The sequence below is a fragment of the Pongo pygmaeus genome, chromosome 4, assembly GCF_028885625.2.
Source record: "Pongo pygmaeus isolate AG05252 chromosome 4, NHGRI_mPonPyg2-v2.0_pri, whole genome shotgun sequence".
NCBI classification, from domain to species: Eukaryota; Metazoa; Chordata; class Mammalia; order Primates; family Hominidae; genus Pongo; species Pongo pygmaeus.
Genome location: NC_072377.2, coordinates 84,052,667 through 84,174,562, shown reverse-complemented (window position 1 = coordinate 84,174,562; position 121,896 = coordinate 84,052,667). Strand labels below are relative to the sequence as shown.

Sequence of the window (121,896 nt, the reverse complement as noted above, 5' to 3'; positions counted from 1 at the left end):
TTATTGACAGATTTAAGGGTTCCTTTTCTTCAGTTCCCTCCTATTTGTGATCTTACCTATACTCTGGTTTCTAGAACCCCATTCTTGGTTTTTGGCTAGAAAGTCAGCGCTTTAGCCTCCCCATTGCCAGTGTTCTGCCCTGCAGTGTCTGCCACTAGTGCACCAGGGGGAAGAGAAGAGTGATGATACCTCTTTACTGCTGCGGGATTGATGTAGAGGAAGGAAGGTCCAGAAGGTTCCAAGTCATTACCCATGGTTCTACTGGTGGGGCGGTGGGTCTTACTGCATCTTTCCTGAGGCTCTCTTAGAATACTGCAATTAAATTAAAAAGGGTTTTGTCCCATATCCTCCAACCTCCTTTCTGGTCCTCTGACTAGAAAGAGCAAATTGTTCCTTGGACTCTTTTTCTCTCTGTCAGCTAGCATTTCCAGTTTTCCTGTTAAATGTCTTTTTTCTTTTTCCTTTTTTTTGAGACAAGGTTTTGCTCTGTTGCACGATCACAGCTCACTGGAGCCTCAACCTCCTGGGCTCAAGTGATCCTCCCACCTCAGCCCCCATGAAGCTGGGACCACAAGTATGAGCCACCACACCTGGCAAAATTTTTTTTTTTAAATTTTGTAGAGAGTGTCTCCCTGTGTTGCTCACTCTGGTCTCAACCTGAGCTCAAGTGATCCTCCTGCCTTGGCCTCCCAAAGTGCTGGATTACAGGTGTGAGCCACTGCACCTGGCCTTGTTATGTGTCTATGTGTGGATTTTCTAGTTTATTCTGTTTGGGATTTGCCTGGCTTCTAGAATGTGTGGGGTCATGTCTTTCATCAGTTTTTAAAATTCTGCATTCTATCTAAGTATTTGCTCTGTCCTATTCTTGCCTCTCTTCTCACAGCTAATGAAGCACTTAGAATTTTTCACTGTATTCTCTACAGGTCTTCTGTTTTTTTTCCAGCTGTTTCTCCCATGGTGCACTGTGAATAGTTTCTCCTGAGTTATATTCCAGTTTATAAACTACCCCTGATTGGCTGCATTCTATTACATCTATTTACTGAGTTTTAAAGTGCAGTTTTTACGTATATTCTTGCAATGTTTATATTCAGTTCTTTTCCAGATAAAAAGTCCATAACTTTTTATCGTATAGTTTCCCATTTCCTGCAAGTACATTCACACACCTTATTTCCTTAAAGAAAGAAAACAAATCTAATACCTGCATCTGTGAGTTTGTTTTCATTGCTTCAAGTAATTCTTGCCTCTGGAATCTAGTTTCCTTATATAACTACTTATTTTTTACTATGTGTTACTAGACATATTTGAAAAGTAATTTGAGGCCTACAATGAAATTACTTTTCCATGGAAAGTATTTACATTTTATTTTATCTGTCACCTGGAGGCATTACTAGTGTGGGAACACCTTAAGGGAAGTTCAATGCTTAAGATTCTTTAGATCACTGGGGCAATTCTAAACTTGCCTGTTCTTTTACATTGGTTCTTCCACCTCTGATTCATTATCATCCTAAAAGTGAAAGTATTTGGGAGTCTCAGCCTATTGTGTGGAGGGTCTCCTGTTAGGTTCATCACCTTATATGGGCCCTGAACTTTAATTTCTGTCCCCCTCACTCATAAGGTTGTCAGAGTAAGGGTCCATGCTTGCTTCTCTTATTCTCTTTACTTTTGGACTTGACATTCCTTATTGTCTGGAAAATCTCTTTGATGTTTTAAGATTATTCTTGTATTTTAATCAGGAATTGTTTTCAACAGGAACATGATGTAAATATCCTAGCATGCAATTTTCAGAAACAAGTAGTTTCCCACAATTGAATCTTTGTTCCTACAGGGCCAAATCCTACTCTTTCTCTTGGCATGCTCTGCACTTAAGCGCATACTACTTGTGGCATGGAATCCATAAATGTTGATAAAGAGCTATGCCTAATTCTATCAGAACAAGTAATCATTTTTAGAAATTTTTGCTTAGAAACCTGGTAAAGTGCTCTGCATGTAGCAAGTATACAAACAGAGTTTGTTGAATAGCTGCATAAAACAAATGGGCTAGATTTTACTTCATATTTCAAAATTCAGAGAAAGAGAGTAGTATTAAAAGACATAAGCCAAAAATAGATCATTGCAAACTGAGTACAAAGAACCATTCTATTTCTTCACTCTTAAAAAATTAAAATTTCAAATTAAGTACCAATGACCAAATAAGTAAAAAACACATTCAGAAACATACTATATATCTACAAAGAATACTTCAAAATGTGCCTCCAAACTTCAGGCACATAATTCCAATTTTTATTGAATGTAGAGATTTTATGAAAACAAATCCAAAGCAATCCCATCATGGAACAGCCCTCTACCATTTGGTTATTTTAAGACTGTGCAATTACTTACATGGCAGAATACACACACTATATTAAGAAAACATAAATTGGGTTTGATATGCAATTGTTTTCATCTTACACCATTTCCATAAATTTCACAAATTATAACAGGTTGCCATTTTACTGAATATCTGCAACACTTTACATTGTTCAGGAAGTAGCTACTTCCAGAAGGCTGATATTCTCCTCCGAGTTGTCTTTGGCTAAGTACTACAGATGTGATTCAGTCCAAACTATATGCCCAAACTGATTAAAATTCTCAGTCTCTCCTAGCTTGAGACCTTAGATCCTGAGTTATAACTTTGACTCGATCTTCAAGTTGAGATGCTTCATAAATATTTTTCTTAAAACAGGGCTATTTAACATAATTTCTTTTTCTTGAAATATGAGTGTTTTTGATACAAAAACATATATTACACATGAGAATGTTTAAAGCATCAAAATAATGATTAAATTTTTTACATAACTTAAATGACAGGACTACAATATGCCCCCCACTTTTTTGCTGTTTGAAGAGGAAAGCTCTGTAACAATTTCAAATACATAGGATTTAACTTATGTTAATATCCTGTTATAAAAAATAACTATCATATAAAGAATTTAAAATAGGCAAAAGTAATTAGTTCATTTAAATTTATACTTATACATTGGTGTCAATGAAAATATGCCAAGTTGCCAAGAAATTTCTAAGGATTAAAGTGGAAGTAAAAAAACCTGTTTCAGGCTTCATTTATTGCTACATAATGACTACTTCAAGGGTCATCTGGCCTGTCGTCAGTCACTCTTAGAAGTGGTAAATACAGTGGTATACTTTGGAAGGAAAGGAGGAAAAAAATAATGCATTGTGATACAAAAATATTACCTATATATAAATTATTAAAGATTTATAAAACACATTCAGAATATGTTCTTGCTATAAAAACAACATATTTAAATATAGAAGCAAAAAGTCCTGAAGCACCTGCAATTATTTTAATATCCATTTAATCAGGAAAAACTATATATATGGATATATAATACATATACATGTAATAATTTGAGAAGAAAAAAGGCAAAATTCTGATTATAATCCAAAAAGAGTTTATCTAATTATGGAGGTAGGTCTCCACTCCAATTATACAAATAAGTTATCAGTTTTATTCAAAGAATTATAAGTCTAAGACCTCGAAACTGGTTTTTGTGCCACTGAAATACAATTTGACAGACTTTAGAAACCAGTATTCTAACTGGCATATACACAAAGCAGATATTTCCTTCATAAGGTTACATCTGAAAAGAGCCTTCATTAAAATCATTATTGGCATAAAGAGGTATACCTAAGTGCAGATACTTTGGCTTAGCATTTAAATAACACAGTAAATGCTACAAATTTCTTAAAAGAAATCCTTGTCTTTTTAGTACTTAAATTAATTGTAAAGCTTCAGAAAGTATGGATCTCTTAAATTTTTAGATATTTAAATATTGTGCTAATGATTTGAAAAGATCATTCCTGCCTAAAGAGCAAAGCTTATGTGTTTCGAAAAATCAGACATATTTATACTTTTAGTGTTTGTGGCATTTCAGCTTTAGTGCTGGAGTTAGTTTTAACAAATTAGGTTGCAATATGTAATATGGCACATTCTTTCACTAAAAAAGATGTTCTATAATGAAAAACACTAATTCTATTTCTAATGGTAAACTAGAGTTGGAGGTCCCACCATGGATCACAGGTATCAAAGCACTATCAAGATCATTTAGATAATGCTGAGGCAGAAGTTGGCCTTCAGATCCTGCCTGAAATTCAACCTAGGAAAAAAAAAAAAATCTTGATAAGAAAATGAGCAATCTTGTTTAGCTCAGAATGTGAATATAAAATAAGTGAAATAATTTAAAATATCAGTTCAAGCATGTTAAATAAAATATTTGATATATTTATAAAAAAATTATACATTCTCCTGTATCTTTTATCTGTCTACTACATAAATTATAATTGTTCCTCCCCATATATCATAAAGATAAAATTGCCACTATGTCACACTTTACGTTTCCTCTAAATGAACACATAAACAAATTAGAGGGATGAGGCTTTGAATAACTGCCGACATTACTTAAATTAAAAACCCCATGGTATTAAAAAAATCTACTTAAAATATTTCAAATTTGTTATTGCAATAATATTTTAGACTCTAACGTTGGTGCAAATTACACTTTAATACATTTGGCTAAAAAAAAATTTACAGTGCTTACTCAAATAACAAATAGTGGGTGCTTCCTTGAAAAGAGGACTTTTAATAGTGAGATAAAAACAAAACCCCTTTTCCAGTAAGAACCATGAGTAAAATATATCCTGGCTGGAGAAAAGCAAACCTTCAGCCTATGAACTCACCCATGTTTAGCTTAACCATTCTAATGAATTCTCTGATTTGAAAATCTATATTGGATGTTGGAAAGAGTTACTTGGATGTCAGAAAGAGAACTTTCAGTTCAAAGAAAAACAAATTGTTTTTACATGCAAGATGATCATCACTCCTTGTTAAGAGAAATACAAATTAAAATAATACTGGGGCCAGGTGTGGTGGCTCATGCCTATAATCTCAACAGTTTGGGAGGCCAAGGCAGGAGAATTGCTTGAGCCCAGGAGTTCAAGACCAGCCTGGGAAACATAGTAAAACCCCATATATTTAAAAAGCAATAATAATATTAATAATAAGGTATTATTTTTCACCTATCAAATTGTCCAAGTTCAAAAGTTTGATTATATACTTCTTTGATAAGGATGTGGGGGAAGCCAGGTGCGGTGGCTCACACCTATAATCCCAGCACTTTGGGAGGCCACAGATCACGTGAGGTCAAGAGTTCAAGACTGGTCCAGCCAACATGGTGAAACCCTGTGTCTGCTAAAAATACAAATATTAGCAAGGTGTGGTGGCACATGCCTGTAGTCCCAGCTACTCGGGAGGCTGAGGAAGGAGAATTGCTTGAACCGAGGGGGCAGAGGCTGCAGTGAGCCAAAATTGTGCCACTGCACTCCAGCCTGGGTGGCAGAGTGAGACTGTCTCAAAAAAAGGATGTGAGGGAAAGAGCTCTCACAAATTGCTGGAAGAAATAAATATAAAATGACATAACCTCTATTTGGGATAATATGGTAATATCTATTGAGTATATACTCAGGCCTGGCAATTCTACTCAGAATTTTTCTTATAGATATACTTACGCTTATGTAAAAGCAAAATATTGTGGACAACCTGAATGTCTATCAACATATATCAAATATGCACGAATAACTAGTTAGATAAATTATGGTACATTTATATAATCAACTACTATGCCGCTGTTAGAATGTCTGCTAGTATTAATATCTTTAAGATATATTAAAGAAGCAAGGTAAAAAATGTGTAAAAGAGAGGAGATGAAAAAGGAGGACACACACTTATTTGCTTGTAGATGCATAAAATCACAAAGAATACATAAGAAATGAGTAACACTGATTGCTTGGCCAGAGAGGGAGGACAAAGAAAAGTATGGAGGTGAACTGATGGGTTGGATGTCAACAGTAGGAAAGATATTTCCAAGGCTGCTGCCTTATACAACTCTACTGGGAACCATTTACATTGTAGTCTGGAGTTATTATCTCCAGAGTCCACCAGTTACACAGAATACATTGTGAATGCTGCTCTCCGCAAATATTCAGTGAGGTGGTCCTGTTATATATATACTTTTAGACTTTTAAGATTTTAAATCATGTACGTATAGAATCTAGTCAGAATACGTAAATTTAAAAACCTACCTATAAGGCAGAGTAGTCATGGAGAAGGGTTCAGAAAGCTATGGCCTGCAGGCCAAACTTGGCCCCACTGGGTAAATAAAATTTCACGGGAACATAGCCACACTTAATTTGTTTACATATTGTGAACGGCTGCTTTCCCAATATAATGGTAGTGTTGAGTAGTTGTGAAAGAAACCATACTGCCTACAATGTCCAAAATAGTTACTGTCTGTCCTTTTACAAAAACAGTTTGCTGACCCCTGTTGTGGAGACTAATACAGATAATATATGTGAAGTGTGTAGCACACATTTGATGCTCAACAAATTTTCATTCCCTTTCATCCCAAAATAAAAGGTTGAAGAAAAACTTGATTATTTTAATATGCAATACATTCATTTCAAAAATACATCACAAAAACACGCCTCACCATATCAGTGTCAATGGAAACTCTGAGTCCAATTTTATTCATCCCATTACTCTTTAGAGTTTTCAGGTGAGGGCACAGCGCAGCACTACAAGCCATGGCTATTTCTTTTGCAAACTGATAACAAGTTGATAAAATAGATAAATCCTGGTCCTTTAGAAAGTAGAACACCTGAAATGTATTTAATTAGGAAACAAGTCATGATTAAAAGTAACTTTAAAATGCAACAATTGCTGCTTTCAAGTTTAATTAAATTCCAATGTAAAGCACCATGAAAAGCATTAGTTGTGAGAATTCTATATCGATAGCTTGATCTTTACTATAAGTAAAAACATAAAACCAAAAGTTATGGTAAATATGGAAATGTCTCAGCAATTTTTGCCTAAAGGCTTGTTAAATCAGTATGAGTCTACCCTGTAAAGAACATCTATATGAAGTTAAGATAAAACAAATGATGTTCCATTGTGTCTACATTCTCTGCAGGTTCTATTTTGCACATGTAATAAAATCACAAAGAATGCATAAGAAATAAATATGAGGGGGAATAAGGAGGTAGACTAAGGACTTGGGAGTCTGTAGTTTCATATCCTCTAATTTAAAAAAAACTAAAACATGAAAAAATAACTTTCATATGTGAATGCTGATTATAAATTAATGACAAAATATCTTATTTTTCATAAAATCTGAGGAAAATTAAAATGTGGTCAAGTAACATATTACAGGACAAAGATGGCAATGCTGCCAACACAGCTGGCAGGCAGTACCACCATTTGATAGCCTGAACTAACCCTATGGAAATCCAATTCTGGTGTATAAAATTCTGGGGTGGAAATGTGTATGTCTCAAAGTGTAGCATAAAAAGTATAATAAGCGATGCATAAATATTTAGAGGTTGAGTATGCACAATCTGTAAAGAACAAAAATCACATTGAAACACAGCACGTAAAGGGACCTTCTTTCTTAGTTACCTCGGTACACTTTACAATCTTCTCATCGGTTTCAAAATCTGCTTCCAGTTTTATTTTTTCACTTGGAAATCCTTGTAATGATATTCCATCCACTGAACTGATAACACTATGAAATAAAACATAATACAATAGAATTATTAGCACCAATGTGTTTTTTGAAATGAATTATTAGATTTGAACAAAGGGAATGAGGGAAAAAATATAAAAGAAGATATGTCAATTATATACAAAATAACTAAATCTGTAGTTCACATTCATTTACCAAGATTTCTTGATTGTGTAGTAATCTTTTTTGTTCATCAATAAATTGTATATCTCCTTTTTCATATGCCCAATTCAGACCTAAAGTTTAAAATACCTTAGATAGTCTAATAGAAAAGCTGCCTCATGAATTCAAAAACTTTATTTTGGAATCCTTCAGCCCTCTTTTTCCTTCTTTACTCCAGACCCCTTAGCCAATCTCAAAAAAAGAAAGAAAATGGGTAACTGAAGAGAGGAAGGAGTGGCAGTAATAATCTGTGAGGCCTCTAATGTAAAGATTATTAAATCCAGTTGTTTGTATTTATAGTCAATCAAAATAATACAGTATATATCATCCAAAGGGACTCTTTTACTTATGTGACAAAAATAGGTACCATCTGAAAGAAAAAGTGTCTTGCCTTTTCAGCCCTGGCATCAAGCCCACACTGCTACACAACAGATGTTTCATCATCAAGCCCCTCTCAAATGGACCATCCTGGCCCAAAAACCACACCACCACTTATGAGGCTAGTTAGGTACATGTTTGAAAAAGATTGCATTTATTAATTTGAGTAAAGGCATTTAAATTGATGGTATAAGTATATATTCATTCATAAAATATTTAATTTTATAAATAGGATATTTTAATCCTGCACTTTCCTTCAAATCAATTATATTTTAGAATAAAAAAATTCCTACCCTTTGTTTCCTTTTTCTTCAGCATCTACCCAGCAGATATCCACGTATTCTCTCAGGTCTACTGCATCAACTTTCCCACAGGTAATTTTAAAGTCTTTCTGTTCTCGTAAAGCTAGCCGCAAGCCATTCATGGTCTCTGGAGTTATTTGTACCATTAAGCCATCTAGAAATGAGACTAAGTTTCACATTTCTTTTGCCAAATACCAATGTGTATATCTAAGCCATAAAATTTGCTATCAAAATATGTTCTGTGTAAGATACAAGTTTTAAATCATTTGCTAATCATCTTAATGGTTGTTTTCCACTAGGAAATAAGACAAGTATTTTGCAAAGTTAAGAATTTTTTTTTTTTAAGGTTAAAACAAAGATGAGAATTTCTGCTTCTGGCTATGATGAAATAACTGGTACCAGATAGCCCTGTCATTACAACCAACACTAAGACTAGACAAAATATATGAGATAACTGTTTTTAGGTTCTGGACAATAGGCAGTGCAATACTGAGATCCCTAGAGGGAAACTGAAGAGGTTAAGCCCATGGTTATCTCCAGGCAGAGAACTCAGGTAGGCTTAGTGGGTCACCATGAGGAAATTATTCCCAGGCAGAGAGCCCTTACTCTCTGCCCTGAGCTCTCTGCCTGGGGATAATTTCTTCAAGGTGACCCACTAAGTCTGCAATGGCCCTATTGGCTGAGAACTCAGAGATAAAGAGTTTGGTGAAGCCTAGAATCTGCAGTCAGGACACTTAAGAGAGGGGCACTAGAAAACTGCGTGGAAGACTTTGAAGTCTTTGGACTAGAACTGGGGACACAATAACAGAGTGAGACTAGATGAGGCTTAAACATAGCATAGTGTTACAGCATGGGGAAGAGAACAGAGGTAACAGAAGTCAAATAATGTTGGGGAATTTGGTCATGTGGACCAACCAAAGTGGAGACTTTATTAACACCTCATTAACAGGCATTGTAGAAAAGCCAAAATGAAGCCCTTACAAAATCTGTAGGCAAAATAGATTTGAAGACTGAGTACTGTCAAATTAGTGTGGACCGGTAAACACCTTAGGATTTCTACAAATCCATCTTAAGAAAGTGAAAAATCAAGTCTATACAATGTCAAGGTGATCAACCATGAAACTGCCTACTAAAACATAAACAAACCTTCTTCAGCAAAATGTACTTAGAATCTAAAGTTTCTAAAGCATGTAATTATTGCAGGATCTGGCCAGCAGCCCACAAAGCAACGGGGCTCTCTCTTTATTCCCAGCCAGATCAGCAGGTTGAGAAATAATAGACACACAAAAGATAGTGAATGCTGGGTCCAGGGGGGTCACCGCCTTCTGGTCCCGTGGTGCCAACAATGCATTGGATATACCAGCATTTATTATTAAGTTTAGTGAGGGCAGGGGTAGCTTAGTGAGGGATTTAGGGTCATTTGATTATGAGGTTAGATGGTCACATGGGGATGAAGTAATTCTTTAACATAACATCTGTATGCAGAAGTACAGTATACAGAGATAAGAATTTACAATATAGTGTGTGCATCAGTAATTTCTAACAGAGCCTTAAAACAGAAACACAGTCTTTCCATAACCTATGATTAGCAAGATATTAATCAGCAGTAACAGTTGCAGCAAAAGCTGGTTACAAACAATCCATAGAAACAGGACATGAAGCTAGACAACCGGTTAGACCAGAAATTCTCAGAAAGGAGTACGCCTTAACCCTAAAGAGGCCTAGAAGAGCTGTGGCAAGATGAGGGCGTTTATAGCCCTAACTTATCCATATGGACAGGCACCCGCCCTCCATGCATCCGTTTATAGGCTCTCCACAAGGGTCGCATTCCATTCCCAGAGCTATGAACATCTGCTTTTCTGGGATAGGAATCTTGGTGATGTGAAACCTCCCTGACTGCACATCCATTCATAGGCTCTCTGCAGGGGGAAACACATCACGTGCTGTTGGCTCATTCTGGCAGTCCAACCTGGCATTGTCTTTACACAATCTTGCATGCAATTTTGTATTTACAATAATCAGGAGCATTTCATCTTTTATTCTGTAGCAATAGTTTCAGGGGGTCTCCCTACATATAACAATGACAAATACATAACCAAAAATTACTAGACAGGCCAGGTGCGGTGGCTCACAACTGTAATCCCAGTGCTTAGGGAGGACAAGGAGGGAGGATGTCTTAAGGCCAGGAGTTCAAGACCAGCCTGGACAACACAGTGAAACCTCATCTCTACAAAAAGTTTAAAAATTAGCCAGGTGTGGTGGTGTGTACCTGCAGTCCCACCTACTCAGGAGGCTGATGCAGGAGGATCACTTAGCCCAGGAGTTCAAGGCTGCAGTGAGCTATGACTGTACCACTGCACTCAAGCCTGGGCAACAGAGCAAGATCCTGTCTCAAAAAAAATAACAGAAATTACTAGACAGAAATGAGAAAATGTGACCCCTTCAGCAACTGAAGCCAACTTCAAGATGGCCAATTAAGCATATAAAAATTTTAAAACAGCTATAATAAATATATTCAAAGAGGCTGGGCGTGGTGGCTCACACCTGTAATCCCAGCACTTTGGGAGGCCGAGGCGGGAGGATAATAAGGTCAGGAGATCGAGACCATCCTGGCTAACATGGTGAAACCCTGTCTCTACTAAAAATACGAAAAATTAGCTGGGTGTGGTGGTAGGTGCCTGTAGTCCCAGCTACTTGGGAGGCTGAGGCAGGAGAATGGCGTGAACCCAGGAGGTGGAGCTTCCAGTGAGCTGAGATCACGCCACTGCACTCCAACCTGAGTGAAAGAGTGAGACTCTGTCTCAAAAAAAAAAATATATATATATACACACACACACACACACGTGTATATATACACATACACCTATATATATACACACATATATATGTATATATGTATGTATATTCAAAGACCTAAAGGAAACACATTCAAAGAATAAAAAGCAAATATGGGCTAAATAAACATATAATAAATCTTGAGAGAAATACAAACTGGAAAAAGAAACAAAAAGAAATTCTGGAACAGAAAAGTACAATCTAACTAAAACTGAAACCCCAAAGGAGAGACTTAATAGTAGAGTAAAGATGGCAAAAAAAATAATTGGAGAACATAAAGAAAAATCAGTGAAAAGTATCCAATCTGAAGAACACAAAGAAAAAACATTGAAGAAAAAATGAGCAGAGCATCAAGAATCTATGGGGTGACACAAAACAATCTAACACACACACGCACATATATTTGTGTACACACACACACTCACACACACACAGTGGCAGAGTCCTAGAAGAAGAGAGACTGGGATCTAGGCACACATAATTAAGCTGATAAAAACTGAAGATGAAGATGGTATCTCAAAAACAGACTGATGCCAGGAGCAGTGGCTCACACATGTAATCCCAGTACTTTGGGGAGGCTGAGGAGGGAGGATCACTTGAGTCCAGAAGATTGAGACCAGCCTGGGCAACATAGGAAGACGTCATCTTTACAAAATTTTTTTTTTTTTAATTAGCCAAGGTGGCATGTGCTTGTAGTCCCAACTACTCAGAGGCTGAGGAAGGAGGATCACTTGAGCCCAGAAGTTCAAGCCCCAGCCTGGGCAACATAGTGAGACCTTGTCTCTACAAAAAAACAACAACAAAAAAATAGCCAGGTGTGGTGGTGTGTGCCTGTAGTCCTAGCTACTCAGGAGGCTGAGATGGGAGGACTGCCTGAGCCTTGGAGGTTGAGGCTGCAGTGAGCTATGATCATGCCACTGCACTCCTGCCTGGGTGAGAATAAGACCCTGGGTGAGAATGAGTCTCAAAAAAAAAAAAGAGAAAAGAAATAAGAAGGAAAATATTTGGATATCTCAAATCCCATTATCAGAATGACAGATATGGCACATAAAAATAAATCATAAAAGTTCACTTCTTAAAAGGTATTAATTGATAAACATGGATCCAGATGGGTGTGCTTATGATTATTGCTTCTATTATATTAGAAGTCCCAACCAGTAACCAAAATAAATAAATAAAAAGCGTAAGAATTGCAAAGAAAAAAGCAAAATTACACTATTTCAGCTACATAGAAAATTCTAAAAGAATCGACAGATAAATTATTATAAGTAAGAGTATATAATGTAGCTGGATGTAAGTTTTAAAATGCAGAGATAAATGTATTTCTATATACCAGAAACAGATTACAATTTTAATTTAATAAGATACCATTTACATCGGCAATAAAATTGATAAGGTAAAGGAATAAATCAAGAAAATATATACAAGGCCTAAACCAAAAATCATTAAGTCATGTACCACAAAACAACATTTCAGTCAATGAGGGATCACATATACAACAGTAGTCCCATAAGATTATAGTACAGTATTTTTTACAGTGCCTTTTCTGTGTTTAGATATACTTAGATACACAAATGCCATCAAATTATAACTGTCTACCATATTCAGAACAGTAACATGCTATACAGGTTTACAGACTAGGAGCAATTGGCTATACCATATAGCCTAGGTATGCACTAGGCTATACTATTTAGGTTTGTGTAAGTGCACTCTATGAAGTTTGCACAATGACAAGATTGCCTAATGAAACATTTCTCAGAATGTATCCCCATCACTAAGCAACACATAACTGTAGATTTAAAATAAGTGAGGGTCTACTATATGAATAGGAACACTGAAAATGGAAAATGTGCCAATTTTCTCAAAATTAAGCTAATGATTTAATGCAACCCCAGATAAAAATTCCCATGGACCTTTTATAAACCTGACAAGTTGATCCTAAAACTAATATGAAAAAATCAAAGGACTGACACTGGCCACGGCACTACTGAAAAGAAGAATAAAGCATATGGGTGCCATCAACCTCCTGAGTAGCCTGGGGTACAGGTGCATGCCGCCATGAAGTTTTCATTTTAATTGTTGTAATTTTGAACTCCAGAATTTATATATTTTTTTCTTATAATTTTATCATTTCTGTTGCTTCACTGATATTCTGTTTGGTTAGACATCATTCTCATGCTTTCCTTTGGTTCTTTAGACATAGTTTCCTTTAGTTCTCTGAACATATTTTAAATAATTGATTTATACCTTTTGTCTTATAAGTGTAATGTCTTTGTTTCCTTAGGGACAGTTCCTGTTACTTGCTTTTCCCTTCACGTATAGACCATATTTTCCTGTTTCTTTGCATGTCTGGCAATTTTATGTTGAAAATGAGACATTTTAAATAATTAATGAGGCACCTCTGGAAATCAGATTTTGTCTTCTCCACAGAGTTTGTTTTTGTTGCTGTTTGTTGTTATGTGGCTTTTTTGAACTAATTCTGTAAAATCTGCATTCTTTGTCATACATATGTAGTCACTAAAGTCTCTGCTGAGTTAGCTTATTAGCTGTCTAATTATTGAACTGAGATATCCTTAAATGCCTGAAACTAATAACTATCCTAGTCTTTGCTGGAAGGTTTATGTGCTTGTTAGGGCATGCCTTCAACATTCAAGTCAGGCAGTGGACACCTCTGTCTTGGCTATCACTTCCTGCTTGTGCAGAGGCTCAAGGTCAATCTGAGGTGGACACATAGGACCTTCCCAGGTCTTTCCTGGGCATTTGTACATCCTTGTATTTGCAACTTGCATGTGACCCCTTACCGACAAAGCATTCCCCAGCTTTTCCTTTTAACCTTTAGATTTGCCTGTTGTTTGCCTCAATTGTATTCCATAGCTAGAGGCTGGTTAAATACTTGCTGTATGCATAATCATTCCATTTTGACAAACACTCCCTGAGAAAAGATTTTTCCCACTGGGTAAGCTTAGAGTCAGGAAAAGTAAAACAGCCTTGTAAGTAGGGTCTTCCAGGGAACCACCTGAGAAGTCAAATAATGACAATTGTCTGATAGTAAGTTTTTGAAGGAGCTCCAACCCCTTACTGCCCCCACCATTGGCTATAAGCCTGCTGGTTTTCAAGGCTTCTGCTGTGCTGGAGATGAGAGGATAGGTATAGGGCAAGTTAAAATAACAGAAAGCTTGCTATTCTTTTCAAGATTCAGTCATTTTTCTTTAATAAAACATCCCCAATTGCTATAAACTTTTGATTAATTTCCAGAGTTCTGAAAGAGTTGCTTCTGATTCTTTGCCAGTTTCCTCATTCCTTAGATGGGGCAGAGTATTTTTTGAGGTTTTCAGTGTCACAACTTTCACTAATGTCATCCTCCACAGTATCTCAGTTACATAGCTTTATAGGAAACCCTTTTATCCAAAGAAATAGGAAAATATGGCCTATATACGAAGGGAAAAGCAAGTAACAGGGACTGTCCCTAAGGAAACAAAGACATTACACTTACTAGACAAAGGGTATAAATCAATTATTTATATGTCACAGAACTAAAGGAAACTATGTCTAAAGAATCAAAGTATTAGAATGATGCCTAACCAAACAGAGAATATCAATGAAATGATAGAAATTACAAAATTGTAAGAAAAAAATACAAATTCTGGAGTTCAAAATTACAATTAAAATGAAAACTTCACTAGTGGAGCTCAACAACAGATTTGACTAGGCAGAAGAATTTGTGAATTTGAAAACAGACCAACTAAGACTACCCAATCTGATGAACAGAAAGAAAAAAGAAGAAAAACGAACAGACCCTCAGAGATGTGTGGGTATATCATCAAGAATACCAACATATGTGGCTGGGCAGAGTGGCTCATGCCTGTAACCCCAGCACTTTGGGAGGCTGAGGCAGGTGGATCCCATGAGTTCAGGAGTTCGAGACCAGCTTGGCCAACATGGTGAAACCCTGTCTCTACTAAAAGTACAAAAAATTAGCTGGGCGTGGTGGTGGGTGCCTGTAATTCCAGCTAACGGGAAGCTGAGGCAGGAGAATCGCTTGAACCTGGGAGGTGGAGGTTGCAGTAAGTCAGGATCACGCCATTGCACTCAAGCTTGGGCAATGACTGGGAAACTCCGTCTCAAAAAAAAAAAAAAATACCAAATATGCATAATGAAAAACACTAATCTGAACATCTAAGAATCACAGAGAATTCCAAGTATACTATAAACTCAAAGGGATCCACCCCTAAACACCTCATAGTCAAACTGTGAATGACAGAGTGTCATGAAAGCAGTAATAAAGCAAATCATCACATACAAAGGATTTCAAATAAAATTAACTGCTGACTTCTTAATCAGAAAGTATGTAGAGGCCAGGCACAGTGGCTCATGCCTAGAATTCCAATGCTTTGGGAGGGTGAGGCAGGAGGAATGCTTGAGCCCAGGAGTTTCAGACCAGCCTGGGCAACACAGTGAGACCCTGTCTCTACAAAAAATAGAAAAAAAATTAGCCAGACCTGGTGGTACATGTCTGTAGTTCCAGCTACTCAGAAGGCTGAGATGGGAGGGTCGTTTGAACCCAAGAGTCAAGGCTGTAGTGAGCTGTGATTATGCCACCGCACTCCAGCCAGGGTGACCAAGCTAAATCCTGTCTCAAAAAAAAAAAAAAAAAAGGGGAAAAAAAAAGAAACCATGGAGGCCAGAAGACAGTGGAATGACATATTCAAAATGCTAAATGAAAAATATTGTTAACCAGAAAGTCTATGTCCAGCAAAACTCTCCTTCAAAAATGAAGGAGAAATTAGCACATTCCCAGATAAACAAAAACAGAGAAAATGTGTTGCTGGCACACCTCAAGTACAAGAAATACTAAAGGGAGTCCCTCACACTTAAATAAAAGGATGCTAGACTGCAACTTGAATGCACATGAATAAGAGAATTGGTAAGGTAACTACATAGGTTAATATATAAGAACATAAATGTATTTTGGGTTGTAACTCTTTCCTCTTCTCATTTAAAAAACATCTGCATAAATCAATAATTATAAATCAGTGTTGATGGGCACATAATGTATAAACATGTAATTTGTATGCAATAATGACACAAAGGAGTAGAGAGGAAACGATAAACAGGAGTAAAGTTTTTATATACTATGGAAATTAGATTGGTATTTATCTGAATTATATTGTTAAACATTTTGGTATTAACTGTAATGTCTATGGCAACAACTAAGAAATTTAAAAAAATACACATTAAAAGAAGTGACAAGTGAATTAAAATGGTACACTAGAAAATATCTAACACAAAAAAACACTGTAGGGAAGGAACAGAGAAACAAAATATAATTGACAAACCTTTACTAGAATAACCAAGAAAAAAGAAGATTCAAATTACTAAAATCAGCAATTAATGAGGGGACATTACTACCAACCTCACAGAAATAAAGGATTATAAGGGAATACTATGAACAATGTTATGCCAACAAATTAGATAGCATAAATGAAATTGATAAATTCTTAGTGATATGGTTAGGCTTTGTGTCCCCACCCAAATCTCATCTTGACTTGTAATCCCCATAATCCCCATAATCCCCATAATCCCTGCATGTCAAGGGAGAGACCAGGTGGAGGTAAATGGATCATGGGGGCAGTTTCCCCCGTGCTGTTCTAATGATAGCAAGTGAGTTCTCACAAGATCTGATGGTTTTATAAGGGGCTCTTCCCCCTTAACTCAGCACTTCTCCTTCCTGCTGCCTTGTGAAGAAGGTACCTTGCTTCCCCTTCACCTTCCACCATGACTGTATAAGTTTCCTGAAGCCTCCCCAGCCACGCTGAACTGTGAGTCAATTAAACCTCTGTCCTTTATAAATTACCCAGTCTCAGGCAGTTCTTTATAGCAGTGTGAAAACAGACTCATACACTTAGAAAGCCACATATTATCATAATTGATTTAAAAATAATTAGAAAATCCAAATGTATGGACAGAATTGTGTTTCCCCAGAATTCGTATGTTGAAGCCCTAACCCCGAAATGTAACTGTATTTGGAGTTGGGCCTTTAAGGAGTTAATTAAAGCTAAATGAAGTCATAAAGGTGAGGCCTTAATCTGAAAGGACTGGTGTTATTTATTTATTTATTTTTTTGAGACAGTCTCTCTCACTCAGGCTGGAGTGCAATGGCACGATCTTGGCTCACTGCAACCTCCACCTCCTGGGTTCACACCATTCTCTTGACTCAGCCTCCCAAGTACCTGGGACTACAGGTGCCCGCCACTACGCCTGACTAACTTTTTGTATTTTTAGTAGAGATGAGGTTTCACCATGTTGGCCAGACTCAAACTCCTGACCTCAAATGATCCACCTGCCTCAGCCTCCCTAAGTGCTGGGATTACAGGTGTGACCCACCACACCCAGCCTAGGACTGGTGTTCTTAGAAGAAGAAGAAGAGATACTGGAGCTCTCTCTGAGAGTGCACACAGGGAAAAGGCCATGTAAGGGCACAGCCACGCACAAGCCAAGGAGACAAGCCTTACCAGAAACCAACCCTGTTGGCACCTTGATCTTGGATTTCTAGCCTCTAGAACTGTGGGAAAATAAATTTATGCTTTTTACGCTACTCAATCTGTTGTATTTTGTATGGCAGCCCAAACTGATTAAGATGAAGTAATCCCAAAAAGAACTGAAAATATTCATAATTAAAAGAGTAGACATAATTATTTGCAGTGACTGGATCTTATTTGGATACTGATTTAAACAAACATTTTAAGAAGTGAGAAAATGGGGGTAATGTGACTACTGATTGGATATACAGGAATTATTGATAAAATATTTATGTGTGATAATACAGGTGTCCCTTATCTGAAGCACATAGGGCCAGAAGTGTTTCAGATTTCAGATTTTTTTTGGATTTTGGAATATTTGCATTATATACTTAGCAGTTGAGCATCTAAAATTAAAAGGTGAAATCTGAAATGCTCTAATGAGCACTTCTATAGAGTGTCATGTCGGCGCTCAAACAGTTTAGGATTTTGAAGCATTTCAGATTTCAGATTTTTGGATTTGGAATGCCTAGTCTGTAGTTTTGTGGTTATGTTTCTAAAAAAATACTTTTTCTTTTAAAAATATAGTATTTGTGAATGAAATGATATAGTGAAAATAATACAATGAGAGGAGAGTAAAAGGAGTATGGATAAAGTAGGATTGGCTATAAATTGATAATTGTCAAAGGTGGGTGATGGTTCCATTAATGTTTATCATATTATCCTTTTTTGCTTTTATACAAGCTTGACTTTTTCACAGTAAAAGTGAAAATGTTTACAATAATAATAAAATAGTATGGAATCAGTACAGAGTTAAGCAAACTGACTAAAACAAAACAAAAGCTAAGAACATAGCCCAGAAATGGATTCTTGTGCAAATAAAACATGCTATGTGACAGAGATAGCATTAACAATTACCAGGGCAAAGGGAAAATTCAATATCTGATGCTGGATCACTCCTATTCAAATGACAAAAAAAGTCACTGGATTTCTCTACCTCACACAGCACATAAAATTAAATTCCAGATAAATTAGGGACTTAAGTGTGAAAGGCAAAAGTTTAAATCTCGAAGACAACATAGGAGAATATCTTTCAAAACCGTATGATAGATTTCTTAAATAAAAAACATTAGCCATAAGAGTCATAAATTATACTGTATTAATGAGAACTTCTATTTAAAAGACACTAAAAATGGGAGAGGAGGAATATAAAATACATAAAATTATGTAACTACAAGTCAGTCAGAAAAAGATGCACAATCCAATAGAAAAAAGGGCAAAAGATAAGAGCAGACATTTCACAGAAGAAGCAACATGCATGTCCAATAAATATGTAATAGGATGCTCTGCTTATTAATTAGGGATATACTAATTATGACTATATTCAGAGATATCTACAGGATTGACACAAATTAAGCAGTCTGATAATATCATGTTTGGAGAAAATGTAGACCAATCATAAATTTTATATATTCTGATGGTAATGTAAATCGGTACAACCAATTTGGAAAGCAACTTAGCAATACTTTGTAAAGTGAACATTTACTAATCTATTAGCCCATAAATTCCACTCTTGCATATATATTTTACAGAAACTCTAGAATATATTCTTAGAATAGACACAACCCAGAAGTTCATGATCAGGAGATGAATACATTGTCATACATTCACAAAATATTTAATAGCGTTTAAAATGAATAAGCTATAGTTGTAAGAAACAACATGCATAAATTTTAGAAACTCATGTTGTATGAAAATAGGGAGTTCCATATAACTATGTGAAGAATGATTTCACTTTTATTTATCTCCTAAATAAGCATAAACAATATGTCGTTTAGGCAGACTTATATACAAAGTAAAAAACAATTAAGCAAGAGAATGATAAACACCATATTCAGTCTAGTCACTAATTCCTGGGGAGAGGCAGAAGAGAGAGATAAGTCTTCTACTTCTTGTGCTGCTTGATGATTTGATGTAAGTTTGTGGTACTGTGCTTTATAACTTACATATGTTCTTGTGTAAATATCAAATATATTTTTAAAAGGTTAGGAAAAATAACTCTACATTAAAACACCATTAACAATGAAATTCATACCTTCAACTATGCTGGACTTAGCAAGAAATCCTGAAGATGTTTTTAGAGCTCCATTGAATACCACAAAACTTGCACCTGTCACTGATCAACAAATACAACAATTATTTGTTTTAAACTACTCATTTTTATGTTACACATTTGTTAAATGCAGAATGTGGATATGCATATAAGTACTCAATAAATGTTATACCCACACAACTTAAACTAGAAAACTAATTTAAAAAAACAAAAAAAAGAGAGAAAATATTACACTAAAATAATTTAATGCGGCTGGGCGCGGTGGCTCATGCCTGTAATCCCAGCACTTTGGGAGGCCGAAAAGGGCGGATCACCTGAGGTCAAGAGTTTGAGACTAGCCTGGCCAACATGGTGAAACCTCGTCTCTACTAAAAATACAAAAATTAGCCCGGTGTGGTGGCAGGCGTCTATAATCCTGGCCAGTCAGGAGGCTGAGGCAGAATTGCTAGAACTCAGGAGGTGGAGGTTCCAGTGAGCCAAGATCACGCCACTGCACTCCAGCCTAGGCGACAGAGCGAGACTGTCTCAAATAAATAAATAAATAATAAAATAATTTAATGTTTTTATTAATAATTGGAGTATTGTACTGTTTTAAATGTTTGTGCCTATATTAGTGAGGGTGTAGGAAATCAAACATTCACTACTGGTGACAGCACAAATCAGAACAGTCTTTATGGAGCCCTAACTTGGCATTTTTCTATTAAAATTACAAGTAGATGTATCCTTTGACACACCAATTCCACTTTTGGGAATTTATCTTACAGATAGGTTCAAATGTGTACAAAACGGCATGTATACGAAACTATTCACTGTAGCATTTTTATAAATAGCCCCTAAGGATTGGTAACAAATTATGCCCATCAATAAGGGACAGTTAAATGATGTACAATATATAAAATGTAAAGTTCTGTAGAATATAAAAGCTCTTTATATACAAACATAGAATAATCTCCAAAGTGTGTTAACAACAACCAAAAAAACAAGGTATAGAATGGAGCAAATATTATGACTTGTCTAAAAAAGTGGAAGAAAGAGGTAGATATGTGTGTGTGTTTCTTGAATATACATTAAAGCAAAAATGTCTCTGGAAGGATATATAAGAACTGATAACATTGGTTTGGTTGCCTGTAGGGAGAGTAAGAGGATGGCTGGGTGGTCAAGGGAGGAAAGGAGATTTTTCACTATAAATATTCATAAGTTTTTAATTTTACCACATAAAAATATACCTATTCAACAAATAAATATTAAAAAGTTGTTAAATTTTACTGGCAAAAATGCCAATATCATGTTAAGTGATAAAGTATAATATAAAAGTATAAATATCCAGTATAAAATCATCTATTTAACATATACGTTAATATAAGAAGGAAATACAGTAAAATGTCAATAGTGACCATATCTTGGCACTTTTCCCTTTTACCACTTTTTTTTTTTTTAGACGTAGTCTGGCTCTGTCGCTCTGTCGCCCAGGCGGGAGTGCAGTGGCACGATCTGGGCTCACTGCAAGCTCCGCCTCCCAGGTTCACGCCATTCTCCCACCTCAGCCTCCCGAGTAGCTGGGACTACAGGCGCCCGCCACCATGCCTGGCTAATTTTTTGTATTTTTAATAGAGACAGGGTTTCACCGTATTAGCCAGGATGGTCTCCATTCTTGACCTTGTGATCCGCCCGCCTCGGCCTCCCAAAGTTCTGGGATTACAGGCATAAGCCACCGCGCCCGGCCTCTTTTACTACTTTTCAAAATGTATTTTCCGAGCTTACTACAAATAAGTATATATTACTTTTATAAGCAGAGGAAAAAATTCTATTAGCAGCCAGAATGTCGGACTATTTTGAGTATGTTATCCTATAATAATGTATTAATTTTATGAAATGCTTCCATTTAACTTTCAATTTGTTAGGCCTTCTACTGCAAGGGTTTGGTAATCATAGCAATCACTGAAGCCATTCAGCCAGAGCTGACAGTAATGTCATTCATAGATGCTGCTTGTTATGTTTTATAAATCAATCTTATCCTTATCACCCTGTGCTCCCCCAACTAAGAGGAGTCGGAGCAGAGGGTGAACAAATGTGAAAAGAAATACCTTATTTCAGAAAGAAATTACTCAAATAAAGACTCTCACCCTATGGGATATACTAAACCTAAAGATGTCAAAAGGAAAACAGTCTTCCAAGTCTGTAAGCCTAAAGTAGCCCAAGAGAAAAACAAAAATTAGAAGCAATTTTAAAATCTGTTGTGTAGCTGAAATTTCAAAACATACTGTTTTATCACCAACAATTCAGCAAATAAGTAAATATACATATATTTCCCCTTTGAAAGGAATTCTATTAATTGAGGTGGTTTTGTAAATCAGCACTAGGAACCATGATGCTCACCTTTTCTAGGATGGCCAGTGGCACTGTTGGCCTGTGTTTGATAAATTCCATCATTCTGTATACAGACTAGATGAGAATCTGCTTCTGTACTGAAACTTGCTCCAATGCTAATGACATGCTCATTAGAAGAATTTAGTACTTTCATTACCTGGAAAAAAACAAAAACAACAACACTTATTTAGAAACACTTTTAAGATTATATGCCTATTCTAAGAGCCACATTTCTGGCCAGCTTCATAATTATCAAGCTTCGGTCTGGACAACTCCCTGGGAATGTGATGGAAACAAATGTTTTAAAATAAAAGCACTTCAGGTGAACAGTAATCACCTCAATAAAACAGTACGGAAAAAAAAGAAATATGATCAAACAGATTATTTACAGTAAACAAATTCTATCATTTCAAAAACAATGTTTGTTGCCATAATACATTAGGTAGTCTAATTCAAAACAAAAAATTTAATGTGACACAATTCTAAGGAACTCTAATGTTCAATAATTGTCATTTGAATAAAACAATTATACTTACATCGCTGTACTTTTTCCGTGGTATTTTTATGCAGCTTTTTCCCATTTCCATATGAATCAACAGTTGATCTATATTATGCAAGGTATACTGGTAATTTCGAAGGTCCTACATAGAATAATCACATTACCATAAACTACTAACCATGAGTATTTTTCCATCCATTAAATCTTTCTTTAAGAAATCCTTCTCCACAACAGTAATAAAGAATATCATTCTCAGGAAAAACTTTGTAGTATTTAGGGTATCTCCTCTTTCTAGTTACAAAACTTCCAAAATAGAAAAGGTCTTCAAACTAGGCATGGATAAATAAAAGTGAGTCCACTGAAACATTTTTCTATGGTAACAGGGAAACACAAAATTACAAAAAGTATAGGTGGAAGGGAACTTTAGATATCATCTAATCCAACACTTCCTATTATAAATGAGAAAACTAAGGCCATAATTTGCTCAAAATCACAAGACTGACTGACTTTACTAATACATTTACAAAAGTTTCAACAACTTTAAGAGGTCTGTATAGAGTTCTTACATTACCTACATATCCAAGAACTGCAGGAGAATGAATCAAAAGGCAATTAGAATCAGGTACACGTACATGAGGAGATAGTACGTTCTAAAAAGCAATTCATCAAAAACTGAGCACTAATGTTAAAATAATTAGGATTTATTGTAAATGAATGGTCATTATACCAAACATGGCAAATTAAAGTAGGAAAATATAAATGTATAAACTTTGCTAAATAAAGTTTTAAAGTAACAGTATAAAAACACCTAATAAAATAGTTCAATTACTCACAACAAGTAAGTTCATAATAGTGTGTCCTATTTCTCCAAAAAGAGGTTTTCGGCCTCTGATGCTTGTTAGAGGAGCAGGATATGCTATATATAAGAAAGGAAAACTGGTTACTATCAACAAAAAAAACCCCAAATTATTGAATTTATTACCTTCAACTCTCATTTTACAAACAAACATTATGTATAAATATCACTCAATCTGTTCTTAGGGGAAAGTGAGAGATAATTTTTTTTTTTTTTGAGACAAAGTCTCACTCTGTCGCCCAGGCTGGAGAGCAGCAGTGCAATCTCGACTCATTGCAACCTCCACTTGCTGGGTTCAAGTAATTCTCCTGCCTCAGCCTCCCAAGTAGCTGAGATTATAGGCATGTGCCACAATACCTGGCTAATTTTTGTATTTTTAGTAGAGACAGGGTTTCACCATGTTGACCAGGCTGATCTCAAACTTCTGACCTCAGGTGATCCACCCACCTCGGCCTCCCAAAGTGCTGGGATTACAGGCATGAGCCACCACACCCAGCCAAGAGACAATATTAACACTTACTGTGTATCTATGTATCTACTAGATGCTACATTGAACTGAGAACTATACATACATTATCTTATTTAAATTCAACAACCTAATGGAGTGTGTCTATACTATTTCATAAATGAGAAAGTTGAGACACAGAAATTAATCAACTTGCTCCTAGTGTCTAATAACTGGTGAAACAGATTTGAAACTAGGCTTGTCTGATTACAGAATATTTCATCTTTTCATTATACATCTTGTTTCCACAAAATTATAGGGGGTGGAAAATTATGATAATTGGTTAGAACTATATATGTTTCTGATCATTTAAAGAGAAATACAAAGAACTAAAGACCTTTAAGGCATTTATAGTTAATATTCAATTGTGCTAATTTATGAATGGTAGTAAATTTTTAAAGTTCTTGGTTCAGCATGGTAAAAGAAATATACTGGGGCCGGCCACGGTGGCTCACACCTGTCATCCCAGCGCTTTGGGAGGCCAAGGCGGGTGGATCACGAGGTCAGGAGATCGAGACCATCCTGGCTAACATGGTGAAACCCCATCTCTACTAAAAATACAAAAACAAAATTAGCCAGGCGTGGTGGCGGGCACCTGTAGTCCCACCTACTCGGGAGGCTGAGGCAGGAGAATGGAATGAACCTAGGAGGCGAAGCTTGCAGTGAGCCGAGATCACGCCACTGCACTCCAGCCTGGGCGACAGAGTGAGACTTCGTCTCAAAGAAAGAAAAAAAAAAAAAAGAAAGAAATATACAGACAGAGTCAGGGAAACCAATGCACAAAAAGGGAAGGGACATGAGGTCGGCCACCTAACTATGTTCTTTCTTTAGGGCACCATAAATTCTGGACACCAAAAAGGAAAAGAGACCTTACTGGTAACACAGCAGGCACTCTGAAGGAAAGGAAGGCAAGACTATTTCTATAGTGATAAGACACAGACACATTTGTAACCTTCAGTTCTCAAGTTAGGTCTTAAGCAAACTAATCTCTCTAATGCCTATTATACAAATAAACTTCCTTAAAATTCTAAAGAAACACCACATACCCAACATTAGCTGCTTTAAAGACTTGAGTCAAAGTAGTCATTTTCTTGCTAGTACAAACATATTTTGTAATTCTAAAAAAGGCAACTAAGTTATTTGAAAGACAGCGGGTCTAGATTTGAAAAAAATACAAGATATTAGTGTGAAAAGACATAAAAATTATAAAGGAAATGATTAACTGCTAACTTTTTGCCTTATATGAATGAGGGGGCAACCTTTGCAATATGAAGAGGTAGTTTTGTTTAAAACACTATTCTCAACAGGTTATGGCTTAGAATGACATACTATCTGAGTTACAAAGTGACCTCATAAATCATCTATTTGAACCTTTAATGGTATTCAAAACCAGTGATCTCAAGATAAAACCGCAGATATTTTCAAAAGCATTTAAAAATTACTAATTTGAGACAGTTACTTTCAGTCTTTATTCTTGGGACTTTAACTTTCACATTAGCTTTTTCAAATGTACATTACCTCTGTAACAAAATACACACACAGACACACACACAGTTCACATCTAAAAAGACATGGGCACCAACAATGTCAAAGTGCCAGTCTATGTAAAATCTAGCAGAACAGAAAGAATTCAGAAAACAGCTGAGGTGAATTAACTTCTATGTATAACTGACAATTTCCCCTCATTACCACTAAATAGCTTATCATAGCTTTGCAGTTCCAGTCCCTGTGATTTATGACAAGCCCTTCGTATTGCTCCATGATTCTCCAACCTTCAGTGTGAGAAAACTTACTATCTAGAAGTACTACTGGCCAAAATACTGGCCATACTTAGACATGTTCCATAATAATCTGATTAGCTAGTTTATTCCCCTAATCTTCTATTAAAAAAAGCATTCAAATATTAAATTAGAGGCAAAATACTGGGCTGCACTGATGAAACATTTGGCTTAAAGTGAAATTTCTTAAGCTTTTTGGTTCACACAGTACAAAACCTGAGATGCAATTAAATTTTGTTACTTTTCCCACAAGTTAATAGCATCACACATGTAAATCCTAAATGGTAAAGAACCCCCATCCCCAAAATCACAGTTTAATAAAATTTCCAAATAGATTATCTCTTTCTCTCAATTTGTGTATTCTGAAATAGTAATCACCATTTTTATAGCTTCTCAACATTTAATTTTCCTCCAAGAAAATCCCTACCAAATTATATTAGAATCAAATGTCTAAAAAGTTCATTAGACGTGATATACTTCAAATGCAATAAATATATTTCTTGAAAAAAATCAGATAAAAGATACAGTGGGAATTCAAAAAAGTTTAACACTAGAAATGACTCTAACTCAGAAATGAGCATATATATAAACATCACAGCAGCTTTAGAATCACCAGTTGTGTCAAGGGTAGATAAGTAAATACACACACATGCACATACACATGAATGATACAGGCTCTATCACCATTGAGAGATAAACATCAGAATATAAAAATAAGAATCATCAAGCTTAGAAAAATAACCACAATTTTTAAGTACTTCCTTCCCTAAAAATAGTTAGCTTTTAATTATAGTGAGTAACTGAAAACAATAGCACTGCTAACCCAAAAATCCTTTATGTCTGGCTTTATGATGTAGAAAAATTGAGACGCAACGATTTACCTTCTTAATATGCAGGCAACATAACAAACTCCCAATAGTAAATGCTTTTAAGAAAATTTTAGCAAAAGTAATTAACACATATTGAACATCCCAAATCTAAAAACCTAAAATCCAAAATGCTCTAAAATCGGTAATTTTTTTTTTTTTTTTTTTTGAGACATAGTCTTGCTCTGTCACCCTGGCTGGAATGCAGAGGCACGATCTTAGCTCACTGCAAATCTGCCTCCTGGGTTCAGGTGATTCTCCTGCCTCAGCCTCCTGAGTAGCTGGGATTACAAGCGCCTGCCACCTCACCCAGCTAATTTTTGTATTTTCAGTAGAGACAGGGTTTCACCATGTTGGCCAGGCTGGTCTCAAACTCCTGACCTCATGTGATCTGCCCGCCTTGGCCTTCCAAAGTATTGGGATTACAAGCGTGAGCCACCATGTCCGGTCTATACCTTTTTCAAATGCCAACGTGATGCTCAAAAGAAATGCTCACTGGAGCATTTCAGATTTTGAATTTGGGATGCTCAACTGGTATGTACTCTGTGAATATTCCAAAATCTGAAAAAGTCCAAAATCCAAAAAACTGATCCAATACATTTCAGATATGGCATACTCAACCTGCACTGTGAAAGTTTTCTGTTTTGTTCTGAAATTTAAGAAGAAAAGTTTTAGGTAATAAAAGAACTTATGAACATCTAGAAACTTGAAGACATACCACAGTTATCTAGACCAACCTGGTAGTAGAAGAGGGTTGTCTTAGAACTTTAAAAGCATAACAAAACAAAAGTAGTTCCATTAATCCATTAAAATTGATTTTAATGATTCCATGAAAGTCTTTACATTCAGTATATTTGAAAATATGCAAATTAACTTATTACTCTAAAACTTACCTTTATATTCTGCACCCAATCTCAACATTAAACGCATAGGAAAAACCTTTGCCCAGGGAATCTCAAGCTTCTGGATAAGAATTCCACAAAGAAAAGGATTACTTGGTAATGACAGATCATCAAGTTTCTGAAAAGTAGGTGTAATAAACAGGAATCCTCCGTGATCCTTGCTACTGAGAAAACTCTCAGTAAAGGTAATATTGTCCAAGTTTTCTATGTATTTTCCTGCAAATAAAATCATTAGTAAAAAGATTTTAAGTTGTTTTGTTATTGTTTTGAAGAAATGTTCTGAGTTTGTCCAAAATCCAAAAAACTGATTGAATACATATAGACTGTCCCAATATAAACTGTCTGAAGTTAAGACACTATAGATTTTTTTTCTTATTTCTGTTCTTGCAAAAGCATCTATTGAATACCTTCTGTACACAAAGCTCCCAGTTATTCCTAGATATTGGAGATTATGAACAAAAATTTGAAAATGTTTCCAACCTTCCAATTTTCCTCCTTATGGCATGGTCAAGTGAAAAATTATCAAATCTCCTAGTCTTGTACAGACAGTAAGGAAATTACATAGATACACTGAAAAATCAAGGAGGCAGGCCAGGCACAGTGGCTCACACCTGTAATCCCAGCTCTTTGGGAGACTGAGGCGGGCGGATCACTTGAGGTCAGAAGTTCTAGACCAGCCTGGCCAGCATGGTGAAACCCTGCCTCTACTAAAAATACAAAAATTAGCTGGGCATGATGGCATGTGCCTGTAATCCCAACTACCTGAGAGACAGAGGCAGAAGAATTGCTTGAACCCGGAAGCAGAGGTTGCAGTGAACCAAGATTGTGCCACTGCACTCCAGCCTGGTGGAGACACTGTCTCAAAAAAAAAAAAAAAAAGGATATATTTCCATTTTTAAAATACAAAAATCTGCATATAGACACTAATCACATAAAATGCTAGTTTTAAGGAGACAAAATAATTATTAAGCTATTTTCAGAAATCAGCAATCTCTTCACAGAAATAAATCTTTAGTATAGCTAGCATAGCCAAAACCATAAATGCCTTTAACTAATTTATCCATTCCCCAGTCTGAACAGTTCAAAATAAAATGCTATACCTTTTAGAGCATCCTTATATATGGTGATAAATAGTCTGAAGATGTCCTTAGGAATAGTATCTTCATTTGGCAAACGTAACAATAGAATAATAATTTCTGCCTGTCCCAAGCCATGCAATCCATTGGTTGAAAAGTACCAATATTTGTCCGAGGAATCTTAGATGATAAAAGAATATAACTATTAATGTCAACTTCTATTAATCAAAAAACTAAGAACAATTGTTTTTGCATTTAACATAACTTTTCAAATTCCTTGTGTTCCCAAAGTTCTCCTTATGAAAACCTTAAATTGAATTGTATAAGATTCATATAAAGTAAGAAAAAGGATTATCATAGGGAGCCAATTAATAAATAACACTAAAATAAAAGATGCACTAAATGCTGAAATGTAATGGATAAGAATTTAGTTTCAAACAGAATGAAAAGCTGACAGATAAATTATGGAGTAGTGAGGATTATTAATTATTAAGGATTACTTCCTTACTTTTTAATTAGGTCACATGTCACTTACTTTAAAACTGTCTTTATTGCTACTAAATCAGGGTTCCTGCTTATTTCAGTTACCAAATTTCAATTTATCTAAAAGCCACAAGAGATATAGTCAATTGTATCATGAGTATCAAAATATAGCTCAGCTATATAAGCCCATGACCTTAACCTAAGATTGACAGGGATGCTAATAAAAATCTGTAAGCTCATGTTTCAAGTCCTACTGAACATAAATTTGCAAAATTTATTTACAGTCATATCTGGCTGAAAAACCAATATCCAATCCTGCTTATTTTTCACCATGGCCAGTCAAAATCTAACCTGAAGATGTAATTAATTCAGAAATCCTGCTTACCAATTAAGCAAATAAGGATAAATTATTACTTACAAAATATGAATTTGACATTCACGAGTAGATTAGCATTTAGGACAAATGTAACAGGATGAAAGCCTTCATCTTCAAGAAGCAAAATGATCTGCTCATGAGATGGATGTTCTTCTACTACAGGCACTAAATGATGAAAGTAATATATTAATCAGGATAAATATCCTGTTAAATATGCTTACAAATGAAAAAAAACAAATGTATAAATCCACCAGTGGCCTGATCAAATTTAAAAACAGAAGCAAACATGTTTCATAAAATCAACACCCCAGACAACTGTTATATACTAATTTTTACCTCTTTCCATGTAAAGTTACTAATACTGTAATGCATATATTACATATAATATATTTATACTGTTGATTAAACAGCAAATGTATATAATTTTAGCACCTTCAAAGTTTGAAGACAAACGTTTTTATAAAGTAGATTCCAGTTTGGTAAGCACTCCATTTATAATTTTTGATATTTACAAGTCTGTGAAAGTAGTCTAGAGCCATGTTATATATGCTGCTTGTTACCACATGCCTATATCAGCTACTTGCTACCATATGCCTATATCAGTGACCAGGCAGCAAAAAAAAAAGATCTTGACAATCAATAGAAAGATACGCATGGCATACAAAGAACAGGGCTTACTATATTTTCGCCACTACAGCTAGGTTCATGTAATGGCTCCCACTGACAGAACAGAGATCCAAAGCTTCATTCCCCTACATTATCACACAGAGAACCGCCATTTCATATTGCAGAATGTGACATAATGCCTGGAGTGACAAGTGTCTATCTTAGAAACCACTCTGGGGTGGGGGTTAGCCATAGAATCTCCTGCTTGAAAAGGACCTTAGAAATCATCTAAGTTCTCTCTATTTACAAAGGAAACTGGGGCCCAAGGAGATTAAGTAACACACTACAAGTCATAGATGTAACAAGCAGCAGACAAGGAACTAAAATTCCTAGCTTTGCCATCCAATCTAATGCTCTTTTCTTTAGGTATCATGCTCCTAAAAAAAATAGTAATAATACAGTGTCAAAATTCTAATACAATGGAAACATTTCTTCGGGCTAAAAGTCTATGAGCTTCCCTCATAGACTTAATCATTCGAAATTAGTGGGCCAGATGTGATAAATGGATCATAAAAGTTCAAATATTTTTAGAATTTGTTTTTATATAATAAGACTTTCTGTAAACAAAAGTTACCAGCCTTAGTACATATTGCAACCAAACTAAGTTAAAATACATTTCATATGTCACAGATAAAATTCATCAGTATATTTTTTTAAATCTTTTTAAATTTAAATAACTGCTTCCCTACCTGATTCTTTTTCTCCAGATGCAACCAGAAGTGGGGGCAAACTGTCCTCATCATTGGGTAGAAGACTAATCTTATTGCAGACATACTTGTTAATATCACACAGTAACCTATAATCTGAAATACTAGCAATAGGTAAATTGCTGTTAACTAAGACACCAGTAGGACTAGATGGTTCTTCAATTTCTGCAAAAACATCATCATCTAGTGTAAATGAACCAGAAGTAGGTAACCCCTCATTTCCTGTGTTCATAGACAATTTTTCCACTGATGGAACCAGAGAAACAGGACTCTGAATTATCTCATTTCTTGTAATATCTCCTGTCTCATTGTTTGGCTTTTCCACTGTAGTAGAATGGGAATGATCCACTGTGTTTACTGTCTGTAAAACATGTAATAAAAAAATTAACAAATCAGTTCATATTCTCTGTTCAACTACGAAATGAGATCACTATAGCCAAACATATCTTTTTAATAAGAATAAATAAAAATCAAAATGGGTTCAGAAATTCTCTTAAAGTCAAATTTCCCAAGAAACAGTACCATTTTGATTCTTCAAATTCAGGAGCATAAGGAATTAAGAAGCATAAGGTTTTAGTTTTACTGCATGCTCAGGTAGGTATTAATGACTTAATATTAAGATTGGAAAAAATGAGGCAAGAAGAACTTCAAGATCCCATACCATATCACACAGTGAGCAAGCTTAGTTCAACCCAAGTCTCTCCCCTTCTTATGATATCCAAAAACCCTTGGGTGGGCAGAGAGGAGGGACAAGGCAGGAAGAAGGGGAAGGGGAGTGGTTAGGAAGCAGTGCGTTAGCTATATTCCACAAGAGTAACCACCTGGAAAAAACTACCCATAAAGACTATTTCAATAAAGCCTTTTTCTTTTTAGACTGTACAAAGTCAGTATTAAATAAGAACCATTTATGAACTCAATATTTATTTACTAGCCTGTTCAGAGTTTTATTAATATAGATTGACAGTGGGTGCTAGCTAGGAAACATACCCATGGTAATTACGGCTATTTGTAAAGTCTAGCTCATGAACTCTTGACAAACAGCATATGTTTCTACCAAATGTAAACTTCAACAGAGCTGATAAGTATCCATCTTTTCTCTTTTTTTTTTTTTTTTTTTTTTTTGAGATGGGGTCTCACCCTGTTGTCCAGGCTGCAGTATAGTGGCGCAATCTTGGCTCACTGCAACCTCTGCCTCCTGGGTTCAAGTGATTTTCTCCTGCCTCAGTCTCCCCTAGTGGCTGAGACTACAGGTGTGTGCCACAACAACTGGCTAATTTTTGTTTTTTTTTTTTAGTAGAGACGGGGTTTTGCCATGTTGGTCACGCGGTCTTGAACTCCTGACCTCAGATGATCCGCCCACCTCGGCCTCCCAAAGTGCTGGGATTACAGGCATGAGCCACCGCGCCAGGCCTAGTATCCATCTTTTCTAATATGTGTACCCAGAATCAACCAGGTGACTGGCACAGAGTGAGGCTCAATAAATCTATTTCATGCATAAAACATTACTAATTCATACATTAATAGTTGCTTCTATGAGTATGTGCCACTTTACAATGAGAATTCTTAGTGATCTGGATTCTATATTATATATCTTCTGTTTAACACCTAGCACATTTGTGTAAATGTAGGCATAAATATCACCATCACATACTTTCTTGAATGTTTGAAAATAACTAAATAGATATTAGTATAAATTAAATTACTATCCCTCTCCCTCTCCCTCTCCCCTTTCTTCGGTCTCCCTCTCCTTCTTTTTTCCTCTCCCCTTTCTTCGGTCTCCCTCTCCTTTTTTCGGTCTCCCTCTGTTGCTGAAGCTGGACTGTACTGTCATGATCTCGGCTCGCTGCAACCTCCCTGCCTCGGCCTGCCGAGTGCCTGGGATTGCAGGCGCACACCGCCACGCCTGACTGGTTTTTGTATTTTTGGTGGAGATGGGGTTTCGCCGTGTTGACCGGGCTGGTCTCCAGCTCCTGGCCTCGAGTGATCTGCCCACCTCGGCCTCCCGAGGTGCTGGGATTGCAGACGGAGTCTCGCTCACTCAATGCTCAATGTTGCTCAGGCTGGAGTGCAGTGGCGTGATCTCCCCTGGCTACAACCTCCACCTCCCAACCGCCTGCCTTGGCCTCCTAAAGTGCTAAGATTACAGCCTCTGCCCCGCCGCCACCCCGTCTAGGAAGTGAGGAGCGTCTCTGCCTGGCCGCCCATCATCTGGGATGTGAGGAGCTCCTCTGCCCGGCCGCCCCGTCTGGGAAGTGAGGAGCGCCTCTGCCCGGCCGCCACCCCGTCTGGGAGGAAGTGAGGAGCGCCTCTGCCCGGCCGCCCCGTCTGGGAAGTGAGGAGCGCCTCTGCCCGGCCGCCCCGTCTGGGGGGTAAGGAGCGCCTCTGCCCGGCCGCCCTGTCTGGGAAGTGAGGAGCGCCTCTGCCCGGCCGCCCCGTCTGGGAGGTGAGGAGCGCCTCTGCCCGGCCACCCCGTCTGGGAGGTGAGGAGCGCCTCTGCCCGGCTGCCCTGTCTGCGAAGTGAGGAGCGCCTCTGCCCGACCGCCACCCCGTCTGGGAGGAAGTGAGGAGCGCCTCTGCCCGGCTGCCCCGTCTGGGAAGTGAGGAGCGCCTCTACCTGGCCGCCCCGTCTGGAAAGTGAGGAGCGCCTCTGCCCGGCCACCCCGTCTGGGAGGTGAGGAGCGCCTCTGCCCGGCTGCCCTGTCTGTGAAGTGAGGAGCGCCTCTGCCCGACCGCCACCCCATCTGGGAGGAAGTGAGGAGCGCCTCTGCCCGGCTGCCCCGTCTGGGAAGTGAGGAGCGCCTCTACCTGGCCGCCCCGTCTGGAAAGTGAGGAGCGCCTCTGCCCGGCTGCCCCGTCTGGGAGATGAGGAGCGCCTCTGCCCGGCCGCCCAACGTCTGGGAAGTGAGGAGCGCCTCTGCCCGGCCGCCCCGTCTGGGAGGTGAGGAGTTCCTCTGCCCAGCCGCCCCCTCTGGGAAGTGAGCGCCTCTGCCCGGCCGTCCCGTCTGGGAAGTGAGGAGCACCTCTGCCCAGCCACCCCGTCTGGGAGATGAGGAGCACCTCTGCCCAGCCACCCCATCTGGGAAGTGAGGAGCGCCTCTGCCTGGTCGCCACCCCGTCTGGGAGGAAGTGAGGAGTGCCTCTGCCCAGCCTCCCCATCTGGGAAGTGAGGAGCACCTCTACCCGGCCGCCCCATCTGGGAAGTGAGGAGCGCCTCTGCCCGGCGGCCCCCTCTGGGAAGTGAGCGCCTCTGCCCGGCCGTCCCGTCTGGGAAGTGAGGAGCACCTCTACCCGGCCGCCCCATCTGGGAAGTGAGGAGCGCCTCTGCCCGGCCGCCCCCTCTGGGAAGTGAGCGCCTCTGCCCGGCCGTCCCGTCTGGGAAGTGAGGAGCGCCTCTGCCCGGCCGCCCCGTCTGGGAGGTAAGGAGCACCTCTGTCTGGCTGCCACCCCGTCTGGGAGGAAGTGAGGAGCGCCTCTGCCCGGCCGCCCCGTCTGGGAGGTGAGGAGTGCCTCTGCCCGGCCGCCCCGTCTGGGAGGTGAAGAGCGCTTCTGCCCGGCTGCCCCGCCTGGGAGGTGAGGAGCGCCTCTGACCGGCCGACCGGACTGGGAGGAGAAATTCTTCTGCCTTGGGATGCTGTTGATCTATGGCCTTTCCCCCAGCCCCCTGCTCTCTGAAACATGTGCTGTGTCAACTCAGGGTTAAACGGATTAAGGGCGGTGCAGGATGTGCTTTGTTAAACAGATGCTTGAAGGCAGCATGCTCTTTAAGAGTCATCACCACTCCCTAATCTCAAGTACCCAGGGACACAAACACTGCGGAAGGCCGAAGGGACCTCTGTCTAGGAAAACCAGAGACCTTTGTTCATGTGTTTATCTCCTGACCTTCTCTCCACTATTATCCTATGACCCTGCCATATCCCCCTCTCCGAGAAACACCCAAGAATGATCAATAAATACTTAATATAAATAAATAAATAAATAAATAAATAAATAAAAATAAATTACTAAATCTCAGTTACATTTCCCCATACCACTGGTTCTCGAAATGTGGTTCAGAGATCCCTGGGGTCCCCAAGACACTTTCAGGGAATTGGTGAGGTCCTAGAATTTTTTTCATATAATTTAACAAAAAAAATAACATATCAAAACACATAGAATGTAGAACCAGATGTGAGAATATGTTTGTCTTCTATTAAGCCAGACATTAAAGAAATTGGCAAAAATGTAAAATAATGCCATTATTCTCACTAAACTTTTGTTCTGAAAAAAATTTTTCATAAAATATTATTTCTGCTAATGTAATAGCCTTATTTTGTAATTAGTTAATAAATATTTTTTAAATTTCTGAATTTTAATTTTAATATAGTAATTATCAATAGGTATAACCCATCAAATCTATAGCACTTTAGGGTTCTCAATAAGAGTATAAAGGGGTCCTGAAGTTGAAAGTGTGAGAACCAGTCTCTTAAACTGACGTTTAAAAAAAGTAAAATCTGGGCCAGGCGCGGTGGCTCACTCCTGTAGTAACCAGCACTTTGGGAGGCCGAGATGGGCAGATAACTTGATTGAGGTCAGGAGTTTGAGACCAGCCTGGCCAACATGGTGAAACCTCATCTCTACTAAAAATACAAAAATTAGTCAGGTGTGGTGGTGGGTGCCTGTAATCCCAGCTACTCGGGAGGCTGAGGCAGGAGAATCGCTTGAATCCAGGAGGCAGAAGTTGCAGTGAGCTGAAATCGCGCCACTGCACTCCAGCCTGGGCAACAGAAACTCCATCTCAAAAAAAAAAAAAAGGTAAAATCTGCCAGGTGTGGTGATTTATACCAGTAATCTCAATATCTCAATGACTCAGGAGGATGAGATGGGAGGATTACTAAAGATCAGGAGTTTGAGACCAGCCTGGGCAAAATGGTGAGACCACATCTCTAAAAAAAAAAGTAATTAAAAAAACATTTTTTAAAACAGTAAAGTCTAAACCAGGCATGGTGGCTCACATCTGTAATCCCAGCTACTTGGGGGGCTGAGGTGGAAGCATCACTTGAGCCCAGGAGTTAGAGCCTGCAGTGAGTGGTAATTATGCCACTGCACTCCAGCGTGGACAACACAGCAAGACTGTCTCTCTTTTTTTTAAAGGGGATAAAATCTAAAATATATTCACTATATCAATACATCTCTTATTTTAGGAAGCTCAAAGTGTTAAAAAAAAAAAAAAAAAGTACTCTAATAATCACATCAGGAATTATCTATGAAAGAAAATTTTATTTAGTCAATTAAGTTATTCTTTGAATTCCTTACCATAGGCATATCAGGTGAGAGAGGACTAAAGTCTTCAGAACATCTTTTACTTCCAGATGATAATTTTGTTGTATCTGCAACTTCACCATTGGGCAATATACCATCTGCAAACCATACTCTCTTCTGTTCTTTGGAACATAGTCCTAGAATCAATTGAAAAAGTAAAACATTTTAATCTGGTAATATGGCAATGATTTAATGCCAAATAGATTGGGAAATGTTTTCAAAAGCTTTTTGCTATCCACTGGCAACCCCTGAATTCTCAGGGCTACAAAGATCTACAGAAATGGCCTTTTGTGATTCCTCTACCCTGAGTGGAGTCTGTTTCTATCTAATTCATACAAAGGGAGCAGGAGTGGCCCTGGCAATCATATACTATGAAAAGGAATGGACAGGAGATCTATCTAATTCATAGCATATTAGACCAGAGGTGGCTCTCGGAATCACTCTGAAGAGGAGTAGATACGAGAGATTACACCTTAAAGACAATAGGGAAGGACGATTTAAAGCCTGTATTATTGAGGCTAAGTTTGTGTGAGTATGGAGTAGAAACTGAATAAAATTTAGGGACTAAGGTACAGTGATGAAAAGTGCAGTAGACTGAAGCATGCATATATATATATATATATAGCTTATCTATATATTTTTCATATATATATATATAAAGAAAAAAAGAAATGTAAAAACCTAAAAAAAGGTAACAGGATCACTTGAAATGTCTTAATATCACAGGACATTTCTTACTACCACAGGACATTTCTTTCTTTTATTTAACAAGAGAAGCATAACATTTTTTGTTCTTATAATGTGGATACTGAATTTTATTCATACGTATTAATATTTCCTTTCAAATTTGAAGGAAATAACTAGATATCAGCATAAACATTTTTCTCTTTTCTTACAAAGCATCGATAGAGGAAGATTATGAAAATCTCTGCCAGATGATTTTAGAACAATATTTAAAAAAAAAAAAAGTTCAATGTCTACTTTCCAGAACACCATAAAGATAACTCTGAAAAAAACTGAATTATATATACAAATTTTTTGCAATGTAGGTAGACATATTAAATAAGGTATCTTTCTTGTATTTGCAACATTTTTATAATTTAATCATTTGGGTTATCAATAGAATATATACGTATTTTCAAACACAGATTATTCATCTTTAGAGCTATAATATACGACCATATAATGCTGAGTCTCCTTATTTCATTATAATAAATGGAAAATAGTTACTGAGTAATAAACTGAAGTCCACAAAAATAGAAGGATTCAAATTTGCCTTTAACTGATACTTATGATTCTTTTCTAGCATGTTACAGACTAATAATTCACATTTAAAGACCTACATGTGCCTTACCCAAGATGCCAATTGATGACAGTTTGTAAAAAAGAACAGACAACTCAAAGATTTAAAAATAGATTTAAAAAACATTATTACTGTGGTAAAATACACAATTAAAAATAGATTTTTAAGGAAAAGGAGATAGAACAATTATTTACCTATTGCCTCTCAAACCCAAGCTCACCCTCTACACTGGGCTCTTGGATGCCAGGTTGGAGGTCTGGAAAGTGCAATTCCCAGACTCTCTTGTTACTGGCTTTGGTCAGCTTTTTTCCAATAGCAGGCACTGGTGGGAGACCATAAGGTGGGAAGAAATAGGAAGGAATTCTTTGTTTCTGGTTCCTGCCAGGATCTTTGCAGCAGCACCACCAACAGATACAGCTGCTAGACTCATGATTTTCAGTACTCCTAACATCAAATATGGAGGTCTACTTTAGTCATCTGAGCACCAACTATATGAGGACTCTTCATGGTGCTGTGACCATGGCTTCTGACTCCCACATCTGAGATCCAAGCACTTCCTGGTGCTCCTGTACTGAGCTCTAGCCTCTCCCCTTTTGTAGCCCCAAACTCTAGTTGTGGTGGTTGCTTCCTGCAGTTACTAATTGCTGAGGCACTTGAGCACAGCCTTTTTGCTCTTCCAGTCTTCCAGCCTGCATGTGTAACCAATTCCCTGTATTAAATCTCTCTTGATATCTAGTCTGGTTTCTCTTTCCTGACTAGACTCTGGCTACATTAGAGAATTTCTATTTCAATAATTTATCTTTAGTCTAAGACACAGTTTTCTTCTATTACCTTCAACACCTGGTTGTTTAAGTGCTGAGATTGGCAAAGTTGTTGGTGAAGGTATACTGGACGTTTGGTTCTCCTGAGGAGGCTGGACAGTAGTACATTCATCAGAATGATTAGATTTAAGATTAGAACCAGTTGGACTCATCATCCTTTCAAATGCCTGAGCTATAAAGGGGAAAACAATAGTGTTAAAATCTCAGATGTTTTTGGAATTTACTTCAAAGTAAACTACAATAAATATTCTATTTTTCAAGTTGTAAGGAGAAAGAAAGAAAGAAATGGCTAATCAAGAAAAAGAAGTAGCACTTGGCAAACATACTGTCTGAGTAGCTAGCACAGGCTCTTTAGTTGGCAGCATGCCACTTTGATAAGCTACCAATAAGTTATTTCAATATTATATCTGGTGTATGTTTGATATCTACAGAGAATAACCCTTATTACATGACTGTCTCTGTTTTTGCCCTTGTACCCCTAGAGTCTATTTCCAACATAGTTTAGAGAGATTCTTTTAGGCATAAATCATATCTCATTATTCATCTGTTAAAATCCTTTAATGGCTACCTAAAGTGAAAATTTAAGTTGTTACAATGGCTCACAAGACCCAACATAATTCATCCCTACCTCCTCCACTTTCCCAGTTACCTGTTTGACCTCATCTCTCACTACAATCCCACTCATTCACTATGGTCCAGCTACCCAGACCTCCTTGTTCTTCAAGTAAGTACTCCTCCAGCTTAGAATCTTTGCTCCTATTATTCCCTTGGCCTAGAATGTTTTTCTTGTACTCACACAGCTTTATTATCTCACTTCCTTCAAGACTCTGCTTACATGTCATATTACCATAAAGCCTTACTCTGATCACATTATAAAAAATACCACCTAAGGCCAGGCACGGTGGCTCACGCTTGTAATCCCAACACTTTGGGAGGCCAAAGCGGGCAGATCGTTTAAGCTCAGGATTGCTTTGAGACCAGCCTGGGCAACATGGTGAAACTGCATCTCTACCATAAATACAAAAAATTAGCTGGGCGTGGTAGTGTGTGGCTGTGGTCCCAACTACTTGGGAGGACTGCTTGAGCCTGGGAGGTAGAGGTTGCAGTGAGCTGAGATCACACCACTACACTCCAACCTGAGTGACAGAGTGAGACTCCATCTCAAAAAGAAAAAATTTCCTTTTGCCACTAATCTGTTAACTATCTATCACTCTTATACTTTTTAAATTTTTTAATTTAGGGTATTATCACCATCTGATATCTTTTTGTTTACTATCCATCTCTACATACATTCATAAATTTCATGAGAATATAGCTTCTATTTTGCTCTCAGCTTGAACTGCAGAATGCAGAATAGTGCCTGAATACTGCTGAGTGATTCTTCATCCAAAAAATAAGGAACACTGATAGCTCTCCCTTCAGCATTTCTCCAAACTGATCTGCTATCAACGCTGCCACTGCTAAAATAATCTTCCTCAAGTGCCACTGAATGATGGCACTCATAAAATGGCTTCCATTAACCAAGTGAAATCCAAACACTTTACTCTGGATTTCAAAGTAATTTCTAACTTGCCTCAAATCTACTTATTGATATTCACATGTGTGCTTCCTTGAAACTCACATCATCTCAGGACAGCTTTCTCATTATCTACAATCTCTATTCAAATTATCTTTTTCTTCCAATCCTTCATGGAATATGTCTCACAACCCATGAACCATCTTTCTCTTCTTATTTGATACCATTATTTTAAATGATCACTTCTATTATTTTCAACCCTAAAGCTGGTATTAACTTTTATTTATGCTCTCCTGTGGCATATAAATTAATGATAAATAGCACCGTAAATGAAACTATATGCTATAAGACATCAAAACAGAATAAATTTAAACAGATAACTAAATAAGCTCATTCCACAGTATTTTCTTTGATAAACCAAAGCTTGATCTCAGTATTCTACTGAATTTCTTTAATGATCATATCTTCTCCCCTCCTGGACCCTTAGAGTCAAAATATGTCTGAGAATTCTACCACTGAACCACCCATGCACCGAATCAAAATATGTCTGAATGCTCACCCAAAAATCTGACCTGTCAACATAAATAACGTTTCAAATCTTCATGGATGTTTAATTTCTTTTTAAGTGGGGGTGATAATTATGTGGGAGCTTGCTCTAAAATTTCTGAATTCTAGCAGATTGCCTTGGCTAACAGCACCAGTAGTCATCTTCTAGGCTACTGAAACAGCATAAGAAAAAACAAAACAACTATAAGCACTTAAACTAACCTCTTCATAAACAATGGTGGTAACATGGAAACATAAAAAGATTTAGGCTTTGTTATCTTCCAGAGCAGAGGTCAACAGCAGGGAGAAAAGCAGCTTACCTCAGGCTAACAGACTCACATCAGAGCTTTTTGGAGAATTGCTGAAAAAAGTTATCTTCATTCAAAAGAGAAAAACAAATTATTATCAGGTATTCATTCCCCTGGCTAACAGGAAGCAGTGCCTGAGCTAGTGCACAGGTCTGGTCAAAAAAGGCCCAAGTAATATTTGCTGGGAATTAAACTGTCAACGAATCTTTGAAAATGCCAAGTGGTACTCAAAAGAATAAACATGGACTTGGGGAAAAAAACAACACACACACACACACACACACACACACACACACACACAAACACACACAAAACCTGTGACAACTCAAAGACCACCAAGACTATTGCTAATAATTGTAGCTAATTAGAGAGCCAAAGAAATAATGGGAAGTGTATATATGCAAAATTCTAAAGTTGAGAAACGAAAAGAACATGAGACAAAAATGTGCAAATAGTGTGGCAGTCCTATGAATTTATAAAATCATAAATATTACCACCTTATCTTGTACTCTCATTTTAGGTTGTTATTTTCTAAAGGGTGTGAACTATTATCTTGCCCTATGCTATTAATACACAATATTGAGTACTACTATTGGTAGGTATCTACAAGTGTTTATTTAGATTAAGATGATTAACATGACAATGATGATGACAAAAACAAATAGGCAGATGAAATGCAGCATTTAGGGACTTGGTACCTGTTAAAAGTTAATGAACTGCCACTCCAGAAACTGAATGCTTCCTTTCCAGATTGGTAGTATTAATTGTGAGAGTGGAACAAAAAGAAGAGAAACCAAGCCTTGGGATGTCCCACCTAAGCCAGATAATTCAACACTAGGTCCTTGCCTTAAGAAAATAAAGAAGTTTATCTTTGTCACAATCCAATTAATTTTAAGATATATTCAATTACTGGAAGAAAATATATCAAGTTAATACTCACCTTTACTAATAGTTTCATAGCAGACTACACATACTCTTGCTTCCTTTTCTAGATATTGCAGTTTACACTTCCTATTACAACAGACACCACAAAATACCTATAAAGAATAAAATATCAAATTTGTTTTTGTTTCAAGAATGCTTACACCTACTAGAGGCAGTGTGGGGAGGTCCTAAACCTAATTAACCAAAATTCTTTTTCCTTATTGTATAAATCATTTCCTAATCACCATAATCATAGGAATTCTTAAATGATTCTTTTTTTTTGTAACTTAAATGAGGTTTCTGCAATTTGATACCATATTTCTGATAAGGAGAATTCCTTTAAATCAATTCTGTTCATTGGAATGGGAACAAAAACTATCTTTAATGAATCATTTCATAATATTAAAAAGTTCTCTGTAGTTCTTCATTTAAAACTTTTTAAAGTAAAATGTTATTTTGTTAAAAAAAAATAGGACTGATCTGAAACCAACATATTATTGAAAAATCTGAATAAAAATGTAATAGGATTTCTATGGGCAACCCTTAGAATTTATAGACAATCTTTTTATCTTGACTGTTGTCAGTCAGAACTCAAGGTCAGCTTCAGTATCTGAACCCTGTGGAAGCCAATTTGCTCTGGAGTGTTTCCCTGGGCATTGATCACAACACTAGCTGTAGATTGGTCTTGAAATTAAATGTTTGAGGACAAAGGGAAATCTGACCAAATCTGGAATATTTAATGTGTCAGTATTAGAGAGATAAGAACAAATATTCTTAAATGTCACAAAAATTAGTAATTAAATAATTGTTTCTCATTTCCCAGCATGTAATTAATGCCCCTGACAATGTAACATTTATTCAACCATCAAGCAATCTGCAAAATGACACTGCTTTATATATTTCCCTGACTGGTAGATGAAAAACACTGATTTTAAACTAACTCAATCTTGTAATTATCTGTTAATCAGCCTTTTCTATTACATTGTATTTGTTTAAAATGTCTCAAAAGAACAAAAGACTTAAAGATTTTTATAACTTACTTTCCCACATGCTCGGCAATGGTGTCGCCGTTTTGTAAAAGTAAATTTGACTTGGCAGTTCATACAGTTTGGAGCTTCTGAATCAGGAACCCAAGTAGGCTGTTTCTGGCCCAAAACCAAGCCTTCTTTGCAAGTGTTTTCAGGTACAGAATCTTCAAATGCAGTTACAAAACTAGACCCACCTTCAGAATTACTTTCTATATCAATGTAATTAGAGTTGAAGTTAACCTGTGTATCAGCTGTAGAATCTATAGCACAAGTGATTGGAACAACAGTATCTGCTGTGCTGGGTTCACTTTCTATTGTATCTGGAACATCTGGCTTATTCAGGTCCTTTGAACTCCTTGTTCTTGATGGAAGGCTAAACAATTGCTTAGGTCTGGCCCCTCCAACAGATTGACTGTTAATATCAGAGACTGATAATTGATTTGTAATCTCAGACTTACTAGTAGGTAACCCTTGTTGAATTGGAATAGTGCTTTTTTCTCCTAAAGAAAGGCCATTTTCTATTGTATTTTGTTTATCAACTGTTTCACAAATTATATTAATACCATGACTTTCCGCAATAGCTCCCGCTTCTGCGTTGAAATATATATTATTGATGTTTCCATCATCTAAGCCTTTCATATCTATCTGATTCATTTGCGATTTAGAGTCATTTACATTTTCTTCAAAAGACTTTATGTTAGTGGTCTGAAGACACTGTTCTGTCAGAAAGGCATCAAGTTCAGCATCACTAATTAGTGGGCCACTTTTTGCACCTTCATCAATATTAAAGTAATCTAAGTCTTGCCCATCCATATCATTGCTTGAAAAAGTATTAATAAAACCTTCACAACAATCAGAAGACTCTGGGACATTAGTGCCAGAAAGCCCCTCTTGAGATTCTACAACTGTAGAAATGGTGTCACCACCATCCAAAGACTCAGCTCTGATTACTGTCTGGTCAGGATCTATCTTTCTGTCTTCCATCCCTTCAATTAATGACTGAAGGAGTATGCTTTTACATTTTTCCTGTTTCAAAAGATCATTCTCTTTGAATGGTTCCCCACCTAGAACAACACTGTTCTGTATTTCTTCATGTATAGTCACTGCATCTTGTATATTATCTTTATGTTCATGCTGAGGTAAAAAATCACCCCATGCTTTACTTTCAATTAATGATCCACACATAAACCCAGATGTGGGAAGACAGGACAATGAGGACGGTACATCTTCACTGGAAACATGTAAAGCTGAAGAGGAATCTTGGATTACATCATTATCCTTAAGGTCTAAATTTTTTGAGTCTTCTTGCGCAGATTGTTTTATAACAGTCTTATCTTCCTGAAAGGAAAAGTCAGGTAATTTGAAATTTTCATCTCTTGAATTTAAGTCATTTAAGCATAAATCTTCATTTTTCGGAAGGCTGCAGGTCAAAGCACTTGTCTTGCCCTCTTCTTTTAAACATTCTGCGGCAGTTACGACTGCCACATCTACTTCCTCTTTTACTAAGCCATCATCTTTTAGTAATTCACATGGCTGGCTCTTGTGTTGTAGCTTGTCTTTGGCATCAAACATTTTGGAACTTTGTTGAGTCAAAGCAGACGACATGTTAAAATCAACAATTGATTCTAACTGATTAAAGATCTTTTTATCTTTTAAATTTTCTGTTCTACTGTAATTATAGGAATCTGAAAGTGTTGTATCTACTTTTATACCCAATTCTTTGATTCCTCCGATTTCTCTATTTTGTAATTCAGAACTGATATCATTCTGTTGTTCTCTGACAGTATCACTATCATGGTCTGTTGAAGAAACACAGGGAGTATCTGACACTGAAGATAAATCCAATCCAATCAAGGAATCTGCATTAGACTTAAAATCATCTGGCAATAATTTTTTAATATCTTCTTCACTATTAGTTGCATGAACTAAGTTACCCATGTCACTTATCAGATCACAGATAGGTTTACTACATCGTCCCATATATAAAGGTTGGATTTCATCTGAAGTACCACCATCCACAGAAGAAAGAAGATCAAGTCCTGTTACATTTTTTTCATTTTGTACAGAAGTAAGTCCCTTGAGTGTTTTTTCATTCAGGGAACTCTCATTTGTTCCATAGCTTGTTTCTGATGAGGCACAACTATTAACGCATTCTTGGTCTTTGGGGAGCAATGAAGTTCGCTGTGAGGAAGCCAACTCTGAAGAAACTGAGCAGTGGTTAGAATCATATGCATTTTGTGCATCTTGGAGATAATCTTGTTCATCTGAAATAGAGAAACAGTGTTATTCGGGAGACTTAAATCAAATAAAAATTATTAAACATATTATGTTTCCCAAGACTTCTAAACTAAATACACTTTTTTAAAAGAACATAGATTATCCTTTTGCAAAACAGAAATCACCTCCAAAACTATTTTTTTATTTCCTTTAGAGCATTTATTTTTATCTGAAATTATCTCGTTTGTGATTATTGGCTGTTTCAATTAACTAGAAAGTAAGTGTCACAAGTGCAGGGACCTTGTCTCTTTTTTTTCTGACTTACACCTCCATTGCTTAAAATAATTCCTGAAACTGAAGTGTTCAAGAAATGACTAACTGACTGCATAAATGAATGCCCTTAGATCTTGATCTCATGCATAGTTGCTCTGATAATTTGATCTCCTTGATCTTTCCTTTGTTTGGGAGGACTCCTCAAGTTGGCTTTCTACTTGTTCATTTTTCTGGCACCTGGATCCTACCCTCACTCCCCTGTGGTGCTCTAATTGAGGTTGCCAAGTGCAGTAGCATCACACACTACGGCCATGGTGATGGGCATGTGATTGTTTCAAGATGGGCCACTGAGAGGCATTCTCCTGTTACTCCAAATTTGAAGAAAGGAAGGAGACTTCTCAGGTGGCAGTGTGAATCTGGAGCTGTTGGTGGCCACAGCCACATCCAGATAAAAGAAGCCAATAGTCTGCATGGCTAGGGAGGCCTCAGGAAACTTACAATCATGGCAGAAGGCAAAGGAGAAGCACCTTCTTCACAAGGCAGCAGGAGAGAGAACCCAAAGCTATTTTTATTTGACTTTAAATTACTTTCTGGATTTTACTTTCGAATGTAGATATCATAAAGTGATAAAAATTCCACTCAAAAAAATAACTTAGTTGTGGCCAGGTTACAACTGTAATCCCAGCACTTTGGGAAGCCATGGTCGGAGGATAACTTGAGATCAGGAGTTCAAGACCAGCCTGAGCAACACAGTGAGACCCCATCTGTAAAAAATATACACATTTTTAAATTAGTCGGGCATGGTGGCGCACACTTGTGGTCCCAGCTTCTCAGAAGGCTGAGGTGAGAGGATTGTCTGAGTGCAGGAATTCAAGGCTGCAGTGAGCTATGACTGCACCACTGCACTCCGGCTAGGGTGAAAGAGCAAGACCCTGTCTCTTAGAAAAAAAAAGAAACTTAGTTGCACTATAAAAACCAGACTAAGGAAGAGCTAAAAAATAATATAACATCTTTGTTCTGACTTCCAGTTTCCTAGTCTTCATTTTAAAGAAAATAACACCCAGACTTGGTGGCTCACGCCTATCATCCCAGCACTTTGGGAGGCTGAGGCAGGTGGATAACCTGAGGCCAGGAGTTTAAGACTAGCCTGGCCAACATGGTGAAACCCCATCTCTACCAAAAATACAAAAATTAGGCCAGGCCTGGTGGCTCACGCCTGTAATCCCAGCACTTTGGGAGGCTGAGGAGGGTGGATCACAAGGCCAGGAGTTCGAGACCAGCCTAGCCAATATGGTGAAACCCCGTTTCTACTAAAACTACAAAAATTAGCTGGGCATGGTGGTGGGCACCTGTAGTCCCAGCTACTCGGGAGGCCGAGGCAGGAGAATCGCTTGAACCTGGGAGGCAGAAGTTGCAGTGAGCCGAGATCGCGCCACTGCACTCCAGCCTGGACAAGAGAGTGAGACTCCGTCTCAGAAACAAACAAAAAATTAGCCAGGCATGGTGGCGGGCGCCTGTAATCCCAGCTCCTTGGGAGGCTGAGGCAGAAGAAGTGCTTGAACCCGGGAAGCGGAGGTTGCAGTGGGCTGACATGGCGCCACTGCACTCCAGCCTGGGCAACAACAGTGAAACTCCATCTCAAAAAAGAAATAATAATAAAATAAAATACCATCTCTTGTTGTAATGAAATATCAATTCATGCAGAATTCTCAAGTTGCTTTTAGCTTGCTCATATGTTGGTCTTTCTGGGGCCAAGTACATGACTCATGCCTATAATCCCAACATTTTGGTAGGCTGAGGCAGGAGCATCACCTGAACCCCGGAATTCGAGACCAGCCTGGGCAACATAGGAAGATCCTGTCTCTACAAATAACTGAAAATTAGCCAGCATGGTGGCATGCAACTATGGTCCCACTTGGAGGCTGAAGTGGGAGAAATGCTTGAGCCTGGGGGGTTGAGGCTGCAGTGAGCTCTGATTGTGCCACTGCACTTCAGCCTGGGAGACAGAATGAGACTTTGTCTCAAAAATAAAAAAAGAAAAGAAAAGAAAAGAAAAGAAATGTCTGTCTTATACCTCCTTTGTATCTAGAAAAAAACCTTCTAGGTTCCTTACTTCTGTTTCTGGCTATGGGTCCCATTCAGTCTAAGAATCAACTAACATCTTATTATGAAATAAATGAACTTTTTGCAGAAGATAACAATGTGACCAAAATTGAACGAAAATTTTGCTAATATTACTGTATACCTGAGATAACTCAATTACAGATATTTTTAAATCCCATTAGTGGCAAAAATGGAAAATCAACAAACCTGGGTTCTGTTCAAAATCATCAAGGAGTTTGTCCAAGTCACTGACAGCTGCTTTAAAATAACTGTCCATCCTACCTCCAGACTTATTCAGAATTTAATTCTTGTATGCCTAAAAAACAGAAAGTATAATAATATTTCATTTAATTATATAACATAAATTTTATGCCATGTATTCCATGCCAGGAAACACAATCAAGAAATTGACAAAGAAATAAAATTTAAGAGTGCTGCTTTAAGCAATATACAATTTAGTTGGGGAAACTGCCCCCGTATATGTAAAAATGACATGAAAACCAACTCTAACAACATAATATTTGCATATATAAACTATTGTAAATTTTTAAACACTTACCTAAATAACTCATGGGTCAAAGAAGAATTCATAATGGAAAGCTAAAACTACTTATAAATACAACATATCAAACTACAAACATAAAAATAATGCACATAAAAACTCTCAGATTCAGGAAAAGTGGTACTTCAAGAGATACTTTGAGCCTTAAATGCTTTTTTTTTTTTTTTTTTTTTTTTAGTGGAAGACAATTATATTCTAACAAATGAAACTTTTTCAGCAGGGTTTACATGTCATCTCTTTCTATAAACTTCTCTGGAATTTTTTAATATACTTTTTATATTATACCTTAAGTTCTAGGGTACATGTGCACAACGTGCAGGTTTATTACATATGTATACATGTCCCATGTTGGTGTGCTGCACCCATTAACTCATCATTTACATTAGGTATATCTCCTAATGCTATCCCTCCCACATCTCCCCACCCCACGACAGGCCCTGGTGTGTGATGTTCCCCTTTCTGTGTCCAGGTGTTCTCATTGTTCAATTCCCACCTATGAGTGAGAACATGCGGTGTTTGGTTTTTTGTCCTTGAGATAGTTTGCTCAGAATGATGGTTTCCAGCTTCATCCATGTCCCTACAAAAGACATGAACTCATCCTCTTTTATGGCTGCATAGTATTCCATGGTGTATATGTGCCACATTTTCATAATCCAGTCTATCACTGATGGACATTTGGGTTGGTTCCAAGTCTTTGCTATTGTGAGTAGTGCCGCAATAAACATACGAGTGCATGTGTCTTTATAGCAGCATGATCTATATTCCTTTGGGTATATACCCAGTAATGGGATGGCTGGGTCAAGTGGAATTTCTAGTTCTAGATCCCTGAGGAATCGCCACACTGACTTCCACAATGGTTGAACTAGTTTACAGTCCCACCAACAGTGTAAAAGCGTTCCCGTTTCTCCACATCCTCTCCAGCACCTGTTGTTTCCTGACTTGTTAATGATCGCCATTTTAACTGGTGTGAGATGGTATCTCATTGTGGTTTTGATTTGCATTTCTCTGCCGGCCAGTGACGATGAGCATTTTTTCACGTGTTTTTTGGCTGCATAAATGTCTTCTTTTGAGAAGTGTCTGTTCATATCCTTCACCCACTTTTTGATGGGGTTGTTGGTTTGTTTTTTTCTTGTAAATTTGTTTGAGTTTTTTTGTAGATTCTGAGTATCAGCCCTTTGTCAGACGAGTAGATTGCAAAAATTTTCTCCCATTCTGTAGGTTGCCTGTTCACTCTGATGGTAGTTTTTTTTGCTGCGCAGATGCTCTTTAGTTTAATTAGATCCCATTTGTCAATTTTGGATTTTGTTGCCATTGCTTTTGGTGCTTCAGACATGAAGTCCTTGCCCATGCCTATGTCGTGAATGGTATTGCCTAGGTTTTCCAGTTTCAGCTTTCTACATATGGCTAGCCAGTTTTCCCAGCACCATTTGTTAAAAAGGGAATCCTTTCCCCATTTCTTGTTTTTATCAGGTTTGTCAAAGATCAGATGGTTGTAGATGTGTGGCATTATTTCTGAGGGCTCTGTTCTGTTCCATTGGTCTATATCTCCGTTTTGGTACCAGTACCATGCTGTTTTGGTTACTGTAGCCTTGTAGTATAGTTTGAAGTCAGGTAGCGTGATACCTCCAGCTTTGTTCTTTTGGCTTAGGACTGTCTTGGCAACGCGGGCCCTTTTTTGGTTCCATATGAACTTTAAAGTAGTTTTTGCCAATTCTATGAAGAAAGTCATTGGTAGCTCGATGGGGATGGCATTGAATCTATAAATTACCTTGGGCAGTATGGCCATTTTCATGATATTGATTCTCCCTATCCATGAGCATGGAATGTTCTTGCATTTGTTTGTATCCTCTTTTATTTCATTGAGCAGTGGTTTGTAGTTCTCCTTGAAGAGGTCCTTCACATCCCTTGTAAGTTGAATTCCTAGGTATTTTATTCTCTTTGAAGTAATTGTGAATGGGAGTTCACTCATGATTTGGCTCTCTGTTTGTCTGTTATTGGTGTATAAGAATGCTTGTGATTTTTGCACATTGATTTTGTATCCTGAGACTTTGCTGAAGTTGCTTATCAGCTTAAGGAGATTTTGGGCTGAGACGATGGGGTTTTCTAAATATACAATCATGTCATCTGCAAACAGGGACAATTTGACTTCCTCTTTTCCTAATTGAATACCCTTTATTTCTTTCTCTTGCCTGATTGCCCTGGCCAGAACTTCCAACACTATGTTGAATAGGAGTGGTGACAGAGGGCATCCCTGTCCTGTGCCAGTATTCAAAGGGAATTCTTCCAGTTTTTGCCCATTCAGTATGATATTGGCTGTGGGTTTGTCATAAATATCTCTTATTATTTTGAGATATGTCTCATCAATACCTAATTTATTGAGAGGTTTTGGCATGAAGGGCTGTTGAATTTTGTCAAAGGCCTTTTCTGCATCTATTGAGATAATCATGTGGTTTTTGTCTTTGGTTCTATTTATATGCTGGATTACGTTTATTGATTTGTGTATGTTGAACCAGCCTTGCATCCCAGGGATGAAGCCCACTTGATCATAGTGGATAAGCTTTTTGATGTGCTGCTGGATTCGGTTTGCCAGTATTTTACTGAGGATTTTTGCAGTGATGTTCATCAGGGATATTGGTCTAAAATTCTCTTTTTTGGTTGTGCCTCTGCCAGGCTTTGGTATCAAGATGATGCTGGCCTCATAAAATGAGTTAGGGAGGATTCCCTCTTTTTCTATTGATTGGAATAGTTTCAGAAGGAATGGTACCAGCTCCTCCTTGTACCTCTGGTAGAATTCGGCTGTGAATCCGTCTGGTCCTGGACTTTTTTGGTTGGCAAGCTATTAATTATTGCCTCAATTTCAGAACCTGTCATTGGTCTATTCAGAGATTCAACTTCTTCCTGGTTTAGTCTTGGGAGGGTGTATGTGTCCAGGAATTTATCCATTTCTTCTAGATTTTCTAGTTTATTTGTGTAGAGGTGTTTATAGTATTCTCTGATGGTAGTTTGTATTTCTGTGGGATCGGTGGTGATATCCCCTTTATCATTTTTTATTGCATCTATTTGATTCTTCTCTCTTTTGTTCTTTATTAGTCTTGCTACCAGTCTATCAATTTTGTTGATCTTTTTAAAAAACCAGCTCCTGGATTCATTGATTTTTTGAAGGGTTTTTTTGTGTCTCTTCAGTTCTGCTCTGATCTTAGTTATTTCTTGCCTTCTGCTAGCTTTTGAATGTGTTTGCTCTTGCTTCTCTAGTTCTTTTAATTGTGATGTTAGGGTGTCAATTGTAGATCTTTCCTGCTTTCTCTTGTGGGCATTTAGTGCTATAAATTTCCCTCCACACATGCTTTGAATGTGTCCCAGAGATTCTGGTATGTTGTGTCTTTGTTCTCGTTGGTTTCAAAGAACATCTTTATTTCTGCCTTCATTTCGTTATGTACCCAGTAGTCACTCAGGAGCAGGTTGTTCTGTTTCCATGTAGTTGAGCAGCTTTGAGTGAGTTTCTTAATCCTGAGTTGTAGTTTGATTGCACTGTGGTCTGAGGGACAGTTTGTTATAATTTCTGTTCTTTTACATTTGCTGAGGAGTACTTTACTTCCAACTATGTGGTCAATTTTGGAATAAGTGCAATGTGGTGCTGAGAAGAATATATATTCTGTTGATTTGGGGTGGAGAGTTCTGTAGATGTCTATTAGGTCCAATTGGTGCAGAGCTGAGTTCAATTCCTGGATATCCTTGTTAACTTTCTGTCTCGTGGATCTGTCTAATGTTGACAGTGTGGTGTTAAAGTCTCCCATTATTATTGTGTGGGAGTCTAAGTCTCTTTGTAGGTCTCTAAGGACTTGCTTTATGAACCTGGGTGCTCCTGTATTGGGTGCATATATATTTGGGATAGTTAGCTCTTCTTGTTGAATTGATCCCTTTACCAGTATGTAATGGCTTTGTCTCTTTTGATCTTTGTTGGTTTAAAGTCTGTTTTATCAGAGACTAGGATTGCAACCCCTGCCTTTTTTATTTGCTTGGTATATCTTCTTCCATCCCTTTATTTTGAGCCTATGTGTGCCTCTGCACGTGAGATGGGTTTCCTGAATATAGCACACTGATGGGTCTTGAGTCTTTATCCAATTTGCCAGTCTGTGTCTTTTAATTGGAGCATTTAGCCCATTTACATTTAAGGTTAATATTGTTATGTGTGAATTTGATCCTGTCATTATGATGTTAGCTGGTTATTTTGCTCGTTAGTTGAGGCAGTTTCTTCCTAGCATCGATAGTCTTTACAATTTGGCATGTTTTTTGCAGTGGCTGGTACCGGTTGTTCCTTTCCATGTTTAGTGATCCCTTCAGGAGGTCTTGTAGGGCAGGCCTGGTGGTGACAAAATCTCTCAGCATTTGCTTGTCTGTAAAGGATTTTATTTCTCCTTCACTTATGAAGCTTAGTTTGGCTGGATATAAAATTCTGAGGTGAAAATTCTTTTCTTTAAGAATGTTGAGTATTGGCCCCCACTCCTGGCTTGTAGAGTTTCTGCCGAGAGATCAGCTGTTAGTCTGATGGGCTTCCCTCTGTGGGTAACCTGACCTTTCTCTCTGGCTGCCCTTAACATTTTTTGCTTCATTTCAACTTTGGTGAATCTGACAATTATGTGTCTTGGAGTTGCTCTTCTCGAGGAGTATCTTTGTGGCATTCTCTGTATTTCCTGAATTTGAATGTTGGCATGCCTTGCTAGGTTGGGGAAGTTCTCCTGGATAATAACCTGAAGAGTGTTTTCCAGCTTGGTTCCATTCTGCCAGTCACTTTCAGGTACACCAATTAGATGTAGATTTGGTCTTTTCACATAGTCCCATGTTTCTTGGAGGCTTTGTTCATTTCTTTTTATTCTTTTTTCTCTAAACTTCTCTTCTTGCTTCATTTCATTCATTTGATCTTCAATCACTGATACCCTTTCTTCCAGTTGATCGAATCAGCTACTGAAGCTTGTGCATTCGTCACGTAGTTCTCGTGCTATGGTTCTCAGCTCCATCAGGTCATTTAAGGACTTCTCTACATTGGTTATTCTAGTTAGCCATTCGTCTAATCTTTCTTCAAGTTTTTAGCTTCTTTGCGGTGGGTTCGAACTTCCTGCTTTAGCTCGGAGAAGTTTGGTCATCTGAAGCCTTCTTCTCTCAACTCATCAAAGTCATTCTCCATCCAGCTTTGTTCCGTTGCTGGTGAGGAGCTGTGTTCCTTTGAAGGAGGAGAAGCACTCTGATTTTTAGAATTTTCAGCTTTTCTGCTCTGTTTTTTCCCCATCTTTGTGGTTTTATCTACCTTTGGTCTTTGATGATGGTGACGTACAGATGGGGTTTTGGTGTGGATGTCCTTTCTGTTTGTTAGTTTTCCTTCTAACTGTCAGGACCCTCAGCTGCAGGTCTGTTGGAGTTTGCTGGAGGTCTACTCCAGACCCTGTTTGCCTGGGTATCAGCAGCTGAGGCTGCAGAACAGTGAATGTTGCTGAACAGCAAATGTTGCTGCCTGATCATTCCTCTGAAAGTTTTGTCTCAGAGGGGTACCTGGCCATGTGAGTTGTCAGTCTGCCCCTACTGGGGGGTGCCTCCCAGTTAGGCTACTTGGGGGTCAGGGACCCACTTGAGGAGACAGTCTGTCCGTTCTCACATCTCAAACTCCGTGCTGGGAGAACCACTGCTCTCTTCAAAGCTCAGTTGGAAACGCAGAAATCACCTGTCTTCTGTGTCGCTCATGCTGGGAGCTATAGACTGGAACTGTTCCTATTCGGCCACCTTGGAACTGCCTCTTTTTTTTTTTTGAGATGGAGTCTCGCTCTGTCACGCAGGCTGGAGTGCAGTGATGCTATCTTGGCTCACTGCAACCTCCATCTCCCAGGTTCAAGCAATTCTCCTGCCTCAGCCTCTTAAGTAGCTGGGACTACAGGCGTGTGCCACCAGGCTCAGTTAACTTTTGAACCTTTTTTAGAAGAGTGGGGGTTTCACCATTTTGGCCAGACTGTCTCGATGACCTCAAGTCTTCTGCCCGTCTCAGCCTCCCAAAGTGCTGGGATTACAGGCATGAGACACTGCACCTGGCCACCTTAGACACTTATACTACAAAAGAAGAAAGACTGAAAACTAATAAACTAAGAGCAAAAATTAAAAAAAAAAAAGCATACGAGAGAGGCACAAGAAAACTAAAAGTTTTATGAAAAGATGAAAAAAGTAGACGAACTTCTGGTCTGGAACAGAAACTCTACCAAATAAGCCCGAGAAACCTCACAGGAATCTGTCAATAAGTAATGGGATAATATCAAAAGGACAAAAGCCAAGTTGAAGGCCACTGGCTTAAATGGGACAAGTGAGCATCAAATGAATGAAGACTGTGAAGGACTAAACACAAATCAAATAGATTTTTTTTAAAAAAACAAAAGATCAAATCATACTAAAGACAAAAACAAAACATACCACTCATTGGAGGGTTAGCAGGGCACTAACCAATTACTCTGAGAATTGATCAATTAAAGGAAAAAAATCAAGAATTTATCCTACCCAAGGACATGACAGGCACTTTTCAATAGAAGACATTTATGTGTGGCCGGGTGCGGTGGCTCACACCTGTAATCCCAGCTCTCAGGGAGGCAAGAGGAGGGAGGATAGCTTGAGCCCAGGAGTTTGAGACCTGCCTGGGCAATATAGCGAGACCCCGTTCTCCAGAGAAAGGAAAAAAAAAAGACATTTATGTGGCCAACGAACATAAAAGGGCTCCACATCACTGATCATTAGACAAATGCAAATTAAAACCACAATGAGATACCATCTCAGGCCAGTCAGAATGGCAATCATTAAAAAGTCAAGAAACAACAGATGCTGGTGAGGCTGTGGAGAAATAGGAACACTTCTATGGAAAGACAGTGTAGCGATTCCTCAAAAACCTAGAATCAGATATACCATTTGTCACAGCAAAATCCAATTACTGGTATATACCCAAAGGAACATAAATCATTCTATTATAAAGATACATGCATATGTATGTTCACAATAGCAAAGACATGGAATCAACCCAAATGCCCATCAATGATAGACTGGATAAAGAAAATGTGGTACATATAACACCATAGAATACTATGTGGTCATAAAAAGGAACAATATCATGTCCTTTGCAGGTACATGGATGAGGCTAAAAGCCATTATTCTCAGCAAACTAATGCAAGAACAGAAAACCAAACACCTCATGTTCTCACTTAAAATAAGTGGGAGCTGAACAATGAGAACACGTGGACACAGGGAGGGGAACCAGACACACTGGGGCCTGCTGGGGTGTGGGGGTGGTGGTGAAGGGAGAGCATCAGGATAAATAATGCATGTGGGGCTTAATATCTAGATGATGGGTTGATAGGTGCAGCAAACCACCGTGGCACACGTTTACCTATGTAACAAACCTGCACATCCTGCACATGTATCCCGGAACTTTAAATTTAATTTTATATATCTCAATCTGGAGAACACTGTCCTTAATAATATTGAAATTTCCAATTCATGAGCATGGTATATGATGTGATTAAGCCTCTGTTATATTTCAATAAAGCTTCGTCATTAAAAAAGAAAAATTTATCCTGCCCTTTATTTACAAAATATACTTTGTAACAAAATAATTACTGATGAAAAGTTCTTTAGATAAGAATTCCAGTTAATAAGTACAGAAGGATATTAAAAATTTTTAATTAATCTCTTAATAATCCTGAATGCAATAAACAGACTAGGCAATGGCTATAAATGGATGCTTAAAAGGCTAGAGAAAAAGGTTTATGGGGAGCTTTATACTGGTGGGATCAAGTCAACACATCCAAACCCAACAATCAATTTCACCATCAATAAATGTGGAAGAACAGTATCACCTAAAAAATATTACTGCCTAAAAAAACTGAATCTGAATCTAATCAAACTAACTGCATGTTTACAGGAAAGTCAAGCATAAGGGACAAGTTAAATGACACAAAAAGAAAGCAATCAACTAAGCTAATCCTGGAAGGTGAAACACTGTACAGCAACATTCCTCAAACTGCCTATGGTAAATATTTTTCTTACACCTCCAATCCATTGCAAACTGTTACTTTTTAAAAATACAATGAAACTATACAAATTTGTAATAATAAATACAAACAAAAGAATATACATTACTAAACACATCTGTTTGGCTACCTAGCGTGGGGACTAGGAAGGGGAAATGGGAGTAAAAGACAATAAACAAATGAGAGTGTTTTACAAGAACTAATTATGATTGTGTGCCATCAACTAAGGACATCTGAGGTCCAGACAAATAAATAAATAAGAGATACTTTAAAAATGGGCTTGAAAATTAGGCAGAGCTTAAGAGAGAACTGAATGACATTGAAGACCTATCTGAAGAAATTACCTAAAGTAATGCCCAGAGGGACGAGGAAGAGAAAAATACAAAAACTAGGTTAAAAGGTATTGAAGACAAAATGAGAATGGAGTACTCTAAGGAGAAAAGACAGCATGGAACAACTGTATTTGAAAAGATAATGCTGGGAGTTTTTCCAGAATTGATGAAAAAGCCCACTCAACAGATACAGGTAACATATTATACCAGACGATACAAAGAGAAATCCACATTTAGACACACGATTGTAAAACTACTAAACCCCAAAGATAGAACAGCCAGAGAGAAAAGGTCACTTTCAAATGAACAATAATTATGCTGGCAACAAACTTAAAACTAACAGGTACACTTCAGAAGAATTTTCAATAACATTGGTATGGTATCTTAATTCAATAAAGCATGTTACCTTTTTTTGTTTCAATTTTTAAATGGTGGTTATACCACACACATAGAAGAGTGCACAAAATAAACAGATACCAAACAAACAAAAGGAATTCAGAGGCCAAGCGTGGTGGCTCACACCTGTAATCCCAACACTTTGGGAGGCCAAGGCAGGTGAACTGCTTGAGGTCAGGAGTTCGAGATCAGCCTGGCCAACATGGTGAAACCCCGTCTCTACTAAAAGTACAAAAATTAGCTGGGCATAGTGGTGCATGCCTGTAATCCCAATTACTTAGGTAACTCAGGCAGGAGAATCACTTGAACCCAGGAGGCAAAGGTTGCAGTGAACCAAGATTGCACCACTGCACTCCAGCCTGGGCAACAGAGCAAGATCCTATCTCAAAAAAAAAAAAGGAATTTGGAGGAAGACACAATGCAGGAGGCAGAATAAAACTTCAAAGAAGCTAATTAATATTCTCAGAGACAAAAAAGCAATGCAACCATGAAACAGGAACAGGAAGCCATAAATAAGAACTATATAGAGAACAAAAAAAGGTCATGGAACCTGATCGCAGAAATCTTAAAATTCAAGCAAGGCTTGTGAGCTGCAGTGAAAGCACTGTTTAAGGGACAGTGACAGCATTAAAAATGCATATATTGAAAAAGAATTTGGGAGGCCAAGGTGGGTGGATCACCTGAGGTCAGGAGTTTGAGACTAGGCTGGCTAACATGGTGAAACCCCGTCTCTACTAAAAAATACAAAAATTAGCTGGGCATGGTGGCAGGCACCTGTAATCTCAGCTACTCGGGAAGCTGAGGCAGGAGAATCACTTGAACCTGGGAGGTGGAGGCTGCAGTGAGCCAAGATCCAGCCATTGCACTCCAGCCTGGGCAACAAGAGTGCAACTTCATTTCAAAAAAAAAAGAAAAAGTAAAAGAAAAAAAAATCTAAAATCAATAAGCATCCACCTTGGGAAACTAGAAAAACAAAAATAATTTTGGTCTAAAACAAGTAGGAAAATAAAAATTAAAGCAGAAATCGGCTGGGCGCAGTGGCTCACGCCTGTAATCCCAGCACTTTGGGAGGACGAGGCGGGCGGATCACAAGGTCAGGAGATCGAGACCATTCTGGTTAACACGGTGAAACCCCGTCTCTACTAAAAAATACAAAAAAAATTAGCCAGGCATGGTGGCGGGTGCCTGTAGTCCCAGCTACTCGGGAGGCTGAGGCAGGCGAACAGCGTGAACCTGGGAGGTGGAGCTTACAGTGAGCTGAGATCTTGCCACTGCACTCCAGCCTGGGCAACAGAGCAAGACTCCACCTCAAAACATAAATAAAAAATAAAAATAAAATTAGAGCAGAAATCAATGAAATTTAAAACAGGAAAACAATAGAGAAATAGAGGAAACCAATAAAACAAAAAACTCATTCCTTTAAAAGACCAATAAAATTGATAAACCAGGCTAATTAACAGAGACATAAATGATCAATTTCAGAAATAAAAGAGGAGTCATCACTACTGATGCCATGGATACAAAAAAGATAATAAAGGAATATTATTAACAACTCTGCCCACAAATTTGGTAATTTAGATGAAATGAACCAATTCCTCAAATGATATAAATGGCCAAAAGTCATAGAAGGAGAAATAGATAACCCAAAATCCCTATATCTATTTTAAAAATTAAATAAATAATTAATAATTTTCCATAAAAATAAATCACCAGATCCAGATGGATCCACTGCTGAATTTTGCCAAACATCTAAAGAAAAAATAATACCAATTCTCTGTAATCTCTTCCAGAAAAAAGCAGCAGAGGGAACACTTCTAACTTATACTATAAGACCAACATTATCCTAATATCAAAACCAGATAAAGACACTGCAAGAAAGGAAAACTACAGACCAATATTGCCCATGAACATAGGTATAAAAATGCTCAAGAAAATGGTGCCAAATCGAATCCAAAAATGTATTAAAAAAATTATACATCATGACCAATATGATTTATCCAGGTATGCGAGGCTGGTTCAACATTTCAAAATTAATCAATATAATCTACCATATTAACAAACTAAGGAAGACATATATAATCACATAAATTGATGCTAATTAAAACAATATCCAGGCTGGACGTGGTGGCTCACGCCTGTAATCCCAGCATTTTGCGAGGCTGAGACGGGCAGATCACAAGGTCAGGAGTTTGAGACCAGCCTGGCCAACATGGTGAAACCCCATCTCTACTAAAAATACAAAAATTAGCCTGGCATGGTGGCGGGCGCCTGTAATCCCAGCTACTCAGAAGGCTGAGGCAGGAGAATCGCTTGAATCCAGGAGGCGGAGGTTGCAGTGACCCGAGATCACGCCACTGAACTCCAGCCTGGGCAACAGGGCGAGACTCCGTCTCAAAAACAAAACAAAACAAAAACAATATCCATTCATGAGAAAAACTCTTAGCAAACTATGAGTAGAGGGAAATTTCTTCAATTTGATAAAGAATAAGTATAAAATATCTACAATTAACAGTATACTTAATAAGAAACCGCCTTCCCTCAAATATTGGGATCAAGGAAAGGATATCTTCTCTCATGACTCCTATTCAACATAATACGGAAAGCCTTGGCTAGTGCAATAAGACATGAAAAGGAAAACCCCATATAGAAAACCCCAACGTCTCAGCCCAAAATCTCCTTAAGCTGATAAGCAACTTCAGCAAAGTCTTAGGATACAAAATCAATGTGCAAAAATCACAAGCATTCTTATACACCTATAACAGACAAACAGAGAGCCAAATCATGAGTGAACTCCCATTCACAATTGCTTCAAAGAGAATAAAATACCTAGGAATTCAACTTACAAGGGATGTGAAGGACCTCTTCAAGGAGAACTACAAACCACTGCTCAACGAAATTAGAGGACACAAACAATTGGAAGAATATTCCATGCTCATGGATAGGAAGAATCAATATCATGAAAATGGCCATACTGCCCAAGGTAATTTATAGATTCAATGCCATCCCCATCAAGCTACCAATGACTTTCTTCACAGAACTAGAAAAAAACTACTTTAAAGTTCATATGGAACCAAAAAAGGGCCCGCATTGCCAAGACAGTCCTAAGCCAAAAGAACAAAGCTGGAGGTATCATGCTACCTGACTTCAAACTATACTACAAGGCTACAGTAACCAAAACAGCATGGTACTGGTACCAAAATGGAGATATAGACCAATGGAACAGAACAGAGCCCTCAGAATTAATACCTCACATCTACAACCATCTGATCTTTGACAAACCTGATAAAAACAAGAAATGGGGAAAGGATTTCCTATTTAATAAATGGTGCTGGGAAAACTGGCTAGCCATATGTAGAAAGCTGAAACTGGATCCCTTCATTACACCTTATACAAAAATTAATTCAAGATAGACTAAAGACTTAAATGTTAGACCTAAAACCATAAAAACCCTAGAAGAAAACCTAGGCAATACCATTCACGACATAGGCATGGGCAAGGACTTCATGTCTAAAACACCAAAGCAATGGCAACAAAAGCCACAATTGACAAATGGGATCTAATTAAACTAAAGAGCTTCTGCACAGCAAAAGAAACTACCATCAGAGTGAACAGGCAACCTACAGAATGGGAGAAAATTCTTGCAATCTACTCATCTGACAAAGGGCTAATACCCAGAATCTACAAAGAACTCAAACAAATTTACAAGAAAAAAACAACCCCATCAAAAAGTGGGTGAAGGATATGAACAGACACTTCTCAAAAGAAGACATTTATGCAGCCAAAAAACACATGAAAAAATGATCATCACAGGCCATCAAAGAAATGCATATCAAAACCACAATGAGATACCATCTCACACCAGTTAGAATGGCGATCATTAACAAGTCAGGAAACAACAGGTGCTGGAGAGGATGTGGAGAAATAGGAACACTTTTACACTGTTGGTGGGACTGTAAACTAGTTCAACCATTGTGGAAGACAGCGTGGCGATTCCTCAGGGATCTAGAACCAGAAATACCATTTGACCCAGCCATCCCATTACTGGGTATATACCCAAAGGATTATAAATCATGCTGCTATAAAGACACATGCACACATATGTTTATTGCGGCACTATTCACAATAGCAAAGACTTGGAACCAACCCAAATGTCCATCAATGACAGACTGGATTAATAAAATGTGGCATATATATACCATGGAATACTATGCAGCCATAAAAAAGGATGAGTTCATGTCCTTTGTAGGGACATGGATGAAGCTGGAAACCATCATTCTCAGCAAACTATCGCAAGGACAAAAAACTAAACACCGCATGTTCTCACTCATAGGTGGGAATTGAACAATGAGAACACTTGGACACAGGAAGGGGAACATCACACACTGGGGCCTGTCGTGGGGTGGGGAGATGTGGGAAGGATAGCATTAGGAGATATACCTAATGTAAATGATGAGTTAATGGGTGCAGCACATCAACATGGGACATGCATACATATGTTAACAAACCTGCACGTTGTGCACATGTACCCTAGAACTTAAAGTATAATAAAAAAAAATAAAAATAATAACAAAAATAAAAATTAGCTGGGCGTGGTGGTGCACGCCTATAATCCCAGTTACTCAGGAGACTGAGGCAAAAGAATCCCTTGAACCTGGCAGGCGGAAATTGCAGTGAACTGAGATTGTGCCACTGCACTCCAGCCTGGGTGACAGAGCTAAACTCTGTCTCAAAAGAAAAAAAAAAGCCAGGCGCGGTGGCTCACGCCTGTAATCCCAGCACTTTGGGGGGCCAAGGTGGGCAGATCACGAGGTCAGGAGTTCAAGACCAGCTTGACCAACATGGTGAAACCCCATCTCTACTAAAAATACAAAAATTAGCCAGGCGTGGTGGAGAGTGCCTGTAATCCCAGCTACTCAGGAGGCTGAGGCAGGAGAATCGCTTGAACCCGGGAGGCGGAGGTTGCAGTAAGCCGAGATCGCACCACTGCACTCCAGCCTGGGTGACAGAGTGAGACTCTGTCTCAAAAAAATAAAACAAACAAAAAAACAAACCAAAGATATGAATTCTTCCCAACCTGATCTCTAGATTCTTGTGCAATCCCAACTAAAATCCTAGCAAGCCATTCTGTAGGCCTCAGGAAACTAATCCTGAAGCTTATATGAAAAGACAAAGAATCAGCCGGGTGCAGTGGCTCATGCCAGTAATCCCAGCACTCTGGGAGGCCGAGGTAGGCGGATCATGAGGTCAAGAGTTCGAGACCAGCCTGGCCAACATGGTGAAACCCTGTCTCTACTAAAAATAAAAATAAGAAAAGACAAAGAATCTAGAATAGCTAAAGTGATACTGAAGAACAAAGTTGGAGGACTCACACTACCTAATTTAAAGATGTACAAGAAGGTTCTAGTAATAAGGGCAATTTGGTATTGGCAAAAGAACAGACACATAGATCAATAAAACAGAATAGACCCCAGAAATGGCCAGGCATGGTGGCTCACGCCTATAATCCCAGCACTTGGGAGGCAGAGGCAGGCAGATTGCTGGAGCCCAGGAGTTCATGACCGGCCAGGGCAACATGGAGAAACTCTGTCTCCACAAAACATAAAAAATAAGCTGGACATGGTGCCATGTGCCTGTAGTCCCAGCTACTTGGGAGGCTGAGTTGGGAGAATCAGCTGAAACCAGGGAGGCTGAGGCTGCAGTGAGCCATGAGTACACCACTGCACTGTAGCCTGGGCAACAGAGTGAGACCCTGCATGAAAAAAAAAAAGACCCCCCCCCCGCCAAAAAAAACCCACACAAATATAGTGAACTGATCTTTGACAAAGGAGCAAAGGCAATTCAATGGAGAATGGACAGTCTTTTCAATAACAGGTGCTGAAAACACTGGACATCTCTATGAAAAATATGAACCTAGACACAGACATTACACCTTATATAAAAACATATTCAAAGTGGGTAACCTAAACTTAACATTCAAAATTGTAAAATTTCTTCAGGAAAACACAGGAGAAAATCTACATAACCTTGGGTTTGGTGAGGAGTTTTTAAATACAATACCAGTACCATGATCCATGAAAGAAAAAAAATGGTAAATTGGATCTTATTAAAATGTAAAACTTCCACTCTGCAAAAGATACTGTTAAAAGAATAAGAAGACAAGCCATAGACTGGAATATTTGCAAAACACATATCTGATTAAGGACTTGTATCTAAAACTCTATAAAGAACTCCTAAAATTTGACAAGAAGATAATCCAAGGCCAGGCACAGTGGCTCACACCTGTAATCCCAGCACTTTAAGAAGCTGAGGCTAGAAGTTCACTTGAGGCCAGGAGTTCAAGACCAGCCTGGGCAACATAGAGAAACCTCATCTCTAAGAAAAAAATTAAAAATTAGTTAGGTGTGGGGGTGCATACCTATAGTTCTAGCTACTTGAGAGGCTCAGATGGGAGGATAGCTTGAGCCCAGGAGTTGAAGGTTACAGTGAGGTATGATTGTGCTACTGCACTCCAGCCTGGGCAACAGAGTCAGACCCTGTCGAAAAGAAAGGAGGGGGAGGGGAGGGGAGGGCCGGGGAGGGGAGGGGAAGGGAGGGGAGGGGAAGGGAAGGGAAAAGCAAGGGCAAAGAGGAGGGGAAAGGAAAGAGGAGAGGAGAGGAGAAAGAGGAGAGAAGAAAAAGAGAGGAGAGGAGAAAGAGGAGAGAAGAGGAGAAAGGAAAGGAAAGGAAAGGAGAGAAAAGGCAAAAAGTGAAAGAAAAGGAAAAGAAGAAAGAAAAAAATCCAATTTTAAAATTGGCAAAAGTTCTGAATGGTCATCTTACCAAAGAAGATATAAGGATGGAAAATAAGAATACGAAAAATGCTGAACATCATTTGTCTTTAGGGAACTGCAGATTAGAACAATGAGATATCCACTTCACATCTACTAGAATGTCACTGTGACAATGCCAAACAAGAGAAAATCTTATTATTGCCAGTGAGAATGCAAAATGATATAGCTGCTTTGGAAGACTATTTGGTGGTCTCTCACAAAACTTAATACTACCATATAATCCAGCAATCATGCTACTAGGTATTTACCCATCTGATTTGAAAATTTACATTCACACAAAAACTTGGATGTGAATACATATAAACAGGTTTATTCATAACTGCCAAAAACTGGAAGCAATCAAGATGTCCTTCATTAGGTATTTGGATAAACAAACCATCACACATCTATCCAATGGAATATTATTCAGTGACATAAAGAAATAAGCTATCAAGCCACAAAAACACGAGTGAATCTTAATGTATACTGCCAAGTGAAAGAATTTACATACTATATGATTCTAATTATGTAACATTCTAGAAAAGGTAAAACTACAGTAAAACACCAATGATTGCCAGTGGTTTAAAGTGGGGGAGAGTTGGATATGTGAAGCACAGACTTTTTAGGGTTGTAATGGTGAATATAAGACAATCACATGTTAATACCCATATAACTTCAAAGCATAAAGAATAAACCTCAATATGCAAATTTTCAAAAAATTATTTAGGAGAATGGGGGATCCTAGATTGGCATGCAGACTGCGACAAAAAGTCTAACTATATTCCAAATGTATGAAACAACCTCATCACAGGGGACGTAGGAATAAGGTGCTGACCTTTGGAAATGAGTGGAATATGTAAGACTAAAGAAAGAAAAGACAGGCACTCTACCCTAGTTGATAAAGTTGTTTTCCATGGTGGTACAGGTTAACAATTCTGAAATCACTATACCTGTATACTGAAATTGAACAAGTAAGTAAATGGACGACTGATCGTGGAAGCCAAGTTTCTCCCTGTTGAAGGAGGAGGTTATGGCAGGGGAGGAAGATAAAATAATCTATATGGTAATGGATTTGAACTGAAGATATCAATATAAATTCATGTTTAGCTTAATACGGATACCAATGGTCACACATAGAAATATTTACAGATATGTGTAATACAGGTTAGTATAAACACATATACTAACATATCTCTTTGTGTTTGACAGCTTAGAGGGCCTAGAAGCAATAACATCCCAGGGGCAACGAACATACTTAGCACCCAGATCTTGATTTCTAATAAAATTCTCCAACAAAAGGAACCAAGTCTCCTTGGAAAAATGGCTGCTTCTAAAACTAGGGCAGGAAATAAACAAAATGAGCACAGAGCATCTTGTAATGCCAGAAAGTAAAAGTTGATGTACACACATACAACAATGGGAATATGTCAAAGAGATACAAGACCCAAGTGAAAGAGCTCCCAAAGGCCAAAGCTGGGACAAAATAAAAGAGCAGTACTGAAGTATAACCCAACACATTAAAAAAAAAAAAAAAAAAAAATCGGCTGGTCGCAGTGTCTCTCGCCTGTAATCCCAGCACTTTGGGAGGCCGAGGCAGGCGATCACCCGAGGTCAAGAGATCGAGACCATCCTGGCCAACATGGTGAAACCCCGTCTCTACTAAAAACACAAAAATTAGCTGGGCATGGTGGTGTGTGCCTATAATCCCTGCTACTTGTGAGGCTGAGGCAGGAGAATCGCTTGAACCCAGGAGGCGGAGGTTGCAGTGAGCCGAGATCACGCCACTGCACTCCAGCCTGGGCAACACAGCGAGACTTCGTCTCAAAAAAAAAAAAAAAAAAAAACTGTGTGTTCATACTGACGTAAGCAAATGATTGAATAAATAATTGGGGAAAAGACAAATCTCCCATGCAAAAAAAAAAAAAAAAATTCCAAATAATTTATTTAGATTCTTTGCTCTCAAGGAAGTAGAACTCCCCATTCCTTAAGTGTGCAGCGCACAGTGACTTTCTACTAAAGAATACAGAAAGGGAGAAAAAAAGAAAATACGAACTTCAAAGTGAAGAAACCTAACAAACACTACCTCAAGTCAAGTGATCAAGGTTAACATTAAAAGCGGCAAGTTGGCCAGGCGTGGTGGCTCTCGCCTGTAATCCCAGCACTTTGGGAGGCCGAGGCGGGCGGATCACAAGGTCAAGAGTTGGAGACCAGCCTAACCAACATGGCGAAACCCCGTCTCTACTAAAAATACAAAAATTAGCCAGGTGTGGTGGCACATGTTTGTAATCCCAGCTACTCAAGAGGCTGAGGCAGGAGAATCGCTTGAACCCGGTAGGCAGAGGTTGCAGTGAGCTGAGATCGCACCACTGCACTCCAGCCTGGGCGATAGAGGGAGACTCCATCTCAAAAAAAAAAAGAAAAGTGGCAAGTCACACTGGCAGTATGTATTGATGAAAATTGTACTTTATCTCTGTTGTCTTTCTCTCCAAAACACATTACCCCAATATAATAATGAGAAAAACATGAGACAAATCCCAAATGACATTCTACAAAACATCTGAGCAGTAATCCTTAAAACTTTCAAGAGCATCAAAAACAAGGAATGTCTGAGAACTATCACAATCAAGAGGTGCCTAAGGAGACAGGACTACTCAATGTAATGTGGTATCTTGGATGGGATCCTGGAACAGAAAAAGCATATTAGAGGAAAAATGAGGAAATGTGAATAAAGTATAGCCTTTAGTTAATAATGTATCAATACTAGTTCACTAATTATAACAAATGTACCATATTAATCTAAGATGTTAATAATAAACTGGGTGTGGAGTATATAGGAACTCTATACTGTCTGCAATAATTCTGTAAATCTAAAACTGTTCCAAAATAAAATGTTTATTTTTAAAAATGCAATCAAGGTGTTAGAAAATAAAGTTGAGAAAATATCCTAGAAAACAGAACAGAAAGAAAGGGATGGAAAACAGGTGAGAAAATATTAGAAATCAGAGAATCAATCTAATGAGGTTTAATATTCTAATAAAAAAAAGTCCAGAAAGAAGGAAGGGAGGGAAAGAAGAAATTGTCAAATAAACCATGGATAACGTCTCCAAATGGAAAGGGCCCATTTGGGGCACAACACATGAATGAAAAACTCTTACCAACCAACATCATTGTGAAATTTCAGAATACCTGAATGGTTGAAGGGAAGATCACCCCATTTAATAATACAGTCTGCATCCCCTACCTCTCCTTTCCCCAACATTCCTGAACTTCCCACCCCAGCCTGCTCTTTTTTCTCTTTTCTAAAGCAGTTATTTACTTTACAAACTCCCAATGTTTTGTATAATTTATTTATTATATTTGCTGTTGAACAACTCCTCCCTCCCTGAATTTAAGCTCTATAAGGACATGAATCTTGTATTTTTGTTCACCTATATATTCAAAATGTCTTGACCAGTGCCCGGCACATAAAATGTGCTCAATACATACTTGTTAAATAAATATAAATGCTTCCAAAGAGATATAACAGGTTACAATCAAAGGACTGGTTATCATAAATGTGAGGGTTAAATAAAAAAATGGTTGACTATGCAAGAACCCAAAATATGTGCATCCCATTCAGTCTCTCTCAGGAAGCTACTCAAAGACATACTCTGCCAATATAAGGGAGTCACCAAGAAAAAGGAAGACCTGAAATCCAGTAAAAAGAGGCTACCCACACAGAAGAGACAAATGCAATTCACAGATGACTGTAAAAGGGCAGTCCAGGAAGAGAGTTGTGCAACCGGCCTAGAGAGCAACCCATCAAGATGGAGGCAGGAAAGATGTTGCAAAACAGATTATCAGATGTGTTTGAATCTACTAAGAGGAGACTGATGTATCTGGTTTAAGAGATTAATAAATCAAATAAAGAATACAAAAGACACATTAAAAAGATATAAAACATATATTTATAAAGAAATATAAAAGGTACATGTACAAAAGAATTTAGATAATTATTAACTAGGAAAAAACAAAAATTATACAAGAAAGGAAATAACCTCACACTTACCTCATTCAGCTACATACAATATTTACATAGTTAAAATGAGGTAAACACCAAATAACTAAAAGTTAACATATGACTAATTTGGGAATATGGAGGGGAGAGGGGAAGTGAAATGCAGTGTTTAAAGGTAGGAGTTGGTGCAAAAAACCTAAACTCCCATTTTCTGTAATAGGAAATGAGTAAACTGTACCTCAAATTACATTAGGATGGGAATGGGGAGGGGATATCGCCATATATCTAAATATGTCATTTTAAAAAACTGGAAGTGATAAGGAATTGAAGTCACTGACTCTGGAGCAGCCTTTCTCAATTAAGGTTCGGCGAGAGAATTAATCTTTAATGCCCTAAGGCTTCCATTTTATGTAATAAACTAACTTCTCTCCTATGCATCCATCATATTATTAGCTACCTACCCTCCTTGGGAGAATTAAGAAAACAGTTGCTCAAATCATTTTTCTTGTTCAGTGATTCAGACAGAAAGCACTGATTAAGAAAGACTGCTTCTGGAGAGTGGGATTCAGGGGTGAGAAGGACTGGGGCAGAAGATTGTTGTTTTTCTCTTTTTTTTTTTCTTTTTTTTTTGAGATGAAGTTTTGGTCTTGTTGCCCAGGCTGGAGTGCAATAGCGCGATCTCAGCTCACTGCAACCTCTGCCTCCCAGGTTCAAGAGATTCTCCTGCCTCAGCCTCCCAAGTAGCTGGGATTACAGGCATGCGCCACCATGCCCGGCTAATTTTGTATTTTTAGTAGAGATGGGGTTTCTCCATATTGGTCAGGCTGATCTCAAACTCTCGACCTCAGGTGATCCGCCTGCCTCAGCCTCCCAAAGTGCTGGGATTACAGGCATTAGCCACCGTGCCCAGCCCTCTTTTCTTGTTTGAGACAGGGTCTCACTCTGTTGCACAAGTTGGACTGCAGTGGCACGAGATTAGCTCACTATAGCCTCCATGTGCTGGGCTCAAGCAATCCTCCCACCTCAGCCTTCCAAGTAAATGGAACAACAGGTGCGTGCCCCACAACCCAGCTAATTTTGTTTATTTTTTGTGGAGACAAGGTCTCACTATGTTGCCCAGAATGGTCTCAAACTCCTGGGCTGATGTGATCCTCTTGCTTCAGCCTCCCAAAGTGCTGGGATTACAGGCGTGAGCCACCACACCCAGACAGTTTTTCATTATAATCCTTGAAGTATTATTTGACTGTTTATGTACAGGTATCCCTTCGATAAATATAAACATTAAATTTAAAATAAACATAATAGTAAAAAGTAGTAGTAACGGAACTCTGAATATAGGATGTATTTAACAAATTAAGCACAGAAACTGAAACGTCTAGAAATAGTTTCTTATTAGCAAAAGCCAGAGAATTTTTTAGAAATAAATTATGGAATTCATTAAATAATATATATTTACAAAACATTCCTATCTATATAGCAACGCTCTACTAAGCACTATGTTATTTCAGGTGCCAAGAAAGACATAAAAAAGATAATATAATTTGTAAAAGGTATGATATGACAATGCAAATACGGTATACTGAAATGTTTTAACATGAAATCTCATTAAGCTGTGTATATTTCCCATTTCAATCAATCAGTATGTACTTTTTGTGCCAATAATCTACCATATTCAGTAGAAGACATAAAAGAAATATAAGATATACTCCCTTTTAAAATAGGTTTATTTATGTATACATATAACTTATTCTAGGTAGTATTTTTACTCACTTGGCTATTTATGTATTTTTAAATTTAAGAAAAAATCTTCATAATATTTACAATAAAATGGTTTTTAAAAATCTCTTCATGATTACAAAAATTGGCAGTAACATGGAAGATTAACCAGAAAACCAACAAAACCAATAGTAAGGAGACACCTAAAATGGTTAAGGTAAGAGATGAAGGCCTGAGCTGAGATAATGCAGTGGAGAAAAAAAGGAAACAGATATAAAGGTGGCTAAAATGAGCCAGGCATGGTGATGCCCGCCTGTGGTCTCAGCTACTCCAGAGCCTGAGGTGGGAGGATTAGCTTGAGCCCAGGAATTTGTGACCAGCCTGGACAACAGAGTGAGATCCTGTCTCAAATAAAAATAATAAAATGAAATAAAAGAGGCAAAATAATGAGAAGTTGTGGAGACTGAAAACAAGGGAGAAAGCTGGATTAGTGCCAGGTTTCCACCATGAGTGGCTAGGGTAGATGGTGGTGCCACTGACCATGACAGGCAATACAAAGAGGAGCAGGATTAAGGGAAAACATGAGTTCACGTTTGGACTGTTTGAAGTACCTTGAGAACATCCTGGGAGAGATATCCAAAAGGCAGTTGAATATAAGAATCTGGAATGCAGGAGAGAAATCTGAGATAGATAAAGATTTGGGAATTGGCAACACACAGCTGTTAATGGATGAGATCACCTAGGAAGAGAATATATTTAGAAGAGCACAAGCGCCTGTTATCAGATAACTAAAGATCACAATTCATGTTCCTAAAACCATCCAGGATAAAACTTTGCCCAGTTATATGTACTTCAGTAGAAAAATATCCAACATAAAATGTTAAATGAAAGAAAATCAAATCGCAAAACTTTAGGCATAGTGCAAACCTATTTTTACAAATGTTGTAAAAAATTAACAAACGCATAGTAAAAAAAATATGAAGGAACAAACATTAATGATGTTAGTAATACTATAAATCTAGGAATGGGATTATGTAAGCCTTTCAGAGCTACATGATATGTCTTCATACTATTTTACTTTTTTTTTATAAGCATGTACTTGGCCAGCGTGGTGGCTCACGCCTGTAATTCCAGCACTTTGCGAGGCTGAGGCGGGCAGATCACAAGGTCAAGAGATCGAGATCATCCTGGCCAACACGGTGAAACCCCATCTCTACTAAAAATACAAAAAAAAAAAAAAATTAGCTGGGCGTGGTGGCACGGGCCTGTAGTCCCAGCTACTTGGAAGGCTAAAGCAGGAGAATCGCTTGAACCCCAGGAGGCGGAGGTTGCAGTGCGCCGAGATGGTGCCACTGCACTCCAGCCTGGCGACACAGCGAGACTCCATCTCAAAAAAATAAATAAATAAAAATAAAATAAATTAAAAAAAAAAAAGGCATGTGCTCTTGTAAACAGAGAAAACATAATTTTGTTGTTTCCCTTTAAAAAAAGTACAGCACATTTCCTAAGGTCGGGTGAGGTGGCTCGTACCTGCAATCCCAGCACTTTGGGAAGCCGAGGCAGGCAGATCACAAGGTCAGGAGATCAAGACTATCCTGGCCAACATGGTGAAACCCTGTCTCTACTAAAAATACAAAAATTAGCTGGGCATAGGGGTGTGTGCCTGTAGTCCCAGCTACTCAGGAGGCTAAGGCAGGAGAATTGCTTGAACCCGGGAGGCGGAGGTTGCACTGAGCCGAGATCACGCCGCTGCACGCCAGCCTGGCGAAAGAGCGAGACTCTGTCTCAAAAAACAAACAAACAAAGTACAGCACATTTCCTTACAATATATTTAAGAAGATAAAAATGTGTTAGAAAAACACTTGGACACTGGACTATAAACGGGCAAATAACATCAACAAACTAGTAAGATTATGAAAAAATATTCAGTGCACTATCAAAGTAATGAGAATTAGAACATATACCATTTATTGCCTGCTAAATTGAAACAATTTTTTAAAATAATAAAAGTACTCGATGTTGGTAACGGTGTGATTTTTTTTTTTAAAGCATGTCAGACACTGCTGACAGGAAATAAACTGGTACTATCTCCCATGAAAACAATGTGACAATATGTATCAATAGCCTGAAAAAGATTCCTAATATTTGATCTAACAATTATCTTTTTAGAAATTTTAGAAAAGAATCCATGTGTTAAAGCTCTCTTAGAATGTATCTGGCAGTTGTCTGGTTTTTACTGGACTCCCCCCAGCCACCTCAAAAAGAAAATAATTCAAAACAACTAAAAACATGCAAAGATATTTCACTAAATTATTAGTTGAAACAATCTAAACACCAACATTAGTGCACAAAAGAAAATTATACAGGCATCAAAAGTAATGTGTTTAACAAACTCAAAAAAAAAAGCAAAACTCTATGACCTAGCAATTCTACTTACAGAAAAACACTAGCACGCATACACCAGAAAACATCACAAAGAACTTTCACTGTTGTAAGGGTTGTAACAGTGTAAAATTTTAAACAACCTAACAGCCCACCAATCCAAAAATGGTAAAACCAGCTTTCTCAAACTGTGGTCTCAGGACCCCTGGATGTCCCCAGGAGCCTTTCAGCAGGCTTGTAAGATCCTCGCTTTTCCTGCTACATATCTGTTCAAGGCTGGTGTTTTCTTCATATGCTTCAACTTATACCAGATAGCACAACAGACTGAACAGAAGCAAATATGAAAATCCAGCTGTCTTCTATAATGCCAGACATTAAAGTGATTTGCAAAAATTTGAAACAACGCCACGCTCCTCCTCTAAGTTTTGTTTTAGAAAATAGTTACTTTTCACTAAAAAATTATTTAATACATGAGTCTGTGATTTTTAAATGAATAAAACATTTTCAATTTTCTGAGTTTTAATTTCCAAAATGGTAAATATACTGCAGCATTAGGAACCAAAAACTCTATTGGTCCTCAATAATTTTTAAGCGTAATTATCCCCAATCATAATGTTAAATGAACTGTAGCACTATTCTATCATGTAACATTATGATTGAGGATAATTAATGGGAATTTGGATTTATCTGTAATATAACTGTTTCAAAAGATACTTTTGCTTATGTATAATCAAGAAGTCATTTTTATGAAGCTTTTTAACAACATGGGGAAATGCTTACAACGTAATTTAAATCAAGGAAAGCAGACAATCCAATGATATAAAATCTCATCTCAAGAAAATGCACAGGGGAAAAAAAGACTCAAAGGAAAAAAGTCAAAACATTATAAGTAACTGATTACTATTACATGGTGGAATTATGATTGATCATTTTTCCTTATTCTTTATTCTATTTTTTCAATTTTTGCCACTAAGCATGCAGTTTAATAACCAGGAGAGGAAAAAAAGGAAGAAATTAGGCGAAAAATTATATATAGTTCTACTGGATTAAACCATTAAACTCCTGCCAACTCAAGAGACGACAAGCTCAAGTGAATAAACGGAGGAATCTGATTGAATCAACAAAGTGCCTATTTTTTGAATTGAAAAGATTAACTTAATATCAAATGTATGGACTGGTTTCCATACAAGTCAAACTAACAAGAAAGAACATCCTTAGTCTGGAACATAATATTTGCAATCACGGTAGTACAAATAAGAGTTAAAAATAAGGTCCTCCTTTGGAGTTCTCAAAAGTACCAAAGGAAAGGCAGCGGGAAAGACGGCCACTGCATCCTGCTGGTCTCTAACCAAGAGAAAATGCATGGGTGCGGGAATGGGCAGTGCGAGAGCACCGGCAGCGATGAGACTCCTCTGCGAGGACCGAGCCTCTGCCACTCCTGAAGAACCACAGTCCCCTCCGCAGTCGCAGCCCCTCCCCAGGCGGGACGGCGGCGCCGGGGCCCTTCTCCTTCCGTCCGCTGGGGTCTCTCCCCCAGGAGCGCCGGCCACTCCGGCGGCCCGGGAGGGTAGAACCGGGCAAACAGCCGCCGTGATTGCCCTCCCGGTCCAGTCCGGTCTGGCCCTTCAGGCTCCAGGAGGGGACATCAGATTGGAGGGCCAGGGTTCCCCGGCCAGCTCCGGGGGCTCGGAAAAGGAATCGGTCGGGGCCCAGGCTCTGTCCCCAGAGGAAGAGGGCCAGACCCAGCGCCCAGGTCGGCGGGTCCAGCGGTCACCCCGCCCCCTCTGTGGGAACAGCAGGGCTGAGGGGAGGCCGAGACGACCGGTCACGGGGGGCTCTTACCTCCTCACAGCCCCTGCGGAGCTTTTTGGGAACTCGACACGACGTCGCGCTGAGGAGTGAAGAGCGACCCCGGCCGGGAGTCCTGGGAGTGCCAGACCCCGGCTCAGGGTTTCTTTCCCCGCCCCGCCCCCGGGCAGCGCAGAGAGCGCAGGCGCAAAGGAGGCTTTCCTCTTCGGCTCACGCGCCCCCTCCCTGGGCATCCGCGGCCGTCTCCAGGCCCGGAGCGCTTGCGCACTACGACGCAGGTTCCGAGCCAGGGGCGCTAGACTTCTTACCGGAAGTGCCTGAGTGGGCTGTAGGGTGACGGGGACGCCTGATGATTCGGCCTTAGGTCGGGACTCGGTTTTGCACTCGACTGCGGAATCGGGAGGCCACTCGCGTCAGTGTCTGACTTCCTTTACCCTTCGCTAACCTAGAGGCAGCTTCCCCGGCCTCAGCCTTAGCCCTTTGCTGAGCTTGCGCGGCGTTCCGGTCTCTACTGGACAGACCCGCCTTTCCGGCAGCGGGCTAGGCCTGCTCTCCGCGCTGCTGGCCCCTCGGAAAACATAACTTTTTGTTTACTTCAAACTGATTTTACAACACGCTGCCCCCCCCGCCTCCCCCGCTTCCCCTTCCTCCTCCTGGCAGCAATAAAAATGCTCCCAGCCAACCCTGAGCTCCAAGCCCCTCCAGCTGACTGGACATTCCCAGCCACCCTTTCCTTCCCTTCGCTGCGTTAGTTCTGCATTTTTTTTTAAAGCGGCCAATAGAACAGCTGTCTCCCTGTCTAAAAGCAAAAGCTGACTTATCTGATGGAGAAATAAAATGTCACTCACTTGATGTATATTTGCTTGTTGAGTTTTGCTATTTTTACCACAAGTTTCCTATAAATTTAAATGAGAGACCCGGCGCGGTGGCTCACGCCTGTAATCCCAGCATTTTGGGAGGCCGAGGCGGGAGGATCGCTTGAAGTCAAGAGTTCCAGACGGTCCTGGGCAACATAGCAAGACCCTGTCTCTACTAAAAATGAAAATGAAAAAATCAGCCAGGCGTGTTGGCGCGTGCCTGTAGTCCCAGCTACTGGCTGGGAGTCTGAAGTGGGAGGATCACTTAAGCCCAGGAGGTCAAGGCTGCAGTGAGCTCTGATGGCAACACTGCATTCCAGCCTGAGCAACAGAACCAGACCGTGTCTCTAAAAAAATAAAAAATAAAAACAAGGGAAGAGACATACATGTGGGATCAGATACAGACAGATACAGGGAAAAAGCAGTGCCTCAAAGGTTAAACAGCTCACAGTTCATACTGATCTTTCAAAAATTGCAAGAATTGGCCGGGCACAGTGGCTCACACCTATAACCCCAGCACTTTGGGAGGCCGAGGCAGGCGGATCACCTGAGGTCAGGAGTTCGAGACCAATCTGGCCAACATGGTGAAACTCCGTCTCTACTAAAAATACAAAAATTAGCTGGGTGTGGTGGCGGACGCCTGTAATCCCAGCTACTTGGGAGGCTGAGGCAGGACAATCAGGACCATTGAATGAACACAGGAGGCAGAGGTCGCAGTGAGCCAAGATCGAGCCAGCACACTCCAGCCTGGGAGACAGAGCAAGACTCTGTCTCAAAAAAGAAAAAAAAAATTGCAAGAATTATAATTTTTCGAGTATTCCAGCCACATGTGATTTGTGATGAAAGATTTGAGAATCAGGGTTCGCAACTTAAATCTGCAGTTTACAACTATGGTTCCTGATCTTTGAAAGATACTTAATCTTTAACCTTGGTTTTCCTAAACAACGAAATGAAATAGCCAAACTTTTGATTGCCTAAAGTAATGTATGTATTGAGCATCTGCTTTGTGACAGTGTGTTAGATGCTTCGCTTACATTATCACATTTAATCCTAAGAATAATTCTACAAACTACAGTATGCCTTTTTCCTACTATGTGTTAGGCATTGTTCACAGATAAAATAAAATGGGGCCACTGTCCATGGGGAACCACAGTCTAGTAGCAGAGACTCACATATACAAATGCATACTGGGGACAGAAGTATTTATATACTAAAGTGTGAGGGTAAAAAGAATAGAAAAAAGACACAAACACCTTAAATAGATCAATGGGGAAAGTATATACAAAGGTCAGTTCACAAAATATGAAATTTAAATGCCTACTACACAATTTACCAATCAATATTCAAAGTCATTAATAATAAACAGAGACAAAAAAGAGGTTGTCAGGCATGTAATTACCCAATCTGTTTAAAATGTGAATAAACTCCATTGGTGACAGAAGAGTGAAGTGGACACTTACACCCTGGGAGGGATATAAATTGGGACAAAGATTTTGGAAAGTTATTTGTCAAATCATATCAAGAAACTTATGAGTGTTCACATGACCCAATTTGATCATTTCTCTTTTGGAAGTTATAAGGAGATAGTCCAGAAGACGAAGATCTCTGTGGAAAGATACTTAACCATAGTAAGTAAATTGATAAAAGTCGAAAATCCACCATTAAGAGAATGGTTAAAATAATTACTGCATATATGGGATTAAAACTATTAAAGTTATGTTTACAAAGAATTTTTAATGACCTGAGGAAATTACCTCATGAAAAAACATTTTAAATATTTAAAAATATTTAACATTGCCTATGTAGTATGAGGTCAGCTACAGTATACAATATATGTAGAAGAGTGAAGAAAGTATATCAAAATGTTGACAGTAGTCATGTCTATCTGATTAGAATATAGATGTTATTATCCTGGACAGTCTACATTTTCTACAACATCTATATATTACCTTTATATTCCGGGGAAAAAGAAAAAAACCTCTAATGTAACAGGTGTGATAAGTTGACCAGGAAACCTAAGAATCCATTTTCCCTGTCATTTCAAGTATGGGCTTTAGAGTCTGATTACCTGAATTTGAATTCTAATTCTATAACCTATTAGTTGTGTGGCCTAAATTTTCTAAGCTTAGATGCTCCTGTAGTCAAATGCTAATAGAACTAATACATTGATTGAGATAATCCACATAAAGTACTCAACTGAAGCACTGACTGTAAATGATGAATAATTGTTATTCTTTTTTTTTTTTTTTTTTTTGACAGGATCTTACTATATCACTCAGGCTGAAATGCAGTGGTTTGATCATGGCTCACTGCAGCCCCAGCTCCTGGGGCCCAAGTGATCCTCCTACCTCAGCCTCCGGAATAGCTGGGACCACAGGCGTGCATCACCATGCCCAGATAATTTTTATTTTTATTTTTTTAGAGCTGAGGTTTCACTATGTTGCCTATACTGGTCTCAAACTTCTGGGCCCAAGCAATCCTCCCAATTAGAATTCAAATTCAGGTAATCAGGTAGTCAGCCTCCCAAAGTGCTGGGATTACAGACATTAGCCACTGTGCCAGCCTAACAATTGTTATTCTTGATGGTTATATTTCTTTTTATAAATTGATCAGTTACATTCATGTTGTTATATCAGTATCCTATGAATTTGGCTAATGCATGTATAAGTTCCCTGGAGCACAATTACTTGCAAATACATTTTAAAACTGAATTTCTTAGTCTACTAAACTGAGAATAAGATACAGGGACTTGATGACCACTCCACATGTTTGTCACTATATGAAGACTCATTTGCTTTGTTTTTGTTTCTGTTTTTGTTTTTTAAGGAAAATAAGTTTGTTCATATAAAATTTATAGCCTTTGATTACCTTTTAATGCCAAATGTCTACTAAAAATTTAATCTGCTAACAAAGCAATTGCAATACTTTTAGTAGATGTTTAGAATTATAATAACCTTTCCTAATTATGCTTTGGAAGAGTATTTAATTTGGGTTCCACAAAACTTCTGATCTGTAAAGTAGTAAAAATAGATGAAATCAACCAACAAACCAAAGTTCAAATCAGTGACTACTACTTTAGCCCAATAGTTCTCTGTGGAGGTGAGGGGTGATTTTGCCTCCCGGAGGACGTTTGACAATGTCTGGAGGCATTTTTGGTTGTCACAACTGAAAGAATGCCACTGATATCTAACAGATATAGGCCAGGGATGCTGCTAAATGTCTTGCAATTCATAAGACAACCCCCAACAACAAAGAAGTTTTCAGCCTAAAATATCAACAGTGCCAAGGTTGAGAAACCCTGATTTAGCCAGTGAGTGGTTTAAAGCTAGTATATTTCTTCCAATTCCTGGTAAACAGTTCCTTTTTTTTTTTTTTCTGATGACCACAGCGGCACAAATGTGAGTTCAGAAATTCAGAACTGGGTTTTGAACTTCTACATAAGGCCCTATACCAGTGAAAATTAAACTTTGTACCAAGCAGTACCCAAAGTTAACTAGACTAGAGAGAAAAAATCTACCATGACCAGTTTTATGGAGCAGGCAGCTGGTCAGTTGTACTCTGGCACAGAAAAATGCTCCATTCCTATTGTTCACTTGCACCAGACACACGTATCATCACTTATTACTAAGAACCACTTTATAAATAGCTGTCATTTATTGATCACCTACTGTTCTCAGCCTTTATCTAATAAGTAAACCAGGTGTTCCCGCAGTATGAACATTGTTGCTCATCCATAAACAAAACCTGAAGTTCAGGAATTCTCCCTGCTGTTATAACTACTTTGTTAAGTACAGCAACACTTACTGGTCAAGGCCTTTATCAAAACAGCAAACTGAAGAACACACTATCAACAGCCCATTCTCCTTTTGTACAAAGTGCTATAATTTAGTATTGGTTCTTGTGAGAGATGCTTTTCAATTCTCTAAGGAAAGTTTTAGTTGTCGTGCTCAGACAATTGCTGTAGATCCTTGTATGTAATACAGCAACTGTATTTACTTAAAGTTATAAAGTCAAAAAGCTCAAATAACCAATATTTTTTCTGAGTTCTTTAGAAATATATGACAAACAATAAATTAATGACATAGCAATGATTTGTTGATAAACATAATAAATCTTATGAACTTTCTATATCAACAGTAAAAAAGAGGAATAACTGGTGTTTAATTCAACAAATACTTATTCATTTTTTGTTTTGTTGTTTTGTTTTGTTTTGTTTGGTACAGGGTTTCACTCCCATTGCCCAGACTGGAGTGTAATGGCTCGATCTCGGCTCACTTCCGCCTCAACCTCTGTGGCTCAAGTGTTTCTCCTGCCTTAGTCTCCCAAATACCTGGGACTATAGGCACATGCTACTGTACCTGGCTAACTTTCGTATTTTTTGTAGAGGCAGAGTTTCGCCATGTTGCGCATGGCTGGTCTGGAACTCCTGGGCTCAAGCCATCCACCAACCTTGGCCTCCTAAAGTGCTGGGATTAGAAGAGTGAGCCACTGAGCCCAGACAGTTTATTAAACATAATTGCATTGTTTTTCCTATTGATCATGCAGTCATTGCAAGATCTTGCAGTGCTTTTGAATTGACAAAGAAAATAGAGATAAAGTTACATGAATTTTTAGAATTAAATTGTGTTTTATTATATTAAGGTGATTTCCTTAACCATTATAATAAATGAAAGCTTATTCAATTACCCTGGTCGAACCCCTCTCTACACATATATTCAATAAGCAAAAAGAAATGGTCGGTATGGCATGAACCTTAAATTATTTTTTAAAACCAATTGTTATTTTATAATATATTGATTATATTATTTTGTTAACAGATTCAACAATTGTAGCTATGTTAGCTAGTGGCTTCATGTTATTTTGTAACATGTAGCTATGTTACTTTGTAGATTCACATTACTTTATCACACTAAATACAAGAAATGTGGCTTAGTTTTTGGCTTTGGAACTGAGTAATAAGGAAAATCAACAAGCTACTAAAAACTCAAATGCCTTTCACACACAAATGAAATTGCACTCTGTATTACCTTTATTTGTTTATGGGTGTTTCTTCTGCTGTGCAGTGCATTATGCTAGGAGTTGGAAGAAAGGTGAATAATTCATGTTTTTGCCATGAAGAAGTTCACAATCCACTGTATCATTCTTTTATTTACCAACAGATATTTGAGACACTGATGGCAGATGATAAAGTTACAAGATCTTTGTGTAGATTCTTGGTCAATTAAATTTTCCATGAATTCCTTTGTTGATTTAAATGAAAAAGAAATCTGCATATCAAATTCAGTGTCAAATCAAATATTAACGAAAAAGAATCCTTGGCAAAGTTTGGATCATAATTGCTAAAAAATTCCATGTATCAGCTTTGACCTCTAAAGAGCTCAGTTTATAACAGTGGTTTCTGCATTTGAGGAAATCATCCCAAATATAACATGTCTGGGCAATTTATTCCCTAGACCAACCAGCCATGATTGAATAATCTACAGTTATTATTATTATTATTATTAGACAAGCTCTCACTCTGTCACCCAGGCTGGAGTACAGTAGCCCAGTCATAGCTCACTGCAGCCTCAAACTCCTGGACTCAAGTGATCCTCCCACCTCTGCTCCACAAGTAGCTGGAACTACAGGTGCTTACCACCACATCCAGCTGATTTTAAAATGTTTTTCTAGAGACGGTGGGAGGGGGTGAGGGGTGGTGGGAATGTCTCATTGCGTTGCCAAGACTGGTCTCAAACTCCTGGTTTCAAGTGATCTTTCCACCGTTGCCTCCCAAAGTGCTGGGATTACAAGGCGTGAGCCACTGCGCCTGGCCAGTTTTTATTATTTTCAAGAGAAACAGGTATCCTGATGATTTTAAGAGGCTTAAATTCCACAATAATATGAACTCCCAAAACTATTTCCTTTTCATAAGTAACCTGGGTAAAGAAAATATCAAAAGAAAATTAAACTCAACTGCAGCATTGCAATTTTTCATTTCTTTCCTGTTTCTTGGCTGGTCTTATGCTAACAAGCAATTTTACAACTAGGGATTCTTTGCCCCAAAGCACAAAATGTGACCTGGAACTATTAGTTAACTGCTGGTATTTAAGTGCTATGTAACCATGTTAAAACACTCATATTTCAAGAAAAAGGAATTTTAAACTTTTTCAAAGAAGATAAGACCTTTGTTAAAATTATCTGCTGGTCCATGGCCATTAATAAGATCAGCTGTTTGGAGCAATGTCACTGCTATTGATTGACTATGTTCTCCAAAATTCATGTATTGGAATTTAATGGCCAATATGATAGTATTAAGATGTGGGGCCTTCAGGAAATAATTAAGTCATGATGAGGGCATAGCCTTCATGGACAGGATTAGGACCATTATAAAAGGGCTTGGAGCCTGGGTGACATAAGGAAACCCCATCTCTATAAAACATTTTTTTGTTAAATTAGCCAGGCATGGTGGCGTGTGCCTGTGGTCCCAGCTAGGGAGGCTAGGGCAGAAAGATTGCTTGAGCCTGGGAGGTCAAGACCTGCATGCAGTGAGCTGTGATCACACAACTGCACTGTAGTCTGGGTAACAGAGCAAGACCCTGTCTCAAAAAGAAAATTAAAAAATAAAAAATAAATAAAAGGGCTTGGTGATATGGTTTGGGTGTACTTGAATTGCATCTCCCAGAATTGCCACACATCGTGGGAGGGACTCAGGGGGAGGTAATTGAATCATGGGGCCAGTCTTTTCCATGCTATTCTCATGATAGTGAATAAGTCTCTTGAGGTGTGATATGGGTTTATCAGGGGTTTCTGCTTTTGCTTCTTCCTCATTTTCTCCTGTCACTGCCATGTAAGAAGTGCCTTTCACCTCCCACCATGATTCTGAAGCCTCCTCAGCCATGTGGAAGTATAAGTTCAATTAAACCTCTTTTTCTTCCCAGTCTTGGGTATGTCTTTATTAGCAGCATGAAAATGGACTATGAAATGCACTTGGGTTCACTCTCTTCCACTCTTCCATGTGAGGACACCAAAACAGCACTATATAGAAAGAACAAATCTTCCCAGACACCAAACCTCCTTACACCTTGATTTTGGACTTCCCAGCCTCCAGAACTGCAAGAAAATAAGTTTCTGTTTTTCGTAAATTGCCCAGTCTCAGGTATTTTGTTATAGCAGCACAATATGACAGTCACTAATGAAAAAAATGCTTACAGTTTTGATGATCATGAGAACTAATTTTTTTTAAATGCAAAGAAAAGTTTGGAAAGAAATCCACTAAAATATTAACTGTGATTATCTTTGGATGGTAAATCATGAGTGATTCCCCTCTTCTTTCTGAGAAAAAAAAGCAACTTGAATAATTGAACTCTTTCTTTTTAAAAGTATTGCTAAATTCATAATTAAGTCAACCTATTACCTCACATTTATGATGCAATCTCTGCATACAGTATATTGCATGACTGTGTATCACAAGCCACAAATAAACCAAAAGGATGAATGAGCACTTGTGTCTGGTTGCTGCCTTACAGGTGGCAACAAGAAACAGTCATTCCCAAGGCTCAAGTATGATACAGCTTCAACATCATGACACAGGGTCTCTCATCAAATTATTTGCCAAATATTTTCAGTTCTTCTTTCTTCTGGTCATATGATGGCAGTGTACTTCCTGGCCCCCTTGAGGTTAAATAGGGCCATGTGACTGATTCAGGCAAATAAATTGTGAGCAGAAATGACATGTCATTTCTGGACTGAATTCTTTACTCACCAATGTGAGATCCTCCTGAGCCTACTTTCCCTCTGGCATAACAATAGACAAGATTTGATACTGTGACTGCTCCATCAGCCTGAGTCTCTGTGGGATTTCAATGAACAGAACACATCTAGAGGAAGAAAAAAAAACCTTGTTGTTTTGTGCCCTGGGATTTTGAGAGTGCTTTAGTACCACAGCATAATTCAGTCTATCCTTGAAGATAAACTGGAACTTTGTGTTATGCCCCTGAGATTTGTGGCTGGCTATTCTGATTGATACACTGAGATAGTGCTTCAATGAGACTATCTGCAACAGCGTTGTTTCCTAGCATGTTTTTCCTTTGCAAGTGAATTACTCTATATTCATGGTCACAGATCTTATTTTTATCTATACACCCACCCATTTTATCCCCTCTCCCCCACAATTAGATTATCTTGAGGCAAAGCTCATTTATTATATATTTTATCTCTAAATTTTTCTACATGTATATTTAAAAGATAAGTAGAAAACCTACAAAGTAGAAATAATGCAATCAATCCCCTCGTAGCCAATCCCATAATCCAGCTTCAATATGGACAACCTAGTTTCATCTATTCCATTATACACCCATATGATTTGAAAGCAAATGCCATATGTTATATTATTTCATCCATAAATATTTCAATATATATTTGCAAAAGAAAATAACTCCGCCTGGGGGCAGTGGCTCATGCCTGTAATCCCAGCACTTTGGGAGGCCAAGGCAGGGAGATAACCTGAGGTCAGGAGTTCAAGATCAGCCTGGCCAATGTGGCAAAACCCCGCTCTACTAAAAATACAAAAAAAAAAAAAAAAAAAAAATAGCTGGGCGTGGTGGTGCGTGCCTGTAATCCCAGCTACTTGGGAGGCTGAGGCAGGAAAATTGCTTGAACCCAGGAGGCAGAGGTTGAAGTAAGTGAGATCCAGCCTGGGGAACAGAGCAACACTCTGTTTCAAAAAAAAAAAAAGAAAAAGAAAAAAAGAAAGAAAGAAAAGAAAAGAACTCTTCACAAAAATCTAATAATAATACCATAATCACTTCTGAAAAAATTTAATAATAATTCTTCAATATTATCAGATATTTAGGTACTGGTATTCATATTTCTAATTGTTTCATAAATGCCATAATTTTAACGGTTTAAATGAATCAAAATCCAAATAAGATCCACATACCGAGATTAGTTCATGTGTAATAATGTTTCCTGTTTCTTTTTTGTTCCTAGCAATTTATTTTTGAAAAAAGTTGTGTCTTTCGGCCTGTAAAATTGACAATATCTAGATTTTTCTTTTTTGCATACATCCTCCCCATTGTATCTTTTAACATGTTTCTCTGCCCACTATGTTTCCTGTAAACTTGTAGTTAGGTCTAGAGGCATGGTTTGATACAGGCTCAGTGTTTTGGTAAGGCTGCTTTATAAGTGGTGTTGTGCACTTCCATCAGGAAACACATGATATCTTGTTAGCTCTCATTCAGTGATGTTAACAAACATTGATAATTGCTGCTTGGATCCATTCTTTGATTTGGGGTTTGCAAATGATGACATTCTTTTTTTTTAGACGGAGTCTCGCTCTGTCACCAGGCTGGAGTGCAGTGGTGCGATCTCGACTCACTGCAACCTCTGCCTCCCAGATTCAAGCAATTCTCCTGCCTTAGCCTCCCAAGTAGCTGGGACTACAGGCGTCTACCACCACGCCTGGCTAATTTTTTGTATTTCTTAGTAGAGATGAGGTTTCATCATGTTGGCAGGCTGGTCTCAAACTCCTGACCTCAGGTGATCCGCCGGCCTCAGCCTCCCAAAGTGCTGGGATTACAGGCACAAGCCACCATGCCTGGACCAAATGATGACATTCTAATCTATCATTTCTTCTTGGAATTGACTACACCTTTTTTATGTAGTTTAAAATATAATTACATATATTTTTTTAAATTCCCTTAACAACTATTTAGTTCTCCTGAAATAAAGTTTATACAGGAGGCTGGGTGCAGTGGCTCACACCTGTAATCCCACATTTTGGGAGGCCGAGGCGGGCGGATCGTGAGGTCAAGAGATCAAGACCATCCTGGCCAACATGGTGAAACCCTGTCTCTACTAAAAATACAAAAATTAGCTGGGCATGGTGGTGCACGCCTGTAGTCCTAGCTACTCTGGAGGCTGAGGCAGGAGAATCGCTTGAACCGGGAGGCACAGGGTGCAGTGAGCTGAGATCGCACCACTGCACTTCAGCCTGGTGACACAGCGAGATTTTGTCTCAAAAAAAAAAAAAAAAAAAAGTTAGGGGTGGTTCCAAGATGGCCCAATAGGAACAGCACCAGTCTACAGCTCCCAGTGTGAGCGACGCAGAAGAAGGATGATTTCTGCATTTCCAACTGAGGTACCAGGTTCATCTCACTGGGGATTGTCAGACAGTGGGTGCAGGACAGTGGGTGCAGCCCACTGAGCATGAGCTGAAGCAGGATGAGGCATTGCCTCACCCGGGAAATGCAAGGGGTCAGGGAATTCCCTTTCATAGCCAAGGGAAGCTGTGACAGACGGCACCTGGAAAATCGGGTCACTCCCACCCTAATACTGTGCTTTTCCAATGGTCTTAGCAAATGGCACACCAGGATATTATATCCCACACCTGGCTTGGAGGGTCCCACACCCATGGAGCCTCGCTCATTGCTAGTACAGCAGTCTGAGATCGAACTGCAAGGCAGCATCGAGGCTGGGGTAGGGGCGCCTGCCATTGCTGAGGCTTGAGTAGGTAAACAAAGCGGCCAGGCAGCTCGAACTGGGTGGAGCCCACCACAACTCAAGGAGGCCAGCCTGCCTCAGTAGACCCCACCTCTGGGGGCAGGGCATAGCTGAACAAAAGGCAGCGGAAACTTCTGCAGTCTTAAATGTCCCCGTCTGACAACTTTGAAGAGTAGTGGTTCTCCCAACACAGAGTTTGTGATCTAAGCACGGTCAGACTGCCTCCTCAAGTGGGTCCCTGACCCCCGAGTAGCCTAATTGAGAGGCACCCCCAAGTAGGGGCAGACCGACACTTCACACAGCCAGGTACCTCTCTGAGATGAAGCTTCCAGAGGAACGATCAGGCAGCAACATTTACTGTTCAGCAATATTCACTGTTCTGCAGCCTCCACTGCTGATACCCAGGCAAACAGGGTCTGGAGTGGACCTCCAGCAAACTCCAACAGACCTGCAGTTGAGGGTCCTGACTGTTAGAAGGAAAACTAACAAACAGAAAGGACATCCACACCAAAACCCCATCTGTATGTCACCATCATCAAAGACCAAAGGTAGATAAAACCACAAAGATGGGGAAAAAACAGAGCAGAAAAGCTGAAAATTCTAAAAATCAGAGTGCCTCTCCTCCTCCAAAGGAACGCAGCTCCTCGCCAGCAATGTAACAAAGCTGGATGGAGAATGACTTTGACAAATTGAGAGAAGGCTTCAGATGATCAAACTTCTCTGAGCTAAAGGAGGAAGTTCAAACCCATCACAAAGAAGCTAAAAACCTTGAAAAAAGATTAGACGAATGGCTTACTGGAATAACCAGTGTAGAGAAGTCCTTAAATGACCTGATGGAGCTGAAAACCATGGCACAAGAACTACGTGATGAATGCGCAAGCTTCAGTAGCCGATTTGATCAATTGGAAGAAAGGGTATCAGTGATTGAAGATTAAATGAATGAAATGAAGCGAGAAGAGAAGTTTAGAGAAAATAGAGTAAAAAGAAACGAAGAAAACCTCCAAGAAATATGGGACTATGTGAAAAGACCAAATCTACATCTGATTGGTGTACCTGAAAGTGACAGGGAGAATGGAATCAAGTTGGAAAACACTCTGCAGGATATTATCCAGGAGAATATCCCCAACCTAGCAAGGCAAGCCAACATTCAAATTCAGGAAATACAGAGAACACCACAAAGATACTCCTCCAGAAGAGCAACTCCAAGACACATAATTGTCAGATTCACCGAAGTTGAAATGAAGGAAAAAATGTTAAGGGCAGCCAGAGAGAAAGGTCGGGTTACCCACAAAGGGAAGCCCATCAGACTAACAGCGGATCCCTCAGCAGAAACTCTACAAGCCAGAAGAGAGTGGGGGCCAATATTCAACATTCTTAAAGAAAAGAATTTTCAACCCAGAATTTCGTATCCAGCCAAACTAAGGTTCATAAGTGAAGGAGAAAAAAAGTCCTTTACAGACAAGCAAATCCTGAGAGATTTTGTCACCACCAGGCTTGCCCTACAAGAGCTCCTGAAGGAAGCAGTAAACATGGAAAGGAACAACCAGTACCAGCCACTGCAAAAAACATGCCAAATTGTAAAGACCATTGATGCTAAGAAGAAACTGCATCAACTAACGAGTAAAATAACCAGCTAACATCATAATGACAGGATCAAATTCACACATAACAATATTAACCTTAAATGTAAATGGGCTAAATGCGCCAATTAAAAGACACAGACTGGCAAATTGGATAAAGAGTCAAAACCCATCAGTGTGCTGTATTCAGGAGACCCATCTCACATGCACAGACACACATAGGCTCAAAATAAACAGATGGAGGAAGATCTACCAAGCAAATGGAAAACAAAAAAAGGCAGGGGTTACGATCCTAGTCTCTGATAAAACAGACTTTAAACCAACAAAGATTAAAAGAGACAAAGAAAGCCATTACATAATGGTAAAGGAATCAATTCAACAAGAAGAGCTAACTATCCTAAATATATATGCACCCAATACAGGAGCACCCAGGTTCATAAAGCAAGTCCTTAGAGACCTACAAAGAGACTTAGACTCCCACACAATAATAATGGGAGACTTTAACACCCCACTGTCAACATTAGACAGATCCATGAGACAGAAAGTTAACAAGGGTATACAGGAATTGAACTCAGCTCTGCACCAAGCGGACCTAATAGACATCTACAGAACTCTCCACCCCAAATCAACAGAATATACATTCTTCTCAGCACCACATTGCACTTATTCCAAAACTGACCACATAGTTGGAAGTAAAGCACTCCTCAGCAAAGGTAGAAGAACAGAAACTATAACAAACTGTCTCTCAGATCACAATGCAATCAAACTAGAATTCAGGATTAAGAAACTCACTCAAAACTGCTCAACTACATGGAAACTGAATAACCTGCTCCTGAATGACTACTGGGTACATAACGAAATGAAGGCAGAAATAAAGATGTTCTTTGAAACCAATGAGAACAAAGACACAACATACCAGAATCTCTGGGACACAATCAAAGCAGTGTGTAGAGGGAAATTTATAGCACTAAATGCCCACAAGAGAAAGCAGGAAAGATCTAAAATTGACACCCTAACATCACAATTAAAAGAACTAGAGAAGCAAGAGCAAACACATTCAAAAGCTAGCAGAAGGCAAGAAATAACTAAGATCAGAGCAGAACTGAAGGAGATAGAGACAAAAAAAACCCTTCAAAAAATCAATGAATCCAGGAGCTGGTTTTTTGAAAAGATCAACAAAGTTGATAGACTGCTAGCAAGACTAATAAAGAACAAAAGAGAGAAGAATCAAATAGACACAATAAAAAATGATAAAGGGGATATCACCACCGATCCCACGGAAATACAAACTGCCATCAGAGAATACTATAAATATCTCTACGCAAATAAACTAGAAAATCTAGAAGAAATGGATAAATTCCTGGACACATACACCCTCCCAAGACTAAACCAGGAAGAAGTTGAATCCCTGAATAGACCAATGACAGGCTCTGAAATTCAGGCAATAATTAATAGCCTACCAACAAAAAAAGTCCAGGACCAGACGGATTCACAGTCGAATTCTACCAGAAGTACAAGAAGGAGCTGGTACCATTCCTTCTAAACTATTCCAATCAATAGAAAAAGAGGGAATCCTCCCTAACCCTAACTCATTTTATGAGGCCAGCATCATCCTGATACCAAAGCCTGGCAGAGACACAACAAAAAAAGAGAATTTTATACCAATATCCCTGATGAACATCGATGCAAAAATCCTCAATAAAATACTGGCAAACTGAATCCAGCAGCACATCAAAAAGCTTATCCAGCACGATCAAGTGGGCTTCAACCCTGGGATGCAAGGCTGGTTCAACACACAAAAATCAATAAATGTAATCCAGCATATAAACAGAACCAAAGACAAAAACCACATGATTATCTCAATAGATGCAGAAAAGGCCTTTGACAATATTCATCAGCCCTTCATGCAAAAAACTCTCAATAAATTAGGTATTGATGAGACGTATCTCAAAATAATAAGAGCTATTTATGACAAACCCACAGCCAATATCATACTGGATGGGCAAAAACTAGAAGCATTCTCTTTGAAAACTGGCACAAGACAGGGATGCCCTCTCTCACCACTCCTACTCAAATAGTATTGGAAGTTCTGGCCAGGGCAATCAGGCAGGAGAAAGAAATAAAGGGTATTCAATTAGGAAAAGAGGAAGTCAAATTGTCCCTGTTTGCAGATGACATGATTGTATATTTAGAAAACCCCATTGTCTCAGCCCAAAATTTCCCTTAAGCTGATAAGCAACTTCAGCAAAGTCTCAGGATACAAAATCAAGGTGCAAAAATCACAAGCATTCTTATACACCAATAACAGACAAACAGAGAGCCAAATCATGAGTGAACTCCCATTCACAATTGCTTCAAAGAGAATAAAATACCTAGGAATCCAACTTACAAGGGATGTGAAGGGCCTCTTCAAGGAGAACTACAAACCACTGCTCAAGGAAATAAAAGAGGACACAAACAAATGGAAGAACGTTCCATGCTCATGGATAGGAAGAATCAATATCGTGAAAATGGCCATACTGCCCAAGGTAATTTATAGATTCAGTGCCATCCCCATCAAGCTACCAATAACTTTCTTCACAGAATTGGAAAAAACTACTTTAAAGTTCAGATGGAACCAAAAAAGAGCCCGCATTGCCAAGTCAATCCTAAGCCAAAAGAACAGAGCTGCAGGCATCATGGTACCTGACTTCAAACTATACTACAAGGTTACAGTAACTAAAAAGCATGGTACTTGTACCAAAACGGAGATATAGACCAATGGAACAGAACAGAGCCCTCAGAAATAAAACCACACATCTACAACCATCTGATCTTTGACAAACCTGACAAAAACAAGAGATGGGGAAAGGATTCCCTATTTAATAAATGGTGCTGGGAAAACTGGCTAGCCATATGTAGAAAGCTGAAACTGGATCCCTTCCTTACACCTTATACAAAAATTAATTCAAGATGGATTAAAGACTTAAATGTTAGACCTAAAACCATAAAAACCCTAGAAGAAAACCTAGGCAATACCATTCACGACATAGGCATGGGCAAGGACTTCACGTCTAAAACACCAAAAGCAATGGCAACAAAAGCCAAAATAGACAAATGCGATCTAATTAAACTAAAGAGCATCTGCACAGCAAAAGAAACTACCATCGGAGTGAACAGGCAACCTACAGAATGGGAGAAAATTCTTGCAATCTACTCATCTGACAAAGGGCTAATATCCAAAATCTACAAAGAACTCAAACAAATTTACAAGAAAAAAACAAACAACCCCATCAAAAAGTGGGTGAAAGATATGAACAGACACTTCTCAAAAGAAGACATTTATGCAGCCAACAGACACATGAAAAAAATGCTCATCATCACTGGCCATCAGAGAAATGCAAATCAAAACCACAATGAGATACCATCTCACACCAGTTAGAATGGCGATCATTAACAAGTCAGGAAACAACAGGTGCTGGAGAGGATGTGGAGAAATGGGAACACTTTTACACTGTTGGTGGGACTGTAAACTGGTTCAACCATTGTGGAAGACAGTGTGGCGATTCCTCAAGGATCTAGAACTAGAAATACCATTTGACCCAGCCATCCCATTACTGGGTATATACCCAAAGGATTTTAAATCATGCTGCTATAAAGACACATGCACATGTATGTTCATCGTGGCACTATTCACAATAGCAAAGACTTGGAACCAACCCAAATGTTCATCAATGATAGACTGCATTAAGAAAATGTGGCATATATACACCATGGAATACTATGCAGCCATAAAAAATAAAGAGTTCATGTCCTTTGTAGGGACATGGATAAAGCTGGAAACCATCATTCTGAGCAAACTATCTCAAGGACATAAAACCAAACACCACATGCTCTCACTCATAGGTGGGAATTGAACAACGAGAACACTTGGACACAGAAAGGGGAACATCACACACCAGGGCCTGTCGTGGGGTGGGGAGATGGGGGAGGGATAACATTAGGAGATATGCCTAATGTAAATGACGAGTTAATGGGTGCAGCACACCAACATGGGACATGTATACATATGTAACAAACCTGCACGTTGTGCACATGTACCCTAGAACTTAAAGTATATAAAAAAAGAAAAACTATTTTAGAAAAAAAAAATACTTAGACCACAGAGAGCTGGCATTCACTCAAATGCTAAACAGGACACGAGGGTCTGATTTGAAGCCCCTCGTGGAAGGGCGTTTTCTGTCCTGTGGTGTGCGTTCTCTACCAAATTGAGCATGAGATTTTTTGCATGACATGCAATTTGCATCCACCTTCCCTTCTGACTCACGTTGGCAGATAAACTGTCCCCAGACCCTTCCACACATGGAAGAGACAGCTCAGGCCAAATACAGGCATGATTTTTTTGCCAAGTTAATCCACTGATGACCCTGCAGTGAGTGGATGTGATTTTTGTTCTGTTTTGAGGTTTAGAAAGGAGACTCTACTTTGAAAATGGATCTTGTTTGATTCTATAGTTAAATTTCCACATTTGGAATGGGAAGGCATCTCCATGCCAGCAGGGTGTCTTTTATATGAGTTCTGAGAGTAGTTTGCATTGCAGAGTTCATGATTACAGTCTAGAGTTTCTTGAAATGGGAGATTATCAGTCTAGTGTTCATCTTGCCCCTGCTCCATGTCCTTGTGTGGCTGCTCCAGCGAGAGCTGCTAACTAGGTAGATTGCTGCTCTAATGGGAGAAGGGAGCTTTGCAAAGCCGAGGAATCAAGCCAGATGCGAGCATGGACTCAGAAAAGCTGAGTGTGGCTAGACCAGGGCTATGGAGATCAATTTTTCCAACAGGTCATTAGGATTTGGGAGGCTGTGTTTCTCCTTCACCCTCTTAATGGATGCTATGGCTTTGCTCACTCACTAGGCAGTTCCCACTTTCTTTAGCAAATGGAGGAAATTAAGCACCGATTTGGCACTTCCCACTGCCTGGAGAAAAATAAACCTCACAAGTTATTAAGGAGAAGGCATGCCACATTGGTAATTTGGAAGACACCAACACTTACCCAGAATCTGTTGCTATTTAAAAATCAGGGAGAGGAGGGCACATGTCCCCATTTGTTACATTAGAAACTTTGGAAGAGACTCACCTGAACTAACTTGGGGAAATAATTTCTAGGTTGAAGTTGGTAACACTCATTTCTGTTGAGTGCCATAAGTTTGTTTTCAGTTATTTTGTCTAACTTGATATTAATTTGCTTTCTTTTCTCAAAAATGTAAGTAGGCATGTTGCCATTGTTGTGGCTTGCTTTGATGTATGTTTGGAAAGATGTGTGATACTTAATTTTTATCCATTTTATGGAAATTAGCTTAGCAATTTTTTTTCTCTTTTAAGAATCAAAATACGGATTTGATACTAGGAACAGAATCTGCTCTTTATTTCATTCCTTTTTTGTCCTTTCTGCTTCCTCTGCCCCTCCCCCAGCCACCTGTCACGGGGTGCCAGTGTGCATGAGTGTGCTGGGTTAGTTTGTGCTGGGGGCCAAATGACAGAACCCTGGTTGAAAATCCACTTGTAAAAGCACAAGTGAGAGGGAGCATCAGGCCCCCCGGAGGGCTGTGCTCCTCGGACTCGGTTCTTTCCTATCCCCCGGACTTCCTGTCGTCCTTGTGTGCTGCAGCATCAACACGGCCCACTTCTCAATATCCACAAAGCTTCGCCTTTGCTTTTGCACTCTCTTTTACATTTTTTTTACTTCTTTCCTTTTTCTTAAGTTAGAATCCAAGTTTGTCTTATTATCCATCACCATGCTCCCTGAAAGCCTTTTTGGATTAAGAAATTTTCTTATCAGGAGGCAACTTTCCGTCTGTCCTAAAGGGAAGTGTCCTAAAGGGAACTTTCCATCTGTCCTGAAGGGAAGCTGGGTTTATTAGATGTTGGGTTCCTGGATTAAGATGACTTCCTTACGTAGCTTGGAGTCTGCAGTTTCTCAATTAGAAGTGTTCTGTGTTTCTTTTTGCTCCATTTTAGTGGGCTGTGCTTTGTGGAAGTGGTCTTTCTATGGGCAGTTTCACCTTCCATGAAGGCTTATAACTCAACCACTACTACCCATTCAGAAGAGGAGAAAGTATCTGCTTTCTCCACAGGTTACCTAAAGTATCTGCTGCGTCCATATGTTACCTAAAGTGTATTTTGCTGTCGTCTCAGCTGATAGATGTCAGTGAGTCTTTCTGACTAGGTTTATTGGTGTTGATAAGAAATTAAAAAAGGATTCATAACATGGTGATTGTGTCTATCATGTATATTTTAAAATTCTGAATATAGTTTCATTTGGCTGTTTTTCTTTGCTTTATAAAGATGTATAACAATCATGTATATGTATTATATTGAAGAATAAACATGGACCTTAAAAAAAAGTTTACGCAGGGAAAGGAAGTTAAATATTTATCCCATTATTGATAGCTTTCAGAAGAATGAGTCAGTTCCCATGTATTTTCTAAAGAAGACCAATGTTCGCGGTGGTGGGGTTAACATATGTAAATGTAAGTACACAAAAATATCTACATATGGTATTAAATCAGGTATCTAGATTTTTTAGTATTTTTGTAAACAAATTTAAGAATTTTAACCATTTTTCAACCAAATGTTAAATACTGTAATAAACATGTCATCTCCATTGCTATAGTCGTAATAGTACAAAATATTTAAATGGTCTAAGGAATCATAATTTGATTTGTTTAAGACAGGGTCTTGCTCTGTCACCCAGGCTGGAGTGTGGTGGCACAATCACAACTCACAGCATCCTCAACTACCAGGCTCAAGCAATCCTCCCACCTCAGCCTCTGTAACTAGGTTCATAGGTGCGTGCCACTACACTCAGCTAATTTTATTTTTTGTAGAGATGGGGTATCACTATGTTGCCCAGGTGGGTCTTGAACTCCTGGGCTCAAGTAATCCTCCCGCCTTGGCCTCACAAAGTGCTGAGATTAAAGGTGTGAGCCAGTGCATCCTATCCATACTTAAGTTTAAATCAGATTAGGATTTAGTTATAATTCTAATGTTAGATTTCTACTTTCTTACTTTCCCATCAAGTCACAAAACAGGTTCAATAAGAAAACTTTTCAAAACTATTAGTTACCTTTATATATATCTAAGGATAGTCACAACCGAATTCCTCTAAAAAACTTTAAAAATATAGACATACTGCTTTTGGAGGATGATAACTAGGTCTGTGGATGCTGCCCCAGGAGCGGGAGCTGTTGCATCCCCTGCTCTTTTCCACTTCCCACTGCAACTAATAAAGGCCATTTCTACCGTTAAATTTTCTAAAAAGATATAGGCATAAAAAGGAAATTCACAGGAGCTTAAGGATGTTAAGATGGAACTGACAATGTCAGGCAATCAGCTGAAACAAGAGCCAACAGTTGGCCATCTAATTCCACTGCTAGTTAGCATGTAAACTGGAGCCAGAAAGAGAACTGAAATTCAAGTGAGAGAAGTGAAATCATTCTACTTGTTAGTCACTTGAATCGTGATATTTTGTGAAAACAGCTGAAAACATGGTTGTTTCTGAGTTACATAAGTTTAACATTGTGCATAGCTAGGAGAAAAATATTAACTGGGGTTACCTTCTCCTTTCCATACTTATACTCAAGAAAAAACATCATGTTTCCAAACATTGGAAGAAAGACTTTTAGCTTTCTTCAGGTGAGAAGAAAAGGAACTCACCACAGAGTGGCAGAGACCAAGTCCTGGGGCATGCAGTGACTCTCTTGCTGACTTGGCTGTGGCTGTCACAGTCTGAATACAGTGAGAAGATCCCTGATAGGTATGTCTCTGAGACTGTCTGGAGCCTCAGTGCCCAAGAGGCAGGCTCCAGGCTCTATAACAGCATCCTGGAGTCAACAGAGCGATGACAGCAAACATGAAGAACAAAGGACCAGCTCAACCTCTTGATTTTGACATTACAGAAACCCAACATTGTTGTAGGACCCCAACAAGGGGGCAAAGGGAGTCCCAAAAATGATTGTTTGGATTTTCCCTTCAACTCAGAATGGATTGCATTTGATTTAGGAAATGCGGGAGTGTGATATTTCTTGTACCCTGGCATTTTAGAATAAAACTCATGCTCATTATATGTAGTTTTATAATAGTGATCTCTCAGCAAAAAGCATATATACTAAATAGAATTCTGTCCTCTATCATGAGAGCTCATAATAAGTCTCTCATCAGTTTTTTGGTCTCAGATTTTTATTATTAATTTATCTATTTGAGACAGGGTCTGCCTCTGTCGCCCAGACTGGAGTGCAGTTGTGTGATCTCCGCTCACTGCAACCTCTGCCTCCCAGGCTCAAGCCATCTTCCCACCTCCGCCTCCCAAGGAGCCGGGACTACATATGTGCGCCACCACACCTGGCTAATTTTTGTATTTTTGGTTGAGACAGGGTTTCACCATGTTGCCCAGGCTGGTCTGGAACTCCTGGGCTCAAGCAATCCTCCCACCTTGGCCTCCAAAGTGCTTGGATTATAGGCATGAGCCACTGCACCAGGCTTGTCTCTGATTTTTAAAGATTAGCTGACACTTCTTCCTTCTTGAAACCCTCTCTTCGATTGGATTCCATGACACCATATTTTTCGCGAAGCTCTTTGTAAATTTTCCGTGTGAGCTCTTCCTCCATCAGAACACAAAATGACAGATCTCCTCAGGGCTCAGTTCTAAGGCCTGCCCCTCTCCACCACCACACCTAGATGACTTAACCTACTGCAGGCTGCAGTTATCACCATGTGCTGAAGATTCCCCTGTCCCTTTTCTGAGCAACGGACCTTTATATTCAACTAATTGCTGACAATTTTTCTTACATTTCTCATGATAACGTATTATAATAGTTAGCACAGTGTCTGTTACATAATAGAATCTCAATAAGTATTAGCTAATTGACAAATACACTTACGCAGTCCCATTAAAAAGACAGACATATAGAATTCCCTTTCATTTTTGAACTTAGCATTTTTGTGTATGTTGTATAACCTAATAATGTTGTGTCCTGTGTGAGAAACAAAAGAACTAAAATTTCCCATATTACAATTTTAAATTATTATCTTTCTCACCCAACTAGTTTTTCTCCAGTGTTCACTGTATTTGTGAACTGTACTTATTTGCTCAAGACAGAAATTTGGGAGTCATCCACTTTGCCTCCTTTTCCCAAACCACTATCCACTCGCCACAGACACACACACACATACAGACACACACACAGACACACACACACTCTTATTCACATGCCTATGAAGTTTCTTCTAAACATGTCTCCAATCAATCCTCAAAGCATCAGCCCCCAACCCTCTTGATTTATTGGGGGCTATATGATCTGATTTCTTAGCCGTCATCCTCTCTCTGACCCCAACTTCTCACTATAGCCAGGGTGGCTTCCATGTTCTGCAAACAGGTCAGTCTCTTCATAGTCTCACAGTCTTTGCTCTTCCCTCGACTTGGAATGTTCTTCCCCCGACTTGGAATGTTCTTCCCCATCTTCCCCCACTTTCTCTAGGCTTTTAATCAAAAAGTCCTTTCTTAGTGAGACTTTCCTGATTATGTCATCTAAAAATTTAACACCTGGCACTTAACATCTCCCTTTCCAACTAATTTTTTGTTACCTTAGACCATCCCATATCTTTTACCTGCTTATCTTGTTTGATATCATCTTAATAGAAAATAAGCTCCATAAGAGCAGGATTTTTTAGAGTCAGGCTCTCACTCTGCTGCCCAGGTTGGGGTGCAGTGGAGCAATCATGGTTCACTGTAACCTCAAACTCCTGGGCTCAAGTGATCCTTCTGCCTCAGCCTCCTGAGTAGCTAGGACTACAGGTGTGTGCTACCATGCCCAGGTACAGCAGGAGATATATATATGTGGATACATATATATATATATGTATCCACATATATGTTTATATGTGTGTGTATATATACTTATTTTAATAAATAAATAATATACTTATTTATTTATTATAATATATATTTATTATTATATATAATATATAATATATTAAATATATTATATATTATATAATATATAGTATATTAAATATATTATATATTATATAATATATAGTATATTAAATATATTATATATTATATAATATATAGTATATTAAATATACAATATATATTATAATATACATATAAAATATATATTAAATAAATAAATATACCTATTTATTTATTTTGAGCTAGAGTCTCACTCTGTCTGTGGCCCAATCTTGGCTCGCTGCAAACTATGAACTACTTTCATAGTTGATAGATCAAGGAAAGCAGGTTTAGGTGTGTTTGAATTTGGCAGTGCCATTAATAGACGATTTGAGAACAAGTAACCATATTGTCAGGGCTAGGGGAAGGGGTAAAGGCAGAAGTTTGTGCTGGGGGTATGTAAGTAAGAAAAAGTCTTACCTAACGCATCATCAAGTTAAAAGACAAGTCTAAATTTGATGTATCAAGATATAATGTATAAGTGCATTATTTATAAATATGAAGGTTACTAACAAGAACTGACACTGCAAAAGAGTTGGGTGGAATAGCTTCCAGTTGGAAAAAATGGGGCAGAGGACTGTTCATTTCTATTATAAATGTTATTGTACTCCATTGCCTTATTTACAAAATGGATATAATAATAGTACTTACTTCATATGGTTGTGAGGATTAAATAAGATAATTTCCATGAAAGGCTAAAAACAATGCTTGGAACAAAGTAAAAACTCAATGGCTATTAACTATTATTACAAATACTTTTAAAATTACTTAACGTACACATACATTATTTTGGTTAAACTTTTTTTTAATTTTACAAAAGTGAGGAGTTGACATCACTGAGCAAAGATTACTGTTTACAGAATCTAGCTAGATTGGATTTTTTTAGGTTAGTTTCCTAAATTCAGTTAGTTTTAGTTTAGTTTAGTTAAGATTAGAAAAACAAGTTTATAATGTAAGGGGTTGATGGGTAAGATCTGGTGAAGTGCAAGAGGCTTAAGGTTTACAAACTAAAATATATAATTGATAAAATAAGATCATGCAGGAGGCAAAAGAAGTTGAATTTTAAAGTCGATGGAGTATTTTCGTTTCTTTTAAAAAAGTATCCCACTATACTGTGACATCTTTGAGATCAGTGTCTTACTAATCTTGTCAGTCACCTAGGATATATCCTAGTACCTAAGACAGAGTTGGCATACAATAAATATTTATGAATGAACAAGTGTGAAAAATAAGAATGAATCTAGATGTCCTCTTTTGTCTTGAGTGGAGTTAGCTGAATTGTGGTATTCATAATAAAAAATAATAGGAGTAATAGATTTGATTTGGGAAGAAGACGATGAGTCCATATTTGGAGATATTGAGTTTTGAGTTGCCTGTAGAGATATCCAACAGAGATTTAGAAGTTTGAGCAGAGGTCAGGAGATAGATTTGGGATCCATGAGCATATAGGTAGGAGTCAAAACTCAGGATTTAATTGTGTAGGATTCTTAGTTACAAACAACAGAAACCACACTGGATATTTTAAAAGGAGAAAAGAAATTTACCAAAAAGATATTGAATATCACAAATAATTTTCAAGAGGGCTGGAGAACTAGCATCAGGTCACAGATAGAAATAGGATCCAAAATCCTGCCATAGAACTGGTATGGTATTACTGTCACTAGATATTGGAGATTGATTGCAGCCCTGTTGCCAATGGTGTCCCAGGAATTTACCTTTCCACAACCTCTGTCTCTTGGGAACCCTTATGATTGCTATTCCACGTTGAGTGTATATGATTGGTAGTCTCGGTTATACACTTTTATGCTGTCCTAGCTATAAAGAAAACTGAGACAGATAATTCCTAGCTTATTTTTTTTCTTTGAGGGAGAAGTCAAACATTACCTTCTACCAAAGTTTATAAGATAGAGAAATTATCTGAACATGGGAAAAGGATCCAGATACTAGCCATGATAACAAAGGTTTACTATAGAGGATATAGAATGAAAGGAGAAGAGAGTCAAATATGAAACCCTAGGGGAAGACCAACATTTACGTGGTGGACAGAAAGAGAACCCAACAAAAATCACAGAAGGACAAAAGGACTAGGTTGAGAATTAGGAGAGCTAGTTATCATGAAAGTCAAGGAAGAAGAGATTTACAAAGGTCAACATTGTCAAAAGGAGCAAAGAGTCAAATAAGATAGAGCTGTTGGAAATTTTCTTAAGATCAGTTGCAGTGAATAGATTGGGTGTAAAGGAGGAAAATTCAAAGATTGAGGAGAGAATGGAGGTAAACAAGTAAAGTCGGATAGGAACCAGTCTTTAGAAACTTTGGTTATGCAGGAAGAGGAAAGCCAGGATCTAAAAGAAAATGAGTAAAATAATTAAGTTATGTGAAATAGGAAGGCCTTTTGGCAGTGAAGTCCAATTTAGTTAAACGTATTGAGTTTGAGATGTTGGCAAAGTTGTGGATAGGCAGACAAAAACTTGTTTGAAGCATAGGTAAGAGAAGTCAAAAAAGGATCTTTAGCTCAGAACTGAAGGTTATTTGCATGGTAGTCTTAATTGAAACTTAGACAGTGGAAGTGCTGAGAGAGCAGAAAAGGAAGAGGAAAGGCCTGAAACAGAAAAGTGCCTAGTTAGGATGTGGGTGCAGAATAAAGGAGTAGAGAGGAAAATAGTAGGTGAACTTGGCATCTGTAGTGCTATGGTTTGAATGTTTGTGTCCCTCCAAAATTCACATTGGAACCGAAGACCCAACACAATATACTAAGAGGTGAGGCCTTCAGGAGGTGATTAGGCCCTTATGAAAGCTTGAAGGAGTGAGTTTGTCCCTTTTTAGCCCTTCTGTCCCTTCTGCCATGTGAGAACACAGTTTTCATTCCCTCCAGGGGACACAGCGACAAGATGCCATCTTGGAAGCAGACAGCAAACCCTGGCGACACTGAACATGCTGGTACCTTGATCTCGGACTTTAGGACTGTGCAAAATAAATTTCTATTGTTTATAAATTGCCCAGTTTAAGATATTTTGTTATAGCAGGAGGAATGGACTAAGACACAGGGTGACTCTGAAAGGGTGGGCTGAAAGGGCTTTGGGAGAAAGGAGTGACCCTCTGGGACCAGGGAAAGTCTAAGAGATGTTCACATTTTGGCATATGCTTGTAGGAAATCTGTTTCAATCCATTGATTTACCAGTACCATGCTGCTGAAATTAATAAAGATTTATAGTAGATTTGTACATTTTTAATGTCTAGTTTGGCTTATTTTCCATAATTCAATGGATAATTTTTATACAGCAGATTTTATTTGTCAAGCATTCAGTTTATACAAGTGCCAATTACATATCTGTATGTTTAGCAAAACCACAAAATAAATGGTTTACATGAATTATTGTATTAATAATACCCAAATGCAATCTCATCTAAGTAACTTCTAGTATAATTGCTAACAATATATAATTAACATAATTATAATGCTATGTATATAGCAATATTCCCATAATGTATCAAAAGATTGCTAGCTTCTTTTCTGTAAATCTGGCACAGAATTAAAATTATGTAGCCTAATATTCAGCACCAATATCATGAAAATGACTAAGAAGTGCCTGACTGTACTTAGTATTCTGCATAAGTTCTAGGCTGTATAATATTAATGACTTTGACAAGAAAAAGAGCTGTAAAGTAATATATTTCTTGTATACTTCTGCCAAGATATAAACTTCTGGCAAAGTCCAACTATCATAGTTTTTTGGGTTGAAGTTAAAAAAAAAAACAACTATTATTCCTAAACTTTGCATAACAAATTAGAATATACACACAAAAGAAAGGAAATTAAAAGAAATACATCTCAAATGTCAATTGCTTCTGCTTAACAACTGGTTATTGTCATTTCTTAAAGGACCACACTTATAGATTCTGTTTTTCCTTAGTCAATCTGTTTCCTTTTTAAAATATTTAAATTGTTAAGTAGATTTTCAAGATTCTTTCTAAATCATGTAATGTCCAGAGTTTTAGAATGTTGGCCAGTAAACACTTCATATACTTTTTTTTTTTTTTTTGAGATAGGATCTCACTCTGTTGTCCAAACTGGAGGGCAGTGGCTCCATCTCAGCTCACTGCAACCTCTACTTCCCAGGTTCAAGTGATTCTCCTGCCTCGGTTACCTAAGTAGCTGGGACTACAGGCACACGCCACCACACCCGGCTAATATTTATTTGTTTGTTTTTTTGTTTGTTTATTGTATTTTTAGTAAAGACAGGGTTTCACCATGTTGGCCAGTCTGGTCTCAAACTCCTGACCTCAAGTGATCTGCCCAGCTCAGCCTCCCAAAGTGCTAGGATTACAGGTGTGAGCCACCACGCCCGGCCAACACGTCATACAACTTTTAAATACAATTTGCAAATGAAATATTTCTTTTTATTTATTTATTTATTGTTTTGGAAATGGAGTCTCACTGTTGCCCAGGCTGGAGTACAGTGGTATGACCTTGGCTCACTGCAGCCTCTGCCTCCTGGGTTCAAGTGATTCTCCTGCCTCAGTCACCTAAGCAGCTGGGACTACAGGGGTGTGCCACTACACCTAGATAATTTTTTGTATTTTTAGTAGAGACGGGGTTTCACCATGTTGGCCAGGCTGGTCTTGAACTCCTGACCTCAAACGATCCTCCTGCTTCAGCCTCCCAAAATGCTGGGATTACAGGCATGAGCCACCATGCCCGGCCTGCAAACAAAATATTTCTATACACAATACCAACATATCTTTTGTAGAGTGTTTTTCCATGAGGTTTGATTACATAAGCTAATCCTGAAAATTAGAAATACCCAGAAAACAGGCAACTTCCCAATTTATGTTGACATTCAGTCTTTCTTAAAGGACTTGATACAAACATCTTTAATTCTGATACGAATTGGATTTTTGTCTAAGTAGCCAACTCCTGATAACAAAAGATGGCATTTTAACAAGTATTTTTGTGCAGTTTGACATAAGGGATTTTGGATTAAACCAATGCAGCCCTTGGGAGTAAAAATTTGGGAATTTGAATAAACAAGATCATGTAAAACATAGCATTTTGAAGTTTTATGGCAGTGGTTTTTGAATGGAAAACTTTTCCTTGAACAGTTTCTTTATTCTGTGTTGCAGTAGCTTTTTTTTCCTTCTGTGCCTGAGCAAGTGATTAACTTGCCTTTGATTAGCTAAAGGCACTTCTTTTTATTCATCAAAATGCACAGAAATTTAAAAATGTGTGAACTTATCAGTAAACCATAAACCATACAACCATACTGAGAAAAAAGTTATTATAGCTATTATTATAGCCTATAACTGTAATTTTAATCTTTTGTCCCTTAAACTGTCAATCAATATAAATACTTAGGTGTCCACTGTTTCCCAGACATATTCTCTCATATCATTTAGGATTTATTTATTTATTTATTTAGAGAGGGACTCTGGCTCTGTTGACCAGGCTGGAGCGCAGTGGCACAATCTCAGCTCATTTTAACTTCCGCCTCCCAGGTTCAAGCGATTCTCCTGCCTCAGCCTCCTGAGTAGCTGGGATTACAGGTGTGCACCACCACACCCAGCTAATTTCATTGAGAATTTAGAAAACAAACTAATGGTACTATTTCTTAGTGTTTTAAATTAGAACATACCTTGCCTCATGAAGCTTTAAATTATTATTTTCAGTTTCTCCCCATGAAGCACTCTCATCTGACATTTATTTGGGATCGTACCACTGCCAGTCTGCACCAGATGTACCGTCCTTTCCAATATGATTTTCTGTTGTACCTTGTAGTGGATTCTGCAAATCATCTTCCCCACCTAAAAATGTCTGAATGCTAACATGAATAAATTATATAACATGCAAAAATATATAAATAAATAAAAAAGAAACATCTTTTTTTTTTTTTTGAGATAAAGTCTTGCTCTGTCACCCACGCTGGAGTGTAGTGGTGCGATCAGAACTCACTGCAGCCTCAAACTCCCTGGCTCAAGCCATCCTCCCACCTCAGCCTCCTGAGTAGCTGGAACTACAGTCACGTGCCTCCATGCCAGGCTAATTTTTTTTTTAACTTTTCTGTAGAGACAGAGTCTTGCTCTGTTGCCAGGGCTGCTCTTGAACTCCCAGCAATCCTCCCACCTCAGCCTCCCAAAGTGCTGGGATTACAGGCATGAGCCACCACTCCCAGTCTTCTTTTATTATTTTAAATAAATATTAACATTTGTAATTATATATTTTTAAAAGAAAACCTTCCAAATTATTTCAGCTTCAGGCCCCATAAAATCTGATCACCCCCGAAAAATAGATAGGAATGAACTAATATTAATTCATTGCTAAATTGATGAGGAAACTTTTAGTAAAGGTAAGACAAGTAGCACAAGGTAAAGAAAAAAGCAAGAATTTTATGGCAGAGCTTGTAAATGCAAAGGCCTATTGGCAGGACCTAGTGCAAAATAAAAATTTGTGACTCCTTGATCAAGAATTTTAATGAATTTCAAGATAGTGATAGCAGAACAGTAAACCAAGCACAAGTATCTTCTAAGCATGTGGGCCCATAGGACTGTCCATGACCCACATGCATGAAGCCAGCCTGTGGGCACCATTAGGTAATACAAGCAAGAAAACCTCCAACTAAAAAGGCTTGGGTCCTAGTTAAAGGACCCTCCATGACTTAGCTTGAGTGACAGTTGTCAGGTCAGGCCCAGTGTTGCCACCTTTGTCTATTAAGAGAAGTCAGAAATCTGGATTTCTTTATGCAGTCAGCTGGTTTTTAAATACTGACTATTCAAATTATCCAAAAAAAAAAAAAAACAACAACAACATTGTACAAACCACAACAAATGTGTCTGAGTGGGTTAATCATGGTGTTAAATATAGGCTACAAACCTTTATCTGGAATCTTTGCTTCAGAAGCAGAAAGACCTGGATTTGCATCTTGATTTTTTTCTCCACATGGTGACTGTTTGGTCTTTTCTGAGATTTATTTTCCTTATCTAGTTCAGAGCCTGGCATATGGAAAGTGCTCCATAAATGCTAGTTCAATATCTCACACTCTCAAACACTTATTATGCTGGTTGCTCTTTGAATTATTTGTCATAGAAGACACATCTTGTTATAGTAGTAGATATTTTTATTTAAAAGTAAAAGTAAAAAAAATTCCAAAGGAATTTACTTTTATTTAAAAGTAAAAGTAAAAAAAATTCCAAAGGAAAATCTTTTTCCTTTGGATGCTATGTAAGTGGTAGACAAAGGAAATGCCCTCCCTCTAATTCATCTAATCCTTAAATAGAATATAATTATGAGGCTCACATGCTTATTTTATTTCTTGCATAAGAAGCCATGGTTAGAAAAATAATCAGACAACCTGGTACTCATATCAACAGTGAATGGTCAACTAGGTACCCATTTCCTCTGTCTAAAAAAGGAAATCTATGTACCTATTTCTACCATCTAAAAAGGAAACATTTAAAATAACCTAATTCATAGCATTTCTCAAAATTGTCATAACCAAAGTCTTGTTCCTAAGAAATCTGTAACGAGAAGGTGAAAACTGTTTGAAATGGAAAAATGTTTATATAGATGAATTGTTTTATAAACTTCGATATCATATTAGTCAGCTATTACAATGATAATGTTCCACACAAACCACTGCAAAACTCAGTGACTTACAACAATTAGCATTTGTTTCTTGCTCATCCATCTTTGGATCTGTTGTGGTTCAAGCTGACCTAGGTTGGACCCAGCTGGGCTTGGCTCCAAGCTGTAAGTTGGGTCCAAGTCTAATCCATGAATTGATTTCTTTCTTTCTCTCTCTTTCTTTCTTTCTTTCTTTCTTTCTTTCTTTCTTTCTTTCTTTCTTTCTTTCTTTCTTTCTCTCTTTCTCTCTTTCTCTCTTTCTCTCTTTCTCTCTTTCTCTCTTTCTTTCTCTTTCTCTTTCTCTTTCTTTCTTTTTTTCTTCCTTCCTTCCCTCCCTTCTTTCTTTCTCTCTCTCCTTCCTTCCTTCCTTCCTCTTTCCAGACAGAGTCTTGCTGTGTTGCCTATGCTAAAGCACAGTATCTATTCACAGGCACCATCATCGTGCACTACAGCCTTGAACTGCTGGACTCAAGCAGTCCTCCTGCCTCAGCTTCTCCAGTAGCTGACACTACCCTCCCTCTCTTCCTTCCTTCCTTCTTTCCTTCCTTCCTTCCTTCTTTCCTTCCTTCCTCTTTCTTTCTCTCTCTCTCCTCTCTCTTTCTTTCTCTCCTTCCTTCCTTTCTGTTTCCAGACAGAGTCTTCCTGTGTTGCCCATGCTAAAGCACAGTACCTATTCACAGGCACCATCATCGTGCACTACAGCCTTGAACTGCTGGACTCAAGCAATCCTCCTTCCTCAGCCTCTCCAGTAGCTGACACTATAGGCATGTGCCACCACACCAGGCTGCCCCACAGATTTCTTCTCTTCCTTGGACCAGCAGCATATTATTCTCATGGCAAAAGGCAGAATAGGAAGAGGGAAGCCGAAATGCTGATTTCAAACCTGTGCTTACAAGGCCCTTGGCATTCACTGACCGAAGTAAGTCATATGGTTAAGCCCAAGTTAAGGGATGAAAAGGTCTACTCCACCCATCATGGGGCCATTGTAATGGTGAGGATGTAATAACAAGAGAGAGAATAATTGAGTTTAATAATTCAAATATGCCTCAAATACCTTAATAAAACTGAAATATTTTTGAGCTATACCTTTCAGAGTTTTATCCTCTATGGAACATTATTGAAGTTTGCCTACATTTGTTTTGAATTTTTTTTTTTTTTTGGACCAAAATGATTGCTCTGGATATTCTGGTGTGGAACACTGAGATAGCAAGTCAGGTGTAATGCAAATGTTAAGGGAAATCCAAGTCCACCTCTTAAGAAAAATCCCTGACTTTGCATATTGATACCTATTCCTATGACCTACTTATATGCAAACATGAGGGTCTTCTATCCTACCTCACCACTGTTAATCAGACCCCATTTCTTTTCCAAAGCTCCTGGCTCTGCCTTCATCAGCTACACAGAATGCCAACATTCCTGAGTCTTCCTCAGACTTTAGTTATTTATTTATTTATTGAGACGAGTCTCACTCTGTTGGCCAGGCTGGAGTGCAGTGGCACAATCTTGGCTCACTGCAACCTCCGCCTCCTGAGTTCAAGCAATTCTCCTGTCTCTGCCTCCCGAGTAGCTGGGACTAGAGGCATGTGCAACCATGCCCGGCTAATTTTTGTATTTTTAGTAGAGACGGAGTTTCACCATGTTGGCCAGGCTGGTCTAGAACTCCTGACCTCAAGTGATCTGCCCACCTTGGCCTCCCAAAGTGCTGGGATTACAGGCGGGAGCCACCGTGCCCAGCCCAGACTTTATTTTTATATCAAAAGCTCAGATGAAAGTAGTTCTTGAGGAGTCATCCAGGGTAATATTTTCCATAGTCTTCCTTGGTATTCTAAGTATTTTCTTTGGGTTAAATTATATTTCAGCCAGACACGGTGGCTCACACCTGTAATCCCAGCACTTTGGGAGGCCAAGGCGGGTGGATTACTTGAGGTCAGGAGTTCCAGACCAACCTGGGCAACATGGTGAAACATCATCTCTACTAAAAGATATAAAAAATTAGGCGGGCGAAGTGGCTTGCACCTGCAGACCCAGCTACTTGAGGGCTGAGGCAGGACAATTGCTTGAACCCGGGAGGTGGAGGTTGCAGTGAGCAGAGATTGCGCCACTGCACTCCAACCTGGGCGACAGAGTGAGACTCCGTCTCAAAAAAAAAAAAGTCACCAGTACTGAATTAAGATTCAATGTTATATGCTCAACTTTTACCAAAGTCATTATAAGAGAAAGTCATATAAAACTTGATCTTGTTTTTGTTATTAAACAATCACTGAAGGTCATCTTCTTGCTCAATGGCCTCTTGTAATCCTTTGTCAGAAACTGCTATTACAATTTCATGCCAGAAATAATGATGCATGTTTTGAGGAATAAGTATGCTTCTTCCTTTCTGAAATCTACTCTGATTTGGTTTGGTCCTGGCTGCCAGGAAGTTAAGAGGCAAATCAAATGGTCAATCACACTAAGTTCACAGCCTTTACGATGATTTTTTACCTTCTGTCATGGCTAATTTTCTGTTTCTATTTTACTGTATGTAAACATATAGAAGCTAGCTGGCTAGCTAGATCTCCTTTAGGATAAGTTACAAAAAAAAAATCTTTTAAGGAAAGAGATACCGTCTACTGTGCCATGTATCTTTTTTTTTTTTTTTTTTTTTTTGAGATAGAGTCTTGCTCTGTCGCCCAGGCTGGAGTGCAGTGGCACGATCTCGGCTCACTGCAACCTCCACCTCCCGGGTTCAAGTGATTCTCCTGCCTCAGCCTCCTGAGTAGCTGGGACTACAGGTGCATGCCACCACGCCCAGCTGAGTTTTGTATTTTTAGTAGAGATGGGGTTTCATCATGTTGGCCAGAATGGTCTTGATCTCCTGACCTCATGATCTGCCCCCCTTGGCATCCCAAAGTGTTGGGATTACAGGCGTAAGCCACAGCACCCAGCCTTTTTTTTAAAAAAAAATGTTAAAGGAAATGTTATCATTCCAGTTATTGTAAACACATAAGAAATACTGGAATTAGGGCTAAAGGATTAACAAATTTTAATAAGATATTTAGAATTATCTTCTCAGAATTGGAACACTGTAACAACAAACATTCGAATATATTCTAAACTTCAATTTAATCTTTCTTGAAAATGACAAATACATATATTTTTAAAATTAATTAATTAATTAATTTATTTATTTATTTTGCTCCCTCGCCCAGGCTGGAGTGCAATGACACGATCTCAGCTCACTATAACCTCCACTTCCTGGGTTCAAGCAATTATCTTGCCTCAGCCTCTCGAGTAGCTGGGATTACAGGTGCATACCACCATGCCCAGCTGATTTTTTGTATTTTAGTAGAGACAGAGTTTCACCGTGTTGCCCAGGCTGGTCTCAAACTCCTGAGCTCAGGCAATCCACCCACCTTGGCCTCCCAAAGTGCTAGGATTACAGGCATGAGCCACTGCCTGTTAATTTAAATTGTTATTTGATTTAAATTGTTATTTGATTGGCATTACTAATTTACACATCATGAATTCTGTAAAATAAAATAAAAAGACCGGGCACAGTTGCTAACACCTATAATCCCAGCACTTTGGGAAGCCGAGACAGTAGAATTGCCCGAGCCCAGGAGTTAGAGACGAGCCTAGGCAACAAAGTGAGACTCTGTCTCTACCAAAAAATAAATAAACAAATAAGCCGGGCATGGTGGTTCAGGAGCCTGAGGCTAGAGGATCCCTTGAGCCCAGGAGGTCGAGCCATGTTTGCACCACTGCATTCCAGGCTGGGCGACAGAGAGAGACTCTGTCTCAAAAATAAATAAATAATTAATTTTTAAAAATTAGAATTGTTTTTACGTATTGAATACTTTGCAAAAACACAGTCTCTATAGAATACGACCTGCTTTGGGAACAGAAAACCAAATACCACATGTTCTCCCTTATAAGTGGGAACTAAATGCAGAATTCATGAACACAAACAAGAGAACAACAGACACTGGGGCCTACTTGAGAGTGGAAGGTGGGAGGAGGGAGAGGAGCAGAAAAAATAACTATTGAATACTAGGCTTAGTACTGGGTGACAAAATAATCTGTACAACAAACCCCCACGACATGAGTTTACCTATACAACAAACCTGCACACGTACCCCTCAACCTAAAAAAAAAAAAAAGAATATGACCTGCTTTGTTTAGATTGCAAAACTTCTTCAATTGTAATGTCATTCTCCCATGCTGTTTTTATATTTTGCTTAGAAAATGCAATGCAAAGGCCAGGCACGGTGGCTCACGCCTCCTGTAATCCCAGCACTTTGGGAGGCCGAGGCAGGTGGATTGCCTGAGCTCAGGAGTTCAAGACCATCTTGGGCAACATGGTGAAACGCTGTCTCTACTAAAATACAAAAAAGTAGCTGGGTGTGGTGGCTGGTGCCTGTAATCCCAGCTACTCGGGAGGGTGAGGCAGGAGAATCGCTCGAGCCTAGGAGGTGAGGTTGCAGTGAGCTGAGATCATGGGACTGCACTCCAGCTTGGGCTACAGAGTGAGACTCCATCAGAAAGAAAAGAAGAGAAAGATGAGAAAGAAAAGAAAGAAAATGAAGGAAGAAAGGAAGGAAGAAAGGAAAGAAGGTAGGTAGGAAGGAAAAGAGCAATGCAGAAAAGCTGAAATTGCCATAAAATTTTGGTAGGCTTCTAAGGCTAAAGGTATCCAAAAAGGCCTATTTTATTAAATACAATTCTAAAAATTAATAGACTATGCTTTAAAGCAGTTTTAGGTTGATAGGAAAAATTGAGCAGAGAGTACAGAGTTTCCACATACTCCCTCTCTCCACCACCCACTGTCTCATATACTATTTCATTTTCCATGGGAATAGTTTGTAAAATTTTTCAAGCCAAAATGATCTTATCTCACCCTTAAATGTTCCCTCCAGAATTTCACACATGCAGCATTGGCTAAGTAAATCAAATAAATAAATTCAACAGTGTGTTTCATCAACACTGTCAATATTACTTCTTTCTGGGGAGTTCTCCTTTAATTATATGCAGCTTTCATTACTCCCCTCCACCCCAACTAAATCTGGTATTGTTCACATGAGCCAGTAGAGTATAAAGAAGTGATTCTACTCTTTATGTGAAAAGATGATTTCATTATTACGATAGACCATTGGTAGCTCTGACCTCCAATGACCCCCTTTCTTATTTTATTCAGAGACACTAAATGGTTTAATGGATCACAATTGTAAATGAAACATTATAGATTACAATGCTTAAACTGAGCATAGCTGAAATAAATATACTTACATTTAATGAGAAAACATTATAGTTAATTATCATTATTAGAAAAATACTTTTACATCCCCTTTAAGGCACCTCCAATTTATCTCTTTTCTGATTTTGTTTTTACACATTTCATCCATTTGTGCCAGTTTTAGTGCCTGGTTCTTTTTCTTTGTCAATTGCTTCTCAAAGGTAATTTGGAGAACATCTTCAATTATATCAGCTCCTTCTTTACTCTTCTTCAGAAGTTCTGACTGTTGTTGAGATAGTGTTTACCAGGTGTCAGAGATAAACTCAGGATAATTCTTGACTGAATTCTGAGGATGATGAGTGGGTGTGGGATCCTGGCCTCTATATCTCCCAGGGTGGAACACTGAGCCCAGGCTAAGTCTGATTTTTGCCTGTCCATTCATATATACAATGTGGAACTAAAGTATGCTTGGAATTGTGCATGGGTGTGTAGCAGGATGAGCCACAGACAAAACTCCTCAGACACCGGGTTAAAGAAGGAAGGAGGCTTTATTTGGCTGGGAGCTTTGGCAGATTTACATCTCAAGAGCTGAGCTCCCCGAAAAAGAAATACCTGGCCCTTTTAAGGGCTTACAACTCTAAGGGGTCCACGTGAAAGTGTCGTGATAGATCGAGCAAGTGTGGGGAACGTGACTGGGGGCTACATGAATCAGCTAACAGAACAGAAAGTTTTGCAGTGCTTCCTCATACAATGTCTGGAATTTACAGATAACACAAGTAGTTTAGGTCAGGGGTTAATATTATTATTATTATTATTTTAACCACCAGGGCAGGGTGGTGGTGCCAAGGTTGTCTAGCTATTTATCTTATTTCTGTTTCTTTTCAACTTTTTGCTTTCTCCCTTTTTTCCCTATCTTATAAACGAGGGAAGGGATTGCGGGGGAAGGGAAGGGCAGCAGAAGTGGTGGTCTCCTTCCTTATTTCCCCCCTTTGAGAATTTCACTTTTTAGTGGGAGTTCTCAGGTGGAGCTTGTGAATTTGTGGGGAATGACTATGGAGTGATTATGGACTCAGATACTCCTGTGGGAAATCCCTAATTATTCGTGTCTGTAGGAATTTTTTCTTTTCTTTTCTTTTTTTGAGATGGAGTCTTGCTCTGTTGCCCAGACTGGGCCCAGCTAATTTTTGTATTTTTAGTAGAGACAGGTTTTCACCATGTTGGCCAGGCTGGTCTCGAACTCCTGACCTTGTGATCCACCTGCCTCAGCCTCCCAAAGTGCTGGGATTACAGGCATGAGCCACTACTCTCAGCAAGGAATTTTTTCTTGAGTGAATCAATTTTCCCAAAGAGTAGTAAGTATCCAAATCTCTTGTAGTTGGGGGAAGGGTTGGGGAACAGTGAATGGGTAAATCTTGTCTGCCAGCTTTCTCAGAATCAAGGGAAGGAAGAAAGATGGGGTTCCATGTTTGGACGTATAGACTTTCACTTAATAGTTTCCCTGGTTTCAGCAGTGTGCCTCCTGCATTACATTTTAAAAAATAATAAAAATGGCAGTTTTGAAAAGGATCCTTTGAGAACAAAAAGTTTTAAAATTTGGCATATCAAAAAACCAAATTCTTGCTATCCTCCCCAAACCTTCTCTCTTGCAGTTTGTTCACCTGAATAAATGATGGCTTCCAGTTGCTCAGCATAAACTTGGGCATCATCCTCCACTCTTTTTTTCCTCTCATGCTTGCACCGGATCAATTAGTAAATCCTCTTGACTCCACCCTCACAATATAACAGCACCTCACCATCTGGTTCCCATCACCGTCATCTCTGGTCTATTGCAGATCATTGATTATCGATCTGTTACCAATGAAGAATCTATTTTATCTGCTTAGAAGAATAAGCCATTTCTTGTCTTTGTGTTTTCCTGCCATAGTTTCCTTCTCTGGACTTGAAGAGACACTCTAATCTAACTTGTGGTAACTATGAGCCTCCTTCTTGTCTAATCACAGTTTTGGATCTCAGTACCTAGACTTGCCCTGTGCAAAATCCTGGGAGGGAAGGCACTGATGGTGAAGAAAGGAAAAAAGCAAAAGCAGTAAACCACCTGCCTTGTAATCCTGTCCCAGGCCATGCAAACAATTCCTCAGAAAATAACTGTGAACGTCACTGTGCTGGTCATTTGTCCACTTGGTCTCAGACCCATTCTCTGCCCTTCCTTTACTCTGCTCTGGATTGCAGGGCACTGACCTCTGCAAACTGCATTTCCAAACCAGTTCCTCTTTGACAATTGGTTTCTAGTTAGAATTGACCAGTGGGGAGGCAATGACTGGAGATCGGGGGGTGGGAAGGGGGAAAGCCAGGGTATTTCTCCTTCTTTCTCTCTCTCTGCTTTGTGTGGAATCTCAGGCAGGGCTTGAGCCTTTGCCATGGTTCCAACTCTCCAGGCTTCCCAAGCTCTGCTTCTACCACTTCCTTCCTTTGTTCCTCCCGCCTTGGGAGCAATAGCAGTTTCCTGACATTTGTAAACCCTTTGTTGCCTCACTGACCTCTGATTCCTCTCAGCTCTCCCATTGCTTTTGTGACCAGGTCCCCACCTTGAATTTCTTCTATGAAGATACCTTGGTTCTGTCTTCCTGCCTGGGCCTTCAATGATGCTGCCACCTTTCAAATTCCTGCCACATACTGCTAATACCTGTTCTTAGATCTACGCTTTTAACCAGACTTCCCCCTTACCAATGCATTTTAATATTTATTTGCTTTCATATCTACTCTGAAAGTATAAAATAAAATTATCCACCTTTTATAAAAATGAAATATTTGTAGAATCCTACCCTAAGTATTTACTTCTAAAAACCGGAAATTGCAGCTTCCATTTCAGTGAATCTCTATCAAGTGTTGGTATAGAGCTAGACACTATAAAAATATTTTCTGGAATCCTCACTATAACCTGCAAGGTAGTTACTACTCCCTGCTTATAAAAGGAGAAAGCTAAGGCTCCAACATGTTAAGTAACAGAGTTGCACAGCTAGTAGATGGTGAGGTGCAGCTGCACGCTTTCATCTGTGTGCTACAAGTGCTTTCCACTGCCCTAATCTGCTTTCCTAACTCACTCCATGCCTGTCATTACGTTAATCCATATTTGCTTATCCTTTCGATCTTAATCAGCACAGTAGGTTTTATTATACCCTTACATAGCAATTTCAGGGTCACATGAAAAACACATGAATTTAGGAAATATTAAGTACAAACAGAGAACCGATTGTGTCTTGGTTAGATCAATAATTGTACATGGTTGTAAATGTCATTCCAACTACTATTTGTACACTTGAACCATGGAAACAAAATTATTTAATGAGTTAATTCTATCATCTAAAATTAATAATACATTTTAATACCCTTTGAGTACCAAAATAAAGTTAATACAGAACAGGTACTTTCATTTATTCTACAAAAAATGGAGAACCGAAGCAGTTGTTGCTTTACCTAATTATTGAACCTGTGTTTTGAATGGAGGAAGCTGCTTCCTGAGAGAAGCGGCCCCTTTTAGCAAAGGAACAGGAGTTGTAATGGAAGCAGGTCCCAGCCAATGCCAGCTTTAAATCCAAAAGGCATCCTAATGCTTTATTTGCCCACAAACACAAAGGCATGCACACAGTTTACACGTTATTTTCAAGCTCCATGTCCAAAGAAACTAGAAAAATAAGCATAAACCAAAGAAATGCTGAGGCCAGCATATCAAATGAGAATTAATCACAAATGAGAAAGAATAAATTTCATTTGAAATAGAAAATAAAATGTGACCCTATCTTCCTCCTTTTTACTGTCAAACGCTTGAACAATGGCATTCGTTTTCAGTAGTTACAAATCCTCAGAAGAAATTTGGCCTAATTTCACAGGTAACACTTGCATATTTACACATGTAGATTTGTAGCTCGTGGATTTTTCTGTGACAAATTAATATTCCACACTGGTTTCTCCCTGCTGCCTGGCATTCACTGTTGCCAATTCCGTCCAGTCTTGGCTGCCATGTGTTAAGAAATAACAAATAAATAATAGTATATTGTCAAGTAAAACACAAGCACTCTGTAGACCTCTCCAGTAAAAAAAAAAAATCTGATTATACGTTTCAAGGCAAAAAGAAAAAATTTCTTAGATGATCTACTGTTCTAAAAATACCTGTGACCCTGATCCCTTATAATAACAAAGATGATCAGAAGTTAATAAAAATTACCCTGATCTGGTCGTTATATGATGTCTGCATGTATTGAAACATCACACTACCCCATAATATGTAAAATTATTATATGTCAATTATAATTTAAAATTAATTAAATTTAAAAAATTTTACATTATCTTTGCTTACCCCCAAGGCAAAGTGAAGATGTCTAGAATGTAGTTCTGATTAACTCACAAAAAATGGGGTAAAAATAATCCTTTTTTTAAAATACTCATTTTAACAATAAACAATAAATTTTTACTTTCCCAACAAATTCCTGTTTCTACCATTTAATAGAAACATTCTGTTCACCATATTAGGCCATGCCTTTTAAAGTTTCAAATGTTTTCATGTGGAACTTATTATAAAATTATTTTCTAGACTTTTATTGGCTATAAAATATATTCATTACTAAACAGATGGGTTTGTTTTTATACTATCTTATTTTTAGATACTTCTGGGAAAGACTTTGCATAACTTCTCATGATTGAGTGCTGCCTCTAGAATAGCTAATCCTGTCTTATTTACCCCAGCACCCTTTTTGCTGGCTATTGGGAATAATGCTGCATGAATTTGGGAGTGCAGATATTTCTTTGAGATACTGATTTCAATTCCTTCAGATATACACCCAGAAATGGGAATTGCTGGGTCACATGGTAGTTTTGTTTTTTGATGAACTATACTGTTTATCTCCTTCACTCTTTATAGTTGTATAGCACTTCATTCTATGGACATATAACCCATAATTTATTTAATCAATCTCCTGCTGTTGAATAGTTGTATTGTTTCCAGTATTTTTCTCCTAAAAAAATTCTGCAATGAAAAATCTTATATTGTTTCATTCCTTATGTGTATGGATATATCTGCAGTATAAATTCTCAGAAGTGGAATTACTGGGTCAAAAGGAAAAGTGAATTGATTAATATATTAAACAGCCTTTTTCCCCACAGATTTGCTGACAGAGTATATTTGCTGTATATTCTATAAACAGAAAGTGATTGAATAAGAATATTTTTACTTCCATTATTAGAACACAAAGTATACTTTTTTATATTTCAAATCATTCTTAAAAAGAATGTGATACTAAATTGTTTTGTTTTGTTAAATAGAGTCAGGGTCTATGTTGCCCCAGCTGGTCTCAAACTCCTGGACTCAACTGATAATCCTGCCTTGGCCTCCCAAAGTGTTGAGATTACAGTCAGGAGTCACCATGCTAGGCCACCAAATTGCTTTTTGCTTTTTGGGTATTTTTTTTGAGACGGAATCTCGCTCTGTCACCCAGGCTGGAGTACAGTGGTGCAATCTCGGCTCACTGCAACCTCTGCCTCCCAGGTTCAAGCGATTCTCCTGCCTCAGCCTCCCGAGTAGCTGGGATTACTAATTCTCCTGCCTCAGCCTCCTGGCTAATTTTTTGTATTTTTGGTAAAGATGGGGTTTCGCCATGTTGGCCAGGCTGGTCTCAAACTCCTGACCTCCAGTGATCCTTCTGCCTCAGCCTCCCAGTGTGCTGGGATTACAGGCGTGAGCCACCACACCTAGCTGACCAAATTGTTTTTAATCAGAGTGTCTAAATACACTCCTATACCATCATACTTACTAATTTCTTTGGGAAAAAAATGAGTACCAGAAATGATGTAGTATTTTATGTGCCTGTTCTCTTTATTTAGGTTTTAATTCTATTTAATAAATATTGTTGCTTAGTAGTCCAAGCTCAAAAAGCATGCATAAAATATGGTTTTTAGCCACTGATGCTAGACAACTTGAGAAATTTAGGGACTTATTGTTTTTCAAAAGAAAATTTCTTACAGTATAACTAAATTTTTAAAATATGGTTTTTTATGCATGCTTTTTGAGCTTGAACTAGTAAGCAACAATACTTATTAAATAGAATTAAAACATAAATAAAGATAATAGGCACATAAAGTATTACATCATTTCTGGTACTAATTTTTTTCCCAAAGAAATTAAATAAGTATGATGGTATAGGAGTGTATGTAGACACTCTAATTAAAAACAATTTGGTCAGCTGGGCACAGTGGCTCACGCCTGTAATCTCAGCACTTTGGGAGGCTGAGGCAGGCAGATCACAAGTTCAGGAGTTCGAGACCATCCTAGCCAACATGGTGAAACCCCATCTGTATTAAAAATACAAAAAATAGCTGGGCATGGTGGCAGCTGCCTGTAATCCCAGCTACTCAGGAGGCTGAGGCAGGAGAATCGTTTGAACCTGGAAGGCAGAGGTTGCAGTGAGCCGAGATCACGCCATTGCACTCTAGCCTGGGCGACAGGGCAAGACTCTGTCTCAAAAAAAAAAAAAAAAAAACCACACACACACACACATTTTAAAAATTTAGTTATACTATAAGAAATGTTCTTTTGAAAAACAGTATAAGTCCCTAAATTTCTCAAGTTGTCTAGCATCAGTGGCTAAAATAATATGCAAAAATAAAAACAGAAAAAAGAGCAGTAGTCAGTAACTCACCACTTAAACGTACAGCTTAAAATAGAATTTCTTAGGCAATTCTATAGCACATACTTGTGGAAAATGTTACATTCAGCAGTCAGAATTGGCCCTGGATCATCAAAACAGTAGTTGTTACCATCATTTATTAACTTGAGGCTTCTCAATTCAAGATGCTATGTAAATTGAAGACATTCGTTTTCTACCCCAAAAACACCACAATTTGGGTTGAATTCTAGCTCTACCACTTGCTGCTTGTGTGACCTTAAGCATATTAACCACTCCAAGCCTCAGTATTTCCACCTATAAAATAAGACTGCTGTGCTCACTTTGGCAGCATATATACTAAAATTGGATTGATACAGAGAAGATTAGCATGGCCCCTACACAAAGATGACATGCAAATTCATGAAGCATTCCATATTTTTAACAGACAACCTACAGAATAAGAGAAAATTTTTGCAATCTATCCATCTGACAAAGGTCTAATATCCAGAGTCTACAAGGAACTTAAACAAATTTACAAGAAAAAAAACAAACAACTCCATTAAAAAGTGGGCAAAGGACATGCACAGACATTTCTCAAAAGAAGACATCCATGCAGCCAACAAACATATGAAAAAAGCTCAACATCACTGATCATTAGAGGAACGCAAATCAAAACCACAATGCAATACCATCTCATGCCAGTCAGAATGGCGATTATTAAAAAGACAAGAAACAACAGATACTGGTGAAGTTGCGAAGAAAAAGAAACACTTCTACACTGTTGGTGGGAATGAGATTAGTTCAACTATTGTGGAAAACAGTGCCGTGATTCTCCAAAGATCTACAAACAGAAATACTATTTGCTCCAGCAATCTCATTACTAGGTATATACCCGAAGGAATAGAAATCATTCTATTATAAAGATACATGCAAGCATATGTTCATTGCAGTACTATTCACAATAGCAAAGATATGGAATCAACCCAAATGCCTATCAACAGTAGACTGAATAAAGAAAATATGGTGCATATACACCATGGAATACTATGCAGCCATAAAAAGGAATGAGATCATGTCCTTTGCAGGGACATGGATGGAGCTGGAAGCCGTTATCCTCAGCAAACTAATGCAGGTACAGAAAACCAAACACCACATGTTCCACAAGTGGAACAAGCTACCGCAAGTGGAAGCTGAACTATGAGAACACGTGAACACATGGGGGAGAATAACACACACTGAGGACTGTTGGAGGTGGTTGCAGGGGAGGGAGAGCATCAGGAAGAACAGCTAATGGATGCTGGGCTTAATACCTGGGTGATGGGTTGATCTGTGCAGCAAACCACCATGGCACACGTTTACCTATGTAACAAACCTGCACATGTATGCCAGAACTTAAAATAAAAGTTGATTTAAAAAAATAGGGCTGCCAGACATCGTCGCATATGCCTGTAGTCCCAGCTACTCGGAAGGCAGAGGACTGAGGATCACTTGAGCTCAGGGGTTCCAGGCTGTAGTGTGAGATGATTGTAAATGTGAATAGCCACTGCACTCCAACCTGAACAACATAGTGAGACTCCATCTCATAAAAGAAAGGCTAATAGTAGTAGCTACTCCACAGAATAGCTCTTCTTGGAGAAAATTTAATTGGATAGTAATTATAAAGTACTTATCAGAGTGTGTAGTATACAGCATGCCTTCTACTAATAGTAAGAATAATGAATGTTCTCTGATTTCAAGTTTTTCCAACATATTATGTTGCATTGGTAATCCTTCATTAAAAAATGTACTTGGCCATTTGAGGTGGCTTACACTTGTAATTCCAGCAATTTGGGAGGCCATGGGAGGAGAATCACTTGAAGCCAGGAGTTCAAGACCAGCTTGGGCAAGAAAGTGAGAACCTGTCTCTACAATAAATAAATAAATAAATAAATAAATAAATAAATAACTGAGGGTGGTGGTGTGTGCCTATAGTCCCAGCTACTCAGGAGGCTGAGGCAGAAGAATCATTTGATTGCCCAGGAGTTCGAGGCTGCAGTGAGCTATGATCATGTGACTGCACTCTAACCTGGGTGATAGAGCAAGACCCTGTTGCTTAAAAAAAGGACTTAAAAAATTTTTTTTTAACCTTACACAGTCTGATGTGAGAAAGACTGCCTTTGAAGCCCAGGAAATTTGAGTAACAAATACAGATTCTTGGCCCATTGGTCTAGTACTCTAGATCTCTGGTTTTCAACCTGAGTTCTATAGAATCCTAAGTTTTTTGTTGTTGTTGTTTTTGTTGGCTTTTTTTGAGACAGAGTCTTGCTGTGTCACCCAGGCTGGTGTGAACTCACACAATCTTGGCTCACTGCAACCTCTGCCTCCCAGGTTCAAGCGATTCTCCTGTCTCAGCTTCCCAAGTAGCTGGGATTACAGGTGCCCGCCACCACACCTGGCTAATTTTTGTATTTTTAGTAGAGCCAGGGTTTCACCATGTTGGCCAGGCTGGTCTTGAACTCCTGACCTCAAGTGATCCGCCTGCCTGGGCCTCCCAAAGTGCTGGAATTACAGGCGTGAGCCACCATGCCCGGCCCAAATCCTAAGATTCTAAGGAGGTTCTTTAGAGGTTCACAAATATTTGGTTAGAATTTTACATTAAAACTATGATTTAGGGCCAGGTCCGGTGGCTCATGCCTGTAATCCCAGCATTTTGGGAGGCCGAGTGGGCGGATTGCTTGAGGACAGGAGTTCGAGACCAGCTTGGCCAACGTAGCAAAACCACGTCTCTACTAAAAGTACAAAAAATATTAGCTGGGCGGAATGGTACACACCTGTAATCCCAGCTACTCAGGAGGCTGAAGAACAAGAATTGCTTGAACCTGGGAGGCAGATGTTGCAATGAGCCAAGATTGCTCCACTGCACTCCAGCCTGGGTGACAGAGCAAGACTCTGTTTCAAAATAAATAGATAAATAAATAATAATTAATTAAAAAATAAAACTATGATTTAGAAAACAAATTGAATTCTCAATATGTTATACAGAAATATCCTGGAGGTTACCAACAAATTGATACTTACACTACCAGATAATTCATTTTGTATAGACCTCAGAATAAAGCTTTCTCTGCCATCTGTTTAATTGAAGAGTATCAAGAAAATCGAGCTATTAAATATCTGCTAGAATGTGAATGAGTTAGAATGTTCCCCACACTTTATAGCCAAAACAAATGCAGATATAAATTATATGCGAAGGCCATCTATAACACTTGATTTCATATTTGGTCTGATTAAAACAGCTTTATTGTTCTTGCTGATTCATTTGCTAAAAATAAATGCTGTACTTTGGCATTAACTAAATTCATGCTATAAAACAGCTCATCATTAGATATTGTGTGCGAAAAAACAAACAATCTCCTGGTTAAGAGTGTATGGAGCTGGGCGTGGTGGGTCACGCTTGTAATCCCAGCACTTTGGGAGGTCGAGGTGGGCAGATCGCCTGAGGTCAGGAGTTTGAGACCAGCCTGGCCAACACGGCGAAACCCCGCCTCTACTAAAAATATAAAAATTAGTGCATCGTGGTGGCGGGCACCTATAATCCCAGCTACTGGGGAGGCTGAGGCACGAGAATTGCTTGAACCCAGGGAGCTGAGGTTGCAGTGAGCCAAAATTGCACCATTGCACTCCAGCCTGGCAACAGAGCAAGACTCCATCTCAAAAAAAAAAAAAAAAAAAAAGTATGGAAAGTGCTTCTCAAACAAACTGTAGAAATGTGTTTAGAATAGCAAAAAAAAAAAAGTTGATTTTATAGGTACAGATTTTTGATGGAGAAGAAAAAGCAGGCAAATGAATACTAACAAGAAAATATGAGCTGATAAGATGGAAAAAATAAGAATTTAATAAAGCTTGCAGTCAGGTGTGGTGCCTCTCATCTGTAATCCCAGCATTTCGGGAAGTGAGGTGGGAGGATCACTTGAGTCTAGGAGTTAGAGGCCAGCCTGGGCAACATAGTGAGACCCAGTTTCTACAAAAAATATTAAAAATGCCAAGTGTGGTTGCGTTGCCTGTAGTCCCAGCTTCTTGGGAGGCTGAGGCAGGAGGATGGTTTGAGCCCAGGAATTTGAGGCTGCAGTGCGTCATGACTACTTCACTGCACTCCAGCCTGGGTAACAGAGCAAGATGCTCTCTCAAAAAAAAAAAAAAAAAAAAAAAAAAAATTGGCTGGGCATGGTGGCTCATGCCTATAATCCCAGCACTTTGGGAGGCCGAGGTGGGTGGGTCATTTGAGGACAGGAGTTCGAGACCAGCCTGGCCAACATGGTGAAACCCTGCCTCTACTAAAAATACAAAAATTAGCCAGGCATGGTGGTGGACGCCTATAGTCCCAGCTACTCGGGAGGCTGAGGCAGAAGAGTCACTTGAACCCAGGAGGTGGAGGTTGCAGTGAGCCGAGATCTGCCACTGCACTCCAGTCTGGGCAACAGAGCAAGACGCTGTCTTAAAAATAAATTAAAATAAATAAATAAATAAAATAAGATAAAGCTTGCAGTTAGATCATGTAGAACAAATGTACAATTATTCAATTGTGTGCATATATACACATATATATGTATATATGTATACGTGTGTGTGTGTATATGTACAAGTAAAAAATGTGGAATGGGCCAGGCGTGGTGGTTCACACCTATAATTGCAACACTTTGGCGGGCTGAGGTGGGTGGATCACTTGAGTCCACAAGTTTGCAGTCAGCCTAGTCAATGTAGTAAGACCCCATTTCTATCTAAAAGAAAGAAAAGAAAAGAGAGAGATAAAGGAAGGAAAGAAAGAAGAAAAGAAAGAAGAAAAAAAGAAAGAAAGAGAAAGGAAGGAAAGAAAGAAAGAGAGAAGGAAGGAAGGAAAGAAGAAAGGAAGGAAGGAAGGGAAGGATAGAAGAAAGGAGGGAGGGAAGAAAGGAAGGAAGGGAAGGATAGAGGAAAGGAGGGAGGGAGGAGAGGAAGAAAGTTTGCAGAATTTGATAAAGAAAATACAACATTATATACTTGTTCCTCACACCTATAATATTTGTAGTTTATAGAATAAGCAAACAATTTCCCTAGTGGCATGGAAAAGGGAAAGTTTAAATTATCCCTGACTACAGATTTGTGGTCATGATGAGGTTCCAAGGGATTTGGAATTAGGTATTTTTCTTAAAAGGTTAGGCAGGCAGAGGAGGGCAGGGAAATGGAAGGAATCACAATTCCTGGACCATGAAGCAAAGCAGCTTTATGAGGAGGTTTAAGCACACTAAGACTCACCTGTTTTACTTATCCTAAGAATAGAAATGGACTGCACAGTCAGAATAGTGAAAGAGGAAGCACATAGCTTCAAATGTGAGTTGTAGCTTCTTTCTACAGAGAGGAATCTTGAGATTGATTTGGGCACCAAGACTTATGATTTGAAGCAAAACGTCAAATATCCATTAGAAGAAGAGCCAGCACACTGTAACTTTCCCCCATAAATATAAATGTCATATTATTTGAGGAAAATTCTACATTAGATTGCAAGTAAATCATACACCACCAACCTTTGCATATCGTGTAAGTCACAACTTATTAGATATATATGATAAGCCCAGAAGCCAGCAATCATATTAAATTAAAAAGGGCTGCCAGGCGCGGTGGCTCACACCTGTAATCCCAGCACTTTGGGAGGCCGAGGTGGGTGGATCACTTGAGGTCAGGAGTTCGAGACCAGCCTGGCCAATATGGTGAAACCCCGTCTCTACTAAAAATACAAAAATTAGCCAATGTCATGGCACACACCTATAGTCCCAGCTACTTGGGAGGCTGAGGCAGGAGAATCGCTTGAACCCAGGAGGCAGGGGTTGGAGTGAGCAGAGATTGTGCCACTGCACTCCAGCCTGGGTGATAGAGTGAGACTCTGTCTCAAAAAAAAAAAAAAAAAATTAAAAAGGGCCTAGAACAAAGGCATGCACAACAGCATATTAATTAACACTAGAAAGGAGATTTTAGGCTTTTTTTTTTTTTTCTGCACATGGATGCCGCCAAAGAAGCATCATTAAAGTCTCTCTTCACCCTGCCTTCATGTCTAAGTCAGAGTCTCCTAAAGAGCCCGAACAGCTGAGGAAGCTCTTCATTGG

At 38.7% G+C, this 121,896-nt stretch overlaps 1 protein-coding gene, 1 non-coding gene and 1 pseudogene across 6 annotated transcripts; 2 read left to right on the top strand and 1 right to left on the bottom strand.

The window, feature by feature from the left end:
- Positions 1–2,238: 2,238 nt before the first annotated feature.
- On the bottom strand, positions 2,239–74,499 carry ZFYVE16 (zinc finger FYVE-type containing 16). Of its 5 annotated transcripts, none has more exons than XM_054487336.2 (19): positions 74,242–74,499; positions 73,702–73,961; positions 47,547–47,655; positions 42,759–45,010; positions 41,735–41,831; positions 38,435–38,596; positions 36,295–36,437; positions 30,985–31,363; positions 29,672–29,794; positions 28,795–28,950; positions 27,686–27,910; positions 23,621–23,703; positions 22,825–22,929; positions 22,298–22,445; positions 19,904–19,984; positions 8,447–8,609; positions 7,508–7,613; positions 6,543–6,710; positions 2,239–4,154 (listed from the first exon to the last, which is right to left on the bottom strand). In XM_054487336.2, the coding sequence occupies exons 3-19, from the start codon at positions 47,614–47,616 to the stop codon at positions 3,996–3,998; spliced, it is 4,620 nt and encodes a 1,539-aa protein (XP_054343311.1). In that variant the 5' UTR covers positions 47,617–47,655; positions 73,702–73,961; positions 74,242–74,499; the 3' UTR covers positions 2,239–3,995. The 5 variants fall into 5 exon arrangements, with proteins under 5 accessions (XP_054343311.1, XP_063521515.1, XP_054343308.1 ...); XM_063665445.1 differs by having other exon boundaries at positions 73,702–73,781; positions 74,242–74,491; XM_054487333.2 differs by lacking the exon at positions 74,242–74,499 and having other exon boundaries at positions 73,702–74,135.
- Positions 74,500–116,113: 41,614 nt separating this feature from the next.
- Positions 116,114–116,220, top strand: LOC129037613 (U6 spliceosomal RNA). The gene has a single exon (XR_008502858.1). It is a non-coding gene; the product is annotated as a U6 spliceosomal RNA (small nuclear RNA).
- Positions 116,221–121,797: 5,577 nt separating this feature from the next.
- The window catches only part of LOC129036349 (heterogeneous nuclear ribonucleoprotein A1-like), a 1,354-nt pseudogene continuing 1,255 nt past the window's right edge, over positions 121,798–121,896 (top strand).

What these genes read in the sequence shown, in the direction of transcription:
- ZFYVE16 (XM_054487336.2), bottom strand. Translation starts at nt 47,616, where the DNA reads ATGGACAGTTATTTTAAAGCAGCTGTCAGTGACTTGGACAAACTCCTT. An exon ending in TGATTTTGAACAGAACCCAG is followed by an intron (nt 45,011 to 47,546) that starts GTTTGTTGATTT and finishes TCTCTATTTCAG; the next exon opens with ATGAACAAGATTATCTCCAA. An exon ending in TAAACAACCAGGTGTTGAAG is followed by an intron (nt 36,438 to 38,434) that starts GTAATAGAAGAA and finishes AATTGATTCTAG; the next exon opens with GACTATGTTCCAAAGAACAG.